The sequence below is a fragment of the Gigantopelta aegis genome, chromosome 13, assembly GCF_016097555.1.
Source record: "Gigantopelta aegis isolate Gae_Host chromosome 13, Gae_host_genome, whole genome shotgun sequence".
Taxonomy (NCBI): domain Eukaryota; kingdom Metazoa; phylum Mollusca; class Gastropoda; order Neomphalida; family Peltospiridae; genus Gigantopelta; species Gigantopelta aegis.
In genome coordinates, this window is record NC_054711.1 from 16,962,350 (window position 1) to 17,074,786 (window position 112,437).

The following is a 112,437-nucleotide window of genomic DNA, read 5'->3' on the forward strand; positions in this document are numbered from 1 at the left end:
AGTACCGTGTAAAACAAATCAACATAGGTCAACCACGACAGTTTTCAGTTAACAGCACTCATGCCTGAGCACTACCTCGTGTTGCTGTTATACAAGTGGCACTATACCACTTACACAGTTGTTATCAGTTGTATTACAAATAACGAGTAACTTCAAATCAACTGGTTATTTAAATACTACAGATGTCAACCTACGTGTAATCATCAAAGAAAGATTTCAAAAAGCATATTAGCATTGTGTAGTATGTATTTAAATGAGGAACTATTTCCTAAACTGGACTATATTAAGGGGTTTTTTTTTATTTAAACATCCCCAATATACAACACTAAATTGTACTTTAATGGTTTAATGACACTATTTTGGAATTCAAAAATCTGACCATGTGCTTATACGATTTTACAAGTTTACTGTCAAATCTGAACGACAAAATCATTACCGTTACCAGTGATCAAAACCCTATCTCTTTACAATGCAGTCGGATGGGCATTTGGCAAAGGAAGGAAGGAAACTGGATTTAACGTGCCCCTATCCACAAAGGTTCAGGCACGCCCACTTCGGATTTAGCCTCTGACTTCGCCAGTGACCAACTCCGGAGCAGGGGGGGGGGGGGGGTAAGTTTGAGGTGGGCGGAATTTGGAAAAAAAGCCATTTAGCTTAGCTTAGTAACTTGTTTAACGTGTCCATATACCACTAAGGTTTCGAACACGCCTATCCCGAGTCCGGCCTCCGATAGGATCGGGAGTCTGACTCGGGACAGGGATAGCCATTTAGTACGGTCAAACGCGAGCGCGGACCAAATAGCAGACACTTCGCAGACCTCAAGTAACACCGAGTGGGAGCCGTGCTCTGATTGGCTAGATTTCGATTCCTCGGTAAAACTTGTCAAGTACCTGAGTCTACATAAGCTATCTGCGTTTAAAACTGTCTGGACTAAAAAGTTAAACCAAAAGTTAGTTTTGACTGCTCGGCCGAAAAGGTTTTAAGGTGATTTGAGCAATTTAGACGGACTGCCGAAAATAAAAGGTTACCGACTGTTTACAAAAAAAGTTTTGGAAATGACGGCCTAAAGGGTTAAAGTCGGTAAAGTCCATACTCACGGAGGCAAAGGAGGTTGGTAGGGGGTTGGAGGTTGTCTACGGCGTACCAATGAAATCCTTGGTGTCAAGGCGCGGGAGGTGGTGGCGGTACTCGGAGGCTGCTAGGGCTCGAGTGATGGACCGGTACTCTGTCCCCAAGATGGTCTTTAAGATCCGATGTAGTGTTGGGTTGTCCATCTCTGGGAGCAGCAGCGCTTGGTTGTAGACTCCGGACCGCCTGATGGTCACGCAAACTGCGAAGTGGCCCTCCTGCACCCCGAGACGTTGGAAAGCATAGTCGCCCTCATCACGATTTGCTGGTAACGGGTGGTACGTGTGATGCTTAGGCGGGCTGATGAGCTCCCTGACGTCCTCGACCTTCAGTTTGATCAGCTGGTGGTAGCGCTGGTGTAAACGGCCGGCCTGCAGTGACCAAGTTTCAGCTGTATCAACGGTCGGCTTCGGCGGTTGTTGTTGCGGTTGGCTTGGCCTGTCTCTGTTGCCACTCGGGGGAGTGGACGCCTTCCGCTTTGCACCCGCCCCCTTCCGGGCCTGCGCCTCAACGGTTGTCGCCTGTAAAATCGGCGACAAGTCCGGAGGCGCTATCGAAGATCGTGGTGCAGGTGGCCGGTTGATCGGGGTGTCACAAATCGCTGTGTCAAGCTCCGTCAGCTCTGGCTCTGCCGTTTGCATGGAAGCTGGAACATCCGGGGCCGGAACCTCTTCTGTTTCAGTCTTCCTGCTCGGGTGAGCGGCGTTCGGCGGTCGAGCAGAAGGAGTCGCCGCCGGCGGTTTAGCCACCGGTTTTGACCCCCCCCCCCCTGCGCCGCCGCTGGCGCACCTCTCCTCTTCCTCCACCTTCCCTTCTTCTGTATACGGTCTCCGTACACCAAGGTCACGGTTGCCCGTGACCCGGTGTACGAGACTCGATACTCCAGTAGGGAGCCTTAAGTAGCAATTAGTCCCCCCAGGTGGGGGGGGGGGGGGGGTAATTGCAGAGTACAATCCACTGCGACTGCTTGCAAAGGCTGCATAACTGGGAATGACAAGAATCGTATTTGGCAAAATAGTGGTGGATTCTATGAATCTCTATTTATAGGACAGCCACTCCCGAGATCCTTTACTGAACAATAAATCCTTTTTGTCCACTATAAAGAGGACTGCTACTCCCAGACTAGTTTCCTAAATGAAATCAATCCAGCTGTGATGACATATACTCATGAATCACTGTCCCAACATTGATGATATCTGGTGTACGCGAAAATGAGCATATCCTGTCCCACGTGCCGGGTAAGTGGCGCCATGAGTAAGTGGCGCCATGAGTAAGTGGCAAATAGTTCATAATTGAACTCACGTGTCCTTGTTCAGTTTTGAATCTGGATTTTAAAACAAGTTATTCTGACAACATCGAATGCTGCTTTCAGTTGATACTTGTCTAGAAGATCATTTCTTTAACAACATTATTCGCGATGTCTTGTTGCAGCCCACATTTTAATTCTTACCTAGCATATTTGGGGGCAGGGGGGGGGGGGTGTTTAAAGTAGATAAATCTGGGAAAAACCCACATTTTTTTAACTGATAAGATGTGGAATCACTCAGAAATAGATTTTACGTGGCCATATTTTAATCTGAACGACAAAACCGTAATACGTGATCCAGACCCTATCTCTGCACAATGCAGAGTCGAACAGGCATATGGCAAAATAGTGGTTGATCCCATGAATCCCTATCCAGTGTTTTGTCTATATGAGGGAAGAAAGGATATGATTTATTTAACGACGCACTCAACACATTTTATTTACGATTATATGGTTAAGGACCACACATATATTGAAAGAAGAAACCCGCTGTCGCCACTTCATGGGCTACTCTTTTCGATTAGCAGCAAGGGATCTTTTATATGCTCCATCCCACAGACAGGATAGCACATACCACAGCTTTTGTTATACCAGTTGTGGAGCACTGGCTGGAACTAGAAATAGCCCAATGGGGCCACCGACGAGGATCGATCCTAGACCGACCGTGCATCAAGCGAACGCTTTATCGTCTATAAGAGGGAAGCCACTCCCGAGGAGATTCTTTACTGGGGATTTCATCCTTCTTGCATGGCTACAAAGAGGACTGCCACTCCCAGGCATATTACTATGATTATTATTAGTACGATTATTACTACTGTTGCTGCTGCTACTACTATTAATCAGAACTAAAACAAAACTATAGATACAATTAAAACTAAAACTACCATTACTACTGCTGCTACTACTACGAAACCTAAACTTAAAACTTAAATTACTAGTACTGCCGCCACTATTGCTGCTGTTGGTCATATCATGTTGCTTCAACTTCTTCTACTACTACTACTTCTTCTACTACTACTACTACTACTACTACTACTACTTCTTCTTCTTCTACTACTACTACTACTACTACTACTACTACTACTACTACTACTACTACTTCTACTACTATTACTACTACTTCTACTACTACTACTACTTCTACTACTATTTCTACTACTACTACAACTACTACTTCTACTACTACTTGTACTACTAATACTATTAGTACTACTACTACTACTTCTAATGCTACTATTTCTACTACTACTAGTACTACTTCTATTACTGCTACTAAAACTACTTATACTACTAGTTCTACTAGTTCTACTACTACTGCTACTACTTCTACTACTACTACTACTACTGTTACTACTACTACTACTACTACTACTGTTACTACTACTACTACTACTACTTCTACTTCTAGTACAGCTACCTTTTGGGATCGATCCCCGTCGGTGGACCCATTGGACTATTTATTGTTCCAGGCAGAGCACCACGACTGGTATACCAAAGGTCGTGGTATGTGCTATCCTGTCTTTGGGATGGTGCATATAAAAAAAAAAATCCCTTGCTACTAATGGAAAAATGTAGCGGGTTTCCTTTAAGATTATATGTCAAAATTACTAAATGTTTGACATCCAATAGCCGATGATTAATAAATCAGTGTGCTCTAGTGGTGTCTTTAAACAAAACAAACTTTATATATATATATCGTCATTATGATTTTCATAATAATGATCATCACCACTATCATCATTATCGCCATTATAAGGTTATAATTAATGCACATAATGATGATTGTCGAATCACGAGGAAGACTGTTTTCGTGGAGACGGAGCCTACGCCAAACGCCATGATGTTTTGTATCTGTGTAAACCACAGTAAACAATGCCACGTTGCAAAGATCATTGAAATGTTCACAACAAATATACACATCTTGCACTAATCGAGAAACTGCCGTCCAAGAATTAATTCTGTCGTGGGATCCAATAAACGAGATCCGACTTAAAGTAAGTAGTATGTGGGTGGGTTAGGGTGTGCGCGCGTGCGCATGTGTTAGTCTGGTCCCCGTCGCTAAAGAATGCTGAGGTACGAGAACCAGACTACGCACGTGGTATGATAGCTGGGTTCGGGTGGGTGAGTGGGAGATGAATTTAGGTTGCACTGTACGAAAGCAGAAAGTCCCGTGTCAAAGTTCGAGGTGCAAAGAAAATATTTACGGAGTAAAAATAGCTGCGATTCTGATTGGTGCTAATATTATTTGACATTGATTATTTGTGCAAATATTGTTATCAATTATCAATAAATAAAGCTGCGGTTCTGATTATATGACATCGATCATTTTTGCAAATACAGTAATCAGTTGTCAATAAATATAAATACACTTTTATTTAGTTGTTATGCAGCATACGCTAGAGGTTTTTTGAAAGAAGTGCAGGGAAAGATAATAGTATATAGCAACTCGAATTCCTGTGTAAGAGAAAACAAAGAAAATAATATTTTAACAAATACAACACATTTTAGTTCACGGCTATTTTGGTGTTATTCATTTCAACTTATTTTCGTGCTTATATCTAATTAAGGTTCAAGCTCATTGTCCTGGGCACAAACCTCAGCTATCTGGGCTGTCTGTCCAGGACAATGGGTTAGTGGTTAGTTGGTTAGTTGTTAGTGAGAGAGAAGAGGGTGTAGTGGCCATACACCTACCCACTGAGCCCTTAAGAACTCGCTCTGGGTTGGAGCCGGTACCGGGTTGCGAACGCTGTACCTACAAGCCTGTAGTCTGATGGCTTAACCTCTGCGCCACCGAGGCGGGTATTTGGTATTAAGCAAGAGAATTAGAGAGAGAGAGAGAGAGAGAGAGAGAGAGAGAGAGAGAGAGAGAGAGAGAGAGAGAGAGAGAGAGAGAGAGAGAGAGAGAGAGAGAGAAATATATATACAGTGAAACCCCTCAAAACCGGACCCTCAGTAAACGTGATTTGCGTATCTTTTCACATTAAAATTTACCCCCTCTAAACCGGAAATCCTTCTAAACTGCACCGGACGAGAGAGAAAGAGGATGTAGATAAAGAGAGAGACAACGACCGAGGCAAAGAGAAAAAGAGAAAGAGAGAGAAACTTTCTGTCGTAACACAGTTTACGTCTGTAGCAAAGCAGCAAATAATACTTTATACTTTCCTTTAGACAGGACAGTACACACCATAACATTTAACGTATTAGTCGTGGATATCTCGTTGGAACGAGAGAAAAATAAAATACGAGGGCAATTAATTCTGCGACATATTATACCATGCCGATAACAGTTTGATCTTTTTAAAAAAAAAGATATTTATGAACTTTGATTTTTTGCCTCTTATTGCCAAACAGCTTTGAGAAATACTTTTCGTCTTTAATACTAGTATAACGTATAGTGCTGTTACAAATCGTACCATTTTTTAAATTTATAGTTTAAAATGGCGACGAGGTTTACGACATGCATATAGGCAGCTGATGGTGAAAATTGTACTATTGTTTTTATTTTGCATTAACAAAATATATTACAAGATTTGGTAGGCGAACCGGGTATCGCCCCCCCCCCCCTCCACACACACCAGTGGCGGATCCAGAAAATCCATGGGGGGGGGGGGCAATGACATGAGGCGAAATGCCAAGGGAACTTTTGGGGAGGTTTGAAGGGGCACCGTAAAATATTAAAATTAATATATAATAAAATTACAACTGTCACAAAATTTAGGGCGGGGTGGTCCCTGTCCCCTTCTCAGATCCGCTTCTGCACACACACATACGCACACACTCGAGAGCTAAAATTTACTGGGGTGTTTTTTTTTTTCGGACTCTATATAAATGAAGATAAAAATATGGCTTGCCTCCCCCCCCCCCCCCCCCACACACACACACTACAGATGGCGCCCCCTCCTAATATAGTTCCTACGGGCTTGATTGCAGCTTTAATTTTGTTTTGTTTATTTGTTGTTTATGTTCATTCATTATTCACTTTTTATTAATTTATTTCTTTATCTGTCTGTCTATTTATTCAGTTCGTTCGGGCACGTGGGGATGTGGCTCCATTCAATTCGTAGAATTTTAACCCCTTCACTGCACGGTTCTGCTTTGCCCCACATGTGTCCGGCTTTTGTATACACGTTCGCGAATTCCACCCAAGTTCGCAACACGTGCTTGACAACGTATTTTACTACACGCGTTGATACCTTCTGTCGGAAAATATGATCATGATTCGTCTGTTTATTTGTGATGCGTAGATTTCTTATATTTCGTCTGGAAAACACTATCTCGAGATCGGCGCTGTTCGCAATTGCGTAAAATACTTTCTACACGTGCATCTCCATTAAGTATAATTCACGACAGCGTTCTGATGCGTAACAGAAGGTGTGTGGTTGGTGCAACAACGAGCACCACATTTGAAATGCAGTGTCATAAACATGGACCTTATTAAAAAAAAAAAAAAGACCATGGGGAGTCGAAACTGCAGTCGACAGTGGAAAGGAAATTTAAAGTCGCACACGCTAGTTTCAACAATTTCAAATAACTAAATAATGTGACCGTTGCTTATGATTCGTGGGGGTTTTTTTGGTGGGGGTTTTCTTGGGGGGGATTTGGGATTTTTTTTAGGGGTTGTTGGGTTTTGGGGGGGGGGGTAAAAATAGCGGACAAACTGGGCACCAAATATAAATTGTTTAAGTATATTCTCAATAATATCACGGTTTGGATTTCATACCTTCGTTGACCCAGTTATGAGCATGAATAATATTGCTACGTGCCGTTTCTATCCTACTTTTGTCCTATTTTTTCCGTCTATTTTCCTACTTTTTCTATATTTTCAGTCCTGCGTTTATCCTACTTTTTTTCATAAGGATGTGCTGGACAGACTGACGGGGAATGGAAACTGCAACAGATAGCTCGGTACAGTGGAATGGAAATTTAAAGTCGCAAATCCTAATTTCAAAGGGTAAAAATGGACACTAAATTCGGTTAATCTACAAACCTGTAGGCCTAACGCGTGTGTATAAAGTTACAATAAAGTGAATCAAGAGTATGTAACGTCGAAACGAGGAAATATACTCTTTAAAGGGACATTCCTGAGTTTGCTGCATTTGTAAGATGTTTCCGACTAATAAAATATTTCTACGATTAAACTTACATATTAAATATATTTTCTTATTTAGAATATCAGTGTCTGTATATTCAATGTGTTTCTGGTCGTCTTAATATTCGTAAGAAGCCCAAACTGGATTTTGTCTTCAAATAATTTCGTACGTACGAAAAAACTATTTTTTGGAACTAAAGTGAAATTTAACAAAGTACAAATATTAGAACGACCAGAAACACGTTTAATATATAGCCACTAATATTTTATACAGAAAAATATATTTGATATGTAATTACAATCGTTAAAAAGTCTCTGTTAGTCGATAACATCTTAAAAATTGCAGCAAATTCAGGAATGTCCCTTTAAAATAGAACTCGTCTCCGTAACCGTTTAGGAGGGGGGGGGGGGGGGGGGGGGACTGGACGTAGTTCAGTGGTACAGCGATCGCCTGATGTACGATCGATCTAAGATCTAGGATCGATTCCCGTTGGTGGGCCCATTGGGCTATTTGTGGTTCCAGCGAGTGATCCGCAACTGGTGTTCCAAAGGCCGTGGTATGTACTATCCTGTCTGTGGGATGGTGTATATAAAAGATCCCTAATTGCTGCTAATCAAAAGGAGTAGCCCATGAAATGGCGACAGCGGGTTTCCTCTCTCAATATCTGTGTGGTCCTTAACCATATGTCCGACGCCATATGACTGTAAATAAAATGTGTTGAGTGCGTCGTTTAATAAAACATGTCTTTCTTTCTTTCCGTAACCGTTTTGTGGGCGGGACGTAGTTCAGTGGAACCGCGATCGCCTGATGTGCGATCGATCTAGGATCTAGGATCGATTCCCGTCGGTGGGCCCATTAGGCTATTTCTCGTTTCAGCCAGTGCTCCACAACTGGTGTACCAGAGGCCGTGGTATGTGCTATCCTGTCTGTGGGATGGTGCATATAAAAGATCCCTAATTGCTGCTAATCGAAAAGAGTAGCCCATGAAGTGGCGACAGCGTGTTTCCTCTCTCAATATTTGTGTGGTCCTTAACCATAATATTATGTCCGACGCCATATGACTGTAAATAAAATGTGTTGAGTGCATCGTTAAATAAAATATTTCCTTCCTTCAGAGGTACGTTTGTTTTCAAAAATATGAAAAATGCATTTCACGGTAGGCCTATTGTAAAAACAGCAAAAACAAACTTCGGATATACGGAAAAATGCATTTCACGGTAGGCCTATTGTAAAAACAGCAAAAACAAACTTCGGATATACGGAAAAATGCATTTCACGGTAGGCCTATTGTAAAAACAGCAAAAAACAAACTTCGGATATACGAAAAATGCATTTCACGGTAGGCCTATTGTAAAAACAGCAAAAACAAACTTCGGATATACGGAAAAAAAAATGCATTTCACGGTAGGCCTATTGTAAAAACAGCAAAAACAAACTTCGGATATACGGAAAAAAAAATGCATTTCACGGTAGGCCTATTGTAAAAACAGCAAAAACAAACTTCGGATATACGGAAAAAAAATGCATTTCACGGTAGGCCTATTGTAAAAAACAGCAAAAACAAACTTCGGGATATACGGAAAAAAATGCATTTCACGGTATGGCCTATTGTAAAAACAGCAAAAAACAAACTTCGGATATACGGAAAAATGCATTTCACGGTAGGCCTATTGTAAAAACAGCAAAAAACAAACTTCGGATATACGGAAAAAATGCATTTCACGGTAGGCCTATTGTAAAAACAGCAAAAACAAACTTCGGATATACGGAAAAATGCATTTCACGGTAGGCCTATTGTAAAAACAGCAAAAAACAAACTTCGGATATATACGGAAAAATGCATTTCACGGTAGGCCTATTGTAAAAAACAGCAAAAACAAACTTCGGATATACGGAAAAATGCATTTCACGGTAGGCCTATTGTAAAAACAGCAAAAACAAACTTCGGATATACGGAAAAATGCATTTCACGGTAGGCCTATTGTAAAAACAGCAAAAACAAACTTCGGATATACGGAAAAATGCATTTCACGGTAGGCCTATTGTAAAAACAGCAAAAACAAACTTCGGATATACGGAAAAATGCATTTCACGGTAGGCCTATTGTAAAAACAGCAAAAACAAACTTCGGATATACGGAAATGGATAATCTGAACGATACAATTTAAGTAATATCTGATTTCAATTATCGAAAACAACTCTAATAGCGAAAAATACGCCGTACGTCACATAGGTTACTCTTACTGGTAAATAATGGTATCTCTTGTATACACTCTGCTACAGACACGATAGCACATACCACAGTGTTTGATATATCAATCATGATGTATTGGTTCCAAAGAGAAACAACTATACAAAAATATATATTCGATATACAATATGCTTCCGCGTCCTCCAGAATTATTTTGACAAACTTTTAACGCTTTTCTTCAATGGCAATACATTTAAAGCGCATAACAAACCCCACTTAGGTGTTGTTTTATTAATTATTTAATTATAAATAATATAGAGGTGGATTTTAAAAGTTGTATAATTGAATGAAACGTCATACAAGGGGCACCTATCATCACAACATGTACTGTATCATTTTAAAACTGTCACTCGTTCAGTGTTATTTAGTTTCGTCTTTGATCCAAATTACAGAAGTTAATTTTAGTGAGATTACATCGGTGCAGTGGTCTTGATACACCTCCCCCAATAAAGCACGAGCTTTCTCTCCTCCCTCCCCCTCCCCCCTCTCTCTCTCTCTCGCTCCCTCCCTCTTCTTCTCTCTCCTCTCTCTTCTCCTTCTCTCTCTCTCTCTCTCTCTCTCTCTCTCTCTCTCTCTCGCTCCCTACCTATTCTTCTCTCCGCTCTCTCTCCTTCTCTCTCCCTCTCTCTCTCTCTCTCTCTCTCTCTCTCTCTCTCTCTCTCTCTCTCTCTCTCTCTCTCTCTCTCTCGCGCGCGCCCTCTCTCCCTCTCTCCCTCTCTCTCTCTCCTCTCTCTCTCTCCTCTCTCTCCCCCTCTCTCTCTCTCTCTCTCTCTCTCTCTCTCTCTCTCTCTCTCTCTCTCTCTCTCTCTCTCTCTCTCTCTCTCTCTCTTCGGATATACGGAAATGGATAATCTGAACGATACAATTTAAGTAATATCTGATTTCAATTATCGAAAACAACTCTAATAGCGAAAAATGCGCCGTACGTCACATTCTCTCTCTCTCTCCCTCTCTCTCTCTCTCTCTCTCTCTCTCTCTCTCTCTCTCTCTCTCTCTATCTCTCTCTCTCTCTCTCTCTCTCTCGCTCCCTACCTATTCTTCTCTCCGCTCTCTCTCTCCTTCTCTCTCTCTCCCTCCCTCTCTCTCTCTCTCTCTCTCTCTCTCTCTCTCTCTCTCGCGCGCGCGCGCGCCCTCTCTCCCTCTTCTCTCTCGTCTCTCTCTTCTCTCCTCTCTCTCTCTCTCTCTCTCTCTCTCTCTCTCTCTCTCTCTCTCTCTCTCTCTCTCTCTCTCTCTCTCTCTCTTTCTGGGCTGGAGCCGCTGGTCCTGGTATACGAACCCACCACCTATCATTAAACCTGATGGCATAACTACTGCATCGTGAATTTCGGTCCCCACTCTTTATAAGCTTATATGATACTCGCACCCCTCCATTTTTGTTCTGGAAAGCCCCTGATTGAGACGAACCGTGTTTATTGAAACTAGTCTCCTTGTATTTTTTTCTTAGATGAGGCCAGAATACCGAGTCGTCTATTTATTTTCGCATTTGGAGACAATAAAGCCTCATTTTCGTACTTTAAATATTATTCTCGACAAGCTATGAACTTGCAGGTGTACTTTCGTTTTCGCAAGTCAATCTTATCAGTAAATATGTTCCCGTTCCAACTAGAGTTGCCGATTAAACGATTGAATATGTGCTGTCTTTGTCATATAGGAAAGTGCATATAAAACAGTCATAAATGTATGTTTTAGTTCTGCCTTGGGCAAATCTTTCCACGAAACTTGGGAGGGTGTCCACCACAGGCGTGCCTGAATAGAATAGTTGACTAGCTGGTTCGTCTTCGGGGCTATTGATCAATAATCATGAACTAAAACCTACTAGCCTGTATTCAAACAATGAATATCGTTAAACAAACAATCCTTTTTTCTTGTAGTTCATTTTTTTTTTTGGTGTGTGTGTGTGTGTTATGTGTGTGTGTGTGCGTGCGTGCGTGCGTGTGTGTGTGTGTGTGTGTGTGTGTGTGTGTGTGTGTGTGTGTGTGTGTGTGAGTTTGGGTGTTTTTCTGGGGGGGGGGGGGGGTTGTTGGGTTTTTTTTTTTTCACTTCTCTTTTTATCTTCCCTCCCCACCTTTTAAAAAAAAAAAAACAAAAAAATTATTATTATTATTATTTTTTATTATTATTATTTTTTTTTTTTTTTTTGTCTGATAACTTGGATATTATCGGGAAATGCCTGAATTTAGTTTGTTTGGCACTTGCAAGGTTGTAAAGGACGGAACCGTAAGAATAAAATGGTATTGGGGGAAGGAGGGTGTTTGCTTTTTTGGGGGGGGGGGGGGGTGGGGGGGTAGATTTTATTTTTGGTATGTTGTTGTAAAAGACCCATTGTACAATAATGAGCCATATGCTGTCGGTTGAAATAAACTTTCATAGTTGATATGGTCATTACGTATTTTATGAATGTGGGTTTATTAGTGGGTTGTTGGGGGGGGGGGGGGGGGGGTGAATTTTTGCATTGATGTTGATTATCACTTATATTTTTGTTTGACACCAAATGTCAAGTGTTTTCGTCGAGAGGCGTTGATTATATGAACTATTATTGTTTGTTGTTGTTGTTTGTTTGTTTTTGGGAGGGGGGGGGGGTTGGGGAGTTGAAAGATTTTATTCCATGAAAACTAATTACCATATTTGCAACTTACGTGGCTTGAGTATAATTGGTAACATGTTTAATAGATATTATTTTCTAGAACCCTTTAGGCAATGCAACCCTTTATAAATTACAATGTAGCAAATAAAAATGTATGGAGGATAGACACTTTAGTCAGAAGTAAATAGTTATAACATAAAAGAAACAGGAAGGTTTCTAGGGTCTATATTTGTGTGCATTTGTTAATTATAAACGTGTATTTAAAAAAAGCTATATTTTTGTTTTATCTTAAGCTTATAATATTATTAGAGGGAACGATGGTAGCCTATGACTGTTTTGAGGGTAAATAGATTCCAATGTCCTTTCCACAGCTCTGTGTCAAATTCAACTTAGAGTATCCCACCAGTTGTTTGAAGGACAAAATGGTGGCCTTAGTGAGTGAGTGAGTGACCGAGCGAGCTAGCTAGCTAGTTAGTTAGTTAGTTAGTTAGTTAGTTAGTTAGTTAGTTAGTTAGTTAGTTGGTTAGTAAAGGTGGGGGGCACATGCCCCCTTGCACCCCTCCCCCCCCCCCCCCCCCCCCCCCCCCCGTTTCCTACGCCAGTGTGTTGTTTTGTGTGGGGTTTTGTTTTGGGGAGGGGGGTTCTTGGGTTATTTTCATTATTGTAAAGCCCAATCTTGATGTTCGTTTGTTTTATTTTTCCTACAATATATGTATTTAATGATGCATTTAGAAATAAAGGCTTATCGTAATCTGATTATCGTAATTAAAACCGGGTTACGAGACCAATGATTGAATGTTATTAGAGTTATTTCCCTGTAAAATTTCCGGTGGCGCCACCTCAAAAGACCTAGCAACCGTTGCCGTTGAATACTTTGGAGCAATCACTAATCGTTGCTTATTTTCTCGCTTGGCAAAGTACAGCGTTAACACTAAAGCTCTTCTGTATTTAATGCGTGTAAGTATTCCGGGGAAAATGTTGTTTTACACAACTGCATTGTGGTGCATATACACAAATATAGTTTAAATTTATTTAAAGTTGCTCTATCAAATCAATTCTGCATAGTTAGGTCGTATGTGATGCCGTGTATCTCGTGTTTCTGTTTATTCTGTGTGTTTTTTTATTCTAATCGTGTTCTTGATTGCGATTTCTACTATATTATTATTTTTTAAATGTACTTAAAAAACCGAAGTAGAAAACATTTAACAGATTTGTTTTTGTTTTGATTTTATTGATAGTCTCTCTTTTCTTTTTTTAATTTATGATGATTGCAGTAGGATTTTAATAATATTTTTTTTGGTCTTGCACCCATATAGCCATGGGGAGGGGACATAGCCCAGTGGTAAAATTTTCATATGATGTGCAGCTGGTCTAGTATTAATCCCCGGCAAAGGTCCCATTGGGCTATTTCTCATCCCGGTCAGTGCACCACGACTGGTATATCAAATGCTGTAGTATGTGCTATCCCATCTGTGGGATCGTACATATAAAAGATCCCTAGCTACTAATGATTTTTTTTTTTAGCAGATTTCCTCTACGACTATAGGTTAGAATTACAAATGTTTGACATTATTAATAAATTAATGTACTCTCATGTCGTTAAACAAAACTATTTTGGTGTAGTCAGGACTTTATACTGTGAGTGGAATGGCCAACTATACATTTAATGTACACTGGTACAGAATACAGATTCCAACACAAGCACTGCTAATTAGATTTTATTGTATAATGTATGATGTATATAGAGAATACTACATGGGAGGCCATTAGATAACATTGGATATGTTTTCAAACGAGTTGTAAGGTAAATGGTATCTAACGGACACAAAAGTCGTATTGTCTTTCTTACATATCTTCAGAAAACAATTTTAAAATAAATTTAAACACCTTTTCCAACTAAAACCTGTTTACAGCCCTAGCGCTTATAGTTAATATGTGCATCACAGACAAGTCAGTATCAGGTTAACTTGTACGTTGCAGAGTGACTGTGTAGTTTTTTCATTGGATAGTATGGCATTGGTGACATGGTCATCACTTAGGAGCAGCCAGTTGCATGTCTTTAAAATGTTATCGCACATGTGTGTTAACACTATACATGTGTTACAAAAATAACAAATGATGTTCTCACCAATGGGTGTATAAGAAATTTATTAGCTTTTAAAACTTGTTTTCAGGTTTAAAAGTTGACGACAGTTCATCATGGGGCAAGCTCTACAGCGGGCTGCACAGTGGACGTCCGCAAAAGATGGTTCGGGTGGAAAACTGGAGTTCACGCCGATAAACGAAATGCTACTCAATCACATATTGCAGTTCATTGAGACGTTTAGCAGCAAAAATCCAGAAGAAGCCAAACTGGTATTCCGGAAGCCTTTATCATGGCAAAGCAAATTAAACCCATCCCATTTCTCAGGAGGATCCTATGTAGAGAAGTATGTATATTTTTATGTTTTGGGGGCTGTTTTAGTTCTGTAGACCAAAGGGGACAGATTACCTAATGTTATGCCATCTATCATGTTTTAAAAATCCAGGTAGAAACCCTGGTTTATGAATACAGAGTCTTTAGTAACCGTATTGAATCATAATCGAAATAAACACTTGTCCGTTTGTTCTTACAGGTAAAAATCAGCTCGGACAAACAAAATGTACGTCTATCATTGTCCAGTGGACAAGTAGTCATGTTGGATGCAGTTTTATTTTGAACAATCAAAACCATCATCCTTGTAAATTTTTGTTCATTAATAAAACAAACCATATATTTGGACAAGTGGAAACATTGGTGGACAAGTAGATTTCTAGATGTACTTGTCTGGTGGACTAGTCAAAAATGCTGCTTATTTCTATCACTGATATGTATATATGTCACTATTCATAATCCTGATTTTGTGTGGGTATACATGTACGACAGGCTTTCTTACAGGAAATAATTTGAGGGTGGATAAGAAAAACAAAACCGATTATATGTGCTATAATCGAAAAGAGTAGCTCACGAAGTGGCGACAGCATGTTTCCTCTCTCTATATCTGTGTGGTCCTTAACCATATGTTTGACGTCCTATAACTCGTAAATAAAATATGTTGAGTGCATCGTTAATTAAAACATTTCTTTCCTTCCTTCCATTCATAACGCTCTGTATTTGTTTTGTTCTGCAGGGGAGAGAACTTTGTGTCAGAGAGTATCTCGGTGTCGGACTCTCAGCCTCTGTTTGTTCTGAAGAAGCTGGGTCTTCAGTCTTATGAGGCGAGCATCAGGACTCTCGAGTTTGCCGAGACGGTGCTCAAAGTGGCCGGTGACAAGAAAATGGTCGAGCTAAGAGCTTGCTTAGAAGGTAACTGCGCATTGTCAATCTTTTTATTTTTTTAAATTTGATTTGACATAGTGCAACTGACTTTTAAAATATTCATCTAGGCTCACGTTTTTATTTAATACATGTGTATTTGTAACCTATAGATTTATTTCAATTACATCTGCATTAAAATTTTCAATGTAACCATTAAAAGTTCTTGAATTCATTTTTTTTTTTTTTTTTTAATGTTTAGGAAACCCTGAAACAAATATGGTAGTGTCAGGGATGGGGGCCCTGATATCACTACCTTACGTTAGATATGTACATATGTACAACAGTATAAATGAAGAGTAAAGAGAGAAAAAGGGTTATGGGGAAATAAAGAAAGAAGAAAGGCAGGAAAGAAAGAAAGGATCAGATTTAAAAAGTAAATAAGTACAGTGGTTAAAATACTGCCGTACCAACAGACTTTTGTCAGTCAGCATCACCACGGGCCAGGAGATCATTTTGCCTGCCATCGTGTTGGATTGGCAATTATTTTGCATTTATACTTTATGACCGGTCTCGGTGGCGGCGTGGTTAGGCCATCGATCTATAGGCTGGTAGGTACTGGGTTTGAATGGGATTTTTAATCCAGATACCGACTCTAAACCCTGAGTGAGTGCTCCGCAAGGCTCAATGGGTAGGTGTAAACTGCTTGCACCGACAAGTGATCCATAACTGGTTCAACAAAAGGCCATGGTTTGTGCTATCCTGCCTGTGGGAAGCGCAGATAAAAGATCCATTGCTACCTGTCATAAAAGAGTAGCCTATGTGGCGACAGTGGGTTTCCTCTAAAAAAAAAAACAGTGTCAGAATGACCATATGTTTGACATCCAATAGCCAATGATAAGATAAAAAATCAATGTGCTCTAGTGGCGTCGTTAAATAAAACAAACAAACTTTTATACTTTATGATAATGCTTTGTCTGGCAGGTTTTGAATGTCTGTCTCAAATTTCAGCTAATTTCAACCCCTGAAATAAATAAAATTCTTATATTCATTTATAAACGGCCTCTGTTATGTTGCTTTTTTGGGGGGGTGGGGGAGGTGGCTAAGAAAATTTATTTGGCTACATATTTTCAAATGAATTTCCTGATATCTTTTAATATCAATTTAAAAAAAACCTGCATCTTTTAGCCAACAGAGACCCAGTCATGAACATGCTTGGAGAGAGATTTGCCACCGTCGAAGGGGAGGACAACTCCATCTTCCGCTACATCGAGGAGATCACCAAGGAGATAGAGCAGGATGCACGTGCTGCTGCGAAGGCGGAAGCAGACGGCGAATCAGGCAAAGTGGATGCCATCGTTGAGAAGAAACTCGTGTTGAGACTTCGATTACAGCTACTGCAGCTGGATGAGAAACTACTCAACATGAGCATTCAGAAAATATCCAGGTATGTAATAAACTGCATTCAGAAAATGTTCAGGTATATATTAGACTGCATTCAGAAAATATCCAGGTATATAATAAACTGCATTCAGAAAATATTCAGGTATATATTAAACTGCATTCAGAAAGTATTCAGGTATATATTAAACTGTATTCAGAAAATATCCAGCTATATAATAAACTGCATTCAGAAAATGTTCAGGTATATATTAGACTGCATTCAGAAAGTATCCAGGTATATATTAAACTGCATTCAGAAAATATCTAGGTATATAATAAACTGCATTCAGAAAGTATCTAGGTATATAATAAACTGCATTCAGAAAATATCTAGGTATATAATAAACTGCATTCAGAAAGTATCTAGGTACTGTAGAATACTTTATTTTCGCGGGATCAAATTTTCGCGATTTAATGAAAATGGGTTAATTCGCGAACATTTATTTTCGCGAATCTTCCAACCCCCATCAATAAAAAATGAAGTACAGATGTCAATAATTTTGTTTTAAAAATGGAACTTAGTTTTGCCGGTTGTTACGCTAATCTGTAGAACTAATCCTACATGTACACACGAGTGCTATACACATAAAACAATAGTTTTCCTGCTTTAACCAATCAAGACTTTATTGTTTACAAGTTAATAAGCTTACAGAAGGTGCTTAGCGTGTACAGTTTTTCTTAATCCTTATAATTGTTATAAAAGCAAAAACCGAAAACAAACGAAACGAAATTTGAAGGCACAAGCTACTAGTACTCAGTAACTTAAGTTTGATTGAAACAATATTTATTACCGTCAAAATACTAGTTCAAAACGGTTTGTGATTGGCTAACAGGTCAAAAATAAAAATAAAATTGTGAAACATCTGAACATAGCCCAGTCCGGATTTTTTCATTTCCACATTTTTAATATACTGTAATAATGCATGTTTACTTCCGTCGTTGAACACGTGTAGACTCTGTCCGAAGAACTGATCGCTAGCACATGCGAAGGAAAACAGCATAAAGCTTTTTAGTGTTAGTATTGTTTTATTATCATATATGTACTTATAATCGTGTTCTTCATTTAAAGTTCTAAACAGCTTTTGTGTTTTGTGGTTTGTTCCGTGACAGGAGGGAGCATCGCTTTGTTACTACTAGCCTCGTGCATCAGAAACTAATGTGGTACAGTTGAACGAGACTACTTTTTTTTTTTTTTTGTCGACCTTTATAAAAAATATATATTCACGAATTTAATTCACACGTTAAAAACGCGAAAATAAATTCCACGCGAAAATAAAGTATTATACAGTATATAATAAACTGCATTCAGAAAATATTCAGGTATATATTAGACTGCATTCAGAAAATATCCAAGTATATAATAAACTGCATTCAGAAAATATCCAGGTATTTATAAAATATAATAAAATGAATCATCGGCTATTGGATGTCAAACATTTGATAATTTTGATATATATATAGTCTAGAAATAACCTGCTACATTGTTCCATTAGTAGCAAGGGATCGTTTATATGCACCATCCCATAGATAGGACAGGACATATCACAGCCTTTGATAAACCATTTGCAAGGCTCCATGCAGTCGTGGTGCACTGTCTGAAATGAGAAATAGTCCGGTGGTCCATGAGCGACTGCACATGTGGCAAGCCTTTTACAACTGGGCTACATTCCAACGCCTTGGTGTATATAAAGCTGTATATAAAGCTGTTATCTCAAAAAAAGATTTTGTGTGTACAGAGGCATTAGAACAGGTGGTGCCAAGAGGGCCATAGGAATAATAATAACTCTAACCAATACATCTGTTTGCTATACGAAAGCTGTTTAAGAATTTATACGCGACTGCTCTAACCATTTGGCTACAGTGATGAGGCTGATAAGATTGCATGCTTCTAAAATGGTGCTGATCACAAGCCAACACAAGCTACTGTATCCTTTTCACATTGCAGTATCTCTTCATGACAATCGAGAATCAATTAGGCCTCTTAAATGACATTTCGAGACATTTGTTTTTTTAATACGAATGCGATATGTTTTGAAGAGGCAATTACTGCATGTGTTCGACACCAAACGTCGTGCACAAATAAACGTTGCTAAGATTTTTCAAGAGGCACATGCACACCAGCTATGTGCGCAGAGTATTGCAGCTTTCACACAATTCTAAAGAATTTCTAGTATTTCGCAACTTGAAGCTGTGCAAATTATTTTTTATTTGCTGCAGCAGTTCTTTTGTGGGTGGCAGGTAGATGATGCCTGTGTGCTGTTAGTAAGGGAGGATCAAATTTAATCACAGGGGAGGGGAGCTGTTTTATTACTGGTGTAGGTGTTAAAATCTAGTGTAAAATGTAGGAGAGGTTGGAAGGGGTGTGTAGATTGCATCACCGAAGTAGATATATTTAATTAGGGGTTGATATAATTAAGCAAGGAAGGGGCAAATTTAATCGGGCGAGCCTGGGGTAATCATTGAAGTGGATCGATATGTTACAAGTAAATGGTAAAACAAGTCAAGTGTGTAAGCAATTTTTTCTCTGCACATTAAATTTAGGACATCGTTTGCAAGGTCATGATGGGTTACACAAAATGAAAATGGGTTAGCATAATTTGATTTTGAATAACCCATAAACGTTGTATGCAAATTTTCAGTTCTCATTCAACTTAAGAGAAAGGGGTGGAATTCATTATTAAAGTGGATATGTTGAAAAATTTAGTGTAAGAATAATAGAAAAGTGATTTGATTTGTAACTTTTTTGATAGATAAATGATTGTCTTGCTGGGAAAAAAGTGGCACTTGTAAAGTGGATTTTTTCTAAAATTTCAGACTACCATTTAAGTTGTGTATGAGTGTTACATTTTGGTACATTTTCAAAATTGTTTACTTTTTGGGGTACTATTAATTAAAACAAAATGGTTACAACTTGAAATATCTTTGCCATTGTCTTAACTTCACTTTTCACTTCACCTCAACACATTGTAAGGTGAGAAAAATACTTCACTGGTTCCAAATTTTTTAAAATTCTTTTTCTTATTTACTCCTACGAAACTTTATAATACTGACAATTGGAGTCATTAAATAAAAAAGAGAAACGTTTACCAAAAACGTTCAAACCCTTCTTTCTAATACATTAACAAGAGAATTACAAACCCTTCTTTCTAATACATTAACAAGAGAATTACCACTAATCTGCATTAAATACACACACAAAAACATTCAAACCCTTCTTTCTAATACATTGACAAGAGAATTACCACTAATCTGCATTAAATACACACACAAAAACATTCAAACCCTTCTTTCTAATACATTAACAAGAGAATTACCACTAATCTGCATTAAATACACACACGACGTAGCCCAGTGGGAACGCACTCGCTTGATGCGCAGTCGGCTTGGGATCGATTCCCGTCGGTGGGCCCATTGGGTTATTTCTTGTTCCAGCCAGTGCACCTTTACTGGTATAACAAAGGCTGTGGTATGTGCTATTCTGTCTGTGGGATGGTGCATATAAAAGATCCATTTCTGCATTAGGAAGACATGTAGTGCAGGTTTCTTCTGATGACTACAAGTCATAATTACCAAATGTTTGAGATCCAATAGCTGATGATTAATTAATCAATGTGCTCCAGTGGTGTCATTAAACAAAACAATTTTTTTTTTTAAATACACACACACCAAAAAACCCACCTGTTCTTTATTTTTATTGTCTTTCCCCTATTTTTAATACTGGAGTCGCCCCTAAGACCAAAATAGAAAGGGTTAAACAAGACAACAACAATAATATATGTATCTAAATCTATATCTGTTCTTTGTTTTTATTTCCTTATACCCACCCCTCTTTCTAACACTGGAACCACTCCTGAACTGTTTTGATATCAGCATCGAAATTGAATTAGCTATAAAAGCAATCCACTGCTATCGTTTTACTCATATTGTCGTCACACAAATGCTAGTGGGGAATTCTTGTCGAATTCTCATGCCTCAGCCATAGGGGAAGGAAAACAAGAATTGTTCAGACTCGGCTTAGATTGTTATTAATATGGTTATGACAGAAGAAAAAAATTGTCTGGGAATATTTCTATTCTTCTTTTTCTTTTCTTTTTTTATGTTTTATGATTGTGCTGTAGTAATGTTATAAGGCTGGTGTTATTCTGACTCTTGAGAAAAACTGGAGGGGAAAATACATTGTCATGATTAATATGGTTGCAGCAGAAAAATATGCATGGGCTTAAATATCAGAAATCTTTGTTCTGTTGTAATTTTTCACAATTTTGCAGTGTTCATTTTATGAAGCCTTTTTCTAAATTTAAAAACCAAAAATGTTTTTTAAAAACTGCACTGATTCATAGAAAGGCTGGATAAACATAATGTTATTTTATATTTATTTTGTTCATTAATGCTTGGGGTGAGATGTAGCCTAATGGTAAAGTGCTCGCTTGATGCGCGGTCGGTTTGGGATCGATCCCCATTAGTGTGCCCATTGGGCTATTTCTCACTCCAGCCAGTGCACCATGACTGGTTCATCAAAGGCCGTGGTATGTGCTATCCTGTCTGTGGGATGGTGCATATAAAAGATCCCTTGCTGCTAATCGAAAAGATTAGCCCATGATGTGGTGACAGTGGGTTTTCTCCCTCAGTATCTGTGTGGTCCTTAACCATATGTCCGACACCATTTAACCGTAAATAAAATGTGTTGAGTGCGTCATTAAATGAAACATTTCCTTCCTTCCTTCATCAATGCTTGAGTGTTAGGATCTAATCCTGTCAATGGACCCATTCTCCGACTTGTTTTCTCCCCTGTTCCATGTATAGTGTTCCATGTATAGGTATGTCAAAGGTCATGGTATGTATTGTCCTGTCTGTAGGAAAGTGCATATAAAATATCCCTTGCTAATAATGAGAAAATGTAGCAGGTTTTCTCTACTACTATGTATCAGAATTATTAAATGTCTGGTAGCCAGTAACTGATTTATAAATCAATATGCTCTGGTGATGTCATTAAACAAACCAGACTTTAATTCCATGGAATTCTTACATTATTTTACAGGCACTGAAATATATTTAACAATGGTTGTTGGGTTACTTATTTACACATTTGTAGCAACTATGATAAATTATTCTTCTACCTTTAATTTGTGTTAGATTTGCCACACATTTTGTCCAGACACAAATTATGAGATAGAAAAACCCATTATACTGACACAGATTCTACATACTGGATTGTAACCATGTCACTTATAATATCGACTTGGCTAGTTGTAGAACAAATTTGTGTGCAATATAGAAAACAATCGGCTCAGAAATACGGCTCAGAAATAAATAAGTTGTAGTAAATTCCATAGTATGAAGCAATTTGTTCCCTGTGGAAAGGACTATAATAGGGGCACTTTAAATTATGAACTGTTATGTTTTATTACATACCTTCAAAATAGTTTGCACATGGATTAAAACTCTGTTTAAATTGATGCCTGTTTTATCGTTGATACTGAGGGGGTGTAACCTGCACATAGATTAAAACTCTTTGTTTAAATTGATGCCTGTTTTATCGTTGATACTGAGGGGGTGTAACCTGCACATAGATTAAAACTCTATGTTTAAATTGATGCCTGTTTTATCGTTGATACTGAGGGGGTGTAACCTGCACATAGATTAAAACTCTGTTTAAATTGATGCCTGTTTTATCGTTGATACTGAGAGGGTGTAACCTGCACATAGATTAAAACTCTTTGTTTAAATTGATGCCTGTTTTATCGTTGATACTGAGAGGGTGTAACCTGCACATAGATTAAAACTCTTTGTTTAAATTGATGCCTGTTTTATCGTTGATCCTGAGGGGGTGTAACCTGCACATAGATTAAAACTCTTTGTTTAAATTGATGCCTGTTTTATCGTTGATACTGAGGGGGTGTAACCTGCACATAGATTAAAACTCTTTGTTTAAATTGATGCCTGTTTTATCGTTGATCCTGAGGGGGTGTAACCTGCACATAGATTAAAACTCTTTGTTTAAATTGATGCCTGTTTTATCGAGAGGGTGGAACCTGCACTTGGATTAAAACACTCTGTAGTTATTTTGATGACTGTTTTATCACTGATACTGAAACATTTTTTTTTACTTCTCTTTCCAGTGAAGTTCGTCTGACGCCACCGATGGTTGATGGTGAGGTCTCTATTCTGAAAGAACTGTCTGGAGAAGATGATGAGAAGAACGTACTGGAGCATATCAACTACTTCGGTAAGCACATTAAGCATATGAGATTGGGTAGGGGAGACAACTCCCCCTATTCCCCTGGCTCCGTATTCATAAACATACTTAAGTCAATGTATGATACCTAAATACATACTTAAAGTACATAGATAAGTATCATACATTGACTTAAGTACGTTTATGAATATGGAGCCAGGGCTGTAGCAAATCTGCAAATTTGGGCAAAAAAGATAGAGATATTTGGGCAAAATGAGCTTGCCTGAAACGTTTTCACCATGTATTTCTATCATTCTACCCACAATATAAATTGTAATCCATGTAGAAATGTGTTGTGATTCGTTTGCAACTGTATATAGCTTTTTGGTAGTGATGCTAATATGAATAAATGTTGTTATATAGATTCAGGCATTTTCGTTTAATTCTGGCAGAAAAATTCAGTCGGCTCCACCCGCCCCTCCACAAAAATGTTAACCTGTATACCTATGGGTAAGCAGTGTTTATATGGCTCGAAAATCGATTGTGAGCAATAAACTGTTCTCCTGAAATTATGTTGGAGAATAAATGTGGGGTGTGGCTCAGTGGCAGATAGCGGTGTGTCGCAAGATCAATCACTTCCTCCTTGGGTGGGGGGGGGGGGGGGGAATGTAGCCTAGTGGTAAAGTGTTCATCTAATGCACTGTCGGTCTGGGATCAGTCCCCATTGGGCTATTTCTTATCCCAGCCAGTGGTCCACAATTGGTGTATCAAAGGCCATGGTAGGTACTGTCCTGTCCGTGGGATGCTACATATATAACAGATCCCGTGCTGCTAATAGAAAAGGGTATCCCAATGGGTAGCCTCTGTCATTATCTTTGTAGTCCATAAACATGTCCAACGTCATATATAACCATAATTAAAATGTGTTGAGTGCATCTCTTGGTGGACTCATGTTTTATCCCATTCCAACCAGTGCCTCATAACTGAAAATGATAACACCCACTTCTTTTCAAGCTGACCATATCATATTTTGTTATAAATGAACTATTATTGCAATTTTCTATCTTTTTTGTTTTTCAGGTGACACTTTTGTCTTCAAGAATGGTTGTCGGGCGCAGCCATGGCGACAGCTGCATGGCGATATCTCTTATCTGGAGGTTAAACCTCACGACAGTGATAGCATGCTGTACATCACTGCAAACACGAGCGGATACTACTTAAATAAAGTAAATATTATTTCAACATTTATTATTTATTAGCAGAGGGGGGCGAGACGTAACCCAGTGGTAAAGCGCTCGCTTGATGCACAGTTGGTGTGGGATCAATCCCCATCGGTGGGCCCATTGGACTATTTCCCATCACAACTGGTATATCAAAGTCTGTGGTATGTGCTAACCTGTCAGTGGGATGGTGCATATACAAAAAATCCCTTGCTGCTAATGGAAAAATGTAGCGGGTTTACTCACTAAATCTATATGTCAAAATTACTAAATGTTTGACATCCAGTAGCCGATGATTAATAAATCAATGTGCTCTAGTGGTGTCATTAAACAAACTTTAACTTTCTATTAGCCTAGGGGGCTGGATCTATAGCACAGTCAGTATAGAGCTCGTTTGAGGTCCTTCAGGTTTTTGGTATGTGCTGTCTGTGTTTCTCTCTTCACCGATTATCGCATTGATCATAATTATGTTAGACACAAATGTCCATAGTTTACAATGTGCTGAGGTGTCATTAAACAAATAGTCCTTTCCTTTCTGAAATATCAGGCCAGTGGGAATGATATTGGGGGGGGGGGGGGGGGGGGGGGGGGGGGGTTGCACAATCTGTATTGGAGGGGCATGCTATATTTTTATCTTTGTTTATCTTTATTTATATAGAAAACATACATTTTTGTTCTCAAGTGGGAGAAGGGGAAGGGGGCACAGCCCCCAACTTGTTCCTACAGGCCTGAATATAGATGAGTAGTAGTGTTCATCTGAGGTCTGGTGGGACATAAGATCCATTCCCTTCAAGGAAATCCATTTTTTAAATTTTGATTGTTAAAACTTAATTATGACAATTATTATTGTCTTATGTTTCATTTCAACTAATACTTCATCACTGGTATGTCACAGGCAGTATAACATTATGGTATGTGCTGTTTTGTCTTGTGTAAAAAAAAAAATGCTTGTTTTTGTTATTTAGGGCCCAGTGGAAGGGAAGAAAGGAGAGCTGGATTACGATCGTCTAGATCAAGACACTTATCGCGATCTCGTCACGTTACTCAAGGCCAAGAGTCCAAAATTTGTCGAGCTGATTGGCAAACAGGTATGTACGCAGTGAGGTCTCCGTGAGGACTCTGGCACAGGCCGAGTCTAGCAAGGCAGGCTTTAAATTGCTATCGGTGGGCCGATTTACAAGTTCGAGCCGTGCCACGGCCAAAAAGCATGCCATTGAAGAAAAACCTGAATATATATAGTCTAAGGTAAAAAAGTGCCGTGGGGAATTAAAATCTCCACGGCATTGCTGATTGCTGTGGGAAATGGCAGATGTTGCTGTTGGCAAAGTGTCTAAATAATGACTGTCATATACAGTGGAACCTCTTAAAACCAGACCCTCTGTAAACTGGACATTTTTTTAAAATCTGTACAGAACTTAACCTCTCTAAACTGGACACCTCTTGAAAGCGGACATTTTACTTGGTCCCGGGGGTGTCCATTAATTTTCTCTTGTAAAAAAAATTGGGGGAAAGTTCTCACCTTGATATATATAAATTATGTTAGATATTTTAACTGTATGAGAAATAGGTTATCTTTTTCATATCACATTATAAATATATGTATGGGTTTTGTTTCAACTGAATAAGTTGTTTGGGGTGGGACTTCCTGAGAATTTTGATCCAGCACTGGATTCGTATTGGTTCTTGTTTAATTTAACACCAACTATTTCTCAAGTAGACCAGCTAGAGTTATCTCTCATTATCGAAATAGTTTCAGCTTTATTTCAAGACAAATGCCGGACATTTGGAAGCAGTTCTGAAAAACAATTAGTCTCACTTGGGTGTTGTGGAATCTAATCTCCTTAGACAAACCATTGGGGTTTTTTTCCATCCCAACCAGTGACCTACAACTGGTATATCAAAAGCCAGTCACATATATTACCAAATAGCCATAGTTTACACATGTACTACTGGCCTCGGTGGCGTCGTGGTTAAGCCATCAGACATAAGGCTGGTAGGTACAGGGTTTCACAGCCCGGTACTGGCTCCCACCCCAGAACGAGTTTTAACGACTCAGTGGGTAGGTGTAAGACCACTACACCCTCTTCTCTCTCACTAACCAACTAACTACTGACCCACAGACAGCCCAGATAGCTGAGTTGTGTGCCCAGGATAGCGTGCTTGAACTTAGATATAAGCACGAAAAAATATATTAAAATGTGCTGAGTTGTCATTAAAACAGACATTTAAAAGTTGTCATTAAAACAAACAGACATTTAAAAGTTGTCATTAAAACAGACATTTAAAAGATGTCATTAAAACAGACATTTAAAAGATGTCATTAAAACAGACATTTAAAAGTTGTCATTAAAACAAACAGACATTTAAAAGTTGTCATTAAAACAGAAATTTAAAAGATGTCATTAAAACAGACATTCCTTTCCTTTACTCCTGTGTGTATTTCAGATATGTTTTTCATGCCGGGATGTCATTAAACAGTCGTCCATTCATTCTGGGGGGTGATGCGCGCTAGGTCTAGGATCATCCCCGTCGGTGGATCCATTGGGCTGTTTCTCGTTCCAGCCAGTACACCACGACTGGTATATCAAAGGCTGTGGTATGTACTGTCCTGTCTGTGGGATGGTGCATATAAAAGATCCCTTGCTACTAATATAAACATTTAGTGGGTTTCCTCTCTATGACTGTCAAAATGACCATATGTTTGACATCCAATAGGCATGCGAGCGGGTGTGGGATCGATCTCCGTTGGTGAACCCACTGGGCTGTTTTTCGTACCAGCCAGTGCATCACAACTGGTATATCAAAGGCTGTGGTATGTACTACCTTGTCTGTGGGATGGTGCATATAAAAGATCCCTTGCTGCTAATCAAAAAGAGTAGCCCATGAAGTGGTGACAGCGAGTTTCCTCTCTCAATATCTGTGTGGTCCTTAACCATCTGTCTGACGCCATATAATCACAAATAAAATGTGTTGAATGCGTTGTTAAATAAAACATTTCTTTCTTTCCAATAGCCAATAATAATCAATGTGCTCTAGTGATATCATTAGTTTTTTTTTATTAAACCCGTTCATTGTGCGTATTACAGGAGTTTGCTGTGAAGATAGAGAAGCGCGAGGACCGCGTGGACATAGTGGTGGACCGACACGACGAGGACGAGGGCGATGGGACGCACCGCACCGACCAGCAGCGTCAACACCGGGAGCAGGACAAGGACAAGACGAAGAGCTCCAAGGATGCCTCCGTCAAGAAGAAGAAGAAACTCGAACCCTCGCTCAAGTGGAAGGCTCTCGGGGTCGAGGAGTACAAAGAGTAAGATTGTACATCCCACAAATCTGGAGAGTCTAGTTTTTTTTGGCGGGGTGGTGGGGGGGGGGGGGGGGGAGAGGTGGGTGTATAACCATAAGTACAGTCAATGCATGCATGTAGCTTACATAGGTTTTTAAAATTCATACTTAATCTTTACAATACTGGATTAACTTTTGACAAAAACCATGTACAAGTTTATCATTTTTACTTTAATAATTTATAAATACATAAAATAAAGTTCATATTTGAATTGGTAAGTATTATTTTCGTGGGATTTTATAATTTTTATGATATTTTAGATCAGTTAATGTTGACTAAATTTAGGTAAAAAATAGAAAAAGTAGCATTTTTTACCGGCATTTGTGGCCAGCTGTCCAGTATTTATGTCTATTATTCCTGATAACAGTGGTTTCTGACCAGAATTTAAAAACAAAAAACGAACTACGATTCATATCCCAATATTTGGTGATTTTCGTTGTTGGTAAAACGTCCACATTTATTATCAAATTAGCTGTCACATTCAGCTATCGATCCCTTAAAATGACTACGATGTGCCACCATTGTTGTCAAGCGAAAATACTTGCTGAAAACTCAAACTAACAAGTTATTTTCCAAAGAAAAATAACACCTAAAAATACAGGAAGCTGGGTTTCCTGTTATACAAATCTTTCCGGTGAGAGTCATGTGCAAAATGGCGAGAAATATGAATTGGGGAATGCACTGTATACAGTGTACAGTATGTCGACTGGTGTGACATCAGGCGAGGTATCTCGCCTGCAGTAGTCAGAAGGTTAACCTCACTCAAGTGGAAAGAAAGAAAGAAAATGTATTATTTAACGACGCACTCAACACATTTTATTTACGGTTATATGGCGTCAGACCACACAGATTTTGAGAGGAAACCCGCTGTCGCCACTATATGGACTACTCTTCCAATTAGCAGCAAGGGATCTTTTATTTGCTCTTCCCATAGGCAGGATAGCACAAACCATGGCCTTTGTTGTACCAGTTATGGATCACTGGTCGGTGCAAGTAGTTTACACCTACCCATTGAGCCTCATTCAGGGTTTGGAGTTGGTATCTGGATTAAAAATCCCATGCCTCGACTGGGATCCGAACCCAGTACCTACCAGCCTGTAGACCGATGGCCTACCACAATGCCACCGATGCCGGTCACTCAAGTGGAAGTCTTTTGGAGTAAAGGAATTATAAAATAAGATTATTCCATTCCTTACTTGTTTTTAATTATCATAATTACATTACATCAATGAAACCAGCCACCCATCCATAGTTGTTTTCTTAAAACGTCTACAGTAATACTATTTAGAAGAATACGGTGAGTGGTGTCATCTCTGTGTCATCATTATCATAGTCAGCACTGTCAACACACGGCATCCAATTTGTGCTTCTTTACTGCAAGCAAAACATTAATTTTACTTTTTTCTTCATTTACAGGAAAGACGACAAAAAAGTTGTTCAGAGGAGACAACGAACACCAACCAAGTGAGTATCTTTAACTCAGGGAAAGTAATTCAGCTCAACGATACACCTTCTCGAGCCAATGCTCGCAGGTTTTTGTGCTCAGTGGAAGCACCTTATTACAGTCCGAATGTATATCAGCTTCTCCCCACTACCCTACTAAAGTCCGAACCAAAATGTTAACAACTACGAAAAATTGCTTTCCTACCTTTATTTTTCGTTGTCCAGACAGAAATCTTGAAAAAAACATTACATTGACACTATCAGCAAGGGATATTTTATATGCACCATCCCACAGACAGGATAGCACATACCACGGCCTTTGATGTACCAGTCGTGGTGCATTGGCTAGAGCGAGAAATAGCTTGGCCTACTGATGGGGATCGATCCCAAACTGACCGCTGGGCTACATCTCACCCCCTAATAAAGAAGAAGTTTGTTTTGTTTAACGACACCACTAGAGCACATTGGCTATTGGATATCAAACATTTGGTCATTTTTACTTAGTCTTTAAGTGAGGAAACCCGCTACATTTTTCCATTTGAAACAAGGGATCTGTTATATGTACCATCTCACAGACAGGATAGCACATACCACGGCCTTTGATATACCAGTCGTTGTGCACTGGCTGGAATGAGAAATAGCCCAGTGGGATCAAATCCCAAACTGACCTGACCGGGCATCAAGCAAGCACTTTACCACTGAGCTACGTCGTAATAATAATTGAAACAAGGCCAAAATATTTTGTATAAGTTTACCAATGTCAAAGTATATAACAATTACTGCACTAACTTACATCATGGGGAGACATTTAAGATATGACCATATTGATACCCTATAAATTCACATGCTAAGGGGAGTTAAAATTACTACAGTATCATTGAACTAGACTCGGGGGGAATGATGGTGAGTAAGAACCGACGTCATGGTTAAGCCATCAGACATAAGGCTGGTAGGTACAGGGTTCGCAGCCCGATACCGGCTCCCACCCAGAGCAAGATTTAACGACTCAATGGATAGGTGTAAGACTACTACATCCTCTTCTCTCTCACTAACCACTCACAACTAACCACTAACCCACTGTCCTGGACAGACAGCCCAGATAGCTGAAGTGTGTGCTTGAACCTTAATTGGATATAAACACGAAAACGTAGCCCAATGGAAAAGCATTCGGTCTAGGATGAATCCCCATCGGTGGGCCCATTGGGCTATTTCTCGTTCCAGCCAGTGCACCACGACTGGTATATCAAAGGCTGTGATGTGCTTTCCTGTCTGTGGAATGGTATATATAAAAGATCCCTTGCTACTAATGAAAAAATGTAGCGGGTTTCCTGTCTTAGACTAGATGTCAAAATGACCAAATGTTTGACAACCAATTGCCAATTAATAAATCAGTGTGCTCTAGTGGTGTCTTTTCAAAAAAAAAAAATAATAAAAGAAAAACTGGGCATACAATACTAAGAGATTTAATTGTGTTACAGACAGAAGACGAAAACTCCGGTGGATGCCGAAGACTCGTTCAGCGAGAGTGCCACGGAGAGCGAGGAGGAGGAAGAGGCTGTGGATCGCCGTGCGGAGGCCAACGCTGACTTGCCCAGTGAATATTGGCAGATACAGAAACTTGTCAAGTATCTCAAGGTACTTTATTTTTGAAATTAAAAAAAAGAAAAGTCTTTGATGATACTATTAAGACAAACGCTGACCTTCCGAGACAGTTCAGTATTATAGTTAAAGGGAGATAACTAGGTTATACTAATCATCACTTTTTGTTCGCATGTAAGCCATCGGACATAAGGCTGGTAGGTATAGGGTTCGCAGCCCAGTACAGGCTCCCACCCAGAGCGAGTTTTAACGACTCTACAACCACTACACCTCTCTCAGTAACAACTAACCACTAACCCACTGTCCTGGACAGACAGCCCAGATAGCTGAGGTGTGTGCCCAGGACGGCGTGCTTGAACCTTAATTGGATATAAGCACGAAAATAAGTTGAAATGAAATGAAATACTCAGACATTGTTTTATTATTTTACTTAAAGGGAAATAACCAGATTGCAACAAACATAGCCTGGTATTCACTCATTGTTTTATTATTTTACCAGACTGTGACAGTCCTCATCCTGGTCTCACACATTCATTTTAATATGTTTTAATAAAAAAATTCAAATTAAAGGTAGGTAACCAGACTGCTTAAAGGGAGGTAACCAGACTGGTGATCCTCATCCTATTTTCACACATTCATTTCAATAATATGTTTTATTATTTTAATTAAAGGGAGGTAACTAGACTGTGACGATCATCCTGTGTTCACACCTTGTTTTAATATTTATTTTAATTAAAGGGAGGTAACCAGACTGCGACGATCATCGCGTTGTGTTCGCTGCGAGACTTCAACCTGGCGCACGAGACCTGTCAGCTGGCAATCCGCGACGTGGGTGGGTTGGAGGTTCTCATCAACCTGCTCGACACCGAGGAAGTCAAGTGCAAGGTAGGAACAAACCATTTTCTCTCGCAGGGGGTGGGATATAGCACTGTGGTAGAAGAGTGCTCACAAGAATCGCAGGATTGATCACTCTCAGTGGATTTATCTTCTTCAGCCCCCATTCCATCAGTGCCACATGAGTTAAACATCAAAGGCCATGGGAAAGTGCATGTGAAAGATCCCTTTGCTACTTTTATTACAAAGAATAACCTATATTGGCGGCAGTGGGTTTTTTCTCTTTTTATCACAGAAATGTCAAAATAACCATATGATAAACTGGTGCACATAAAAGGTCCTCTCCTGGCTTTTTTTGGTAGAGATAACTTATGTGGCTGCAGTGGGTTTCTTCTCTCTCATACCAAGTGTGAAAGTAACCATATGTTAGACACAAAATGTCCATATTTTAAAATGTGTTCTTTTCTGGACACAAGCTCAAATAAATGCCTTGATAAAAGTTTGTTTTGTTTAAAGATGACAATTTAAACTGATAGTTCCCCATAAGCGTTGGAGACGGTGGGGGCAACAGCCCCCCTAGTTCTGGAGCAAAACTTCAAATTCGGCCAAAAATTATACAGATATTCGGGCAAAATGTGCTAACATAAAACCTTTTTACCATGTATTTCCATCATTCTGCCCTCAAAATTAGTTGTAAATCATGTAAAAATGTGCAGTGCAGGGCTTCTAGAATTTTATAAAATCCACTAGCCATGGGATCAGTGATTTTAAAAATGTACTAGTCATCATTAAAAATTCACTAGTCCTACTTTAAATAAATACACTTTTACTAATAGTAATAATCAAATGTCACCTAAAAAGGGATATAGAGCTTAAAAATCCTTAGTTTAGGGGTGGAAAGACGGGGTAGGATATTCATATTTACAAAATATGTAACTGCAGCATTTGACAAGGTTTTTTTTCCACTAGTCGTCGGGCTAGTTGTAGTAAGTATTTACTAGCCCAACACTGAAGATCATTAGCCATGGGAGTGGGGCTACCATAATCTAGAAACCCTGGTAGTGACTCATTCGCAACTCTGTATAGCTGTTTGACGGTAATGCTAATATGAATAAATCTTATCCAGATTCAGGCATTTTTGTCTAATTCGGGCAAAAACCAGGCTGCCCCCATACAAAAATGGGAGCCCGTACGCCTATGTTGTTCCCGATTCTTAGAGTTTTAGACCCTTAAAAAATACTCTGGACTATGACTAAGGTCAAGCCCTGGGCCCCGTTCCACGAAACAATCTTAGCACTAAGATAACGTTACGTGAATAAGTCCTGTTACGTGAATAAGTCCTTAAGATGGTCTTAGCACTAAGATCGCTTCATGGAATGGAGCCCAGAACAGCAACCAATATCCTTGGGGCTACCACTACGGTCGAGCCCTGGACGGCAGCTAGCATTCCTTTTCTTTATTTTAATTTTGTTTTCCCCACAGATCGGCGCACTGAAGATTCTTAGAGAGATCTCACGTAACACTCAGATCCGGCGCGCGATTGCGGACCTCGGCGGGCTGCAGACAATGGTGAAGATTCTGCGCGACCCAGATAAGGAACTCAAGTGTCTGGCAGCCGAGACCATCGCCCATGTGGCCAAGTTCCGCCGCGCTCGGAGAACCGTGCGACAACATGGGGGAATCAAGAGACTGGTGAGTGCAATATATAGGCCACACATTTATCTTAGCATTATGATATCATAAAACCATCGTAGGCTACCACGTCACTACGGAACATGCCATAGCCTATGCCTGTTTTATGATATCGTAGTTTTGAGATGGCTTTGAAAATATGGGACAGGGTACAGATTTTCTAAGTTATATTACAATATCGTAAAAAGTCCTAGGCTATGATGTCACTATGATATGCTAGACTATGGCGGTTTTGTGATATAGTGTTAAGACAGCTTCGAAAATACATGTATGCATCCAGATTTTGTTCTCATCCCAACAAGTGTCTCGTGATAGGTGTGTATGTAGCAAAGACTGTGGTATGTTGGAGTACACATTCCCTCCCCCCCCCCCCCCCCATTCTAACCAGTGGCCCATGATTGGTAGGTACTGATCAGTAGCAAAGGCTGTGATGTGTGCTGTATTACAATACCTGCAATTAAAAAAAAATGTCCATTGCTAAAAAAACATGCCTTTGAATATAGTCCAGAATAAAAATTGAATATAGGCAAAAAATGCTGTGAATTAAAAACTCCACAGCAATTTCCACAGCATTACTGAATGCCGTGGGCAACTGCAGAGGTTGGTATTATGTGCATATAAATAAATCACTTGTTTTTAGGCAGGATTAGCCCAGTGGTAAAGTGCTCGCTTGATGCGTGGTTGGTTTGGCATTGTTCCCCATTAGTGGGCCCATTGTGCTATTTCTCGTTCCAGCCAGTGCACCACAACTGGTACATCAAAGGCCGTGGTATGTGCTATCCTGTCTATGGGATGGTGCATATAAAAGATCCCTTGCTGCTAATCGAAAAGAGTAGCCCATGAAGTGGCGACACCGGGTTTCCTCCCTCAATATCCGTGTGGTCCTCAACCATATGTCCAATGCCATATAACCGTAAATAAAATGTGTTGAGTGCATCGTTAAATAAACCATTTCCTTCCTGGTCGAAATGAGTGTCAAAAATAACTATATGTTAGGTACCAAAATGTCATAGTGCTAAGATGTGTAGGTAAACTTTCCTTTCCCAATAATCACCGAGGTGTCATTATTAAACGAACATTCCTTTCCTCTCTCTCTCGTATGGCCAGGTGAGCCTGCTGGACTGCGGCAGCATGACGTCAACCCCGGTGGAGTACCAGAAGAATGTCGAGGTCGCGCGGTGCGGGGCGCTGGCACTGTGGAGCTGCAGCAAGAGCAAGAAGAACAAGGAGGCCATGAGGAAGGCTGGGGCAATCCCTCTCCTCGCGGTCCTACTCAAGTCGAAACACGAGGACATGCTTATTCCCGTCGTGGGAACGCTGCAGGAATGTGCATCTGAGGTAAATCAATATTAAACACACAATATGTCATGGAATGCCGGGGTGGGGGTGGGGGAGCGATCCCCCTCCTCACGGTCCTACTCAAGTTGAAACACGAGGAAATGCTCATTCCCATTGTGGGGACACTGTGTGCATCAGAGGTAAATCAGGGTTAAGCACACGGGACGGGACATAGCCCAGTGGTATAGCACTCACTTGATGCACGGTCAGTGTGGGATCGATCCCCGTAGGTGGGCCCATTGAGCTATTTCTCGCTCCAGCCAGTGCACAACGACTGGTTTATCAAGGCCTTGGTATGTGCTATTCTGTCTGTGGGATGGTGCATATAAAAGATCCCTTGCTGCTAATTGAAAAGAGTATCCCATGAAGTGATGACAGCAGGTTTCCTCTCTCAATATCTGTGCGGTCCTTAACCATATGTCTGATGCCATATAACCGTAAATAAAATGTGTTGAGTGCTTCGTTAAATAAAACATTTCCTTTCTTCCTTATTAAGCACACAATATGTGATGTAAGTAAGACTGAGTGAGAGGTGGTAGTATTTATACCCGTCAATATATTTTTTTATTGAAATGCATGTAGCAGTTTTAGCCACATGTTACTGTTGTTGTCGATGTGATTTTATTTGGTAGTATACATCCTATACACCCAATTGATTATGACCATAGTCTTAAGTTCTTTATCTTGATGGTGAAAAAACGCAAACCAAACAGCTGGAGATAATGGTGGGTATGGATATAAACATTGTAGTTTTTGGTAAAAATTATGCCATCGAATCATTTCTTAACAAAACATTTTTATATTTTTCAGCCCGGCTATCGTCTTGCAATCCGAACAGAAGGAATGATTGAAGATTTGGTGAAGAATCTCAAACTGTCGAATGAAGAACTCCAGATGCATTGTGCATCAGCTATATTCAAGGTATTTATAGTCTCCCATCCCTAGCTATGCAAGACAGACCCATTCCATGACGTCAGCCCATGCGAGACAGACCCATTCCATGACATCAGCCTATGCGGAATAAATCTTGCATGGGATATAACGTCATTGAATTTAACATGGGGAGTATTACTGGGGAGGATCCAGCTTTTCTGATGAGGGGGGCGTCCCAAGACAGAAAGGGCACCATAACATTATGAAAAGGCACTATTGAAAAATTACACATGGTTCACATGGACCATAATATAATAGTGCTACAACAGGGATGCTGGCAGATTTATTCTACAGTGTTCTATACATTGACAGAATAAATAAATTTGTAAAAAACCTAAAAATCCTAAATAAAAGGGGCACTTCTCAAATTTGATCCACCCCAGTATTACGGCATTGGTAATATATGACGTCATATCAATGTGAGTTGGTTAGTTTTAGATTGATATTTTGTTGTTAAAACCTTCATAATAAAAGCTATCTTGTTAATTTGTAGTGTTAAATTATATTTAACACATGAAACAGACATGTCAAATATGACAGTGTAGTTTATTTATGATAAAATGGTCAAATAAAGAAGTTACTTTTTCAGCCATCTTTGTTTGTGTAAAATAATGGTTTATTTATCGAATGAATGGTAGAAAAAGACTCCATCATATGCGTTCATGTGGGTTGAAATTTCCACCACCTCGGGTGTACTTTTTCTATCCCACATGACCACATATGATGGAGTCTATTAGTCCCAACCACGGCTGAGGGGTTTGATCTAGCTCAGTCGGCAGAGCATTGACCTGAGGTGCTCTGGTTTCTGGATCGAACCTCCTCAGTGGACCCATTCTCTACGAATCACAGATTTTGTGTTGGAAGCGTGAGATGGTGAAATGTAATCCCAAAATATCTATATAACATGCACTGTTGGTCTGGGATCGATCCCCGTCGGGGGACCCATTGGGCTATTTCTCTTTCTAGCCAGTGCACCACGACTGGTATATCAACGGTTGTGGTATATGTTATCCTGTCTGTGTGATGGTGAATATAAAAGATCCCTTGCTGCTAATCAAAAAGAATAGCCCATGAAGTGGCGACAGCTGGTTTCCTCTCTCAATATCTGTGTGGTCCTTAACCATATGTCCGATGCCATATAACCATAAATAAAATGTGTTGAGTGTGTCTTTCTTTCTTTCTCCAGTAATATATTCCTCAATATTGTTTTTATCTCAGTGTGCAGAGGAGAAGGAAACAAGAGATTTAGTTCGACAGTATGGAGGTCTTGATCCGCTGGTTAAGTTGCTTAGCAATTCGGAAAACAAGGAACTACTTGCCGCGGCGACAGGAGCCATCTGGAAGTGTGCAATTAGTCCCGAGAATGTGGAGAGATTCCAGGAACTCAAAGCCATTGAGCTGCTCGTCGCTTTGTTAACGGGACAACCCGAGGAGGTACGTGGTATTCAAGGGTTCAGTTGCATGGTGGGGGAGGGGGTAGTCACTGGCCGCAGGGCCAATTCGAATCACCTATTTACATATAGCATATATTATTCTGTTTGGCCCACCTTTTTAAATTGAAAAAAAAAAGGTATCATATATGCATATTAAGGAATTTATCATATTTTTCTCATAAAAGATAGAGAAATACTACCAACCCAGATAAATGCCAACCCAGCCTCCATTACCAGTGGGTTTTGTTTTTACTGCAATTTCCATGGATGTGAGAGCTATGCGTAAATGGGCTTTTTCATTTCGTCTATAAAACAAAGAAGGGAAAAAAACCCATGCGAAAACGAAAAACCAAAAGTAGTATTGCGCAATCGCAAGTAGTATTCGTCAGCTTTGCTGTGATTGGCTAGTTTTGTCCAATTCAGGATATGCTATTTGAAAGCCTTTGTTCGACTTGGATCCACTATGTGGATAATAAATATGTTTCTTACACACATGTTGGTGAGAACATCATTAGTTATTTTTGATAACATACGATTGGCTGCTCGTAGGTGATGATCAGGTCACCAATGCCATACCATCCAATGAAAAAACAGCTTGATTGAAATTGATTACACTGTGAAGTATAGTTAACCTAACAATCATTTGTCTGTGACACGTAAGTTAGCTGCAAGTGAAAGGGCTGTAAATAACGTTCAGTCTAAAAAGATATTAAAATTTGCTTAAAACCTGGTTTTTGAGGATATGTAAGAAATAGAATACTACATCCGTGCCTGTTAGATATCATTTATCTCACAACTCGTTGTTTAAAAATGTATTCAACTCGCTTTCACTTGTCAGATACATTTTAAAACAACTCGTTCCAAGATAAATGGTATCTAACAGCCACTCATGTATTATTCTCTATATATTGCCAAAATTTGAAGGTATATTAGCTGTGGGGAATGGTTATATGATAATAGTGAATAAATTGGGAAAACATTACAACCGGTAGTTCATTATTACAGTAGGTTTTATGACCACCAAAGATCTTGAAGGACGATTAAATTGGGGTCAAAAGCGAAATTTGAAAGTTGACGTTTCTTTATCAGTAAATTGTAAATTCAAACAATAAAAATGACTAAAAACAAAATAATAACAACTGTATGATCAACAGAATGAAAATGATTGACAGAAATCATGTTCCACAGTGATTAATCAACCTTCCTGAAAATTGTCAAAATCAAGAATGACACCCCACACACGTGTACGGGGCAACTGCGTGATACACGTGCAAACTATGGAATGTGTTTCGGTGTGTTGATAAACAGACCTGAACGTTCTTTACTAGGATGTCTGTGGTCGAAACGTATGTTCAGTCTAATAGTTGATATTAACATTAATATTTCAGGTTCCCCTACTGTTTTTAAAGAGTATATCATTGTTTTTCCCAGGTATTGGTGAACGTGGTTGGAGCGCTGGGAGAACTAGCACAATCGCCGCCCAACAGGACCAAGATCCGCAAAGCTGGTGGGATTCCTCACCTGGTCAGCCTGCTCACCGGAACTAATCAGGCTCTGCTCGTCAATGTCACAAAGGCTGTTGGGCTGTGTGCCGAAGAACCCGACAATATGTTGTTAGTATAGCTGTCCTTTGTTGATTGGGGGTGGGGGGGGCGTAGCTCAGTGGTAGAGCATTCGCCTGTTGTGCGATTGATCTAGGATCGATCCCCGTCGATGGGCCCATTGGGCTATTTCTCGTTCCCGCCAGTGCACCACGACTGGTGTAACAAAGGCTGTGGTATGTGCTATCCTGTCTGTGGGATGGTGCATATAAAAGATCCCTTGCTGCTAATTGAAAAGAGTAGCCCATGAAGTGGCAACAGTGGATTTCTTGTCAATATCTGTGTGGTAACATATGTCCGACGCCATATAACCGTATATAAAATGTGTTGAGAGCGTCGTTAAATAAAACATTTCCTTCCTTCCTTCCTTCCTCTCTCAATATCTGTGTGGTCCTTAACCATATGTCCGACGCCATATAACCGTAAATAAAATGTGTTGAGAGCGTCGTTAAATAAAACATTTCCTTCCTTTCTTCCTCTCTCTCTCAATATCTGTGTGGTAACCTATGTCCGACGCCATATAACCGTAAATAAAATGTGTTGAGAGCGTCGTTAAATAAAACATTTCCTTCCTTCCTTCCTTCCTCTCTCAATATCTGTGTGATCCTTAACCATATGTCCGACGCCATATAACCGTAAATAAAATGTGTTGAGAGCGTCGTTAAATAAAACATTTCCTTCCTTCCTTACTCAATGTTACTAGTTAAATAAAACATTTCCTTACTCAATGTTACTAGTTAAATAAAACATTTCCTTCCTTACTCAATGTTACTAGTTAAATAAAACATTTCCTTCCTTCCTTACTCAATGTTACTAGTTAAATAAAACATTTCCTTCCTTACGCAATGTTACTAGTTAAATAAAACATTTCCTTCCTTCCTTCCTTACTCAATGTTACTAGTTAAATAAAACATTTCCTTCCTTCCTTACTCAATGTTACTAGTTAAATAAAACATTTCCTTCCTTACTCAATGTTACTAGTTAAATAAAACATTTCCTTCCTTCCTTACTCAATGTTACTAGTTAAATAAAACATTTCCTTCCTTCCTTACTCAATGTTACTAGTTAAATAAAACATTTCCTTCCTTCCTTACTCAATGTTACTAGTTAAATAAAACATTTCCTTCCTTACTCAATGTTACTAGTTAAATAAAACATTTCCTTGCTTCCTTCCTTACTCAATGTTACTAGTTAAATAAAACATTTCCTTCCTTACTCAATGTTACTAGTTAAATAAAACATTTCCTTGCTTCCTTCCTTACTCAATGTTACTAGTTAAATAAAACATTTCCTTCCTTCCTTACTCAATGTTACTAGTTAAATAAAACATTTCCTTACTCAATGTTACTAGTTAAATAAAACATTTCCTTCCTTCCTTACTCAATGTTACTAGTTAAATAAAACATTTCCTTCCTTACGCAATGTTACTAGTTAAATAAAACATTTCCTTCCTTCCTTCCTTACTCAATGTTACTAGTTAAATAAAACATTTCCTTCCTTCCTTACTCAATGTTACTAGTTAAATAAAACATTTCCTTCCTTCCTTCCTTACTCAATGTTACTAGTTAAATAAAACATTTCCTTCCTTCCTTCCTTACTCAATGTTACTAGTTAAATAAAACATTTCCTTCCTTCCTTACTCAATGTTACTAGTTAAATAAAACATTTCCTTCCTTCCTTACTCAATGTTACTAGTTAAATAAAACATTTCCTTCCTTACTCAATGTTACTAGTTAAATAAAACATTTCCTTCCTTCCTTACTCAATGTTACTAGTTAAATAAAACATTTCCTTCCTTACTCAATGTTACTAGTTAAATAAAACATTTCCTTCCTTCCTTACTCAATGTTACTAGTTAAATAAAACATTTCCTTCCTTCCTTACTCAATGTTACTAGTTAAATAAAACATTTCCTTCCTTCCTTACTCAATGTTACTAGTTAAATAAAACATTTCCTTCCTTCCTTACTCAATGTTACTAGTTAAATAAAACATTTCCTTCCTTACTCAATGTTACTAGTTAAATAAAACATTTCCTTCCTTCCTTACTCAATGTTACTAGTTAAATAAAACATTTCCTTCCTTCCTTACTCAATGTTACTAGTTAAATAAAACATTTCCTTCCTTCCTTACTCAATGTTACTAGTTAAATAAAACATTTCCTTCCTTACTCAATGTTACTAGTTAAATAAAACATTTCCTTCCTTCCTTACTCAATGTTACTAGTTAAATAAAACATTTCCTTCCTTCCTTACTCAATGTTACTAGTTAAATAAAACATTTCCTTCCTTCCTTACTCAATGTTACTAGTTAAATAAAACATTTCCTTCCTTCCTTACTCAATGTTACTAGTTAAATAAAACATTTCCTTCCTTACTCAATGTTACTAGTTAAATAAAACATTTCCTTCCTTACTCAATGTTACTAGTTAAATAAAACATTTCCTTCCTTCCTTACTCAATGTTACTAGTTAAATAAAACATTTCCTTCCTTCCTTACTCAATGTTACTAGTTAAATAAAACATTTCCTTCCTTACTCAATGTTACTAGTTAAATAAAACATTTCCTTCCTTACTCAATGTTACTAGTTAAATAAAACATTTCCTTCCTTCCTTACTCAATGTTACTAGTTAAATAAAACATTTCCTTCCTTACTCAATGTTACTAGTTAAATAAAACATTTCCTTCCTTACTCAATGTTACTAGTTAAATAAAACATTTCCTTCCTTACTCAATGTTACTAGTTAAATAAAACATTTCCTTCCTTCCTTCCTTACTCAATGTTACTAGTTAAATAAAACATTTCCTTCCTTCCTTCCTTACTCAATGTTACTAGTTAAATAAAACATTTCCTTCCTTCCTTGATTGATAAAGCACTAGTGCAATTAGGGGCAGGCTGTAGCCCAGTGATAAACTAAAGCACTCGCTTGATGCAGTCAGTCAGTCTAGGATCAATCGCCGTCTGTGGGCCTTTTGGGCTGTTTTCTGTTCTAGAAAGTGCACCACAACTGGTATATCAAAGGCAGTACTATGTGTCACTCTGCCCATAATGAGGAACGGCATTTAGCTCAGTCGGTTGAGTGCTCCGCTTGAGGTGCTTGCATCACAGGATCGAACTACCTCGTGGATTCATTCAAGTTCATTTTGTAACTGGGGGTGGGGGTTCAGGTCAAAGGCCATAGTATGTGCTATCCTGTCTGTAGGATAGTGCATATTATGAAAGGCCCATTGCTACTAATAGAAAAATGTATCTGGTTTCCTCTCTAAGACTACAAGTCGTAATTACCAAATGTTTGACATCCAATAGCCAATGATTAATAAATCAATGTGCTTTAGTGGTATTGTTAAACAAAATGTTTCTTGCACTTAGTTTTAATCACCTATATTTTGTCAGTAGTTTGAATATATGTTGTTTGAGTGGTGGTTTTGATTTCAGAATGAAAGGTTTCGTCACGACTGATTGTTATGTTTACCTGTTGAAAAATTTAGAAACATATTGAATAACAAAAAATACAAATATTAATTTAGTGGGTTTGTGGGGGTTTGGGCTAATTGTTCCATTTGAATCCCATTAATTTTTGTGTCTTTTAAAATTATTAATGTCTGGTGAAAATTTTAGGCCTGTTTTGACAGTACAGTATATTTACCAAGTATAATTTTATCATGAAGATAATATATAGAGGATATTTCATGTTTTTTGTCAAATATGATTTATATCTCATTGAGTGAAGTTTGCAATCATATATCACGAGTGGTTTTTTTTTTGTATTTCTGCTATTTATTTAAATAAAATTGGTTTTTGATATTTTTGTTCGTTTAAAATTTTGTTGATTTTTGTCTTCTTCGTGTTTTCAGAATCATAGACAAGTTAGACGGAGTCCGACTCTTGTGGTCGTTACTGAAGAACCAGAATCCCGAGGTTCAAGCAAGTGCTGCCTGGGCCATCTGTCCATGTATAGAAAACGCTAAGGTAACATTTGTTATTTATACAGAACTAATAGTTTATGTCTGAGAGTAGTCCCAATTACAATAATAGTTTTTGGGGATAGGTTCATAGGTCATGTACGGATCCCATATTTGTAGCGGGGGCAGGCTGGTTTTTGCCCAAATTAAACGAAAATAGCTGAAATCTGGATAACAACATTTATTCATATAAGCATTACTTCGAAACAGCTATATAGGGTTGCAAACGAATGACTACGCCTTTGTACATGTATTACAACTAATTTTGGGGGTAGAATGATGGCAATACATTGTAAAGACATCTCAGGTTAGCACATTTTGCCCAAATTTTAGATTTTGCTCTACCTCTCTTGTATACACTTATGGATAAGTTCTTTTGTGGAAGGTTTTTCTTCAGATGACTATCAGGAAGAAAAAAACTATTCTAAAAGGACAAGTTCCAGAAAATATTTCTTGTGCAATTAATCTAAAACTTATAATTTCAATATTATTATATCAAATTCACTGTGTTTTATTTTTGTACTGTGTTGTCAGTCAATCCTCAGCTAAATATATAGAGAATATTTCATGTTTTTTTTATCAAATATGATTTATATCTCATCGAGTGAAGTTTGCAATTATATCTCACGAGTCACACTTGCGCGACGAGTGTGATATGATTGCAAACTTCACGAGACGAGATATAAATCATATTTGACAAAAAACATGAAATTTTCTGTTTATTATATAACTTTTGGCAATTTACCTTCATTTTTAAAATGCCAGCAGCAAAATAGTTCCAGCTTTCTTACAGTGAAGATAATACTTTCTACTGTGACTATAACACATTTTACAGTGAAATTTCACTCTAAAATGTGTTATCATCACTGAGTGACTGATAACACTTTTATTTCACTGATATTTTAAGATATTTCTCTAAATGTTATATAATAAATGATGTGATGTCGCAAGCACCATTTGATAAAAGCAACAGATAACAGCTTGGATGATAAGACCAAAAAACACAATGAAAAGAATGCTTTAATATCTAGAGATGTGTAGTAGACATTTTTTCTAGAACTATTCTACCAGTTAATTGCACCAGAAAAAAATTATTTTAGAGTTTAATTCAAATCTTAAAATGTTGAAGAATTTTTTTAATTATGTACTGTAACAACTTTTACTATAGCAAATATACAACTACAATTTTAAAGGGACATTCCTGAGTTTGCTGCATTATAAGATGTTTCCAACTAATAAAATATTTCTACGATTAAACTTACATATTAAATATATTTTCTTGTTTAGAATATCAGTGTGTATATATTCAATGTGTTTCTGGTCGTTTTAATATTTGTAAGAAGCCCAAACTGGATTTTGTCTTCAAATAATTTCTTACATACGAAAAAAGATATTTTAAGAAATAAAATGAAATTTAACCTAGTACAAATATTAGAACGATCAGAAACTAGTTTAATATACAGCCACTAATATTTTAGGCAGAAATATATATTTGATATGTAATTACAATCTTTAAAAAGTCTCTGTTAGTCGATGACATCTTAAAAATTGCAGCAAACTCAGGAATGTTCCTTTAAGAAATGTGTGTGTTATCTCTGTCAGCTGCTTTCATACAACATACTAGTGTGTCACCACGTGTTATTGCTGTGGAGCATTTTGAATCTTAAGTGTTAAAATGAAAAACAAACAAATTTCTATTATATTCAAAAGATACCAAAGAATGGTGTGTGACACAAACATTTTTTAATAATGTGGATGGTTAAATAATAAAAATGTACTCAGTATTAAAGCTTAACAAGAATTTTTGATGTGTAAATGTATGTAAATTTGTTTGTGGAACTCGTGCTCTTTGTGATTTAAATAAGAGTTATCTCTCTTAGTATGTATCTAATATGCTTCTGGTTTTGTTCAAAAGTTTATGTCGAAATTACTTTCTTTTTTTAATATTATTAAATAGTCTGATCCTCTCTTCCTTCTCTTATTTATTTTTGGACTGTTCTTCTAAAATGTTCCAAATTATATAAATATTCGACCGAGCAATCAATTCTTTTTCTTTTTTGGCTTGTAACTTTTTTCTCTTTTATTTTTCTTTTTTAAATTCTATTAACTTTTTTACTAATTGCTATTTTTAAAATTCTGCCCATTTTCAACTCTACCCCCCCCCCCCCCCCCCCCCCCCCCATCTTATCTAATTTCTTTTTGACCACCCGATCTAATCTGGCGACCAAATTTAATGAGTAGAATTTTCTTTATTAATTATATTAGAGATGTGCATCAAAATTTTAAAGGCCCACGATTTAATATTTGGATGTAAATTTCAAAATTGTCCGCTTAATTTTTTTCTGTCCCGGGACAAGCCCCTGGCTATCCAGAGACAGGCCCCGGGACGGACATGCTCGAAACTCTAGTGGTATATGAGCATGTAAAAATTATTCACACTGGCACTCTGGTTTTGTGCTTACCAAATTTTTAATTCTAATTCTAATAATAATAATAATAAGTTATTTAAAGAAAGAAACTCAAATAATACAAAGCTATTTTTCCGAGATCTTCTATACAAATCAGATTGCAACAATATTATAATAAACTATAATATATATAATAAACTATACAATATATATAATTGTAAAAGGCAAATGTCTTTATACAACTCAGTTTCATAGTACTTAACAATATGGACAGTGATGATTATATCTTATCAAAATAGTATTTAAAGCAATTCATTTTAAATATATTAAGACTCATAGACCTTTTGACATCAATGGGCAAGCTGTTCCATATAGCAACACCAGAGTACTGAAGAGTTTTCTTGAAGTGTTCCATTTTTGGTGTTGGTGCCAAAATATTTCCGTCATTTGTGGAGCGCAAGCCATAGTTAGATAATATTTTACTGAAAATATTTTGTATATATATATAGAGGAGCAATATACCATTAAGAGATTTGTAAACAAGAATAGCTTTTTGGTATTCAACCTTTTTGTCCACTAATTGTTAGCCATTTTAGTTCTTTCAGAAGAGATTTACTCCAGTCTTTAATAAATAGCATGCAAATTAAGTTTGTCCCCTTGCTTATGAACCATTTGAAGTCCTGACTGAAAGATTTAATAAAGTAAACTTTGTTTTCATTCAAGACACTACTAGAATAATAATTAAAATATATATATGGATCAGGGGTGGGAATTCTCCTCGGATCCGCGGTTTTCCTCTCATGGAACAGTGTGTTTCCTCACATTTTAATCGTCCTTGCCCCCGGACCACTCTAGATTTCCTCTTTTTTATAGTTCACCAATTCCCACCCCTGATATATACCTTCCTTTCTCACTCACTCATGGAATAATTTCTGTATCTCACACCTCGTCATCAACAATCTCCATATTTTACTGCAGGATGCCGGTGAGATGGTCCGTTCGTTTGTCGGCGGTCTGGAGCTGATTGTCAGTTTGCTCAAGTCCGAGCACAGAGAGGTGTTAGCCAGCGTGTGTGCAGCAATCGCAAACATAGCCAAAGACGAGGAAAATCTGGCAGTCATAACAGATCACGGTGTCGTCCGAATGCTATCCAAACTCACAAAAACGGTAAAACTTCTTCTTTTTTTTTCTTCTTTTTTTAAAGACTTTCGTAAAATCTAGTGATTATAACTTATCATGGTGTGGTCTGCATACTGTCCAAACTCACAAAAATGGTAACACTTTAAAAAATATTGTTGTTTTTTTTTTTTGTTTTTTTAAAGAGACTGTCCTAAATAAAAATCTAGCGGTTATAACAGATCACAGAATGGTCCGAATGCTGTCCAAACTTACAAAAGCGGTAACACTTTTTTTTTTCTTTTTTTTTTTTTTAAAGAGACTTTCCTCACTTATTTCCCTTATAGGTAGTACTAAACCAAATAATTTCCGGCTGGGTCAAAGTTCAAGGTTCACCGAACCTTTGATAGAGAAGTTAACACCACAAGTAATAAATTTAAGTGTGTTGGGTGTGAAAAAAAATTGTTTCATCTAGGCTAAAAATGTATGCCATTTTATTTCATCTAGTACCACTGTGTCAAGTAGCCATGTGCTTGAAACATGTGAGGGGTACCTGTAAAGAAAAAGTACTAAAATTTTGTGCAGAACTAGGGTAGTCATAGACGCTACCCGTTTTCTCACAATGAGCAGCTTGACCCCTGATTTTTTCTGATTCACTTTAAGAGTGAGGGGTGGTAGTATTTACTACCTGTGGTGTTTATGTCGATTGATACGCTTTGGGTAGGAGTTTTAGTCACATATGTTACTATTGTTGTCAGTGGGATTTGATTTGGTAGTATACACTTTTTTGATGTTTTTAACTAACCATAATAACAGTGTTATTGATGACTAATTACATATTATAGTGAAAGACCTTTAAAACCAAACACCCATTCGACTAACAGGGCTCAAACTTTAGAATTTGTCTCCCACACCAATTTTTTAAAGAATTGTCATGGGTGGCCTATTGAGGGCAATTTTGAGCCTGCCTATGGCAAATTTTTTTAAAAGTGACATTTGCAGCAAATAAACATGACTGAAAAGTTATTTTGCTGTATGTAAACATATTTCAAATATTAAATACTGACAGAAGGTGCACCCAACAAAAGTGACGTCGGTGATACTTTCCTACCTATTTATATCTCAACGACGGCAAATGCTGTCAGTGCCGTCGGTAAGTTGGAGCCCTGGACTAAAGAAAAAGTCTGGTGTTATGGAGTGTCTGGTTTATTGAAGTTATGTTTCATGGTGGTATTTAAAAATGGACCATGAAAAATGTACCAGTTTTGAGGGAAATCACTGTCTATATATATTTTTTCTTGTTTATATTAACAGTGTCTGTAAATTCAATGTGTTTCTGATCATACAAATGTTTGTAGTAGCTTAAACTTCATTTTATTTCCTAACATATCTCCTTTTTTTTTTTGATATACATACAAAATTATTTGGAAGATCAATCCAGTTTGGGCTTCTGCCAGCATTAAAGGGACAAACCGTAGTTTCAACCCGTTAAAATGAACACTAAGTTTAGTTAAAGGGACAGACCCTAGTTTCAACCCGTTAAAATGAACACTAAGTTTAGTTAAAGGGACAGACCCTAGTTTCAACCCGTTAAAATGAACACTAAGTTTAGTTAAAGGGACAGACCGTAGTTTCAACCCGTTAAAATGAACACTAAGTTTAGTTAAAGGGACAGACCCTAGTTTCAACCCGTTAAAATGAACACTAAGTTTAGTTAAAGGGACAGACCCTAGTTCAACCCGTTAAAATGAACACTAAGTTTAGTTAAAGGGACAGACCCTAGTTTCAACCCGTTAAAATGAACACTAAGTTTAGTTAAAGGGACAGACCCTAGTTTCAACCCGTTAAAATGAACACTAAGTTTAGTTAAAGGGACAGACCGTAGTTTCAACCCGTTAAAATGAACACTAAGTTTAGTTAAAGGGACAGACCCTAGTTCAACCCGTTAAAATTAACACTAAGTTTAGTTAAAGGGACAGACCCTAGTTCAACCCGTTAAAATTAACACTAAGTTTAGTTAAAGGGACAGACCCTAGTTCAACCCGTTAAAATTAACACTAAGTTTAGTTAAAGGGACAGACCGTAGTTTCAACCCGTTAAATTGAACACTAAGTTTAGTTAAAGGGACAGACCGTAGTTTCAACCCGTTAAATTGAACACTAAGTTTAGTTAAAGGGACAGACCGTAGTTTCAACCCGTTAAAATGAACACTAAGTTTAGTTAAAGGGACAGACCCTAGTTCAACCCGTTAAAATGAACACTAAGTTTAGTTAAAGGGACAGACCCTAGTTCAACCCGTTAAAATGAACACTAAGTTTAGTTAAAGGGACAGACCGTAGTTTCAACCCGTTAAAATGAACACTAAGTTTAGTTAAAGGGACAGACCGTAGTTTCAACCCGTTAAATTGAACACTAAGTTTAGTTAAAGGGACAGACCGTAGTTTCAACCCGTTAAAATGAACACTAAGTTTAGTTAAAGGGACAGACCCTAGTTCAACCCGTTAAAATGAACACTAAGTTTAGTTAAAGGGACAGACCCTAGTTCAACCCGTTAAAATGAACACTAAGTTTAGTTAAAGGGACAGACCGTAGTTTCAACCCGTTAAAATGAACACTAAGTTTAGTTAAAGGGACAGACCGTAGTTTCAACCCGTTAAAATGAACACTAAGTTTAGTTAAAGGGACAGACCCTAGTTCAACCCGTTAAAATGAACACTAAGTTTAGTTAATCTGCAAACCTGTAACACATTTGGATAAAGTTACAATTGAGTGCAACATGAGTCTGTGACTTTGAAATGGTAAAATACCCACTAAAAATAGACTAAAACTCGACTCCATAACTGTTACTTCTCAGATGCACGTGCATTTTTAAAAATATGAGAAATGCATTTTGTGATATTAAAAACACCAGGATGACCAAAAACATTTCAAATGTACAGAAATTAATATCTAAAGAATAAAATCTAAGTAAAGTATGATTTAAGTTATCAAAAACAGTTATAATAGTAAAAAATATGCGTTAGTGTTTAAAAACTAGGGTATGTCCCTTTAATTATGTCGTGACAAGAAGCACAAACAATACACAGACACCGATATTCCAAACAAAAAACATAATTAATCAGTACCTGTAATTTCAGTGATTGAAAAAGGCAGTTGGTAGGAAACACTTTACCACGGCGACAAATTCATGCCACGTCTCTTTTAACTCGCGTGCAAGTGTGATTTAGCTCAGTGGTTAGAACATTGGTCTTGGTTGAGATTGTTCCTCGATGGATCAGTTGGTATGCCTATCTGTTGTGACCGGTGCTCATGCAGTCACACGTTTTGTAACAAAGGTTAGGCTACATGCTCTCCTGTATGTTGGGAAGGGCTTAGAAAGATTCCTGCCTCATAGATGTGGTAGGAGCAGTTTACGTGCTTGGCAAAGAGGCGTATGGTGGGTCATGTGTTTGTGTTCGATCCAAAGTGGAAGACCTATATATTAGTTAAATTTTGTCTTCCATTGTAACTGGTGCCTCATGACTTGTATATCAATGGTGGTGTATGTGGTGTTTTGCTGATACGCCATTCAATTGCAAAAATCTTTTACGTGTAAATCACTAAAGCTTGATGCGTGGTCGGTCTGGGATCGATCCGTCAGTGGAAGCATTGGGCTATTTCTCGCTCCAGCCAGTGCACCACAACTGGTATAACAAAGGCCGTGGTATGTACTATCTTGTCTGTGGGATGGTGTATATAAAAGATCTCTTGCTGTTAATCGAAAAGAATAGCCCATGAAGTGGCGACAGCAAGTTTCCTCACTCAATATCTGTGTGGTCCTTAAGCATATGTCTGACGCAATATAACCGTAACTAAAATGTGTTGAGTGAGTCATTAAATAAAATATTTCCTTCCTTCCTTAATAATACCCCTCCCACAGATTACAGAATCTTGATCTATGCCTGCCATGCCCTGCATTTTAAACATCCTCACTGTTGCCACGGTACTAAAATTCTTCAAATATCAATGCCAGTGTTTATTTGTATTGTTGATGCATTGCCTATCAATTGTTGAACACGTATCAGATGCAATGCATACTCCAACGCATTGTTATTGAAATGAAATCCACTACAGTGTAACAGCCGAAATATGTCAATAATTTAATAATAGCATACAACATCATTGGAGTTTGCATACTACACACGTGTTGCAAGATCGACAGTCAAATTAATTTTTAAGTGTTATAAACACAGTTTGAATATTGGATTTTTTTTGCTGGTCTGTTGAATTCATTGGTAATTAGCCCTCACCTGATGTGTGGTCAGACTAGGATCGATCTCCGTCGGTGGCCCCATTGGGCTATTTCTAGTTCCAGCTAGTACACCATGACTGGTATATCAAAGGCCATGGTATGTGCTATCCTGTCTTTGGGATGGTGCATCTAAAAGATCCTTTGCTACTAATGAAAAACACATTTAGCGGGTTTCCTTTCTAAGACTATGTCAGAATTTCGAAATGTTTGACAATGTATTCCAGTGGTAAAAATGAGATGTTAGTCAGTTAGAAAGAAATAAAGAAAGAAGAGTTTTATTTTAATGACGCCCTCACTCAGCACATTTTCTGTTTAGGGTTATACGACATCAGACATATGGTTAAGGACCACACAGATATCCTAGACCGACCGCACACTGAGCAAACACTTTACCACTGGGCTATGTCCTGCCCGTTGCCTTTCACTACAATAACCTACATGGAAGCAAAAGTAAAGTTTGGTTTATTTAACGACACCACTAGAGCACATTGATTTTTTTTATCTTATCATCAGCTATTGGATGTCAAACATATGGTCATTTTGACACTGGGTTTTGTTTAGAGGAAACCCACTGTCGCCACATAGGCTACTTTTTTACGACAGGCAGCAAGGGATCTTTTATTTGCGCTTCCCACAGGCAGGATAGCACAAACCATGGAATTTGTTGAACCAGTTATGGATCACTGTTCAGTGCAAGTGGTTTACACCTACCCATTGAGCCTTGCGGAGCACTCACTCAGGGTTTGGAGTCGGTATCTGGATTAAAAATCCCATGCCTCGACTGGGATCCGAACTCAGTATCTACCAGCCTGTAGACCGATGGCCTAACAATGCCGCCACCGAGGCCGGTCTTCAGTTAGAGTACAATAACCTATATGGAAGCAGTACATGGGTTTCATCTCTCATGACCTGGACCAATGAAAAGCAGTATGTTTCAGAATGTGTGGTTTAAGGGGAGCTCCCTATCATTCATTTGAACTTATTTCCATGCTTATATCCAATTAAGGTTCAAACACGCTGTCCTGGGCACACACCTCAGCTATCTGGGCTGTCTGTCCAGGACAGTGAGTTAAGGGTCGGTTTGTTAGTGGTTAGAGAGAGAGAAGAGGGTGTATAAGGTGGAACCCTGTACTTACCAGCCTTATGTCCGATGGCTTAACCCCTCACTTCCTTGAGACTAGTTCAAGAGGGGTAATGTTTACCTCCCCTTAGCATGTGAATTAAAACAAAAATTAGTAATAAAAGAAAGAAGGAAATGTTTTATTTAATGACACACTCAACACATTTATTTAGTTATATGGCGTCAAACATTTTGTTAAGGACCACACAGATATTGAGAGGAAACCCGCTGTCGCCACTTATGGGCTACTCTTTTCGATTAGTAGCAAGGGATCTTTTATATACACTATACCATAGACAGGATAGCACATTCCACGGCCTTTGATATACCAGTCGTGGTGCACTGGCTGTCCAGAGCGAGAAATAGTCCAATGGGTCCACTGATGGGGATCGATCCTAGACCAACCGTGCATTAAGCGAACGCTTACCATTTGGCTACATCTCACCCCCACTTACAAAAGGATTAAATATACACACTCAGTATGGTAATACTTAAAATTAATTCAGTGGAACAATTAAACACTACCTCAGTTGTTTTTGATGTCTATATGTCTAAAAACAATCCACTTTTTTTAAAAGTAAAGTATATATTGTTTAATGACACCACTAGAGCACATTGATTAACTAATCATCGGCTAGAAGGATGTCAAACATTTGGTCATTTTGACACATAATCAGAAAAAACCCGCTACATTTTTCCTTATGCAGCAAGGGATCTTTTAAAAAACACAAAAAACCCCACCCTAATGTTAAAAGTTAAAAGTTATCCGATAAATGCAGATTTACCGTAAATATTTTATTTCATATCGATCTGTTTTCTTGCTATGGTTATTGTGTTTATATACCAAAGCAGTAACATCATCACATAATGGTTGTAGTAATAAAAAAACATATTTCACGCCCATGTAAAAATATGGCTCAAAGGATTGCAGTACAAATGATTGCACAATCTGTAGATTCGGTTTCAGCGGTGTTCAGTCATGGTTTGAGTCCTATGAAACACATATTGTTCTGTCCACCAGCCAGTAAAATATTGATGTGTATTCCACTATCAGACCACAACCACACAGTGCTGTAGCCTGAAAGTAGTCCCGGCACAGGTAGATTAATGTATAATGAATATATATACGCCTGGTTGGCTGGTTAATATTTTTCTGTATTAATAGGCTGACTACCGTATTTGATCATGGGTCCCGTGAACCATCCACCCCCCACTCATTGGAAGTTCCCTTTTTAAGGATGGTTTTTTTTGTGGGTTTTTTAATTCATCATACAACACTTGGTATCTGGGCATCTTATTTTAAAATGTTATAAGTAAAATATCCCTGAACCCCTGTACAGATCTCACTAACATTGGGAACTAATTGATCTTTACCTATCTACCTTCTTCCCTCCCTCTCTCTCTCTCTCTCTCTCTCTCTCTCTCTCTCTCTCTCTCTCTCTCTCTCTCTCTCTCTCTCTCTCTCTCTCTCTCTCTCTCTCTGTGTCTCCCTCTCCCTGCCTCCCCTCCCTCTCTCTCTCTCTCTCTCTCTCTCTCTCTCTCTCTCTCTATCTAGATCTGTACTAAATGCTCATAGTTCAAACTGTGCTAAGGTGTCAGTTAAACAAACATTCCTTTCATTTCTACCCTTCTGTAAAGCCCTAGCAGTCTGAATTGTACACCCACCATGTGGTAAATATTTCTCCAATCGCCACCCACATCCCTCCTCCTCCCCCTCCCCATCGTATGATTTAGTTGTATCAACTCTGTATGACCCTTAATTAGGTTTACTATAGTAAATGTGCATGGGTACGAAGGCTTCAGTTTTGCTATAGTTTTAACACTGTGACATGCTGTCAACATATTACCATGGAGATAATCAATAAAAATGTGCTGTGATCAAGGTATAGAGACTATCCATAGACTTAAGTTCGTTAAAAGGCTTTTGTTATCGGCAGGTTTTCGTTTTAAAATAATCCCACGCACAATAGTTTGTAAGAAGTGTAATGTATATGTGCCTACATGTACATTATTGGTAGTTTTAGAAAGGGAGAAAGGGATTATAATAAAAAATAAAACGAGCCTCAATAAAGTGTTCAATTTGTCTTGGGTTTTTGTTGGGCCTTTTTTTTTTCTTTTTTTTTGGAGGGTAGGGGTGGTAATTGACACAGCAACTAATATTGTATTTTCTTTAAAACAACCCTCTTGCTTAAATAATATTAAATTTAAAAAAAAAACAGAGAGAGAGAGAGAGAGACAGAGAGAGAGAGAGAGAGCATGGGAGAGAGAGAGAGAACAGAGAGAGCAGGGGGAGAGGGAGGGAGAAGAGAGACAGAGAGAGACAGACACACACACACACACACACACACACACACACAGACCGACAGACACACACACACACACATACAAACGCACAGAGAGACAGAGACAGACAGACTCCAGCTGACCTGTCAATCCAGTGATGTTTAGCAGTTTGTTAACTTACAGGTTGATTGTACCCACATGAATACACATCAATAGAAATCAGCAGAAGAAATATATGACCTGAGAAATTAACATTAATAGGTACAAGCTGGAATGGGCTAGGGATTATATCAAGATCTGTGTGATGCATCGAGTCAAGTTTTGCATCTCAGATCAGTGGTGGTGCCATGTGAGTTGGTGTTACCGGCCTCAGTGGTGACGTGGTTAAGCCATCGGACATAAGGCTGGTAGGTACACGGTTCGCAAACCGGTACCGGCTCCCACCCAGAGCGAGTTTTAACGACTCAGTGGGTAGGTGTAAGGCCACTACACCCTCTTATTTCTCACTAACCACTAACAATTAACAACTAACAACTAACCCATTATCCTGGACAGACAGACAGCCCCAGATAGTTGAGGTGTGTGCCCAGGAGAGCATGCTTGAACCTTAATTGGCTATAAGCACAGAATTAAGTTTTAAGAAAGAAAAATCAGCTAGGGATTATCACAGTCTGCATGATGCACTGAGTCAAGTTTTGTGTCTGGATCAGTGGTGTTGCCATGGTTTCTAATGACTGGGGCAGGTGGGTGGCATGTGAGTTGGTGTTGTGCCCCCACCCCCACCTGTTAGCATTTCTATTAATGAAAATTAGGTAACATTAATCCTTGTGGAAATCTCAGCAAGTTATATTTATACAATTAGTGATTCTTTTTATCGACATTTTGGTTTCTGAAAGATTGTACTACATGTAATTGCTGGTAGATTTTAGTAAACTGCTAATTTAAATATCTTGAAATATTTTATTCTAATAATTAATGAAACTCAGGGTGTTTGGTGGTAAACAAATCTAATAGCCAGATATATTTTATCTTACATGTATATTCCTTAATATCTAAAATCAGTGTGTTTGATGGTAAAAAAAAGCAGAAAATAATTTTCTCTTCCTAATAAATGACTAAAGTGATGGTTAAAAAAACAGAGTAAAATCAATATCGTAGCCAGAAATATTTTTTTCTGCCTAATAACTAAGATCAGTGTGTTTTATGATAAAAAAGAATAAAATCTAATAGCCAGAAAAAAATTGTATTCTTCCTTAAGAACTAAAGTCAGTATGCTTGATGGTAAAAAATATGCTGGTACTGTCGGAATTGTTTGACTCTATAATCCGTCCCACAGGGAACGCATTTTTTCATACTATGAAATTTACTACAAGTTATTTATTTCTAAGCTCATTGATTTGCAAATTGCACACAAAAATAGTATTTGGGGGTTATTTCCAAAAAACTTTTACTTTTTTTGTAACATCAAAACAAAAGTGAAATTAATGGCAAAAAAAACTTATTTATAGAAAGATGAGAATGACGGGACTCCTTGAATTTCTTGGCATGTGATAATTGAATCCCATGGTAACCAGCACATCTGTTGTTAAAGTAACTGACTTCTTTGCCTGGGGCCTCCTGACATCAACTTGAGAGCATGTACATGTGTGTGATTATCTGTGACCATGCAGTAGTCCACTCCAAACTGTACACAGCATGCAATTCCAAGGTCTACAGTAACTAGTAACCAGGGGTGGGGCGTAGCCCAGTGGTAAAGCGCATGCCTGATGCGCGGTCAGTCTAGGATCGATCCCCATCGATGGGCCTATTGGGTTATTTCTCATTCCAGCCAGTGCACCACGACTGGTGTATCAAAGGTATGTGCTATCCTGTCTGTGCGATGGTGCATGTAAAAGATCCCTTGCTGCTAATGGAAAAATGTAGCAGGTTTCCTCTCTAAGACTATATATCAGAATTACCAAATGTTTGACATCCAATAGCTGATGATTACTAAATGTGCTCTAGTGGTGTCGTTAAACAAAATAAACTTTAACTTTCAAAATAACAATGTAACAACAAATAGCCTTATATGGAATTTTTTTGTACTGTGCAGGGAACATTTCAAAAATATTATTGGTAGTAACTGTTAATGCAGAGATTAATTTTACTTGTAGAATGCAGGGAATTGCATTTCAGGACATCCAGTTTTCAATATTTTATGAAGGAGCATACCTCCGAAACCCATAGAAACTTTGCTTTGCGCCCGCAATCTCAGTCAGCTTCACGATGTGTACTGGCTTCTGTTGTGCCTGCATTTTGTTGAGTATCGCTTCGTGAATCGCTACACAAGTTTCAGAGATCGATCACGACACACTTTTAAAACATTAAACAGTAATTGCTAATCAGTTTTCAATTGACTAGAAATATTGCTTATAATCAAGATTTTGAAAACAAAATGTTTCGCGCTGTGAGAAAAGTGCATACAAAGGATCTCTTGCTGATAGTGCAAAAATATAGAGGGTTTCTCTGAAGACTATGTGTCACAATTATCAAATGTTTGACATTCAATAGTCAATGATTAATAAATCAATGTGTCATTCTCATTATCTTAATATAAAAAACTTTCCAGTTTCTCCCATGATTTCAATCCGTTTCGATCAACGGCCTCGGTGGCGTCGTGGTAGGCCATCGGTCTACAGGCTGGTAGGTACTGGGTTGAGATCCCAGTCGAGGCATGGGATTTTTAATCCAGATACCGTCTCCAAACCTTGAGTGAGTGCTCCGCAAAGCTCAATGGGTAGGTGTAAACCACTTGCACCGACCAGTGATCCATAACTGGTTCAACAAAGGCCATGGTTTGTGCTATCCTGCCTGTGGGAAGCGCAAATAAAAGATCCCTTGCCGCTAATCGGAAGAGTAGCCCATGTACTGGCGACAGCGGGTTTTCTCTCAAAATCTGTGTGGTCCTTAACCATATGTCTGACGCCATATAACCATAAATAAAATGTGTTGAGTGCATCGTTAAATAAAACATTTCTTTCTTTCTTTCCGTTTCGACCCTTTCTGTCAGTTTCCTCCAACTCTGTCTTTTGAGCTGTCCACACCATCGCCTACCTGTCTCAGTGTCCTCTATAGGTGCAGTCTCTGTGTACTTCCCTGCACCCACCTGGCATCCTCATCCTCTGCCGCTAATAAAGCTGGTCTGACCCATGGCACTAACTAACGTCCGCCGTTAGATGGGAGCATAGTAGGTGGTTACAAGTGCCTCTTAACAATGCCAGAAGTAACTACTGAACACTCTCCAAAGTGGTCCAGACTAAGCCCACAGCTAAAAGTTGATGGGGGATGACAGGTGTGTGGCACGAATAGCCACAAGAGACAAGCACCTGTTGTGGTTGGAGAGACAAGGACTGGGATGTGGAGGTGGACAGCGAAAGAAGTTGAAAGATGGGCAGAGTTGCCAGATCGGGAAGAAATGAGATGGAATTCAAAGGAGTAAAAGGAGAGGGGGCAGTGGGATATACAATAATAATAATAAATAAATAAAAATTAAATCAATGTGCTCTATTGGTGGCGTTAGACAAAACATTCAATTTAAAATACGCGGTATATTTTATGTATTTGCCAGATGCGTGAGGAATAATTTATGCAGAGAGGGTTTAAATTGTGACAAGCAATATTTAAAAAAAATATATTTTGAAAAGAAAATTCTTTATGCAGGGGAAGGAGCGGGGGGCAAAAAAGGACCTCTTTCCTTTTGCGTAAAACAAATATTCAGTATTAAAACAATATTCAGAGGAAAATGTATGATTCAGTTTTATAAGTTAAAGAAGAAATGAATGTTAAATACAAATGAAGCAACATTACGTAGGCTACTGTAGTTCCATAAAAGTGTCCATTAAACTAAGTATAGAATTCTGTCGAATGTTGCACAATAGCTATAACTACAATTCAGTTTGTGACTTAAACAAGAAATGAAAGTAAATGCAAATTTAGACATTTTATGTACTGTAATTCCATAAAAGTGGCCATCAGACTAAACAAGTAACATAACAGTAAAATGTTGTATTATAGCTATAACTTAATTCAAGGGACAATGCAAAACTTTAAAGTATTACATATCCATTGTAATACATTGTAATACATTGGTGAATGTGGCCAATGTACAGTGTACATGTTTAATACCATTGCATAGAAAGGGAGATTGTAAAACCTGGAAATATCTGTCATTTGGTTTTGAATTAGTTGTAGAAGTGCCAAATTCGATCAGTGATATGTATTCATTGCCTGTATTAATGTGAGTTTGTACACGAGAGAGAGAGCGTGTATGTATTTATGTAATATTGATGATATATATTGGTCTAGGTTCAGTTTGTGCTTATAGAACTTTAAATGCATGTCTCGAAACTGAAGGCATATAAACCAGGATGTTGAAGTCTTGAGACTTATTAAAGTCGCAGGTCTATATATTTATTTATATATATATTTATATATATATATATATATATATATATATATATATATATATATATATATATATATATAGATATATTATAAAGTTTATATAAGTGTGGAGACTTTTAAAGTTTTATAAGTGTGGAGACAGATGTGAAATAAACTTCAGTTAGCCAGAATGAAAGTTTTTTAATAATGTACATTCAAACCTGTGTTAGGCTGTCACCTGAAGAAGTGTATATATATATATTTCATACTTCAACCATTCCCCTGGTTTTATGGCACTGGCCCATTCTAATAGACAAAACATTTATGTTGAATTGTTGTTGTGGGGTTGTTGTTTTTTGTTTGTTTGTTTTTGGGGGGGGAAATTTATTTTTGGCATGGAAAGATTCTTTACTTCAACAACATATCCATCACACATTACAACCAGGAAAAAAATTTGGATTATAAAATCAATAACACTCTGTTGATAGTTTGGGTTTTTCTTGTCTCTCTCTCTCCCTCCTCCTCTCACTTTCTCCCTCCCCTCTCTCTCACTCTCCATCATTCTCTTCCTCCCTTCCTCCCCGCTCTCTCTCTGTCACTTTCTCACTATCTCTGTCTCGCTCTCTCTGTCTCTCTCTCTCTGTGTCTCTATCTCTCTCTCACACTCTCGCTCTTTCTCTGTCTGTCTCTCTCTCACACTCACACTCTCACTCTTTCTCTGTCTCTGTCCCTCTGTGTGTGTGTCTGTCTGTCTGTCTGTCTGTCTCTCTCTCTCTCTCTCTCTCTCTCTCTCTCTCTCTCTCTCTCTCTCTCTCTCTCTCTCTCTCTCTCTCTCTCTCTCTCTCTCTCTTTCTCTCTCTCTTTCTCTCAGTATTAAACTCTATCCATATGTTAGACACCAAATGGGCTTATATTTTCATTACTTTTCCTGTTCCACAACTGATAATGCACCTTTAAATTTAGTGATGGTGATGATGTATGGTTGCTTTAATTAAATGGATCTCTCCACGCTGTCCACTGACTATAATTCTGTGTTATTGAATCGGCCTAACAGGTGTTGACTTTGAAATTGCGATAAACACAAGGCATTTTCCATTTGTCATGTGTATAACATTGTAGCATGGCCCTTTGTATTGATTCCGACCACTGGTTATTGGAGACAGAATTCACCTCAGATGTTTACTCATGATAGTCACATTTACAGAATTCATTAAGGGCTGAAATTACAAATGGTCTTCGTCGAAAAACATTTTAGGTGTGTTTAACTCAAGATTGTAAATTCGGACAAAATATGAGGTGTCTGATTGTGTTTATCAGGCTAAGGCACAGAGTGGGTGCGACTGGTGTGTACACACCGCCTCTCCCAAAATTAACAAAGGTCCACATTTTTTTCCTATCAAATTTAGATAACGTTACGTAAACAGAGGGGTTTTGTTTTTTGGTGGTGCCATTGTTGGTCCCAAGGAATTCGTACCTACCCAACACATTAATATTATACTTATTTTATTAAATCACACAGCTAAACCAATTTATCAGTAAATCTGTAAATTTGGCTTTGTTTTATACCGGTATATACTGTTCTCCTCCCAGTAATGTTTTGTAACATTAAGTCCACTTCCTCCTATAAATTACATTATGATCATAAATACATACACACACCCGCACACAATTTCTCTCTTTCTCTTTCTCTCTCTCTCCCTCTCTCTCTCTCTCTCTCTCTCTCTCTCTCTCTCTCTCTCTCTCTCTCTGTCTCTCTCTGTCTGTCTGTCTCTCTCTCTCTCTCCTCTCTCTCTCTCTCTCTCTCTCTCTCTCTCTCTCTCTCTCTCTCTCTCTCTCTCTCTCCTGTCTGTCTCTGCCTCTCTCTCTCTGCCTCTCTCTCTCTCTCTCTTTCTCTCTCTCTCTCTCTGTCTGTCTGTCTGTCTCTGCCTCTCTCTCTCTCTCTCTCTCTGTCTCTGTCTCTGTCTCTGCCTCTCTCTCTCTCTCTCTCTCTCTCTCTCTCTCTCTCTCTCTCTCTCTCTTCTCTCTCTCTCTCTCTCTCTCTCTCTCTCTCTCTCTCTCTCTTGCTCATTATCACATAAGTTGACCAATATTATTACATTTTCTCTTGGTGTTAATGATTGTTTAGTTTCATCATAATACTAGATAGAAAATCATCTGCTAAAGAGCAAAACAGTAATGTCTAGTTGCATTTTACTTCATGAATATGTATGAGACATCATTTTGAAAATGTTACGCAACCCTTGCAACCCCATCCATTCCCCACAATTGCAACCAACAATACCCCTCGCCCCCTGGAGCATTATGTAATTATGGAATACCCCCATGTAACATGGAGACATTTGTGTTTGAACTTTGGATGACAACCACGTTGTACTTTCTACACCAACCCACAAATTTGATTGAACTATAAGAATAGAAAAATTGGGCACAGGTTTTGCCATTTGCATGAATCCCTGTCCTAAAATAAATAGTTAGTAAAAGTCAATGATTATTAGTGCCCTACCAGTCCAACCAGAGGGGACTATAGGTTTCGTCTCTATCCTTCTGTCTGTCTGTCCTTCCGTCATTCCAACATATAGTTTCCTAGATGGTTTTTTCCAACAATACCTTGAGATATTAGGCTGAAATTTTGTGTATAGCTTTATCATGTACTATTACAGATCAAGTTTAACTTTCATGGTAATTTACCCATTTTTTTTCACAGAGTTATGGCCCTTGAACTTAGGAGATACAAACATTTGTTGGGCGCGGTAGGAACATGTTTTCATTTCATTTCAACCGATTTTCATGCTTATATCCAATTAAGGTTCAAGCACGTTATCCTGGGCACACACTTCAGCTATAGTGATGAGCTGTCTGTCCAGGACAGTGGGTTAGTTGTTAATTGTTAGTGGTTAGTGAGAGAGAAGAGGGTGTAGTGGTCTTACCCATTGAGTCGTTAAAACTCGATCTGGGTGGGAGCCGGTACCGGGCTGTGAACCCTGTACCTACTAATCACGACACCACTGAGTTCTGTAGGGAATATGTATTGCTTTAGCAGTACTCTTAGTGTGCGATTTTGGCTTATAAAATGTAAGTGTTATTATATAATTAGGTCTTCCTGTTTGCAAATCTTGAGAGCCCACCACCAACACGGCGAGCCCTGCCGTGCATCTCCAGTAGCACAGAAGATACACTAAATGTTTTGAAACCATGGACAAGATCACTATTCAAGACTGTGGTTTTCTAGGATTTGAGATACATGTTGACTGTGTCATTTCAAAGAATCAATGTAATTTGTACAAATAACTTTTACAAGCTATTGCGGGCTGGTATGATAGGCAAGCCCGAGAGTCCTATATGATTTTTGCAAGTCCCAGGCTCCCGGATTCTCCTCAAAATCGCACACTGACTCTCAGAATGCTTGGTATCTTTAGCAGTGGTGGGTATTTTCTACGTTAGGTTTGCAGTACATGTAGTCCTGACTGCCTCCAAGTTTCCACTAGGAGATTTCTCATAGGCAGCTCAAACAATGCGATGAAGTTGACCCAGTCGGTCGGGTACACGAGTAAGACACCTCAGCCTTCGAGACAGAAAACAACGTTATCCAAGGTACGCAGGTCTGTTTCCGGTCGCACAGGCTGGTAATGGTCTTCAGAGTGCTCTTCAGCAAGTCTGTACAGTATATAAACAGAGTTCATAGCCTTAATGCCTCGGTCACAAATACACCGGTTGCCGTGCGGTGGGGGGTAACCGTACGGCATCCTGGCATCTGCAACATCGGGAAAGAATCGTAGGGTTTGATTTGGTTTGTTTACTGGGACCCTACGGACTGACACGTCGTATGGGCATCTTACCCACTTACAATGCATTTGTGACTGAGGCATAAGGACTAAACAAATTTAAAGACTTTCAAAGACTTTTACCTGCCATTTTCAAAGACTTTTACACAACGGTCAAAGACAATAGAATGCGATAAAAATACCAAATCAGTTCGTTTACGTTGCTGTCCATGGCAAAACATTTATCTTTTTTCACAATGCGTTATGACAGATTAAACCTACATTGTATGTAACTGGAAAATAATCAAGTACATGCAGCTGTAAAAGATAACATTGCATTGGCTATGATTTGTGAGAATTTAAAGACTTTTAAAGACTTTTATTACAAGTCGAACACTTTCAAAGACCTAAAAGATATTTTTTTTAAATTCAAAGACTTTGAAGGAATTTAAAGACCGCTGCGAACCCTGACAAATATCATGTCATTTGGGTATCCTAAAATTAAACTTGCTGATGGGCCTTGAAGATCACTTGCAAGTTCCTGTGAGTTTTAGTTGTCATTATTGTCAAAGGTTTCTGAATTAAAGCTGCAATCTAGGTCAGATTTTCTTTTTTAGTTTTTTTTTGGGGGGTGGGGGTGGTGAGGGTTTTTTTAGCGAGCAGGTTATTATTAAACCTTTAGAATAGATAATCCATGTTATTTTTACTTCCATATGATATGCCATTTTTTCATATCTTTATAGATGTAGTAGCTAATCTATAGGTCACATCAAAATGTATTATTTCCATGGTTTAAAAATCGATTGTGATCGAGAAATAAACTGCACCCAGCGAAATTATGTACGAGAGCAATTGCTTTCATTGTGTAAATGAAAGACAAATCTGTGAGCCATTGTTAAACTTACCTGATATTTAAAAAGTATATTGGTATACAAGGAGAGCACTTTTTTTTTTTCGTTTTTCTTGCCCTTGTGGTAATAATTTGTTTGCAAGCTTATGCGAGCAAGAGCAAGCTTGCGTAAAATGATAATCACTGATTTAGTAATTTGCATTCTCTACTGTTACGGTTACACACCACCATTAATTACTTCATGCATTTCAATACAGTTTCTATGTCAGAATATATTCTGTCGAGAGGGTCGTGTGACTACTCATTTTAGGCAGTGCTCTCAACTGATATGTACTGTGTAAAAAATCAACATACCGGTAGGTCGAAAACAATTTTTTTAAATTAATGGCCCCTATGCCTGACAATTGCCTCATGTTGCTGTTATGCAAGTGTCACCATACCACTAGCACAGTTGTTATCAGATAGTACTACATATAACAAGTTACTTCAAACCAGTGGGTTATTTAAACACTACAGAGGTCAACTTATGTGTAATTATCATAGAAAATTTTCAAAAAGCATATCAGAATTTTGTAGGTTTTTTTTATGAAAAACTATTTCCTAAACTGGACTATATCAAGCTGCTACAGCAAGTAATGACACGTGCACATTCAGAGCAAGCTGTTGGGCATGGCGCGCTACAACAGCTTGCTCTGATTGTGCACGTGAAGCCCTATGACCTGACCTCAGTAATGACACGTGCACATTCAGAGCAAGCTGTTGGGCATGGCGCGCTACAACAGCTTGCTCTGATTGTGCACGTGAAGCCCTATGACCTGACCTCAGTAATGACACGTGCACATTCAGAGCAAGCTGTTGGGCATGGCGCACTACAACAGCTTGCTCTGATTGTGCACGTGAAGCCCTATGACCTGACCTCAGTAATGACACGTGCACATTCAGAGCAAGGTGTTGGGCATGGCGCACTACAACAGCTTGCTCTGATTGTGCACGTGAAGCCCTATGACCTGACCTCAGTAATGACACAACAAATGGTGTGTATGTTGCCCAAAGAGTAAAAATGTATTTAAAAAACACGGCAGCCAATATCGGTGACATATCAAGAAAGTTGACCATACTAAAAAGATAGTAAAAAACCCACAAGTTTAATAAAACCTTAACATTGAGATTGCAGCTTTAAGAACTGAATTTGGCCTCCAAAAAATGACTTGAGTAATTGACTAACATCTTTATTGACTTTCTGTTCATTTTGTTCCCATTTGTTTGGGGTTTACAGATGGACTGAATTTGATTATATATATTATCAAACAGTATATTTGTTGCAAATTTGTACTAACTCTTATTTTTGGCATGTGTTATGTATTGTGAAAAATTTGGCTATGCAGGTTGGCTACATGCATGCAGGTTTTTTTTTTCTTATTCAACCCCTGCAATTAAGAAAATGTACACGGCCAAAAAAACATTAAAAAATCATTGAAAAAAACTTGATCTGGATATGGTCCAAGGTAAAAAAAAGTGCCATGGAGAATTAAAAACTACACGGCATTGCCGATTGTTCTGGGCCCGTTCCACAAAGCGATCTTAGCCCTAAGATCACCTTAAGTGCATAGCTACCTTATGCACTAAGGTGATCATAGTGCTAAGATCGCTTCGTGGAACGGGGCCCTGGGCAATTGCAGGAGTTGTCATTGCTGTTTGTATTATGTATGTGATTGTTGTTGTGATTGTCACTGGTGCAACATCTGCAATTAAGAAAATGTCCATGGCAAAAAACATGCCATTGAAAAAAGCCCTGAATATAGGCCAAGGCAAAAAAGTGCTGCCGAGTTTTAAAAACTCAACAGCATGCAGTGCCGATTGCCGTGGGCAATTGCAAGGGTTCCTGGTGCCCGTGATTATAACTGATTGTTACTGTTATCGTTACTGTGGTAGAAACCGTACTTGTGACTGTGATGTAACCTGTGATTGTGACGGTGATAGAAACTGTACTTGTGACTGTGATGTAACCTGTGATTGTGACTGTGATTGTGCCTGTGGTAGAAACTGATTGTTACTGTTACTGTTATATTTTTGCAGTTGTTACTGTGATCAAAACTGTGATTGTTGCTGTGATCAAAACTTATGTTACCACAATTGTTACTGTGATTCTTAACGGTATACTGTAAACCGTGAAAAAAATGCGTGCGTATACATTTTGCGTCGTTCGCGTCCAACCTTATGTCGCGAAATTAATACGCATGCACTATTTTCCAGTTTGAAGTGTACTTAAAGTAATTTGTTTTGTTTTGAAATATTTTATTGAGAATAAATTCACAAAAAGATCCACTCAAAAGGCACAGCCTGTACACGAGCTCTCCTTGATGGCGACTAATCGTTAATTGTTTTATGTAACTTCAATCGATGGCGACTAATCGTTTATTGTTTTATCTACCAAAGGGTGTTAGTTAACAACTGAAGCTGTGAGTTGTGATTCTAATACAGGTGAGGTGGGTAGGGCCTAATCCCCTCTATAGTCTCTGTACCAGGCACAATTGCTTGATGTAGGATAACAGAATATAGATTTACAGACAGTAACTTTATAACAATTACAGTGAGCTGTCTTTATCCACTTTTTTTTTTTGAGCTGTCAACGGTCGTTCGCGAAATTTACACATCGCGAATATGCGCTAAGGTATACATTCGCGAAAAAAACACGTCACAATATTAATACGGTTTACAGTATATCATTGTTACTGTGATCAAAACTGTCAGGTAACAGTGATTGTTACTATAATTGTTTCTGGGGTTGTTACTGTGATTGTTGATGGAATTGTGCATGTTACTGTAACAAGAGCGTCAGAAGCAATTAAAAGTTGGTACGGCCATGAAAGCAATGCATATGATGAGATCTATAAAAATGCGAGTGCCATAGGCTATTTCTCTTTCCAACCAGTGCACCATGACTGGTATATCAAAGGCCGTGGTATGTGCTATCCTGTCTGTCGGATGGTGCATATAAAAGATCTCTTGCTACTAATGAAAAAACAGCGGGTTTCCTTCTATAAGACTGAATGTTAAAAATTACCAAATGTTTGACATCCAGTAGCCGATGATTAATAAATCAATGTGCTCTAGTGGTGTCATAGAACAAAACAAAGGCCACCACACTCACCACAGTTTAAGGCCCCCACAACCCATATAAACACGGCTGCAGGGTTTCTGCAAGAGGGTAAAACGGGTATGGCATAATACCCGGTACCCAAATTGTATTTTTTTTTAAGTTAACCTTTTGACAAAATTAATTACTCTTATCATTACTGTATGATTTTCTTAACCCTAATCCTAAACTTAACTCATTTTCTTTCTGGGGGAGGCTCCCCATACCCCCAAGTTGACTGTTGTTGCATTCAATTCCATAGCACCATACCCAAAAAAAAATTCTGGCAGAAACATTGACGGGTTACAGATAGTAATGTATAAATATGGTGGTCATTATTAGTTGTAGGGTGCTGCATGGATCTAGCTTGGTCAGTAGACCATTCAATTAAACCCATGATTGGAGGTTTTTTCCCCCATCCCAACCAGTGCCCCATTACTGACATATCAAAGGTCATGGTATGTGTTGTCCTTTCTGTGGGAAGGTACATATCAAAAACCATTTGCTGCTAATGGAAAAATGTAACAGGTTCCCTCTAAGACTCCATGTCAGAATTAACAAATGTTTGACTTTAATATATTAGCCAATAATTAAATTTCTGTTACATTCTTTACAACATAACGTCATGCCATTGGTCAACACATAGCAACGGGAGTTTGTTCATAATTACTCACTGAACCTAAAAATTACACTGTCAGGGAACTTCGTATCTGATGACGTCATTTTATATGGGCAAATTGTCTTATTGAGCATTATTGTTTATGGACCAAAAATAATTCAAAATAAAGTATGACGTTTTAGTGTTATTATTAGCCTGTATGATTCAAATTTAATTATAAGTATTGTCTGTTATTTCTTTTATGTTCATCTGGGTATGATAAACAAATATCATCCGCAAACTTATGTGAGAATGGCTTCATACAGTTTGCAGATGATTTTTTGTTGTTCATACCCCAATGAACATGAAAGAAATAACAGACAATTGTTAAATAATTAATTAATCAATATGCTTTCATAGTTTTATTAAAACAAACAAAACAAACCTTGCTGAGAAATAAAATCATAACTTGAAATTGTGCGACTCAAATTCGTCAATACAGTTGTTGTTGTTATTAAGAGTTCTTGCTCGAGCCAGTACCCCATGACTAGTATACCAAAAGCTGTGGTATGTGCTATCCTGTCTGTGAGATGGTACATATAAAAGATTCCTGGCCACTAATGGAAAAATGTAGCGGGTTTCCTCTCTAAGACTCTATGCCACAATTATCAAATGTTTGACATCCACTATTAGCCTCTGATTAATAAATCGGTGTCATCTAGTAGTGTCTTTAAAACAAACAAAACAAACCTTGTTCAGAAATAAAACCATAACTTTAAATTGTGTCATTAAAATTTGTCATCAGCTTTTAGACAAATAATAAATAAATACTGTTGTTATTATTAGGAATAACTGTAGTTATGTGAGTGTTATGACTGACTGGCTGTCATCTGAAATATTCCCAGAGTGTACAAACACGACATCAACAGTTAATACCTTCCCAGGGGCGTCACAGTATACGTGTCATGTCATCGCGTCACTCTGTCATTGACGGATCACGGCTAATCATCTCTCCCAATGTTATGCTTTTAGTAATATTTTAGAATTTCATAACCCTATTTATTTATTCATTCCAGTGGTGGATCAAGAAAATCCATTAAGGGGGGCCCCTAATGACAAACGGTGGAATGCCAATGGAACTTTGCAGGAGGTTTGGAGGGGATCATAAAAAAAATGAAAATTAATACAGCTGTTTTACTGTTATAAATAAATTACATATAAATATTGTATTTGCAACTTCTTCTTAAATGTTTTAATTTTTTAGCAAAATGTGAAGGTGTTTTTTTTTGGGGGGGGGGGGGTACGGTTATGGGGATTTTGTTTTGCATTTTATTAAAAACAAAAAAAAGATTCATACATCCAAAACCAATATTTCAGAATTTCATGACCTAGCTTATTTATTCATTCATTTTTATAGGTACATGTATGTGTGCGTTCTAGTTATTGGACAGTATAAAATAAGTTTTGGTATTACCATTTGTTTTACTATTAATTAAGTTGGATGTTTCTATTTTGGCAAAAATTTCATTGGAGGGGAGGTTGCAAATGAATGGGTTGTTGTCACCTTGATGTTTTTACAATTTATTCAAAACAGAAAAGATTTATGGTTATATACTGTGTTCATACTAATCCCATCCTGCAAAAACCAAAGCAGATTTTAAAAACTGCGAATTCAATATTTTTTGGTCATGTTTTGCAGTAGTTAAAAATGCATTTTATTCAAAATGGAAAATGTTCTAATCCTTGGAAACTAGGGCTATATATTTTTGTGCTTATGCTGATCCCATCCTAGCAGTACATGCCACCCAGCAAAAGTCTGTGGGACATGCTGTCCTGCCTGTGGCAAAATGCACATAGAAGATTCCTCATTAGTATTCATTAGGAGTATCCACTATGGTGGGAAGGGGTTACTTAATCTATGTTTAATTTAGAGCAGTTTAAGTTACGTTGTAATTTAAAATGTGCTGAGGCATTTTTAAACAAATGTGCCTTTTATTTTCTGTGTATATATCTCGCTATTAACAATTAATTCTGTTTAAAGCAGCAGGTTTCTTCTCTCTCTTTCTGTCAACCAAGTGTGAAAACAATCATAGTATGTCACCAAAGAAACATTCCTTTCCTTTCGTAATAGCCACTGTTTAAACAATGTGCTGGGGTGTCATTAAACAAACATTACATTCCTTTCCTAACAGCCACTGATTAAACAATGTGCTGGGGTGTCATTAAACAAACATTCCTTTCCTTTCCTAATAGCCACTGATGAAACAATGTGCTGGGGTGTCTTTAAACAAACATTTCTTTCCTTTTCTATTAGCCACTGATTAAACAATGTGCTGGGGTGTCATTAAACAAACATTCCTTTCCTTTCCTAATAGCCACTGATGAAACAATGTGCTGGGGTGTCTTTAAACAAACATTCCTTTCCTTTTCTATTAGCCACTGATTAAACAATGTGCTGGGGTGTCATTAAACAAACATTTCTTTCCTTTTCTATTAGCCACTGATTAAACAATGTGCTGGGGTGTCATTAAACAAACATTCCTTTCCTTTCCTAATAGCCACTGATGAAACAATGTGCTGGGGTGTCTTTAAACAAACATTTCTTTCCTTTTCTATTAGCCACTGATTAAACAATGTGCTGGGGTGTCATTAAACAAACATTTCTTTCCTTTTCTATTAGCCACTGATTAAACAATGTGCTGGGGTGTCATTAAACAAACATTCCTTTCTTTTCTTTTTTTCTTTATTTATTTACTTTTAGTTGGTTGGATCTGGCCAGTTTATTCTTGCTATTTGTTGTTGTTTTTACAATGTGGTATTTGTGTTAAATCTGTCCAAACTCTAAACTTATAAATATTGATGCAGCACATTTGCACCTGACATTCGACCTTGTCACTTCAAGTATGTAATGTGTGTCTAATTATGCACGTCTATAAAATCAATCATATGATGACGCATGTTTTTGACATGTTTAACAAGAATGTTATTTAACATATTTGTGGTTATAATGAAAGCACATACAGCAAAACAAAACCATGAATAAAAACATCACATATTTTTCATTAATGTCAGTAAAAATCTGTGAACAAATTAGTAAACCACAGTGCATAATATGTATAGTAATGTTTTTCAGAGGGAAAGAAAGAAATGCTTTATTTAACAACGCACTGAACACATTTTATTTATGGTTATATGGCGTCAGACCACACATATTTCGAGAGGAAACCCGCTGTCGCCACTTCATGGGCTACTCTTTCTGATTAGCAGCAAGGGATCTTTTATTTGCGCTTCCCACAGGCAGGATAGCACAAACCATGGCTTTTGTTGAACCAGTTATGGATCACTGGTCAGTGCATGTGGTTTACACCTACCCATTGAGCCTTGTGGAGCACTCACTAGGGGTTTGGAGTCGGTATCTGGATTAAAAATCCCATGCCTCGACTGGGATCCGAACCCAGTACCTACCAGCCTGTAGACCGATGGCCTAACCATGACGCCACCAAGGCTGGTTTTCAGAGGGTGCCTACAAGTGTAATTCTGGCAGTAAGACTGTTAAAGTATTAGGCTATTCACCAAAGTTATTTTTAGTGGATCCATTGGACTTGTTTCTCTTCTTTTTTCTCTTCTATTTTCTTGGGGCGAGACGTCGCTCACTTTAATGCACTGTCGGTTTGGGATCGATCCCCACGGTGGGGCCATTGGGCTATTTTTCATTCCAGCCAGTGCACCACAACTGGTATATCAAAGGCTGTGGTATGTACTGTCTGTGCATATAAAAGATCCATGTGGTTCCTCTTTCATTTTCTCAGAATTTTTGCATTTACCTTAGTTTGGCACCCAATAGTTGATGTATATTTCATCCTGGGGTGTCATTAAACATTCATTCATTCATTCATTCATTCATTCTTTCATTCTTTCTTTTTCTTGACCATGTGTAAAAATAACCTTATATTACATGCCAAATAGTTGTAGCTTAAACTATGCAGAGGTGTGATATAAACACATTCCATTCTACCTTTTCACCTATATCCACATAAGACTAAAGTCGGTTTGGACATTGTATCAAATGTAAGGTGGATTATAATCTCTGGTTACACAGTGTGTTGGGCTGTCACTGAACAAACTTTCATACACCTTTTGTTTTAATCTTTCTTACCTTTGGTACATATTAGAACATTGTAAACTTTCATATCAGTAATTGAGATTGCACCAAAGTCAAGGCATTAAATAACCATGCCCAAATGTTATTTAACTAAACACCACCAGTAAATAAATGTTATTTAACTAAACACCACCAGTAAATAAATGTTTGATAAACTGTTTTATTTAAATATAAAGATACATATACTGATGGAAAGAAATAAGGGAACACATCAAATTGTAGACCAAATTTAATTCACTACTAGCGTAGTAATGGCTGTATTTCATACCAAGTTGTAATGTGGGACTGAATGTCTGTAGAGTTGACTGTGCTGCCTATATGTTCCCAGTCAACTTCTGACAATGTCAGTTAATTTTTCATGCAGTCATTATTTCGTGTTGCTATCTGTGTGATCCTTTATTTCTTTCCATCAGTATATGAATACCAGTCACAGTACAATCAGGGGTGGGACGTAGCCCAGTGGTAAAGCGCTCGCTTGATGCGCAGTCGGTTTAGATTCGATCCCTTTACAGTGAGCCCATTGGGCTATTTCTCGTTCCAGCCAGTACACCACGACTGGTACATCAAAGGCTGTGGTGGTATGTGCTATCCTGTCTGTGGAATAGTGCATATAAAAGATCCCTTGCTACTAATGGAAAAATGTAGTGGGGTTTTTTTCTGAGACTATGCATCAAAATTACCAAATGGTTGACATCCAATAGCCGATGATTAATAAATCAATGTGCTCTAGTGGTGGTGTTAAACAAACAAACCATAGGGTCTGGTAGGATCAAATCATCTTGGTGGACCCATTGTCTGATTGGGTTTTTCCCATGCCAACCAGTAAACCATGACTGGTATATCAAAGGCCATGGTATGTGCTGTCCCATCTGTGGGAAAGTGCCAATAAAAGATCCCTTGCTGCATGGAAAAATGCAGTAGATTTCCTCTTAAAACTACAAGTAGAAAATTACCAAATGGACATCCAATAGCTGATAATTAAGTCAGTGTGCTCTAGTGGTGTCATTAAACAAAACAAACTTTAACTTTATCCATAGGGTCATGAAATGAACTGTTATTGGCAGTCAGTGCCATAGTTATGACATTCAATCACACTTTATATGTTTGGATTCTGAAGAGATATTGCTACACTAGTTATGACATTCAGTCACACTTTATATGTTTGGATTCTACAGAGATATTGCTACACTAGTTATGACATTCAGTCACACTTTATATACTCTTCAAAAGAAGAAACGCAAAACCACATTGTCGTAACATTTGGAGAATTGATTTAATTATTGAATGGTGAGTCCGATAATTACCAAATGTTGGAGGATTGTTCACAATTCACTCTAGTCCATTGTGAGTAAGTGATAGGACACACCACCAAGGTCAAGGTCATCTGGAGTCAATACCGGGTGTGGCCTCCGCGTGTGTTGACAACTGCCTGGCACCGCCTGCCCATTGAAGCAACCAGAGTACGGATGACGTCCCGGGGGATGGTGGCCCACTCGGCCTGCAAGGCTGCTGCCAGCTCGGGCAGGGTCTGGGGCTGTGGTTGTCGCTGTCGGAGGCGTCGGTCCAACTCGTCCCATAGATACTCAATTGAGTTCAAATCCGGTGATATCGATGGCCAAGGAAGGACATTAATGTTGTTGTTCTGTAGGAAAGCCGTTGTGAGACGTGCTGTGTGAGGCCTGGCGTTGTCATGTTGGAACACTGCGTTGGCGTTGGCCATAACTGGAACGATGTGTGGCCGGAGGATCTGGTCAATGTAGCCCTATGCATTCAGGTTGCCCTGCACGTGGACCAGGTCAGTTCTGCCAGTGTGTGAGATGGCTGCCCACACCATGACACTACCCCCGCCGAATCTGTCCACTTCCTGCACGCAGTTTGCCGCATAACGTTCACCACGACGCCTATACACGCGACATCTTCCATCTTGACGTCGGAGAAGAAATCGGGACTCGTCACTGAACCACACCTGTCTCCATCGCAGTTGAGGCCATTGTCGATGAATCTGGCACCACTGCAGTCGGAGTCGACGGTGTTGTGGTGTTAAGATGACACCTCGAACTGGACGTCTGGCACGAATTCCTACTTCACGTAGGCGGTTCCGTACGGTCTGGTCGGATATCCTGCGCAAACCTGGTATTGCTGCGGCTGTTGAGGTGGCAGTAGTCAATCGTTCCCGAAGGTGGCGTACCCGGATGTAGCGGTCCTGCCCGGGGGTAGTGACCCGTGGTCAACCGGATCTAGGGAGGTCACGTGTTGATCCATGTTGCTGGTAACGGTCCCACAGTCTGGAGATGGTGCTTGGGGACACATGGAATGCCCTGGCAACGGCCGTTCTGGATTCGCCTGCGTCTAGTCGGCCGATGGCATTGTTTCTCTGCGGTTCACTGAGACGTGGCATGTCCTGGATTGTCAACTGTCAGCCAGATACAGAGGCCAGGCAAGCGAACACCCTGCACTTTTATACTGTCGGTGTTCATGTTGCACGTGCAGACAACGCACGTGCAGTGGTGACATGGTTTGCACGTGGCTGCGTTTTTGCGAATATTCACATTTTGAAACTTTATTTTACAGTAGCTGCGTTTTATCGAATGTAACCGTGGGAATGTGTTTGGGACATGCAATGACCTTATATTCACAAAACATGAACCGGTAGGAAACATAAAATCGGAGTTATAACCCATTTGTACCCTTTTGCGTTTCTTTTTTTGAAGAGTATATGTTTGGATTCTACAGAGATATTGCTACACTAGTTATGACATTCAGTCACACTTTATATGTTTGGATTCTGAAGAGATATTGCTACACTAGTTATGACATTCAGACACACTTTATATGTTTGGATTCTGAAGAGATATTGCTACACTAGTTATGACATTCAGTCACACTTTACCTGTTTGGATTCTACAGAGATATTGCTACACTAGTTATGACATTCAGTCACACTTTATATGTTTGGATTCTACAGAGATATTGCTACACTAGTTATGGCATTCAGACACACTTTATATGTTTGGATTCTACAGAGATATTGCTACACTAGTTATGACATACAGTCACACTTTATATGTTTGGATTCTACAGAGATATTGCTACACTAGTTATGACATTCAGTCACACTTTATATGTTTGGATTCTACAGAGATATTGCTACACTAGTTATGACATTCAGTCACACTTTATATGTTTGGATTCTACAGAGATATTGCTACACTAGTTATGGCATTCAGTCACACTTTATATGTTTGGATTCTACAGAGATATTGCTACACTAGTTATGACATTCAGTCACACTTTATATGTTTGGATTCTACAGAGATATTGCTACATTAGTGGCATTCAGTCACACTTTATATGTTTGGATTCTACAGAAATATTGCTACACTAGTTGTGACATTCAGTCACACTTTATATGTTTGGATTCTACAGAGATATTGCTACACTAGTTATGACATTCAGTCACACTTTACATGTTTGGATTCTACAGATATTGCTACACTAGTTATGAATTGAAATTTAGTTGATATTATAAAGTGGTCCATTCTTTGTTTCCATCACTATAGTAAAACACTATCATTAGTGAGATCTAAAGTTTGTTTTGTTTAACGACACCACTAGAGCACATTGATATATTAATCATCGGCTATTGGATGTCAAACATTGGGTAATTTTGACATAGTCTTAGAGAGGAAACCCGCTACATTTTTCCATCAGTAGCAAGGGATCTTTTTATATGCACCATCCTACAGACAGGACAGTACATACCACAGCTTTTGAAATACCAGTCATGGTGTACTGGCTGGAACGAGAAATAGCCCAATGGGCCCACCGATAGGGATCGATTCCACACCGACCGCGCTTCAAGTGTGCAATATACCACTGGGCTATGTCCCACCCCTCAGATCCCTCGATCCCAGATCCCTCAATCCCAGATCCCTCAATCAAGAGAGCGCTTTACCACTGGGCTATATCCCGCCCCAGTGAAACCTAAAGCCCAGCATATATCGAGCCAGATAAAAACTACATTACACTAATCCAGCGTATTACATAGTGTTTGTATAACGTTTGTTTCAAGTTGGCTTATCAGTTTGGGACGTACCAACAAAACAAACACACATTGTCACATCAAATATATTTACAAGTTTTTTCTGTTGATGGTTTCCTCCTACATTATAATATATATTTTTAATTGGCAACTATTTTAGTATCAAATATAAGCACATGACTTTTCATACTCTGTTTTGCTCCTTGACTGTGATTTGTTGTTTAACTGATTGTTTCACTAAAGAAATAAATTAATTTGATTTTAACTTTTGTTTGGTGACACTTAAAGCTGTGTCCTAACTGGCCGTGTGCGATTAATTTAGAAATCGTTGATTTCAATTGTCACATCCTAACCATACACATACAGCATGACAGATAAATATGTCGCGTCGCACGCGTTCAGTTAGGATATGACAATTGAAATCAGTGATTTCAAAAATAATCGCTCGTGGCCGGTTAGGATACAGCTTACAGATATTCGAAACTACATGTGTTAATTTTTATTATATTTTATATGTCTAACTGGCTGCTGTTGAATTAATAATTTCTACATACAATCAAAACCAGCAAGAGATCTTTTATATATGGTTCACTTTTTTTATAGGCAGAACATTACATACTAATCATGGGATACAAGTTTGGGACAAGGAAAACCCAACTCTGTAGAGGGTAATTCCCCCCGCTTTAATGAAAGTGTGATTTTCTGCAAAAATGGGGGTTACGGTACTACTTTTTAAAAAATTCTTTAAATCTTTTAAATGCCATGTTACACATGCAAACCCTTTGTTTTTTTGCAGACAAATTAAATGAGCGGTGCCATATTTTTTATAAGTACATGTACAGAGCATCTAGAAATTTTTATAAAATCCACTAGCCATAGGATCAGGAACATTTACTAGCCACAATTAAAACTTCACTAGCTTTACTTTACTTTGAGTTAATTAATACAATTTTACTAAATAATAGTAATAATCAGATATGTCACCTAAAGAGGGAGATAAAGCTTAAAAACACTAACATTAGGGGTTGGGATGGGGGCAGGATCTTCGTATTTACAAAACAGACTTAACTTTCACTAGCCCAACAATGAATATCACTAGCCATGGGAGTGGGGCTACCATAATCTAGAAGCCCTGATATATACTGCCTGGGTGTTTTGACACACTGCTTAGTTACATCAATTTTTTTAGAAAATGTTAACATTATCAGCAGCAGGGATTGATATGACTCAGTGAAGCCTATATCATGGAGTGCAGCCGCCTTGACAAATGGCCTTGTCATGTTGTGTGTATTAGACATATCAATAAACATGAAGGTATAATAGGTAGCTCATATCATGGCAAATTGAGTCATATACATGTATACACAGCCCTTGGTAATGTCAATATTTTTTTTTTTATGTACATGTATAAATTAGTGCAACATGTGCAATTCAGACTTCTTCTGTTTTTTTCTTCTCAAGGGGTGGGACATAGCCCAGTGGTAAAGCGCTCGCTTAATGCACAGTCGGATCACTGGTCGGTGCAGGTGGTTTACACCTACCCATTAAGCCTTGCGGAGCACTCACTCAGGGTTTGGAGTCTGTATATGGATTAAAAATCCCATGCCTCGACTGGGATCCGAACCCAGTACCTACCAGCCTGTAGACCGATGGCCTAACCACGACACCTAGAAAGGCGATGTCCCGCCCTTTCATATTATGTTATAGTTGTCAGTGGACTCGTCCAGTTGGGCATGTTGCTAGACCAATTTACTTATCCTCATTCCAGCCAGTGCACCACAACTGGTATATTAAAGGTTGTGGTATGTACTGTCCTGTCTATGAGATAAAAGATCCTTTGCTACAAATGGAAAAATGTAGCGGGTTTCCGCTATGAGATTATAATTATGTCAAAGTTAACAAATGTTTTGCATCCAATAACCGATGATTAATAAATCAATGAGCTCTAGTGGTGTTGTTAAACAAACAAAAAAAACACATTTAATTTCAGCTTTTATCCTCACAGTTAGACGCACAACTTTTCAAGTCCCAGGGATATTTGTAGATTTGTCCCTGTAATGTTCACCATTGCTAAAAGGGGCAGAACGTAGTCCAGTGGTAAAGCACTCACTTAATGTGCGGTTGCTATGGGATCAGAATGACCAGCGATATTTGTGGATTAAAAAAAAAAAAAAAATGTCCAATATGATTTACATTCCTGTGATGTTCACCATTGCTAAAAGGTTTTATAGTTAATAATAATGACTCCCAAATGACTGGTACTGGTGGAGTTATTGCATACGACTGGCACAGTAATTGGCTGTGTGACATTCTGAAGATGATTGCTTCAGCTGCAGTTTTTGTCCATTTATCGTCATTTGTAATTTTTGCCAGTAACAGCTGGTGTACATGTATATATACAGCTTTTAGCAACCCACACATTTTATAATTAGAGATTGTTAATAAGCAGAGAAATATCTACATTGATAATTGCATTCATTTACATACATTTGCAGAAGGCTTATCTTGTGTGGTTTGGTTTTGTGTAAATGTATCTGCCATCCAAATCAATCAAATTGGTGTTGGTATTAAACTGGCAATAGAGGAAAGTAAAGTGAATTTTTTTTTTTTTATTTACACCACTATAGAAGACATTGATTTATTAATCATCAGCTACTGGATGTCAAACAGATGGTATTTTTTACACATAGTCAAAGAGGAAACCCATTACATTTTTCCATTAGCGTCAACAGTTTTTTTTTATATGCACTTTCCCAGGGTTTCTGCCAGAAAGAAATTCTTGGGTATGGCACTATAGAATTGAATATTTACAATGTGTGTGCTGAATGCAACCACAATCGACAAGGGGTATGGAGTCCTACTCAAGAAAGAAAATGGGTTACGTTTATGGTTAGGGTTAAGAAAATCATACAGTAATGATAAGTCATTAATTTTGTCAAAAGGTCATCTTAAAAAAATACATAATCTGCCCCAAAAAACCCATTTGGGTATGGTACCATACCTGTTTTACCCTCTGGCAGAAACCCTGTAATTCCCGCTGACGGGATAACACATACCATGGCCTTTGATATATACCAGTCATGGAATACTCATTGGGACGGAGGTGTGTGTGTGTGGGGGGGGGGGTAAATAGATTTGCCTTCATAACTGCATGTGGGGGCGGGACGTAGCTCGATGCGCGATCAGTCTGGGATCAATCCCCATCGGTGGGCCCCTTGGGCTATTTCTCGTTCCAGTCAGTGCACCACGACTGGTATATCAAAGACCATGGTATGTACTACCCTGTCTATGTGATGGTACATACAAAAGATCCCTTGCTGCTAATTGAAAAGAGTAGCCCATGAAGTGGCGACAGTGGGTCTCCTCTCTCAATATCTGTGTGGTCCTTAACCATATGTCCGACACCATATAACTGTAAATAAAATGTGTTGAGTGCGTCGTTAAATAAAGCATTTCTTTCTTTTTTTCATAACTGCATGCATTCATTTCCATTTGTTTGTAGAAGGCTAGCTCACTTTCGCTCGTTAGATACATTTTAAAACAACTCGTGAGATAAACGGTATCTAACGGCCACTCATGTATTATTCTCTATATCATGTACTGTTACCAATTTTTCACACTTATGGCCTTTTGAACTAGAATTAGGAGCTATGAAAATTTGTTGGACCTTATAAGTGACAATGTATTGCTTTAGCAGTACTCTCAGAATGCTTGTTTAATCAGTGGCTGTTAGGAAAAGAAAGGAATGTTTGCTTAATGACAGTTCAGCATCTTGTTTAATAGCTGACTTTTATGTATCTAGCATATATATGGTCATTGTGATGCTTGGTCTTGGTAAGCTCAGAGAAAAATGTAAATAATAAATTGAATAAGAATTAATTAATTGTTGACCTGCATGTAAAAATAACAAAATGCAATTATAAATGTTGCTAATATTAAGATGAAAGAAATGAGTAACTCCCAGCCCTGTTGAAATCAGTTGTGTCAAGGCGCGTAATGAGTCGTAAATATTGTGACACATGGTCTGGCATGTGTAAGAGAAAATATACTTCTGCCATAACGACTGTTACTTTTCATTAATAATACGAACACCATTTGAAGTAATGTATGTATGTTAATTAATTACTCCCAGTCCTAAACATTGGAGTGGGTGAGATGCAGCCCATTGGTAAAGTACTTGCTTGATGCACAGTCAGTTTAGGATCGATCCCAGTCGGTGGACCATTGGGCTGTTTTTCATTACAGCCAGAGCACTACAACTAGTATATCAAAAAATGTGGTATGTGTTGTCCTGTCTGTGGGATGGTGCATATAACAGATCCCTTGCTACTAATAGAAAAATAGCAGGTTTCTCTAAGATTATTTTTAAAAATACCAAATCTTTGACACCCAATAGCCGATGATTAATATATCAATGTGCTCTAGTGGTGTCATTAAACAAAACAAACTTTAACTTTTAAACATTGGTTATCTATGTGGTCCTTAACCATGTGCCTGACGCCATATAACCGTAAATAAAATGTGTTAAGTGCGTCGTTAAATAAAACATTTCTTTCTTTCTTTTAAACATTGGAGCCTTCATTCTTTCTTCTTTAGCTCCGCTATGATATTAATTATCCAAGTTTTTCTAATACTGATGTCCGCCGTCAGTCTGTCAACTTTTCCTTTAAAGTTCATCTTCTCCAACAGTTTTGATTGAATTGCTCTGAAACTTGCTTCAGTGATTCTCTGGGGTACCCTCCACATACTAATGGAGATATATTTTGGAAATTATTTATTAAATGTCTTTGAATTTTATATGGAAACTTTTAAAGTCTGTCATTTCATTCTTCTTTTTTCTTTTTTTTTTTTTCTTTTTTTCTTATTATTTTTATCATTAATTGCTGCAGTGTAGTATTTTTCATTGTTAAAGCTTTCATCCGTATGTTTTTCGTGGAATAATGTATTTACGTTTATGCTGGTCCACCTCTTCCCTTCCATACATCCATTCCATCAGTACTTCTGGGCAGGATTTAGCTCAGTCGGTAGAGCAAGCGCCTGAGGTGCTTGAGTTGTAGGAAAGAGTAGCCCATTGCATGGTGCCTTGTATAGCCATAATTAAACAGTGTTGAGTGTGTTGTTAAATAAAACATTCCTTCCTTCGCTCTTTCCAATAGCAGATGATTAATCAGTGTACTCTAGTGGTGTCATTAAACAAAACACACTTGTTTTTCATCTGTACACCCATCCGTTCATCTCACCACACAAAAGTTGGGTGTGTGCGTGCATTCCATGGATGCTGTTCTATTAGAACTTATATGAAATGGTAGCAGGATTTAGCTTAGTCAGTTGAGTGCTCGCTTGAGATGGCTTGCATCGCAGAATCGAACCACCTCGGTGTATCCATTCAGGTTTTCCCATTCCAACCAGTGCACCACAACTGGAAAAATGGCATGGTATGTGCTTTCCTGTCTGGGGGGATGTGCACATAAAAGATCCTCTGATGACTACAAGTCATAATTACCAAATGTCTGACAATGATTAATTAATCAATGTGCTCTAGTAGTGTCGTTAAACAAAACAAACTTTTTTTATATACAATGTTCTGTTTCTTTTGATTTTGTTTTTCATTATTGTTGCACAGTTGGGAACTATTGCTATGTGCACCGCAACTAGTATATCAAAGGCTGTGGTATGTGCTATCATGTCTACGGGATGGTGCATATAAAAGATCCTTTGCTACTAGCGACAAAATGTAGCGGGTTTCCTTTCTGAGACTATGTATGTCAAAATTACCTTATGTTTGACATACAGCAGCCGATGATTAATAAATCAATGTGCTCTCGTGGTGTCATTAAACAAAACAAACAAACTGTTGCCATGTGATGTTAATTTACTTCATAGAATAATGGCAATACTTCAAATTGTGTCATTTCATTTCATTTCAATTAATTTTCATACTTATATCCAATTAAGGTTCAAGCACGCTGTCATGGGCACACATCTCCATTATCTGGGCTGTCTGTCCAGAACAGTGGGTTAGTTGTTAATTGTTAGTGAGAGAGAAGAGGGTATAGTAGCCTTAATGAATGAATGAATGAATGAATGTTTAACGACACCTCAGCACAAAAAATACATTGGCTATTGGGTGTCAAACTGTGGTAAATGCAAACAGTAAGTGATGATCAACATCAATATAAAAATTCAACAGTTAAATTAAAACACAGTGTAAATTAAGAACTGTGCAAAAAATACAAATATCACAGTGGTAGTGGCCTTAAACCTACCCACTGAGTCGTTAAAACCAGCTCTGGGTGACTCACCAGACGCTTAACTTTCCCTGTTTAAATACTTTTTTTTTTTTTACTTTTTTTCTCTGGTAGATTCACTGGCCCTTGGGCCTAATTTTTGATGGGGGCACCGAGACTGGAGGGCACAACGGTTGGGTTGGCCGGGGGGGTGCTGGGTGGGTGGGGGATACTCCACCGGAAGATGGTTAGGGCGGTTTTGGCCGTAAGGGTTGTTAGGTTTGTCCGGGGGACTGCCCCTCTCTCTCTTTCTTTCCCCCCCCCCGAGCCTTCCCCGGTTTCGGCCACACCGAAGTCCCCAATACGATGGGTGCCCCTAAGTAAAACATATCCCCCTATTAACAAAACCTCCTGTGGCTGAAGCCTAACCTCCTAGTCACCTGCCACCCCTATTTTGAGGGCTAATTAATATATTTAAAAAAATATATATATATATATATTTATATTTAGGACTGCCCGATCTAAATTTGCGTTACAAATTGTTAGTTGTTTGCTGTATATTAAATATTGTTTGGGAAAATAACACAAAATTATTTATTGTAAAGTCCTTTTTCCCTGTTTGTTAAAATATCAAAATTGCCCCAGTAATTGTTCTGTCCCAGGTTGGACTACTGGCATCCGGTGGCCGAACCTGGGATAGACATGCTCGAAACCTTCGTGGTATAGGAGCATGTAAATACTTTATTGATTGATTGGGTGGGAGCTGGTACTGGGCTGCGAACCCTGTACCTACCAGCCTTATGTTCGATGGCTTAGCCACAATGCCACCGAGGCCAGTAAATTGTGTCAATTCACATGAATGTCAATGTTGTTGTTGTTATTATTCTCTCTCTCTTATCATTGACCTTAGCAAAACTGTAATTTAATTCATTCATCACACAAGTGTATGGCTGATGTTTTGCAAGCAGCCATTGTTACTAGTATAGCTGGGCCAGAAACCATATATACAGACCAATCAGTCAGGCCTGACAGATGGCAGTTTAGATTAATATTTTAACACCCAACCATTTGCAATAACAGCAGTCATTCCACTCACTGCCTACCAGTACTTGATTTTGGGTTGCCTCACACCAAATCATACTCCACTGGTGGCAATGTTAAAATTTTCTAATAACATATGGCAGGATGGGAACTGTATGTCATACCATGCAGTGTTCAATAATGTGTGTGGTATGTGCTGTGTTGTATGTCGGGAATGTGTCTAAAAGATCGCTTGATTGTAATCAGAAGTAGCCAGGGGGAGGTTTTGTTTGCAGAAATATGACTTCATAATTCTCTAATGCTCGAAAGCCAGCGACAACACTTCCTAGAGCTGGGCGGTATTGAAATTGCAGGTTCAGTATCAGTATCAGTATTTTTGAGGTGATATATTTACCTAGGTATCGGTACGGTATTCGATATTGATACAATACCGATATCGAGCGGTACTTTAAATGCATGCCCGAGTTAATTAAGTCACCTGCTAATTACATCTAAATAAAATTAAATTCTATACACAACGCCATCATCTGTCTCTGTTTTTTCAGCTATTTTGTGTTCGTCAGATATAGTGTTAGTGCTTTACTAAATGGCGGATAACATTATTCAATGCCTTAATTTTGGTATTTTGAAATTTGCTTGGTACAGTACGGTAAATCGGTGTTGACATGATACTGATACCAAACGGTATATATACGTTAAACTGCCCAGCTCTAACGCTTCCCATGTATGACACATTTAATCGCACATAATGAACAGGTGTTAATTGTTACGGATTCCTTCCTTTTAACCAGTGTGATGAGGTGTCATGAAACAAATATTTAACTGGGGGTTTTCTGAATATTTTTGTTGTTGTTGTTGTTGTTTATCGACACCACTAGAGCACATTGATTTATTAATCATCGGCTATCGGATGTCATATTTTCTGAATAGCTGCAGATTATTGTTCAGAGCTTTTTCCAGACACAAATATTCCTTTCTTTTTTCCAAACGGTTCCTGCCATAAACAGTGTGCTGGGGTGTCATTAAACGAACATGCCTTTCCTTCCCTTTACCTGCCCGGCAGGACCGGTGTAGCTTTATAATAATCTTGTATTTAAAGTAAAGAAGATTAATGGCCTTGTAATAAACTGGCTAATAATATGGTTAATTAGGTTAACTTTATAATAAAGGTTTCTTTCTCTCTAGACCCCATCGGTCTACAGGCTGGTAGGTACTGGGTTCGGATCCCAGTCGAGGTATGGGATTTTTAATCCAGATACCCGACTCCAAACCCTGCATAACTGGTTCAACAAAGGCCATGGTTTGTGCTATCCTGCCTGTGGGAAGCGCAAATAAAAGATCCCTTGCTGCCTGTCATAAAAGAGTAGCCTATGTCGCGACAGTGGGTTTCCTCTAAAAAACAGTGTCAGAATGACCATATGTTTGACGTCCAATAGCCGATGATAAGATAAAAAATCAATGTGCTCTAGTGGCGTTGTTAAATAAAAATAAACTTTACTTTCTCTCTAGACAATTAAGTGTTGAAATAAGCATATGTTTGATATCAAGTAGTAGTAGTTTAAAATATGCTGAGGTGTCATTAAATTATACATATACTGATGGAAAGAAATAAAGGATCACACAGCAACAAAAAATAATGACTGCATCAAAAATCAATTCATATTGTCAGAAGTTGACTGGGAACATAGGCAGCTCATTCAACACTACAGACATTCAATCCCACATTACAACTTGGTATGAAATACAGACATTACTACACTAGTAGTGAATTAAATTTAGTCTGCAATTTGATGTGTTCCCTTATTTCTTTCCATCAGTATATATAAGGGTACATGGGAATATTAACCTGTCATGTCACATTTTTAGTAAGGTGATATGTTTTAAATTTTAATGTTTACAACTCTCAGTTGTGGATATTTATGTCTAAGAAAGCATAATTTACCAACTACTTTTAATGGCCTACCATCATGATTGGTTTTTAATATAGTGTGTCATACCCCTGTTGACTGTAGTTCCATTCAATTCCATAGCGCCATACCCAAAACTTTCTTTTTGGCAGAAACACTGATGTATATTCCCTTCTTCCTTCATGGATAAAATGCTGAAATAACCATGTTTGACATCCAGTAGGTTAAAACATGCTGTCGTGTCATTAAATTATCATGTACACATTAGTAAACGTTTTTCAAGTGGGTTTTATTACAGTGGATTTTACGATAAGGAATTAGTGTTTAATAATTAATGCCTGAACTTGAACAAAACTGTCAGCTCCATGTGAAACCAATCATGTTGGAATAAATGAAAGGGAATACATGGATGAGAATTGCACAATTATTCTGCAGTTACTTGGGGTGGGGTTTTTTTCAGATTCAGTGGCGTAAGAAGGTGCCAAAAAGGGGGGGGGGGGCACACTTTTATATTTACACACTTTTACACTATTATAAAGCAAATATAAAGCAAAATATCTGAAAAGTGAGGGAGGACTTGCCCCCCGCTTCCTACGCCAATGCAATTTATTATGCAGTATATAAATCCTACAGTTCGGATTTAGCAATTTGCATAATATCATGGTCGCTGCTTTTGAAGTTCAGACTTGATAGTTTTAATATAAGCATGCATATGTTGCAGTTTTTAACGATTGTTTATATTTGCATGGTGTTACATTATTTGTTTTGTTTGGATTCAGCAGTTTGTGGTGGGTTTTGTCTTTCATTTATGTATTGATATACATGTATACTGTGTGTATAGTATTATATAACATTTTTTTTCTCAAAATTATGATTAGCAACATTTAATTGCTATCACAGCATCAGCTTGAAAATCATTGTTTGGCAAATTTTACAGAATTGTGTAACTATCTTTAAAATCAGTGAACCCATTGGGCTGTTTCTTGGTCCAGTCAGTGCACCACGACAGGTATATTAAAGGCTGTGGTATGTGCCATCCTGTCTGTGGGAAAGTGCATATAAAAGATCCCTTGCTGCATTAGGAACACTGTAGCAGGTTTCCTCTGATGACTACAAAAATTACTAAATGTTTGACGTCCAATAGCCGATGATTAATAAATCGATGTGCTCTAGTGGTGTTGTTAAACAAAACAAACTTTATATTTATATGCCAATGCTCCTATTGTATTGTATTAATTTGCTTATACGGTTAAACATGTTGTCGGTTTTGTAGAGCCCCACCCCCCCCCCCACCCCCACCCCGTCTCTCTGTTTCGCTGTGTGAGTAATGTTGTGTATTATTAATAAAATATAAAGCAAAATGCTTTAACAATCGGTGAACAGCCTTGAGTGGCAAGTAGAAAGGTTATCGTTGGTAACAGATGGGAAACAGCTATGGTGGGCTGGTTCCAGCTATTCAGCGATTATTGTCATGTTTTCACAATGTACAAGGGTTCATAGGCTTTCTCTTTTCTAAAAAAAAACCATGTTTTGCTTTTTCATTTTTGTTAGTACATGTATGTAGCAAAACCAAAAAGAAAAAAAAGGAATGTTTGTTTAATGATACATCAACCTATTTTTAAACTATAAAAGTTTAAAGTTAAAAAGTTTCTGTTTAACAACACCACATTGATATATTAATCATCGGCTTTTGGTTGTCAAATGTTTGGTCATTCTGGCAAGTAGTCATCAGAGGAAACCTGCTGCATTTTTTTGTTTTGTTAGTAGCAAGGGATCTTTGATATGCACTTCCCATAGACAAGACAGCACATACCACATCCTTATATACCAGTAATGAGGCATTGGTTGGAGTGGTGGGTGGAAAACAAAATCGGAGAATGAGTCCACCTAGGGGGTTTGATCCTACCACCCAGGAATCTTGGGCAATGAGCGCTCTACTCACCGAGTTAGATTAAACTATGACTGTTTGGAAGGAAGGAAATGTTTTATTTAACGACACACTCAACCCATTTTATTTAAGGTTATATGGCGTCAGATATATGGTTACGGACCACACAGATATTGAGGGAGGAAACCCGCTGTCGCCACTTCATGGGCTACTCTTTTCGATTAGCAGCAAGGGATCTTTTATATGCACCATACCACAGACAGGATTGTACATACAGCATTTAATTTTTTCTTCATTCATTCCTTCCTTCCTTCAACTTTAACATAGGTCCTTTAAGATTTTAATTTGTGTTTATTGTTTTTTCCCCACAGGTTGATGACAAGTTGCGACAGCACTTGGCGGAGGCAATCGCACGCTGCTGTAACTGGGGCACGAACCGGAAGGCGTTTGGTGAGGAGGACGCTGTGGCTCCGCTCGTCAAGTACCTGAGGTCGAGTGATGAGAATGTCCACCGGTCGACAGCGCGCGCTCTCTTCCAGCTGTCGAAAACACCAAACAACTGTATCACCATGCATGAGGCCGGCGTCGTACAGGTAGGACCACTTTGGTCTCCATACCCGATGTTCCCCTCTCCCTATCTCTTGCTTCATCCCTCTCTCTCTCTCTCTCTCTCTCTCTCTCTCTCTCTCTCTCTCTCTCTCTCTCTCTCTCTCTCTCTCTCTCTTTCATCCCTCCTCTCTCTCACAGATTTCTCTCTGCCTCTTTTTTTCTTCTTTCTCTCTTTCTGTTCTCCCTATTTTCCTCTGTCTCATGCTTCCTCTCTTTCTGTCTCCCCTTCTCTCTATCTCTCATTATTTTCTTCTTTCATTGCCTGCCCTCCTTTCTTGCTTCCCTTTTATCTCTTTCTCGCTCTTTCCTACTCTCTCACCCTACCCTCATTCCTTTGTTCCTTGCCTCCCCTCACTCTCTTCCTGTCTGTCTCTTGCTCCCTCTCTCTCTCTCTCTCTCTCTCTCTCTCTCTCTCTCTCTCTCTCTCTCTCTCTCTCTGTGTCTCTGTCTCTGTCTCTCTTGATCTGTGCTCTCTCTCTCTCTCTGTCTCTCTCTCTCTCTCTCTCTCTCTCTCTCTCTCTCTCTCTCTCTCTCTCTCTCTCTCTCTCTCTCTCTCTCTCTCTCTCTCTCTCTCTCTCTCTATTATTATTTTTTTTAACTGGACTTATTTGATTATGTGGAAGAGGCACCCAACCCTACATATATGTAACCAATTCCAAAAAAGCCTCAGTTTATCTAATTGCTAAGGGTGTCTAACATTTATTTCTTCTTTCCAGCCGTTGATGAAAATGGTCGGTTCGTCTGACGAGGATCTTCAGGAGGCTGCCGCCGGTTGTATTGGAAACATTCGAAGACTGGCACTCGCTAACGAGCGAGCAAAATATGCATAGACAATTAACAAACATCCACCTGTAGCAGGCATTGTGACATTATTGTTTTCAGTTCTATTATGTTCGCATGTGATGGACAGAGTGAACAAAATAATGGATAGACAGAAATATGGACTGATCTGATATTAGTAGGCCAGTTCTTCGTATATTTTTCTGAGTGTGTACTTCGTGTTTGAGATACAGGTTTAAATGTCCGGCTCAACGTAAGCAAGGTCCCTGGTTTAAAAGCCTGAAGTGCGTGATCATATAGGTGGAATAGATGTTAAAATTGTAAAATTAGCAGTCGCAGAAATTAGAAAACTTTGCTAACTGCCAGAAATTTCTTCTTTGTTGCTGTTGGATTTTTTATATATATATATAATGGCTAAAATGGCTAAAACCAAGAATCTTGGTTAAGAAACAACTTTAATTATTTCATCTTTGTTTTAAGACGGGTTTAAAAATTCTTTCAACCTTGACTTTTTAAAAATTTCAACAATAATTTTTTTTTTTTTATCTTTTTATAATGGCAATTTTGAAACAGACAAACATTTGTGTTCTAGAAAACCAAATTATAGTCAAGGCATTTTGCTTCCATTTTATGTTGCCTTTTGATGCTAATATCAAATTAAGGTTCAAGCACGCTGTCCCTGGTACACATCTCTGCTATCTAAGCTGTCTGTACAGTGTTAGGGACAAATGTTAGTTAATGGTTTGTCACAGAGAAGTTTGTTTAGTGGTCTTGCACCTCACCAGTGAGCAACTAAAACTCACTGTGGGTGAGAGCCAGTACTGGGATTTGAACCCAGTACCTTTCAGCTATAAAGCCGTGAATTAATTCACTGTTGAATGAAGCTGAGAAGCAGTTTTAGAACAGAGGTATTGATATTAATTCTGTAGTTGTATAGTACATAAAGACAGAAAGCAAAAGATGCCCCACAACTGGTATATCAACAGCCATGGTATGTGCTGTCCTGTCTGTGGGAAAATCCATATAATAGATCTCTTGCTGCTAATGGAAAAATGTAGCAGGTTTCCTGAGAAGACTACTTTTTACAATTACTGTATGTTTGACATCCAACAGCCGATGATTAATTAATCTATGTGCTCTAGTGGTGTCATTAAACAAAAGAAACTCTTGAATAGTACACTGATTGCAGTTATAACTAAACTTGAAGGTGGTATATTACGGGGGTGGGGGGGGGGGTCTTTAGAACTTAATATCCATACATACCGCTTATTCATTTATACATACCGCTTATTTTGTGGTCAACTTAACCTACAGACATTATTTACGGAGTCAATATTATGTATTATTATTGGCTATTTGAGTCAATATTCTGTATTGTCCATACCTTTGTACAGTATTAGTGTGTGGAGAAAAATTGAATTATTTGTTAAAACATGTCACCTGCAATACACAAGCTCGAGATATGTATGTTAATACCTCAGTAGGTTTTTAAAAATTCCACATTTTAAGTGATTGGTTAATTTTATAAAAAGTTTTAATTAAATATATATTGGTATACAATGTACATATATTTATATTTTTAATTAATTATAAATTATATGTTAATAAAAAGTGAATTACATTGTATTCAGTGTTGTTTGTTGTTCTTTTTATTATATCATGGTGCAATTTAGCTGTCAGTTGAATGCTCGCCTGAAGTGCTTGCTTCACAGGATCGAACCACTTCGATGGATCCATTCAACATATTGGGGGTTTTCTTGTTCCAAAACACTGCACCACAACTGGTCAAAGACTGTGGTATGTGCTATCCTGTCTGTGGGAAAGTGCATATAAAAGATCCCTTCCTACTAATAAAACAATATAGCAGGTTTTCTTTCTAAGACTAATTACAATTACATTCAATAGCCGATGATTAATTAGGAGATAACTATATGGAGTTTTTAGATTTGCGGGTGTTATTGTCTATTTGATTCCGCAAATGTCATTTTTGTCCAAAGGCAATGAAGTTAATTGTTACTGACTGACATCAGTCTCACAACCGGCCTCAGTGACGCAGTGGTTACGCTATCGGACTACAGGATGGTAGGTACAGGATTCGCAGCCCGGTACCGGCTCCAACCCAGAGCGAGTTCTTAAGGGCTCAATGGGTAGGTGTAAGGCCACTACACCCTCTTCTTTCTCACTAACCAACTAAGCCACTGTCCTGGACAGATAGCTGAGGTGTGTGTCCAGGACAGCGTGCTTGAATCTTAATTGGATATAAGCACAAAAATAAGTTGAAATGAAATGAATACAAGAATTCCATGGAATTAAATTTTGTTTTGTTTAATGACTCCACCAGAGCATATTGATTTATAAATCATCAGATATTGGATGTCAATCATTCTGACATATAGTTTTAGAGAAAACCTGCTTCACTTTTCCATTAACAGCAAGGGATATTTTATATGCACTTTCTTTCAGACAGGACAACACATACCATGGCCTTTGACATATCTATACTTGGAAGTTGAAGTCGAGTCAGTCTCACATTACAAACATTCATTCCAACATTACATCTTCATTCTTTGTACAGACCCACAGTACGACACTAATAATATTGACTGAAATTTGCGGTTTCCATATTTCTTTGCCAATACTGTATGTAATAACAAAAATTCACTTAAAGGGACAGACCCTAGTTTTTAAACACTAAGGCATATTTTTCAGCTAGACCCTAATTTAAACTCGTAAAAATGGACACTAACTTTGATTAATTTACAAACCTGTAACAAACTTGAATACAACAGAGTCTGTGACATTGAAATACCCTTAAAAATAGACTAAAACGCGACTCCATAACCATTACTTCTCAGAAAATGCATTTTGTGGTATTAGAAACACCAGGATGACAAGAAACATTTCGGTTGTACGGAAATGAATAATCTAAAGAATAAAATAAAAGTAATGTTTGATTTCAGTGATCATAAACGGCTCCAATAGTGAAAAATATGTCTTAGTGTTTGAAAACTAGGGTATGTCCCTTTAAAACAACACCATAGTGGATATATGCTAGTAGCTCAGTAGTAAAGCATTAGAGATGTGATGGATGAATTCCTGGTTCCAGTCCATCCAGTGTCATCACAACTGGTGTACCAAAGGCTGTGGTATGTGCATCCCTGCTGGTGAGGGCGGGACCTAGCCCAGTGGTAAAGCACTTGCATCATACGCAGTCAGTCTGGGATCGATCCCTGTGACGGTACATGCTCTTAATTTGTTTTCGCCGGTGGCGATTTTAATTGTGTTAGAGGGCCGTGTGCAGTTTCATTGCACTTAAGCCCAGATGGGCAACTTGTTACGTAATACTTCTGCACGACGGTCCTCGATCGGTACGCCTAATACACACCCAGCCAGGTGCGGAGGCCATGTGGCTAGTAGTTACGTAATATCTCCGGTAGTGCTGTTTATGGCCAGGAGATTGCTCGCGGTTGGCGACAGCCAGACTGACGATCAGAGAGAAATATACCGATTCTAGTAGAGGTAGAATATGAGATGATACGTGAGGTACCGCCTTGTACCCCCAGGCAAAATCCTGATTTATAATAAATAGCTAGTGTTTTAGAGAGATCGAGGAGAACGGAAAAGGAAGCTTCCTGGGAACGTTAGTCCGTTGGACTTTGGTAAATATCATTTCTGCTCTGTGTATAACCTTGATGTGATTGATGTGACTTTAAATATTTTAATACTGTATTATACCAATATTCTTTAGACAGTGTCTTCGGTCATCTGACGAAGTAAATCGTAGACTTTTAGTTCTAACATTATACGAGTATTTGGTAATATAAAGCTTAGCCAGTCATCCTAGACGACCTAGGTACACTGTAGGTTATTGTCTTTATTGTGATCGGTACCAGTATTAATTCTGTGTTACAAGGTTACTGAATGAGTAGTTAGGGGTAATTAAAAATTAACCCGTTAGGAATAGAGCTGTAATTCCTTTATTAATTAAGTTCCCCTGGAAGCGTTCCTAAATTATCACACGTTACTGAACGAGTAGTAAGGGTTAACTAAAAATTAACCAGTTAGGAATGGTGTTGTAATTCCTTTATTAATTAACTTCTCCTGGAAGCGTTTCTCAATTATCACACGTGTGGGTGTGGTGTAACGGTGAAGTGATTCGCATATTGTGTAACTAGACACCTAGAGATTAACTAATTAAGTGATTAGTTCTGGGTTGTTATTATTGCTGTTATTAATTAACTACTACGGCTGTACATTTGTCAGCGTAGATTAATACAGATTCCAAAGTGTATTGTGTTTTTGTTGTGTTTTCTAGTGAGCTAAACATGCTATAATAATTTATACTTTATATAAGATCGTATCTCTGATCATACCTAGAGACGAGCCATACTAGAGTTTAACAGCCTGTTACAGAGAGATCTAATAGGTATACAGTTAGGAGAGATATTTTGATAATCGTGTTTTATTCAGTTACGGGTATTATAGAATCCCCGTGACAGGAGTAGAAAATTGGGGCGCTCGTCCCGGATCTGAAACGGGACATGCATATTTAAAAAAGTATTGTTTGTAAATGGGGGCTTTATAAATTAATTTTACAAATTAACCAGAAGTAGCACGTTGTTCACTAGAAAATTAATTAATAATAAGTGCGTCATATCTAAACATGGATAAGAATTTGCTGGATAGGCCTACGCTCAGTGTAGTGGAGATTAAGCGAGCACGTAAGGCCGAGTTAGTTGAAATCGCGGGTGAGCGAGAAATTGATTTAACATCAGCTAAAACCTTAGGAGATATAAGGACAATTATTATCCAGGAAGTTTTTGGTGATAGTCCTGTTATGGAAGACAGTGAGATTGTTCCAGAGATAGAAATAAATGAGTTAAGTGTGGAACAACAATTAGCTTTTAAAAAGCTTGAGTACGAAAGAGAAGAACGTGCATTAGATAGAGAGAGAGATAGAGAAGATAGAGAGAGAGATAGAGAAGATAGAGAGAGAGATAGAGAGAGAGAGAGAGAAAGAGAAGATAGAGATAGAGAAAAAGAAGATAGGGATAGAGAAAGGGAGAGAGAGAGAAGAGAGGGATAGAGAGAGAGAGAGAGAAAGAGAAGATAGGGATAGAGAGAAAGAAGAAAGGAATAGAGAATTCCAGTTAGAAAAATTAAAAGTGGAACATGAGTTAAAGTTGAATACTGAAGAAGTTAGACGTGAGGCAGGAAATGGTTTTAACATGTCGGAGGCTTATAGATCAGTGCCTGTATTTGACGATCAGGAGGTAGATATGTTCTTCCAACTTTTTGAACGGGCCGCTAAGCAGCTAAATTGGCCGGAGTCTAAGTGGACATTGTTAGCCGTGTCTAAGTTTAAGGGGAAGGCTAGTATAGCTTATAATTCAATGAGTGATGAGCGAGCAAGTCAGTACGACTTAGTTAAGGCTGCAGTGTTGAGGTCTTATGAATTACGATCTGAGGATTATCGTTTACGGTATAGCGAGTTGAGAAAAAACGCAGGGTCAGTCTTATAGTGAGTTTGTGGCTAAGAAGGCAGGGATGTTTGATAAATGGGTGGTGTCTCATCAGGTAGAGTCATATACCGAGTTACGGGAGTTGTTGATCTTACAGGACATTAAAAATGGATTACCAGTTAGCTTACGTATTCATTTAGAGGATCGTGATGTCAAAAAGATAGAGGAGGCAGGCATAGTGGCAGATGATTACGTGTTAATACACAAAGCTCAGGCAGTACCGGGTAGCTCTTTACAACAGGGTGATAAGAAGAAATTTCAGCCAGGTTTTTCCCGGGAAAGTAACTATCGGGGAGAGTCATCTAGTTGGTCAGCTAGTCAGGCAAGGAATGCACCTGGTGGGCAAAGTAAGGATAGGCCTGCATTATCAGCCAATGCACGAACTTTTCGTCCACATTGCAGTTACTGTAAAAAGGATAACCATCTTATCGGAGACTGTTTTAAAAGGAAACGCGATAATGCGCAAGTGGTCGGTTTAGTGAGGTCAGCTCCGTTAGCGAGAGAGTTAATGGTTAGTCCCATGGCAGAGAAAGTAAACCCGTATGTGTCCACTGGTATGGTTTGTGATGTGAAACAAGATTTGAGTCCTAAGGCTATATCAATCTATAGAGATACCGGGTGTAGTCAGAGTTTGATAACGCAAGAGTGTTTAGCTTGTATTGAAAATTCAGACATAGGACGTAGTTTGGTTTTAACCTCGGTTACTGGAGAAAATATGGTTGTCCGGTTACATAAGGTTTTCTTGTGTTCGAAGTTTGTGACGGGACCAGTCGTTATGGGTGTTGTGAAGGACTTGCCTGTTGAAAACATAGGAGTTTTGTTGGGAAATGATTTGACTAGTCAGTGTTGTCAGCCGAAATGTGACCAACTGTTAATTAAAGACAGCACGTTACCAATAGAAGAGTGTGAGGTTGATGAGACTAAATATCCTGCGTGTGTAAAGACTAGGGCTATGGCCAGTAGGTTAGCACGAGACCCAGAGGATATTTGTGATTTGTCTGATACGTGTGTGAGCCATGAAATTGGAGTGGATGAGGTTATCAGTAAAATGGTAGATAAGTCAACTGACAAATTAAATGTGGTGGAACCTGTTGATCTCCCGCAGAGGGTAAATGAACCAGTTGTGTTTGATAGAGGGGACGTACCTTGTAATAGACAAGAGTTAGTTCTAGAGCAAGGGGCTGATCCAAAATTGTTGGCAGCTCGCACTACATTGTTAACTGAGAGAGTATTGATGAATAAGAGAGTTAGAGATCGGAGGTTGCCGGCGACCGAACTAGCTAGGACGCAACTGAGCCATGCTCAGAACAAAATAAAATCAGAGTTTGATAGGAAGGCTAGGAAGCAACTGAGCCATGCTCAGAGCAAAATAAAATCAGTGTTTGATAGGAAGACTAGGAGTCGGGAATTTAAACCAGGGGATAAAGTGCTGCTGTACCTTCCCATTAAACGGGGTTCATTGCAGAACAGGTATTTCGGGCCCTATGTTGTGCACAAACGGGTTAATGGGACAGGGTATATGATAAACACTCCTGATAGGGTTAGGAAAAGTAGGTATTGTCACATCAATTTGCTAAAAGGTTATTTTGACAGACTGCCGATAGTTCCAGAGAGACCGGTCCAAATTGAGAGACACTCAATTTCCTGTGATGACGTCAAGACTGCAGAGGTCAAGTTGGCCAACGGCCAGATTCTAGCAGACTTGAACCCCCAGCGAGCAAGGCTGACTACATTGATACAAGACAATGTTTCCATTTGTCAGGACCTTCCAACGGTTACCAATACCTTAAGCCAAGATGTGTGCTTGGAACCCAACGCTACACCGCGTCGACAGCATGCCTATCGGAGAAAACCTGGAAAACGTGCGACGCTGAGAAAGAAGGAAACGAAGTTCCATTGGTCAGGTGAATGCGAGAAGTCATTCAACCGTCTCAAACAGAGGCGCTACTCGTCTCCCGTGATGGCAGCACCAGACTACCGAATGCCGTTCAAGCTAGCTGTGGGTGCCAGTGACGTGGGTGCTGGAGCTGTGGTGTTCCAAGAAGACGAAGACGGACTGGACCATCCTAATGAAAGCTTCCAACCAGAGAGTTTTGAGATGGAGTCTTCTCCTGCAAGAATACCCAATTACCATTGGACATATCAAGGGCACATCCAATGTAATCGCTGATGCCCTGTCCCGAAGTTGAACGTTATGATAATGTGTTGACATACTCTAGTAGAGGTAGAATATGAGATGATACGTGAGGTACCGCCTTGTACCCCCAGGCAAAATCCTGATTTATAATAAATAGCTAGTGTTTTAGAGAGATCGAGGAGAACGGAAAAGGAAGCTTCCTGGGAACGTTAGTCCGTTGGACTTTGGTAAATATCATTTCTGCTCTGTGTATAACCTTGATGTGATTGATGTGACTTTAAATATTTTAATACTGTATTATACCAATATTCTTTAGACAGTGTCTTCGGTCATCTGACGAAGTAAATCGTAGACTTTTAGTTCTAACATTATACGAGTATTTGGTAATATAAAGCTTAGCCAGTCATCCTAGACGACCTAGGTACACTGTAGGTTATTGTCTTTATTGTGATCGGTACCAGTATTAATTCTGTGTTACAAGGTTACTGAATGAGTAGTTAGGGGTAATTAAAAATTAACCCGTTAGGAATAGAGCTGTAATTCCTTTATTAATTAAGTTCCCTTGGAAGCGTTCCTAAATTATCACACGTTACTGAACGAGTAGTAAGGGTTAACTAAAAATTAACCAGTTAGGAATGGTGTTGTAATTCCTTTATTAATTAACTTCTCCTGGAAGCATTTCTCAATTATCACACGTGTGGGTGTGGTGTAACGGTGAAGTGATTCGCATATTGTGTAACTAGACACCTAGAGATTAACTAATTAAGTGATTAGTTCTGGGTTGTTATTATTGCTGTTATTAATTAACTACTACGGCTGTACATTTGTCAGCGTAGATTAATACAGATTCCAAAGTGTATTGTGTTTTTGTTGTGTTTTCTAGTGAGCTAAACATGCTATAATAATATATACTTTATATAACATCGTATCTCTGATCATACCTAGAGACGAGCCATACTAGAGTTTAACAGCCTGTTGCAGAGAGATCTAATAGATATACAGTTAGGAGAGATATTTTGATAATCGTGTTTTATTCAGTTACGGGTATTATAGAATCCCCGTGACAATCCCCATCCCTGGGTCCATTGGGTTATCTCTCGTTCCAGCCAGTGCACTACAAATGGTATATCAAAGGTCATGGTATGTGTTATCCTGCCTGTGGGATGGTGCACATCACAGATCCCTTGCTACTAATGAAACAAATGTAGCGGGTTTATTCTAATGACTATACGAGTCGGAATTACCAAATGTTTGACATCCAATAGCCGATGATTAATAAATCAATGTGCTCTAGTGGTGTCGTTAAACAAAACAAACTTCGTTCCTGCTGGTGGAAAAGTGCCATTCCTAGTATAAAAGAAGGTAGTGGGGGTGGGAAGGGGGCAAAGAAGAATCGGGAATAGGGTCTCCTTTTTGGCAAACAAAAAACAGCAATTTTAAACTAAAAAGAAACTGCCTTCTTGCACCTCAACATGTACCTACCATACCTCCACTCCAACCCACCCCACATTCCCCACCCCCATCCCCCAGGGGTGGGTTTGGATGATTTATGGGGTTTTTTTTTAGGGGGGTGTATACCAACTACCCATGATACATTTAAATTAAATCATGTATGTATATACTACTCAAAAGAATTTAAGGGTCAAAAATTTATAACCAAATAAGTTTCAGAGTGTATTAGATTGATGATGTAAACTACACCAATTTTTTTTTTTATTGTTCCATATTTACAAAAAAACACAAATAAACGTCACTGTATACAAGAAAGTCACATGACATGCTGTCAAAGTTGAAGGTTGTCAAACATGGATTTTACACATTAGAACATTCGTTTAATAGTGTGTGAATCCACCCCTGGCGCGAATACACTCGACACATCGTTGCCTCATACTGTTGATCAGACGTCTGAAGAACTCTTGGGGAATGGCCTGCCACTCTGCCATAAGAAGTTGATCCAGATCATGAAGGTTGGCCGGAGGGGCATGGTTATCCCGAACTCTCCTGCCTAATTCGTCCCAGGCGTGCTCTATTGGGGCCAAGTCAGGCGAATATGCTGGCCAATCCATCCTGGCGATACCTTGTTGTCTGTCTGAGAAAGTCCGTTACCAATCTGTTGAAGGCCTGGGAGAACCAACGGCCGGATAATCTCATTCAGATAGCGGATTCCATTCAGATTGCCATCCACCACATAGAGGGGGGTCCTGTGGTGGATAGAGATGCCGCCCCACATCATGACGCTGCCACCACCGAACCGGTGACGTTGTCTAACGTTAACGTCAGCGAAGCGCTCCCCAGGATGTCTGTAGACACGAACTGTAGAGACTCATCAGTGAACATCACTTGACCCCACTGAACACGTTGCCACCGCAGATGAAGCGTGCACCAGTGACGTCTGGCCGTTCTGTGACGTGGTAGGAGTGGTGGTCGAACAGCCTGGCGACGGCAGCGTAGATTATTGGCTCTCAGACGATTGCGTATGGTTTGATCAGACACTCCAGTTCCAGTCGCAGTCCGCAGATTGTCACGTAATCGGCGTGCAGTGGTTGTGCGTTGACGTAGAGCCATATTAGTGATGTAGCGGTCCTCTCTATTTGTAGTGCTTCGGGGTCTTTCCGAACGTGGACGATTTCGAACAGAATTCGTTGCTTGGTACCGTTGCCACAGTCGGCCAACGACACTCTGACTGACACCAAGTCTCAGAGCAACATTTCTTTGCGTATTGCCATCCTGAAGCCAAGCAATAGCCCTTCCTCGAACTTCGATAGTCAGTTGAAGTCGTACCATTGTCGAATTTGGAGTGTGCACCGTACACGAACGCAAGCTCCAATTATACGGAAATTCAGCATTGGGAACATGGAATACACGTGCAAAGCGTGCAAATGAAGCGCCATGTGAAAAAGCAAGTTATGGGCACTTAGCAGACCTTTCGCTTTCGCCCTAATTTACGTGCAAATGTAAGCATGTTTTCGCCATTAGAACTAGTCGAGTGTCAATGACAGTGGATTTTAATTCATTTATGTTCTCTCCCTCTCTCTCTCTCTCTCTCTCTCTCTCTCTCTCTCTCTCTCTCTCTCTCTCTCTCTCTCTCTCTCTCTCTCTCTCTCTCTCTCTCTCTCTCTCTCTCTCTCTCTCTCTCTGTGTCGCTCTCACTCTTCTCTCTATTGTTCGCTTGTTCTCTCTCTCCCTCCCTCTTTCTCCCTCTCTTTCTCTCTCTCAGTATTGCTCTCAACACGTATTCACCATCAGAATGTCAGTGGAAATAACTGCCTTAAAGGGGACATACAAATATTACGTAACGCTATTTTTGTCAAAATTAGACACCTTCCCTCCCCCCAGTAACGCTCCATAACGCTGAACTATACACTCCCAAAATATTACGTAACGCTTGGAACCCCCCCCCCCCCCCCCCCCCCCCATTCACAAACGAATCGTGCGATTGGTATACTATATACTAACGTACTTCTTGCTATTTGGGAAAGCGCAGATATATACACATTTCAACTCGATTTATAATCCTTATATATTGTATGGGTACGCCTAGCTATAACTACCTTCTTGTTTTTTTAAACGTGCGTTACGTAATGCTGTAAAATACACACACCCACCCCCTGTAACGCTACATAACCTTTGGACCTATACCCACCCACACCCTCGGGCGTTACGAAATATTTGAATGGTCCCAAACTGCCAAAGTGCTAAATGCAACCATTATCCAATTACAGTGTATGTACTTAAAAGTACTAGTATTACTGAAAGGGCTACGTTTTGATCTACAATCTGCACTGCAATGGCTACGTTTTGATCTACAATCTGTAATCCATGAGCATTAACGATTTTACGACTGTTTAGTGCATGTATTTAGCGACCTTTACTTGAAAAATAATTGTATGTCGTTATCACATGTTTCCGACAAATTAAGTTCTTGATAACAAAACATTTCGTATTAAATACAGTATTTGTTTTTAGAACATCAGTCACTTTCAGAGTCTGTATTTAAAAAAGGTTTTTTCTTCTTCTGGTCTTCCTAATGTTTGTAATAGTCCACAGGCCTCGGTGGTGCAGTGGTTAAGCCATCGGACTACAGGCTCGTAGGTACAGGGTTCGCATCCCGGTACCGGCTCCAACCCCAGAGCGAGTTCTTAAGGGCTCAATGGGTAGGTGTAAGGCCACTACACCCTCTTCTCTCTCACTAACCACTAACCAACTAACAACTAACCCACTGTCCTGGACAGACAGTCCAGGTAGCTGAGATGTGTTTCCAGGACAGCGTGCTTGAACCTTAATTGGATAAAAGCACGAAAATAAGTTGAAATTAAATGTAATAGTCGAAGCAGGATTTTTTTTCCGTTGTACCTTTATTTGACACCCAACAGCCGATGTGATTTTTTTGTGCTGGGGTGTCCTTAAACATTTAAGCATTCATTCATTCACTCAGTTCCGTACATAACGAAAACATATGATAGGAACTGAAATAAAGTATACCCGGTATTCCACTACATACATTATGATGGCAGATACTGTATATACAGATACTTTATATACAGATACTTTATATACAGATACTTATATTCAATATGATAGGAAATGAAATAAAGTATACTCCACTACATGCATTATGACGACCAGAAAGATATTTTACAATACAGCCAGTGACATTTTAGACAAGAAAATTTATTTAATATGAATGTTTGTCCTTGAAAAGACTTAATCAGGAACATGTTTACAATGGGAGCAGTGTTCTACAATTAAGTACGAGCATCCACGATTCCAACATGCAAGCGCGTGTGCAGAGGGGTATTGTGGGTTGAACCACCTGAACCCTGCTTCAAGCCAATTTTTTTTTTTTTTTTTTTTTTTTTTTAAATGGATTTTTTCAGGGGAAGCATGTCCCCAACCCCTTTAAAAACTTTGTTCGGCACAGTCTAGACACCTTTTCCCGCACAATGTCTTGCACGCCTGGGTGCAATCTAATTAAAATTAGCTCCACAATTACATGTGGATCTAACACCAGCCAGTTGGAGCTCATGTCCACCAATCAAAACCTTACTTGCAGAATCATGCCAGTGATTTAAAACTAACAACACTGCGTAGTCCCCAATGTCCAGGTAACATTTCGTCTGTAAATAATAATTTAAATATGGACCAATCACACTTCGCCTTTTATAACGTTATTTGGGAGCATACAAATTCTAAAAATATCGGGCGAGTCTATTTTAGTGGTCGCAGTACAGCGAACCATACCAATACGTACGGGGTGAGTTATCAGTCTTCAATTTTACATTAAAAATTATTTATTTATTTATAAAAAAAACCCCAACTAAATCAGTTTTCAGTTTTACATTACAAATTATTTATTTTATAAAATAAAACATATTTTAAGGCATTCGTAATTCACACAAAACATGTCGTATACCCTCAGGATAATTCGGAATGTTTTCAAATTATTTTTAAATCACTAGCATGATTCTGCAAGTAAGGTTTTGATTGGTGGACATGAGCTCCAACTGGCTGGTGTTAGATCCACATGTAATTGTGGAGCTAATTTTAATTAGATTGGCCTGAGTGCTTCCGTTATTATACCCATGTCTGTATAGGAATTTAGCAGGGGCGAGGGGGTCTAGACTGGCGTGCGAAGTTTATAGGGACAGTCGAATCATGCTCTTCCGGAAAATATATTAAACGAATTAAAAAAAAACGTTTTCTTGAGCTGTGGGGTTGGAGACCGACCACCCCCCCCCCCCACCCCCAACCACACACGCTCCTGACTCGAGGAACCATCATAACAAAAACAAAACTACTGTTATTCCTGTTAATGAAATCCTAGATCGGCCCAGGCGCGTGCGCGGGGGGGGGGGGTTGGGGGTCGGACCCCCCCCCCCCCCCCCGCTCAAGGCGAAAACAAATTTCATATCCCGATTTTTTACATTCCTGTGAATGGATATGGAAGTACTGAGATGTTATCGGGCTTCGCCAGACACCTCGACCCCCCCCCCCCCCTGCAAAATTTCCTGCGCACGCCCCTGCGGCCTGTGAATAAACGTAAACAGCAACCCTAACAACGCAAACAATAAATGATCGAACATGATATCACACGTATTCTATTCACAATTAAAAATCAATATACACGTATTTTTGTGTTCGGATATCCGACAGGTGTAATATTATACTGAATAAATAATAGAAAGAGCTTGCATATAATAAAAATAATAATAACTAATTAATATGACGAGCTCTGATTGGAATAAATTTAAATAGATTTACATTTTTATTAAAATGTTTTCGAAATATATTTATTGAACCTTCAGATAAAAAGAAAAGGTATATTTGTTTTTAAAGTCGCAGATCCTACTTTCAGCCATTGAAAATGGACAATCTACAAACCTTAACACATTTCGATAAAGTGACAACAGACTGAAACAAGAGTATGTGACGTTAAAACTATGAAATACGCACTGGAAACAGAGTTGAAATCGACTGTTACTTTTCAGATGCACGTGCGTTTATACAAAATATGACAAATGCATTTTGTGATATTAAAAACACCAGGATGACCACAAACACTTCATATGTAAAGAAATGGATAATATAAACAATAAAAATCTACGTAATGTATGATTTCAGTCATCAAAACCGGCTCCAATAGTGAAAAATATACGTTAGTGTCTAAAAACTAGGCAACACGTCAGCACATGTTTAAACTACGGCTGTTTGGTGTCAAACGTGGTTATTTTGACATTGGGGGGGGGGGGGGGGGGGGGGTAGTTGGCCTCCCCTACCCCTACCCCACCCCCACCCCCATCCTCAATTCGGGCAAAAACGATAAAGCTATTCTGGGCTGAAACCATTTTACCATGTATTTCTACCCACAATATTAGTTGTAATCCATGTACAAAGGCGTAGTGATTCGTTGCAACCCTATATAGCTGTTTGGTGGCAATGCTAAAATGTATAAATTGTTGTTATCCAGATTCGAGCATTTGTGTTTAAATTCCGACACAAATCAGCCTGCCCTCTACAAAAATGGGAGTCCGTATGCCTATGTATAGAGAAGACCCGTTGTGGGCACCTAAGCTACCCCTATGTCAAAGCTATGTCCCATAGACAGGACTGTACATACCACGTCTTTGATGTATCAGTTGTGGGGCTCTGTTTGGGACGGGAAAACAGAGGGTGATCAATCCTTCGACCTCTTGCACCTTCAAAATTGCATATGGTCAGGTATTACATGCCCATAACCACTTACTCAATGTTCAGGCATGCCCACCCTGGATCCGATCTCTGACATGACCAGTGGTCGGTCCCAGGGCAGGGGGATAGGGTGCATACTGATAAACGGAGCTTAATTATCATACAGATAAGCTGAACATGTTGTGACAAGATACTAGTACTAGAAGTAAAGAGTTAAAGTTTGTTTTGTTTAACGACACCACTAGAGCACATTGATTTATTAATCATCGGCTATTGGATGTCAAACATACTAAAAGTAAATGCCGTGGAAAAATTGTAGCGATACGTCAGGGTCCGCCCTGCATGACAATGCGCCAGCTTACACACCTCACGTTTCAGTGGAACCGTCAGACCTACATTTTCCTAAACTGAAAGGCGAGTTATACGGAAGGAAGAGGAGGTGGTTTCTACGATGACCTCAACTGAAAGTCGAGTTACATACGGAAGGAAGAGGAGGTGGTTTCTACGATGACCTCAACTGAAAGTCGAGTTATATACGGAGGAAGAGGAGGTGGTTTCTACGATGACCTCAACTGAAAGTCGAGTTATATACGGAGGAAGAGGAGGTGGTTTCTACGATGACCTCAACTGAAAGTCGATTTATATACGGAGGAAGAGGAGGTGATTTCTAGGATGACCTCAACTGAAAGTCGAGTTATATACGGAAGGAAGAGGAGGTGGTTTCTACGATGACCTCAAACTTCTGCCGAAGACGTTTGGAAGTTCCACGATAACATATATCATTGTATCACGTCGGCAAAGCAAAACTAGAGCAGCATAGGTCTAAATCCATTACTGTCAGGAAGGAAGGAAGGAAGGAAATGTATTATTGAACGACGCATTAAACACATTTACGGGTATATGGCGTCGGACATATGGTTAAGGACCACACAGATATTGAGAGAGGAAACCCGCTGTCGCCACTTCTTTTTGATTAGCAGCAAGGGATCTTTTATATGCGCCATCCCACAGACAGGATAACACATACCACGGCCTTTGATATATCAGTCGCGGTGCACTGACTGGGACGAGATCGATCCCAAACCGACCGCACATCAAGCGAGCGCTTTACCACTGGGTTACGTTCCGCCCCGCATGACTGTCAAGAGGTGAATCATGGATTTTATAGAGGGAAGGTCACACAATTCTAAAAAAGGCAACTTTAGTTTGTCAAAGGCAGGGGCGGGACGTAGTCCAGTGGTAAAGCGCTCGCTTGATGCACGGTCAATTTGGGATCGTTCTCGTCCTTGCCAGTGCACCGCGACTGGTATATCAAAGAACGTGGTATGTGCTATCATGTTTGTGGGATGGTGCATATAAAAGATCTCTTGCTACTAATGGGGAAAATGCATCTTCATCAAGGCTAATATTCGTTCCTCGTATTCTGACTTGATACATGTAGTCAAGATTACTGATATCCACTACTGGCGCCCTCTATTGGAAGAAAATTTGTAACACCGAGTATGTCCCTTACACGATGACATCGCTGACCAATCACAGCATCGGTAACATGTGACAATCTTAAAAGCAATATCAAAAATTAACCGCCGAAACATATAGACAAACACGACACGTTTCCACGGATGCTGACGCTGCCATCTTTGTTTACAATAACAAGGAAATCTATAAGGAGCGTTGCGATTCGTTGCAATCAGATCTCATCGCATCCAATGAAATTTAAGCATTTTGTGGCACGATTTCTTGATGACATGTATCAAGGCTGAATAGGAGGAACGAATATTAGCCTTGATTTATGAAGATGGGGAAAATATAGAGTTTTTTCTCTCTCGGACTACATGTCAAAATTAGCCGATGATTAATAGATCAATGTGCTCTAGTAGTGTTGTTAAACAAAACAAAACAAACTTTAACTTTATTTTGTTACTTTTTTCATTGCCTGTATTTTAGGTCCATCATATCAATAAAACTGTTATTTATGTTGGCTAGCCAATAAAATTATCCCACTAAGCTTTGATACATTATTAAAGCAGATAATTGCATACTGACATTTTGCTACCATTTCGTATCAGATATATGATTCATTGTGGTAAAAGGTTATACAGTTATTAATACAAAAGAACCTACTAGTATTTGAACCATGTCGATTATTTCAATAGAGTCATTAGCGGATCCATAGGGTGTCACAAGAATCCCATGAGCCAACCGATCTCTCCCACCCACTCCTACTTATCTGTATATGCCATTTTTAATTACTTTTTTAATTTTAAATTTATCTTTCACAATACTAACCTGCCCTGAAAAGGCGTCTCTGCGCATTTTTGTTTTTAAAAATGCCTCTAACGCCTCTCCCCCCCCCCCCCCCCCCCCACACGATATCACTCCCTGTTGAGAGTTCAGTTCATTTGCCTATGACAAAGTCAAATTTTGTTTTGTTTAAAAACTCCACAAAGGGATCTTTTATGTGCACCATCCCACAGACAGGATAGCACATATCCATGGGCCTACTGATATTAATAAACGTACTATAGCCACTAACGTTATACAGAAACTGTGGCCATATTCCTGCGCTATAAGACTGCCGCATATTTACAGCGTGGTATGTCCTGTAGACGTTGACTGCTAGTCGAGTTAATTACTAGTAATGAGGCGGAATAACCACCGTGATTATAGCTATCCGTTTGTTTCATGGCCAACTCGTGTGGGGAAAATGACCTTTAAATGTTATAACCACCGAACAGGCGTAATGTTGTAGTCTCTTCGCTAGTCCGAATCGAACGGAGTTAAAGGAATATTCACTTAAGGTGCGCCTTACACTAGCTGATTCGGTAGAGCGATCTCCTGAAGGAAGGAAATGTTTTATTTAACGACACACTCAGCACATTTTATTTACGGTTATATGGCGTCGGACATATGGTTAAGGACCACTGAGATATTGAGGGAGGAAACCCGCTGTCACCACTTCATGGGCTATTTTTTTCGACTAGCAGCATGAGATCTTTTATATGCACCGTCCCACAGACAGGGTAGTACATACCACGGTTTTTAATATACCAGTCGTGGTGCACTGGCTGGAATGAGAAATAACCCAATGAGCCCACCGACGGGGATCGATCCCAGACCGACCGCGCATCGAGCGGGCGCTTTACCACTAAGCTACGTCTCGCCCGCGATATCCTGAAATGCACAGTCATAGCATCGAAACCCCTTGAGGTTGTGTATGTGTGGGTGGGTGGGGGGGGGGGGCGGTGCTCATTGAGCTAGGGGTTGGACGTAGCCATGTCACAAAGCACTCGCCTGATGCGCAGTCGGTCTGGGATCGATTCACGTCGGTTGGACCTATTGGACTATTTCTCGTTCCAGCCAGTGCACCACGACTGGTATATCAAAGGACGTGGTATGTGATATCCTGTATGTGGGGTGGTGCATATAAAAGATTCCTTGCTACTAATGGGAAAATGTAGCGGGTTTCCTCTCTAAGACTACATCTCAGAATGTTTGACATCCAATAACCGATCATTAATAAATCAATGTGCTCTAGTTGTGACGTTAAACAAAACAATTATAAATTTGACGCCAAACAGTTGTAATTTAATCAAATGTGCTGGGAGTGTCTTTAAACTAAATTTATATTCCTTTCCTTTATTTTGACCTGTTCCTGACTATCTCGTGAACTCGTAAGGGCAGGAGAAACAACAGGTGGTTGTTAATTGGTATTATGTGTGAAGATCGCAGGTTCTGGATACAGACATCCGGGTCATCGGCGATACAGCACGCCATGTCTCATTAATGACACGACCAACTATAGTAGTGTCGGAAATAGAATAAAAATCATTTTCGTCAATTATTTCTTTCATATTAAACTGACAAGTAAATATTTTGTAAATACCTATTTAATGATGCTCTACCTAATTTAGCATTTACTTGTTTGGGCTCTCATTGATGTACAAGGTGGTGTTTACTCTTGAAATAAAAATAAAAATGTCAGTAAACAGGAGATTGTGACCTCTATAACACATTTTGATCGATATGTGTCAATTTCATTTACCCTTAAACAAACCTTTCATTTAAAACTGCAAGTTAACTGATTTTTTGAATTGCAACATAAATTATTAATTATGACCAACATATTTAGTGAATATAAATTCAATATAAATACATTAGAAATTTACACAATCTTGCAACCACTTAAAGGTGCTATATCAGTCGTTATATATGAGCATCTGTTTGTGATAAAGATTCTCCAATAAAAACGTGTTTTCTACTAGTAGATCAAATTATTTCCTATAATCATTTATGGGCATATAGTTCAAGGTGTAGTCTTTAAATGTTAAAGCAAAATGTAATAAAAACATGATTTGCAATAACTGTCATTATGCAACTTTGAGATAGCACCTTTAATACCGGTATAATAGATCACAATCTCAGAATAGTTCTTGGCAGTTTTGCTCAAAAGTTACTTATAAATATTTTGTTTTAGAGAGGGATAGGGATAAACCGTCATCAGAAACGGTCCCTCACATATCATAAAAGCAATGAAATTAACACGTTGACCAAATGTTTTTATAGTCTGTTCCAATAAAGTGCACAAATCACTTGTTTACTGACATCTTTCTTTTAATTTCAAGAGTAAACACCACCTTGTATATCAATAAGAGCCGAAACAAGTCAATGTTAAATTAGGTAGACTATCATTAAATAGATATTTACCAAATATTTATATATCTGTTTAATATGTAAGAAATAATCATTTTTATTCTATTTCCGACAGTACTTTAGATTTAGTTCAGGTGCAGATATTAATTGTCAAGGGTGGGGTGGGAGTCATTTTGCGGGAGAACTTTCCTTTGGCACTGTCACTAACCCTAACCCTAACCCTAACCCCAACTCTCTGTTTATTTTAAGTATTTATAATGTTCTTTGTACGTAACAGTGCCAAGAGAAAGTCCTACCCATTTTGCCTGAATATCTCCATCGTTTTTGACTGAATGAGTAGAGTTGTCCCTCCCGCCACCCCCGTCCCATACGTTTATGACTGGAGTTGAGTGTTTAAAGGGGATTGCTGTAAATACTTTAAAATATGAGGAAGGGAATATTAAGGTCCATAAACATATTTAGGACTATTATGGATATGGAAGTGATTTGGGGGAGGGGGGGGGGTGTTGGGGGTTTGGGAGAGGGGTCGATGACCTGGTACCATCTCCTTTAACTACACCTTACACTGTCCACGGGCGTAGAAAGGTGCCAAAAAGTGGGTGGGGTTAAAAAAAAAAAAGGTAGCGGTTGTCTTCTGATGACTACGAGTCATAATTACCAAATGTTTGACATCCATTGTCCGATGATTAATTGATCAATGTGCTCTAGTGGTGTCGTGAAACAAAACACATTTTAACTTGGTTTTAACCAGTGCCCAACCACAGGCATATCAAAGCCGCTGTATGTGCTGCCCCATCAGTGGTAAAGTGCATATATAAACGATCTCTTCAATGGAATAATGGCGCGTGTTTCCTCTAAGCATGTGTCAGAAATATCTAACGTTTGACATGCAATAGCTTATTATCAATTAATCAATGTGCTCTAGAGGTGTCGTTAAACAAAATAAACGTTCGTCCCAAACCATCCAGAGCATCATGATGTGGTCTGTGTATTGTTCTGTCTGCAGATTTCCTGTACACGTATTGCACTCTAGACCAAGACCAAAGTGTTCAACGTGCACATTCAGAGCAAGCTGTTGTAGCGTACGCCTGTCCTGGGCACAAGTGCCGGCCTCGACCAGCTCCACCGGCCAGGACAGGAAAGATGTGGAGTGGGTGGGGTGGGTGGGTGGGGGGGGGGGGCTACATTGGCAGGTGCAAGGGAGCACCAACAGTCCGGCCGTAGCCGGTAACAGGCGGAAGATAACACTCTAGACAAGGTGTCAAGATATATAATTAATAAGTAGAGCGTTCGCTTGATGCGCGGTCGGTCTTGGATCGATTCCCGTCGGTGCGCCAATTGGGCTATTTCTGGTTGCAACCAGTGCAGTGCCCCCTTCCGACCTCATTGTTCTGGTTATTTTTTATGTTTGAATACCCCCTCCCCCTCCCTACTTTTTTTAAAAAATGTATACTTTTGAAAACAAAAATTGGGAATAAGAGAAAGAAATATTATACTGTAAGCAGCTTTTTTAATTTAAAATGTTCACCACTAACTTTCTTTGGGAAAATTTAAAACATAAAATTCTGCATTAAAAAACATAAAAAATAAATGCTAGGTTCAGACTGTTACAACAAAAAAAGAAAGAAATGTTTTATTTAACAACGCACTCAACACATTTTATTTACGGTTATATGGCGTCAGACATATGGTTAAGGACCACACAGATATTGAAACCCGCTGTTGCCACTTCATGGGCTACTCTTTTCGATTAGCAACAAGGGATCTTTTATATGCACCATCCCACAGACAGGGTAGTATATACCACGGCCTTTGATATACCAGTCGTGGTGCACTGGCTGGAACGAGAAATAGCCCAATGGGCCCACCTACAGGGATCGATCCCAGACCGACCGCGCATCGAGCGAGCGCTTTCCCATTGGGCTACATCCCGCTCCTAAAGGTCTTCAGATTATACCATTTGACATTACAGCTCGTGGGTAATTTTCTCTGTCGCTGATGAATTCGTCCAATTTCCCTCGTGTCTCTCTCAGTTCTCCACAATGATATATTTGACGAGTGAGTGGTCTCTGGTGCCTAATCCGTCACGTTTTATTCTCGCAGACTATCGGACTGGGGCCTAATTCACTAAACTCTCGCAACTTTGCGATCTCGCAGTGCAATGCTAAAAGACTTGCAAAGAGGATGCTTTGTTGTCTAGCAGAGCCTAAGAGATCTTTGTGAATTAGGCCCCTGGTTCGGAAAACCAGTTCTTACAAGTCTGCAAAGTCCCAATATATATTCAATTGAGGTTCAAGCACGCTGTCCTGGGCACACTTCTCGACAACGTGGGCTGTCTGTCCACGGTCCAGGGCCCCGTTCCACGAAACGATCTTAGCCCTATGATAACCTTAAAGCGACAGACCCTAGTTTCATTCCAACATTCTGGGGGGACGTTATGTAGCCCAGTAATAAACGCGGTCGCTTGATGCGCGGTTTAGTTTAGGATCGAGCCCTGTCAGTGGCCCCATTGGGCTATTTCTCGTTCTAGCCAGTTCTCCACAACTGGTGTAACAAAGGCCGTGGTATGTACTATCCTGTCTGTGGGATGGTGTATATAAAAGATCCCTTGCTGCTAATCGAAAAGAGTAGCCCATTAAAAGTGGCGACAGCGGGTTTCCTCTCTATATATTTGTGTGGTCATTAACCATGTCTGACGCCATATAACCGTAAATAAAATGTGTTGAGTGCGTCGTTAAATTTCCTTCCTTACTTCATTAAACAGCTCTAATAGTAAAAAAATATGCTGTTGTGTTTAAAACTTAGGGTCTGTTCCTTTAAGAAATGGCTCCAGTGACGTCAACGCCCACATAACACCTGATCAGCATTAGGATCAGCTGTGTTATGGATTCATTGATTTTCCTCCTGCCTTATTTATTCACGATTTCGATTACACATTTCCACAACAGAGTACACTGCCTGCGAGCGTCGTTAAAGACGTCGGGAATTTCAGTGAAAACCTGCCTGGAATACAAATGATCACGCAAGTGTTTGGCATAGGCGTACGGGCTCCACTTTATGTATAGGGGGAGGGGGATGGGTGGATTTTTACCAGCATTAAACAAAAATGCCCGAATTCATATTGGCATTACTAACAAACAGCTATATAGGGTGTTGTTGTGTTATTATTATTTTTTATTATTATTTACTGAATTGATTAATCAAATAACATCCGGGGTTTTTTTCTCCTTTACTTTCCATCTCATTTGTTAACTACCTGGTAGCTCCTCCTATCTTTGAACTTATGTCGTCCACCTCCACATCCCAGTCCTTGTCTCTTCAACCGCAACTGTTGCTTTATTCTTGTGGACATTCGTGAGCAATCTGATTAAAATTAGCTCTACTGGTCTACCAGTAGATCTAACAGCATTATGTGGACTCCCATGTCCAGGTGACATTTCATTTATAAATAGCAATTTAAATATCGATAGGCGAACTTGTTGGTCTATTTCAACATTAAAAAACAGGGGGGAAAGTGCTGATAAACTCTGGATTGTATACTAGTATAAACAGATTTTATGGCTATACCATCACGGGTTTTTTTTCCGTCTTGAAATGAATTTTATATAACATTTTATATTGAAATTAGTTTCCGGCATACTTCGTAAATCACCCGAATCATTTCATATACCCTCGGCATAATCCCGAATGTTTTCAAATTGTTTTCAAATCACTGGCATGATTTTGCAAGTAAGGTTTTGATTGGTCGAATGAAAGGTCAAATGGACATGAGCTCCAACGGGGTGCTGTTAGATCCACAGGTAATAGTAGTTAACCAGTGGAGCTAATTTTAATTAGATTGATCCGTGAGATACCTTTATTTCCAATAAGCTTTTGCCATGGACCACTTCGGAGAATGTTCAGTGGTTACTTCTGGCATTGTTAAGAGACACATGTAATCACCTACTATACTTTCTATTATCGGAGATCATTAGTTAGTGCCGTGGGTCAGACCAGTGTTTGTAAATACCGATTATAATTATGTAGCAGTACACCAAACAGTATCTGTGCGGGTCAGAGTTCGATGTGCACCCAACTTTTCATTCCACATTTAACGCTACCATTCTGACATTGGTGATAATTCTCAGTGTTTGTTGTCATGAAATGTTTCGTCTGGCCAGCAAATTCCTGTTTATGTTTACCTTTAATTGACACCCATTAGCCGATGTGTATTTGTGTGCTGGGATGTCGTTACACATTCATTCGTTCATACATTCATCCATTCATCCATTCATTCGTGTAATTTAATTTGAACATGTCCAGGGTGCTACTAAAATAGGATGATAATTTTTGTGCGGAACTAGGGTATTCGACAGTGGCATAGGAAGGTGCCAAAAAGTGGGGGCACACTTTTATATTTACACACTTTTACACTATTATAAAGCAAATATCTGAAAAGTGGGGGGCACATACCCCCCCCTCCCCGTTTCCTACGCCAGTGTTCAATGCCACTCCCAGTTATTAATGTACTGACCACTCCCCACCCACAGATGAAAATCAAATTAACACGTCACACACACACACACACACACACACACACGCGCGCGCGCGCGCGCGCGCACACACACTTCCAGTTTATGTCATCTTCTGACGCATATGAGTGATGGACTGTCATACAAATATTCTCATATTGCCCGTCCCATTGTTCCGTATAACTTTGACCACGTCCAAATGCGGATTTCGCTAAATCGACACTGTGGGGGTTTTTTGTGGGGGTTTTAATGGAAACGCAGTAGTTGGTAATGCCCGAGAACAGAAAAAGAATATTGTTTTATTTAATGACACACTCAGCACATTTTATTTACGGTTATATGGCGTCGGACATATGGCTATGGACCACACAAATGCTTGGAGAGAAAACCTGCTGCCACCACTCCATTGGCCACTCTTTTTTATTCAAATGTGCAGACCCTAGTTTCAACTCGTAAAAATGGACACTAAGTTTAGTTAATCTACAAACCTGTAACACACTTGGATAAAGTTACAACAGAGTGAAACAAGAGTGTGTGACGTTAAAACCGGAAAATATCCTTAAAAATATAGACTAGAATTCGAATCAATAAACGCTACTTCTCAGACGCACGTGCGTTTTTTAAAATATGAAAAATGCATTTTGTGATATTAGAAACAACAGGATGACCACAAACACTTCGGTTCTACGGAAATGGATAATCCAAACAATAAAATATAAGTATTGTTCGATTTCAGTGATCATAAACGGCTCTAATACTAGTAGTGAAAAATATTCTGTAGTGTTTAAAAACTAGGGTCTGTCCCTTTAAATGTACGGAATTTGGAACTTCCTGAGGAATGAAACCACAATTCCCATTTTGAGCTGCAGGAATATTTTATCGCTTGTAATTCTTCTACATCTATAAATTGCCCAATGCATTCCACAGCTATATAGGGCGAGACGTAGCCCAGTGGTAAAGCGCTCGCTTGGTGCGCGGCCGGTTTGGGATCGACCCCCGCCAGTGGCTATTTCTCGCTACAGCCAGTGCACCACGACGGGTACATTAAAGGTCATGGTATGTGCTATCCTGTCTATGGGATGGTGCATATTAAAGATCCCTTGCTGCTAATCAAAAAGAGTAGCCCATGAAGT

The 112,437-nt window shown here is 38.9% G+C and overlaps 1 protein-coding gene across 2 annotated transcripts; it reads left to right on the forward strand.

Annotated features, from left to right (window-relative positions):
* The first annotated feature begins 13,191 nt into the window (after positions 1-13,191).
* On the forward strand, positions 13,192-88,919 carry LOC121387365 (outer dynein arm-docking complex subunit 2-like). Of its 2 annotated transcripts, XM_041518433.1 has the most exons (21): positions 13,192-13,316; positions 14,534-14,788; positions 15,509-15,684; positions 16,822-17,080; positions 23,196-23,302; positions 24,332-24,477; positions 25,437-25,559; positions 27,558-27,781; positions 29,234-29,281; positions 30,739-30,895; positions 31,598-31,744; positions 33,176-33,385; positions 34,493-34,723; positions 35,534-35,644; positions 36,875-37,090; positions 38,521-38,702; positions 42,545-42,659; positions 46,039-46,227; positions 61,734-61,883; positions 86,276-86,497; positions 87,230-88,919. In XM_041518433.1, exons 2-21 carry the CDS (start codon positions 14,559-14,561, stop codon positions 87,341-87,343), a joined length of 3,357 nt encoding a protein of 1,118 aa, XP_041374367.1. In that variant the 5' UTR covers positions 13,192-13,316; positions 14,534-14,558; the 3' UTR covers positions 87,344-88,919. The 2 variants fall into 2 exon arrangements, with proteins under 2 accessions (XP_041374367.1, XP_041374368.1); XM_041518434.1 differs by lacking the exon at positions 61,734-61,883.
* Positions 88,920-112,437: the final 23,518 nt, after the last annotated feature.

What these genes read in the sequence shown, in the direction of transcription:
- LOC121387365 (XM_041518433.1), top strand. Translation starts at nt 14,559, where the DNA reads ATGGGGCAAGCTCTACAGCGGGCTGCACAGTGGACGTCCGCAAAAGAT. An exon ending in GTGCATCAGCTATATTCAAG is followed by an intron (nt 35,645 to 36,874) that starts GTATTTATAGTC and finishes TTTTTATCTCAG; the next exon opens with TGTGCAGAGGAGAAGGAAAC. An exon ending in AGAAAACAACGTTATCCAAG is followed by an intron (nt 61,884 to 86,275) that starts GTACGCAGGTCT and finishes TTTTCCCCACAG; the next exon opens with GTTGATGACAAGTTGCGACA.